This window comes from Pelecanus crispus, chromosome 11, assembly GCF_030463565.1.
Source record: "Pelecanus crispus isolate bPelCri1 chromosome 11, bPelCri1.pri, whole genome shotgun sequence".
NCBI lineage: Eukaryota > Metazoa > Chordata > Aves > Pelecaniformes > Pelecanidae > Pelecanus > Pelecanus crispus.
The window spans coordinates 5557750-5691601 of NC_134653.1; the positions used below are offsets into that span (position 1 = coordinate 5557750).

Genomic DNA, 133852 nt, shown 5'->3' on the forward strand with positions numbered 1-133852 from the left:
ATTTGTAGAGGAGGATTTTTCCATTTTCTTTGTTTATTATTGGTAATATATGTTCTACAACCAAATGTGATTGGATGCTGCATGTTTGAGGTAGCACAATCTGCCGTCGGTTTGCTATTGAGACAAAATTAGTCATTTCCTTCCTGTGTGATAAGGTGATAAGAGCTCTGAAATTCTAAAGCTGGCAGGCTTGAGGAAGATGTAGACTTCAGATATTCTCACCAGATTGAGGGCAAAATGGGAAAGCAGAGATCTCAGCCTTTTATGAAACAGAGGTCATTGCAGGATCCTAATAAGTATTAATGTACTGCTTAAGGTCTTCTGCAACAGTATTTCATTGGGCAAAACAACATTCTTCACATGTAAATAGTTTTTTCCTCCAGAAAGTGATAGGTATTTTATAGAATTTAATATGCAGTTTCAAAAGCAGACGAAAGCTAAGTGTAATAAGTATGGAATTCAATGCAAGGATTGTTCAGCACTTAAGCAATATTATCCTGCAGTACTGACAAACTTGTGTATCTTTTTTGCATACAGTGTTTTCTGGTTTAGGTGATCCTAAGCAAACCATTGGGTGTACTGAGTAACAATACTAATAATTGATCCGTGCTTTACATATGCATTACCCTTTCTTTTTTTCTGAGATAGAGTTTTATATGGATCTGTTCTTAGGAGACTAAATAAAGGTAAAGGAGAGATAATTAAAGACAGTTCCTTTGTATTCATTCTTCTGGCCCTCTTCTGTTAGGACAGGAATAGTGATTAGAGACAAATCTCTGATTTATTCTATTGCTTTCTTTGTTTTCATAGAGCAGAGATACTGCATAGGAGTAACATGATAGAATTCCTCATTTCTTTTTCTCTCACTTGGTTGTTGTTGAGCTAATTGTTATGAAAATGAGGGGAATTTTCTTTCCCTTTTCTGCTCGTAGAAGCAAGACGAATATGCTTCCAGAGCCCTTTGAACCAGTTAGGGAGTTTGTTTTGGTTATCTCTGTCTCTCTTCTGTTCAGAAAATGGGAGTAGTATTTAAGACTATGGCTATCATCTGGCTTCACTGAAGATCTAGCTTTACCTCACTGAAGCTTTACGAGTCTGCTAGAGTTTTGAGTTTTTTTGTAGGTTGTGTGTAACAGGAAGATTGACTCAATGGAATTGAACAGAATACACTTGTGCTAAAATAATCCTATTTTGTGTTTAAAGCTTTCTGCTCTTCTATTACTTTGGTATCTCCTACTTTTCTTTTATATTTTGTTGAAACTGTGGCAGTCAGTAAGCTGGTTGAATCTTTCATATAAAGAGGGGGTTGTGATATGTACAGAATGGTTCTTTCCATATACAGCCACTGTGACCTAAACCAGAAATACAGCCCAGTCCATGCAACTGAGCTGCTGGCTTCAGAAAGTATTCTAAGGCCTGCAAAATCTGAAGTAATAGAACTGCACTAATAATAAATGTTTTTCTAGGGCCTTCCCTAGAACCACCTCCTTGGTGGTTCCAAGTGCTTTGCAGTCACTAATTAACGAGTCCTACCTTGTCATAAAACTACTTCTTCCTAGCCTTGTCTTCAGGTGGGGACACTGAGGTAGAAAGAATGACTATAAAGTACAAATTCTTAAAGGCAGATGAAGACACTGTCTCCTCTCCTTTGGGAGTCCAGATTTAGGCACCTGTATGGAAAAAATTTGCAAGTATAGGTAAGCAATTTAGTCATCTTAATCAATGTTTAAGCCCTTTAAAAGGGATTTTCATTACCATAGAACATCCAGCAGGGCAGCCAACATAATTGGAAACTGCTGGTATTCAGCGTTTCAGAAAGCCAGGAGTGCAAATAGAGCTCTCCTGTCCTTAAGCAAAGGAATATAATTTCCTTATGACACTTTAACTGTGACTTTCCTCTAAAATTAAAAATAGCTCTAAATCCCTTTGTGGGTTTGTGGTTCTCTGATACTGCAAATCTGCACATATCCATACAAGCAGCTTTTGAGAAAATCCCCCTGTTGTTACGCTTTATCATCTGAGGTGCTATACAAACTTGAGGGAGAAAGCGTATTGCCCCATGAAATCTAGAGATATGCATAGAAAGAGGATGTAATACTATACCCTCAAAATGTTGAGGATAATTATATACACAGTTTTAAAGTGCTATTTTCATATTTATTTTTGCTTTAAAGTGTGATAATTTATATGCAATCCTTTCCTGGTTTATATACACATATTTAGTATTTAAGATAAACCGCTGTTCTTACTAACTTATAATTTGCACAAACATTTCATGCGTTGTGGTTTCTTTTTAAATACTGCCAGTCTGTGAACATCTGTGACAAATGCAGAAGTCCAAAACATTGAAATAGATCACCTCTTCCAGACTAAACTTCCTCCTGCTTCTCAGTATGAGGACAATGCCCTTTTTTCATATTTCACAAAGGAGATACCAAGAAATCGGAAAACCTAGCTGAAGCCCACATTTGCAGTCTGCTACATGGTGATTTCTCAGTATCGACAGGCTGATAAGAATTCAGAGCAAGGGGATGCAAATAATTAAATGGCTGAAGGGTTAATTTCTGCACCATCATGAAATGAATCACAAAAAATGAAGCTTTAGATGTGACCCGATGATGAGCACTTTATAGAACCCCTGGTTCTGAAGCCTGCAGGCTTTATTCCCTTGATCAGTGGCGAGTGTCACTGACATATGAAAGTGTGGAGTCTGAGTAAGAACAGAGAACAGCTTTAACTGCAAGGTGATTTGTTCAGTTGAAAAATATAACAAAAAATAGCAAACACATAGAAAGATTCATTTGTGTGTAACAGCCGAGAGAAGGATAGTCCCCGAGAGAGAAAAGGAGATGAGGGGAGTAGAGTATTTCTTTTCATGTAAAAAGGGATTCTCTCTTTTATTTGTCTGCACCTACAGAGATCTTTGAAATAGATGGGACTAGCTGAGATTATTACTGGATTAAGAGCTCCTGCAGTCAAAAGCTATGTTGTATACTAACTGCTGAAAGGAGCAGCAGGAGAGCAGTTTTAAAACTGCTGTGGCGATTCTTACTGCTTTTTGGTTAATGTCTGTTGAAGTCAGTCCAAATCTGTGACTTCACACCTGTGATTTATAATGGACACCATAGTATTTCTATGACATATCACAACTTCTGAATGTGTTAGGTTACAACTCAAGAGGTGTTGGAATCAGAAACTAGATAATAGTAATAAAGATCAGATTAAATAAGTGATTACATATTTGAAAACCTTTTAAAGCTGTCATTTTTAATTTTATAAGTGAAAACAACTTTTCTGCAATATCATCACAGGAAGGAAGGACAGAAACAGGGAATAAGGTCTTTTAAATGCCTAGAAAATGCATGTGCTGCTGAAAATCTTTTAAAATCAAAGCCACTAATACAATACCTTCATTGGTTTCCCACTGAGTTTCAGTTGTCGCATCTGTTTTTTGACCAGCACACCAAATTTTCAACCAATCACAAGCATGTTATTTCCTATTCAACATTCTACTAAATACTAAACCAGAAATATTTCCTCACTAAGAAGGGTGCTGTACTAATACCAGCTGCCCATTGCTATTGTCTCTGGAAGCTCCACAAGACAGTGGAGTTACTCACGGGTTATACTCTTAGACCAGTCTGGCCAAAGAAACACAACAGAGGCAACACCTCAAGCTCTAGGAAAGAGAGGAGTGCTGCCCGTTATGCAGCAGTAATCCCTGAGAAGTGATGAACAGCACAGTGGGTTAGGAGAGAGCTTAGCTGTGCTTCTGGTAGGGCGTTTCCAAGGTGGAAATCTGAAGAAGAAAGCAAAAGGAAGATTCTGAAATTCCTACAGGAATTCCTACAGGGACCACTGCACTAGATGTTGCTTCTAAGGGCTTGCTCCTGATAATAGACTGTGTTTAACAGGAGGTTGCTACCAGAAATCTGCTTTTAAAATTCTTAGCTGCTCATGCAATATACTTATTACTTTCCCATTAAACATTATGTCCCCAAAATAACAGTATGGATATATAAGGCCCATACACAAGGGACTATTTGATAAAGGTATTTTTAATGTCAGGTTAAAAAAATGTATTCATGTTGAGAATTACGCTGATGAGTGAACTCTTCTTTGAATCATTTAATGGAGAAATCCCTTACTAATGTCCTGAGGGAACTGCTGACGGTGTGTAATAATTTCTGGTTCAGTGCAGCAGATTACAAGATATCTTGCGTTTTATGAAATTCAGGCAAGTGCTTCTTTTGCACTCTGAGGACCATCTGTGAGCTTCCTGGTACGCTCCCCACAATTAAAGGGCCTGCAACACATCTTTTTTTAGATGCAATAGATAGCTGTGGCTGTAAGATGACTAAGGTACTGTGTGACCTTCTGCTTTACTACCTTCTGCTCTCAAAAGTTCAGCTTCTCCAATTATGTAGTGTTTGTTAAATTCACCTTTGAAGTGAAATACAGTTATTTCCAGAGTAAGTGGTGGAGGGTGAGGTTCATGAGAATGTATGTGTGCTTCAGATGAAGCTATTTCACCTTTAGCATTCCTCCCACTGCTACCTACATTGTATAGCTTTTTCTTTTGTTTTATCTTTATACTGTTCATTACTGCAGTGTCATCTTTACCGCACGCAAATACTGGCATTCAGTAAGAATTTCAACCAGCTTGTGAGGAGTTCATAAGACCAGAGAGATTTTCCCATAACTACAGCCATGCCCCCATGATTCTGGATCCCGTTGAGCAGACCTGGTCTTCCTTGCCCTCTGAGGACTGTTGTCTCTTCTGGCCCATTTAATAGCAGTCACTGGAGTAATGAAATCTACATGCAAGCAGCAGAGCAAATGCTAAATAAGTGGTTCCTAAGATGTGAAACTACAAAGAACAGAACTCTGGGAGAGCTACTGGAGTACAGGAGAAGAACAAAACCCCTGGCAATACTCCCCTAATCTGTGCAGAGTATGAGGAACCCATCCAAATTTTTCTCATAGAGATATTGAACCCCAGCCTAGGATTTTGGACAATTTGGGAAGGCCTTTGAAAGCATCAAGCAAAGAACATGCATTTTTGTAGGACTACTCTGTATTTCATTATGATAGAACACCGACAAACACATTATTTAGCAGATTAGCACTCTTGGGTTTAGTTTTCAAAATGAGGAGTTATTAGCCCCTGGCTGTTCAGTTTAATAGCTGGGTTTGCCTAGTGATGTTCAGTGTAACACAGGCTTTGCAGTTCCTGAAGTAGGAAGCTGAGGAAATTATAACACAATGGAGAGAACTCTTCTGGTCCAAGGGAAACAACATGTTGCTTTTGAGGTCTTTAGTTACTGATTACCAGCAAAGCCTCATAAAGCACAGCTCTCACCTCATATGACCTGAGAACTGCACATTCTTCTTATACCATCGTCTCTGATGGGGTAAAATAACTCTTGGAATAGAAGCTTATCTTTCTTGCGCCACCTGGATCACAAGATCTTGAGAAAGCTAGAATGCAAAAATAAGACTTGTTTCAAAGGTTAACATTTATTACAAAATTAAGAAGGAAAGATTTTTACAAAGTTTGTTTAGTCTTAACTTCAGTACAAGTTTTCTCACCCCATTGTTGCCTGCCTTGTAACCTTCTCTAATGAGGTGGTTACAAATTAGGAGTTGGCAGGAAATTGCTTTGCAAGCAGTCAGAAGTCACGTGATAATATTTGCATGAGTCCAGAACATTTTCAGACTTCAGTGATACAATGCTCATTCTTATCCACTCATGCAGAGAAAGGCAAGGTCTGAACTCACAGGTACTTGCATTCATGCCCACACATCAGTCCGTCTGTACACAGCTGCAGAAGGCAGACATACGTAACTGCTTGCTTAGGAGTTAACTATTCTTGTGGTGCAGTCATTTACATGTGTTGGCTCATCACATATATGCAGGAAAAAATGCAGGTTCAAATCAGTACAGCTGGGAGGAACAAAGGAGGTGAGAATGAAAGTCTTAGTTGCCTGCAGCAAGTATTTGCCTTTGCTCTGAGCTCTGCATGTTCATAGTCTTTCTTGCATTGCACCGTGTCCTTTACCATTGCTTCTGATATGAAGAGGGATCGTCTGACTTGTAGAGACCTTCATGGAGTTAGCTGAGCTACAGATTCATCACTAGAGAGCAATATGCAATAGTTCATAGACTCAAGATGGCACTTCTCTGAACTGTCACTTTCCAGATGAGCTGTGGACAGGCTACACTTCGGCTCAAACTGTTTCAATACAGAGCAAATTCAGCATTAGTCAGAAGTGATTCTAAGCTCCGTCCTATGTGACATGGAAGCACAAAAAAGTAACAGGATAGAAACTGTCCTGTTTGATGTTCATTTGCCAATTGTTTCTCTTGTTAAGGAGGAGAGCCAGAGATGGATGACTGCCTGGAGACACTGAAAGATGAGGAGGAAGCTTTGTGGGAGAATGTAGAATGCAACCGGCACATGCTGAGCCGGTACATCAATCCAGCCAAACTGACCCCATACCTACGGCAGTGCAAAGTAATCGATGAGCAAGATGAGGATGAGGTGCTTAACTCACTTATGCTGCCCTCCAAAATTAACCGAGCAGGTAATTATGTTGTGAATGGCTACATCTGTATTCCTATATGAACAGTATTATTTTGCTAAGTCTGGAGGGAACCTGTATCAAATTACAGATTATCAAATGGAAACCCTCTATCTCATTTACAGGAGATTTAATGTAAAGGGGGTATCTGCTGCTGCTATTTTGATAACAATGGTTCTTTCTGGTGCTGTGCAGACTGGAGCTCACGGGGTTCATATTCCCATCAAAGCCTTGGCAAATATTTCAGTTAACACAAGCAGCAGCCAATGCCATTCCAAGAGTAAGTTTTCAGCTGTCTTGCCGTGCTTCATGATTTGTCACTGAAGGGTCTGCCATCTTAGTGTTTCAGTGCTGCCTGGTAAAGGCTGCACTGAATAACATGTCTTTTGAAATTTCTGTTCCAGAGACCAATTTGCCTGCACTCCTTCGGAATAATGATCAGCACAAACATAAAGAATATGTGGCATTACTTTATGAGTTCAGCTGAACTCAATTAATCAGACAGATTTTCCACAACACGTTGCTGTGGCAGAGATGAACCTTAAGCAGATTTGACTTCAGGGAGACGGTACTTGCTTATGCCACGCATAGTGCTGATAGGTAACCTCTCTCCCTCTTCTCTGTACTTAGGCCGACTGCTGGACATTCTCCACACCAAGGGCCAAAGGGGCTATGTAGTTTTCTTAGAGAGCCTAGAGTTTTACTATCCTGAACTCTACAAACTGGTGACAGGGAAAGAACCTACACGGAGATTTTCCACTATTGTTGGTGAGTAGAATCAATCCCAAAGGAGCCTGTTGAAATAAGGACTATCTTGAAGACTGGGTTTGATTTTTCTGGCAAGAAGTGGAAATAAAAGCTAATCTTGTAGTAGCATTCTGCGGTTTTTCAGTCCTCTTCAATGCAAAATGAGCTAGCAACAGGTAAAGTATAAAGAAAAGGAACACCTCAGTTGTCTGAATGAAGCTGAAGAGCTTCAAATTGAATGATAGGCAGTACAAGAAATCTCAAGATAAGAAGCATTGGAGCAGTGGACTAAATTACACTGATGACCTACACGTGTGCAGCAGTTTTGAAGCATTCAGATTAATTGTACTTGTACAGATTCATTTTACAAAGTTTGTGCTATTTCCACAGGCCTGTATATTGTGATTCTGGTAATAGTGTGCTGTGTAATTTGTACTGTTGCCAGTTAGATACACAAATGTGTGTGTATTTGTGCATATTCTGCACCTCTGTACATATTCTGGGACATCTGTTTCTTACTCGGTTCTGCTGATTCTACTTAGTATAAAGTTACTTTATTAGAAGTTGATAAGCTGTTCAAATATTTTCAGTGGAGGAGGGACATGAAGGCCTTACCCATTTCCTAATGAATGAGATCATTAAGCTTCAGCAGCAAGTAAAGACGAAAGATGTGCAGCGCTGTGAACTCTTGGCTAAGTCTCGCCAGTTGGAGGATGAGAGAAAGCAGCTAAAACTGAACAAGATAGAGCTGCTGACCTTCCAGGAGAGATACAACAAGATGAAGGAGGAGAGGAACAACTACAACGATGAGCTGGTCAAGGTGAAAGATGAGAACTACAATCTGGCCATGAGATACGCCCAGCTGAGTGACGAGAAGAGCATGGCTGTGATAAGGAGCCGAGACCTCCAGTTAGAGGTGAGATAAATGCTCTGGCCTGCTTTAATCAGGAGCAGCAATGGAGCATCCCAGTGGCATCTGGCAAAATGAGACCTTCTCTGACAGTAGAAAGGTGTAGAACTCTCATTTGCTTTGCTCATCCAGATGATTAGAGGCATCGGTGTACAGAAATGCCAGCTTCAGTGATGTGTATTAATGGCAGATAATTCAGATACTTGTAATGGATTAACAGAACATAACATATTTTAAAAAAAATTAAAAACATAATTGTTTGCTAAAAACATAATTTTAGCTTTTCAGGCTCAATAATATCTTGGGGCAGTTATCCAGGTTTGCACTACAGCTGTTGGTGGTTTATTCAAAAAGTCTCACATAGAGCTTTGGAATAGCTTGAGGCCATTTAGGAAATATAGAGAAATGCTTCAAGTGCCAGAAAATTCATGCTTGTGTGTGTGCCACAGACGAGATGGAGTAAACAACTACCCATAGTGGATCAGGACACTGGGCTTTGTTTTCAAACCAATGAGATCAGACGTTTTACCCCACTTTGTTTTTTCACACAGTCGTTTGCTCAGTCCTGCACCTCGGCACTGCCTTCCCTTGGGTTCGACATCCCTTCCCTGCAGGGAGATGTCTGTGGTGTGGGATGGCTGGGCAGAAAATCGTGTCAGTTCATGCTGTGCAGCTGCTCACAGTCACCAGTTGCAGGCGTTACTGGCCAAGGTCCCTGGGCATCCCCATGCAACAATCTAATCTCGAGGCTATTCCCCCACTTTAAAATCTTTCCTCTAGCCAGGATCATCACCACCTTCTCCCCAGGCCCCCTTCTGTCTGAAACGACTTTTTCTTTTTGCAGACCTCTCTTTCCTATCCAGAACTCAAAGCCTCTAGTTTTCCCAATCCAAATAGTCTATGTGCCAAAGCACAATGAGTGGTCAGCCTCCTATGTGTTAGCTCTGTTTTGTATCTATTTATTGAAGGATTGAGGATGTGCCACTTTTTTTTAGTCCAGATGTTATCTAAATTTACAACCAGCCCATACCAGTTGTAGCCAGCAAATACTGGGCTTCTGCTTGAGAGTTCAACAGTTCAATTGTGGACATTCAGCACACATGCACATACACCCAATTATCTGCTGCTTGTTAGCATTCACAGTTTAAGATCTTTTTTCCACCTATGACAGTATGTTTTCACCTGCAAGCAAGAGGGTTTTCAGAGCAGTCAATATCAGAGCTAGGAATGATTTCTCTCCTTTCCTGTTTCTCCTTTGCACTGCTCTCTGGCCGCTCTAGATTGACCAGCTGAAGCATCGCTTGAACAAGGTGGAAGAGGAATGCAAGCTGGAGAGGAACCAGTCTTTGAAACTGAAAAATGATATTGAAAACCGACCCAAAAAGGAACAGGTTCTGGAGCTGGAGCGGGAAAATGAGATGATGAAGACTAAAATCCAGGAGTTACAGTCCATCATTCAGGTAAAAAAGTAGAGTACTACATTTAAAAATCCAGATGCTTCAGCTTACCCCTCCTGCTTACCCAGATGATGGATTCAGCAGTCTTAAAGCACTCCTTGCCTCCAGGCAGCCCCACGCTTTCCTCCCATAGTGTCTCACATACCCCATGTCTCCTCACGGCCTGCCTTGGTGGCTACCCTTCAGGATGTAAGTGTCTGGAGGAGGCTGTGAGAGTGGGACAGAGAGGCAGCAGGTGGTGACAGCTCCCATGTGTTTTCAGTAAGGGACAGGGAGTTGAGTACGTAGCAGGGAAACTGGTAACTCTGGAGAAGAGGAGGTGGCATCATCTCTGCTGCCACTCCTCGCCTCAAGTTCAACACATACTCCTGTTATAATGCTAGGAAGTGTTGGGTGAAAGCTCTGCCTGCAAAGCTACAATAAGCATAAGTGCAAAGTTTGGAAAAACGGAAGGTTGGTTATATAGCTTCCAGCTGTCTGTAGTACTCCTTGGACAAACACATGCATGAGGAGGAGTTCTACCAAAAAAAAGAATTGTCATCTAATAAATCAAGCTGTACATGAGAGATTGGCTCTTTCAAGGTGCAGAGTGCAGCTGTTTAATTGCTGAGCATTCAACTCCGTGTTTTAGCCCTGCTGTGGTTCTTTGTACCAGCCTGTCACTTCATAGCTGTGTTAAATAGCCAGCCCAGAAATTTCTGACAGTGGCTCTGTGTACCCTGTCCTAGGCTGTTGTCATATCTGTGCCAAAAAGGTCTTAATGAAGCAGAGGGTAATAAAGGTTTCTGTACTTGGGTGATCACTAGTTACCAGAATGCCCGTAGAACACTGCTGTAACTTGCACAGGGATCTTAACTAACCTTTCTTTGGGCAGATGGGAAAAAAGGATGATACGCAGCAAATTTAGCACTGTATTACTCTCTGAAGAGCTTAGCCAAATATTAGGGTATACGTGAGAGTGCTTAGCACTGTGCTGGAAAAGGCTTGTGGCATTTTAAAATGACACTTAAGAATTTATCAATAGAATGCATTTCAGAAGTGGCTGTAGCCTCTAGCAGTGCCTAATGGCTCTTAGCTCTAATACAAATCCAATTCAAAGGTTGAAAAAGGGGGTAGTATAGAAGGTTCTGGGAGTTCTGGTCCACGTATAGTCTCTTATATTAATTGAAATGGTCTTATAGCACCTAAAGAAACAGAAAAATAATCATGAAATAGCTAAAAATAGGATTGAAATGCTCCTAAGTGAAAGTATAAATAAACAAAAGGCAGTTTGTTTTAGAAATACTTAGGTATACTTAGAAATATTAGGTAACCAAAATGTCACTGAAATCTCCAACTTAGTCTAGGTATTTTAAAAATAAATATGCATATTACTTGCTTGCATTTTATGCCTTTTTCATCTTCCGTTTATAGTTAATTTTGGATGGCAATTTATTTGTTGGAACCTGCTCTGGTAATCTTGTTAATTTTAAATCTGAAAGAAAAAATATTGCTGGACACTACAGAAAATGAAGCAGTGGTACAAGCTACTCCAGGCATGTTTAATATTCTCTGAGCACATCCTTGCAAAGCCTATGCACACTTTAAAAATTCCCCTGAATGTTTTCTTAGGCCCTGCTCTTTGGCAAAGGGTGATTTTTGTGCTCAGTGAGAGCTGATTAATAGAGAAGAGTTTTGAATGCAGGGCTTGGAGTGAAGAATTGTCACTGCATCCAAAATGGTTCAAATTATAGCCAGTACAATAAAACAGTAAAACAGTTCCTTCATCAGACTATTCTGACAGCAAGACAGCTTTTATTCATCTTTTCTGACACTGTTTTAAAATATGAACAAATGTCCATCTCCTCTTCCACTTTCCCGTTGCATTACCATGTTCATTTTCTATTCCTCTTGTTTGTTACTGTCTTTGTTACTTTTCTCCCTGCAATACTATTTTCTCTTTCCCTGGGCTGTCTCTTAAAAACATCTTTCCTCAGGCTGACAAGAGGAGTTTGCCAGATTCGGACAAAGCCATTTTAGATATTCTGGAACATGACCGTAAAGAAGCACTAGAAGATCGTCATGAGTTGGTCAACAAGATCTTTAATCTCCAAGAGGAGATTCGTCATGTGGAGGACTTGAGAGACAAGGTGAGAAATGGAAGGATAGAAAGATGGAATATCTCAGGCTAGTGCCCAAAAGACCTCTGAGAGCAGTGGTGGTTAACAGTGTGTCATTTCCAGTACCTTGAAGAGAAGGAAGATTTGGAGTTAAAGTGTTCAACGCTAGGAAAAGACTGTGAGATGTACAAGCACCGTATGAACACTGTGATGATACAGCTAGAAGAGGTGGAAAAGGAGCGAGACCAGGTATCTACCAGTTCAAGTGGGTAAAATTAGTAGCAAAAGCCTGTATCTCATATGTGTCACTTTGGGGAATTGTGGGTAATTGGACCCAAAATACTATTAAAAAATAAACAGTTAGAAGAAATTGCTACTTGTTGGAATTTGTATTGCAGTAAATAAACATAGGATAATATTGGGTTGTTTCCACAGCGTAGCATCTGGCAGGCAGGACCAAGATCTTAACAACAGCTACTGCAGGCTTTCTGTTAGTGTCAAGTCATCTGGTTTGCACTCTGGAGCATTTTGCCACCAACCAAGAGGGAGCTGGAAATAAACCACCCTCATCATCATAATTTTTGATGGTACTACTGTGGCACATCCTGGTCCTAACTGCTGTGTTAATTGGTGAATGGTTACCAGTTCTGAAGTCCCCGTTCCAAACACCTTACAAACAAAACCAGCAGGAGAAGGTGTCTGGTGCCCAGGTGCAAAAGACGTTTCTTCTCTCCACTGCAGGCATTCCGCTCACGTGATGAGGCTCAGACACAGTATTCACATTGCCTGATTGAGAAAGATAAATACAGGAAGCAGATTCGAGAGCTGGAGGAGAGAAATGATGAACTCCGAATTGAGGTGGTTCGGAAAGAAGCTTGCATTGTTAACCTAGAGTGCAAACTCCGACGGCTCTCTAAGGACAATAACTTTCACGACCAGGTAGGGCTGAGGAAGACAGACATGAGTTCTTTTTTTAAGACTTGCTTTTAAAAACATTTTGGTGTGGAAGGGAGAGGGGATTCTTTTAATTCCCTCTGTGAATTAACTGGAAAAAATAACCTCCTCCTACTAAATGTCAGTGTTGTGAGTTCTTCACACAGTGAAGGTGGGGTTCAAGTTGTCTGTGTCATGTGCATAGCTTCTCAAAGGCTGGCATTCCGCAACTTGATTTTAAATGGAAGGGAAAGAAATGCAGAAAGACAATTCATTTCTACACTGGGGTAGAAACTACAAATGCTTTTGAGGAACATGCCCCACTGAACAGAAATCCCCACAAATGTCAATCTAAATTACTCTTTTGGGTCTGGAGCCACATTCTGCGTGAGCTTCTGAAGCACGGGAGTCACAGAAAGTTCAATTAGATTGCTCTAAAGGGGCGTCGTGAGGAGTTGTACCAAAGTGTTCTCAGAAGTAAAGTGTTTCCTTCTGACCTTTAGAGTTTGCCACGGAATCTACCCATTACCATTATCTCCCAGACCTTTGGCACTGCTAGCCCAAAAGCCAATGGTCAGGAAGCAGATGACTCCTCCACTTCTGAAGAGTCTCCAGAAGACAACAAATTCTTCTTGCCTGATCAAACTCGGCTCAAGAGAAGAGTGAATCTAAAGGGAATCCAGGTGTGTCTTAATGAGTCTGGAATGATATAGTGCAGGGACTGTTAAAACTAAGAGACATAATACGTGTTGCGGTCATGCCTGTGAAAGTGCTGTGCTCTAAGGGTAAGAATAGATTTGTATATGATAGTGAGCTGTCAGGTGTTGCCCTGTGGTGATTTGCATCTTGAGGAGCAGGTATAATCAGGCTTCATAGACCATTTTCTGCCCCTTCTCCCCATTTTGTGTATTCTCCTTGCTTCTGCTGTTCATTCACGTTCTGGAGAGTTGTCAATAAATTGATTCTTTGCCTCCTTAACAGTAGTGAAAAAAAATGACATAGTGCCCAAAGTCCAGCACACAAGTAACTGAAGGTGGAAAACGAAGCTTGGTGGAAAACCTCACATCAGCTGGAAGGAATAATAGAAAGAAATGGACACAATCTAGAGCAAAATTAACTACCTAATTTAGAACTAAATTATGGCAATTTCCTCTCACTTAAGAGTATGGGGTAGCATGAGTTAGGTCCATGATTTCCGCAACTAGCTGCATTCATACAGCTATTATCTGATGCTATATTCATGAATTGTAAAAAATATACAGTCTAACATTCTGGGTTTTGAGCTTCTCTTTCCTTTCATCTGCATTTGAATTCTCCCTGCCCTTCATAACCTTTCTGAGCTCTGACTGTCATTATTACTTATGGCAATAGAGCTGCATTTTTACATTGCACACTCCAAAAGGAAGCCTGTTGTATTAACAGCTGCCTGAAACCAGTCCCAAGGCACCCACTTCACCTTTTGTCTCTTTGTTCCCTCAGAAGAATCTGGAAATTGCAATGCGTTTGGGCCAGACTTTTGAAAGTAGTTAGGTAGCTAACTGTTGTTCATTGCAGTGGCATTTAGATACCTAAATATCTTCTAAATTTTGGGTCCTGTTGTTTAGGGGAGGGCAAACTTATTACAGCATGGCAGTGAAAAAAGGGGTGAAAATATTTGGTTTACAGTATGTGGCAAATATTCTGCATTTGTGCTGATTTTGTCCTCTTTCTTTTAGATAACTCCAAGAGCTAAATCCCCTGTCAGTATGAACAGAACATCAGAGTTTCAAGGTCAGAAGGAGCACCCATGTCCTTATTCCTTTTCTGTTGCTTTGTCTCATTCACTTAATCTCTTTAAGTTGTTTTAACAAATATGCCAACCAGGGAAATTCTTAACTAAGTCCAAGTCAGTAAATAGGCAGTTTCTCTCATAGTAAACAATGTCATAATTTAAAGTAGTCAAGTGTTCTACCTGAACGTCTTCTCCATCCAAAGATATCTCCACAGACACACAATTTTGCCTCTCATAGCTTAACTAAATTTTCTGTTTACTCTATTTTCCTTTTAGTTTACAAAAATTTTAAAGTCATCGGTGTAATACCTGTACTAAAAGTCATTATACTGGTCTCTTTTTGCTGTTGGAAAAAAACTGAAAAGACCCTAATCTAGTGATCATCTAATGAGTTCCTTTGTCCTTCAGCAAAAAAGAATTAATTTTAAATCTAAAGCATTGCAAAAGCTGGGGGGAGAGGGGTTGACCCACCCATCAGCCGGCTGCCAAGTTAGGAAATTAGTTGCTGATACTCATGTTTCAGCTACTCCTAATTCCTCTTATTTATGTAACACTTCTCGAACCAAACACCATCTTAGGCAGCACTTCCTTTATTTGTTATGTGTGGCAGCATGCTCACTGTTGTACAAAATATGATGGGAAACGTGGTTCCTGCTGCAAGATATTGCATGTTAAATGGTGTATTTGATATCAGGTAATGTGCAACATTAGTACAAATTAGAGGAGCTGAGGAAGGGAAGGAGTCCACAAAGACGTTCCTGCTGTGGTACCTTGGGCTGCTGAGGGAGCTCAAGCTTCTTGGTCCCTGTTGTAAATTTCTTGTAAAAAAAAGCGTAATTCAGTGAGCCAACCTTATTGCAGACTGCCAGATTCAGATGCTGAAGTTAAAATATAAACTCCTTTATGTTTAAGACAATCCTTCTTTAATTTGTCAAGTAGTGTTCATACATCTAATAAAAACATACAGGACAGACTTGAAAGAAAAAGTTGGCAAGAGGCTGTCCAGAGTGGCGTGCATTTCTGTACTTTGTCAGGAAGCTGATGGGGAAGAAAAGGGAGCCAGAGCTACAGGGCACAAAGCGATTCCTGGAGCCTCTGTCCAGTACAGGGTGGGGAAAACAAGATAAACTGAAGTGGAAGGATAATCCTAAGTGTTGTTGCAAATCTGTGAAAGACTCTGTATTGAAAGCAATCTGACATATTTTCCTCTGGTGTCTGTATTTTTCTCTGGTGTCTGTGAACGCAGCAGTCAGAGCACAGGATGAAGACGGGGCTGATGCCAGCAATGGCCGCACAGACACAAGTTCCTCTAATTCTGTTTCCATCAGTAACTCCATCAGCAGCTGTGAAGTCAGCAAAATTGTAAGGAGCCTTCAGATGCCCCTTGCCTGTCTCTCCTAATGAGGTTCAGAGCTTTCGCAACCCAGTATTAGCACTTTGCTAGCACCCCAGCTGTGAGCGCATTCAAGGCCCTTGTCAGAGGCTCCCTTAATCCTTTTACCAGCGTTTTGTTAGAACTGTGTTATTAGCCTTTTCCAAAATCACAGAATTGGTTTATGTTTATTTAAAGATATTTCAAAGGTATTTATGACCTCTTGCTGTCTCTTTATGCCACTTCACATTTACTGTTAGAAGGAAGAGATTTTCTGTCAAAGCTGCTTTGTAATTTATTTAAGAAAATTTTCAGGGGTTTTTTTTGAGTTCTCTAATGCTTTTCCTGTCTATAAGTAACACTGAGTGAGAAAAGGGGTGCAGATCACAGTTGGAAATTTCTGCATACCATAGCCAAACCATTTCTTCCCTGCTTGCTGTATCCCCATAATCTCCCAAGGTAGATATTCCATTATACATATGTGAGCACTGACACAGCAGGACAAGCAGACAGAGAGAGTGCTCTTGCAGAGTGTTAATAACAAAGAACAAAACATCTTTCTAGAACACTGTGAAAAATGCTGCCCCCAGGAAATGAAAATTATATCCAAGAATAGCCAGGAAAGAACTCCCTGCCACTTTAATAACCTCAGCTGGGTTAGGAATATTCTTGGAATATCTCTTGGATATTTAGATGACTTATACTGTCTTCCCTGTAGTACAATTTAGAGTTTAGTTTCCAGTGTACTAGACTAATAATTGAATGTATGGAGATCTGTATTTTTCTCCCTTATTCCTACTAGTTATATATGTAAGTATACATACATTCCACTTTTCATCCTCTTCCTCTTATATGTCAGCTAAAATTCTTTGGTAAATCAGCCGGTCTGTGGTCACAGAAAAAGGTCCTGTGCCAGCACACAAGCATATTGCTAAAATACTGGAATATATGAATACAAATGCTCTTGTATGTAACATTCCGCATGTATAGAATCGATTTTTCTTACTGTTGTGTGTGCTTCACAGTGCAGAGTACCACTGGCAAACTAGCAGGCTAATGCTTCTGTAAGTTAGAAATGATAGCACATTTAAGACAGATAACCTTTCTGTCGCTTTTTTTTGTAAAAGCAAACCCTGAGAAGTCGCAACGACAGTATCATGTCTACCACTCCTGAGCCTCCAGGAAATGATTCGATAGTCCGACGTTGCAAAGAGGATGCCCCTCATTGCAGGTAGGTAGCCACGCTGGTGAAATATGCCCCGAACCTGTTGTCACAAGGTGGAGCCAAAAAGGGCCTTGGATGTCCTTGTGTCTGTCTCTAGTTGGAGAGCTTCTATTAGGCAGCAGGACTGACTTTCTAAACTTCTCAGGGCTGCAGTCCCTCATCCCTAATTTTGTCCAAAACAGTCAGGAGTCTCTGATAGTTCAGCTGGGATGAATGACACAGTGACACCACTGCAGCATTGACTTTTTAATGTACATAATAAGAAACAGTACTGAAATGACGAGGCACCAATGCTATTGGACAATGTGCTCTACCGCTGTAGACTGATATGACTTCACTTTTTGCTTCTCAGCTGCATCCCGCCTGTGTCCGTGTCCCTTCTCTCAAAGCCCCTCCTTCTCCTCTGTAAACTGCCAAAATAGAGCAGAGACACTTGAATGTCTGTGAGGAAGGGAGGGGGAAGTGGAGGAGGGAGGTGGTTTTTGTCGGGCTCGGGGCTCTGTATCTCAGCATGGCGATGAGGGGAGATGCATTGCCCTCTGCTTCACCTTCTGCTGCAGCTTCCACTTCTGTCTGGTCATGGCCCTGCGGGCTTCCCCTGCGGGTGAAATTGGAGTGGCTGGGAAATGGGAAGTTAGTGGCAGGAAGGAGAGAGACCTTGCCAGCCTCACAGTGCCCTAAATGGCACTGACCCCTTTTCTAAAAGGTTTATTGCAATGCAGTGCTTGGATGTACTGTTTTGGTGTTGGTGTCAATAGCATCAGTGTTTGTATCAGAAATATCAGAAGATAGAAATACCTTCCCTAAAGGTCCCAAGTAGAAGGAGAAAAGAACAAAGCCCAAGCAAACTGATTTAGAAGAAAGCAATATATGTGGAGGGTTTAGATCTTTATTAGATCTACTTTTTAGATCTAATCTTTATTAGAACTGTATTTAGATTCTTAATGCTTTTCAAAACAAACTCATCTCTGGCAGACTGCCGCTTTTGTCTCTCTTTCTCTGTGTAAAGCTTTGCAAGCCAGCTTTCCATTGAGGGCATCCTCAGCTAGCTCTCCCACACAATTTTCTAGGTTGCTGAGGATTTAGGCAGAGTTTATTCTAGCCTTCCTTAGGTTCTCCTATATTGTCCTCCAAGCCCCTTCTTAAAGTGTGTTGCGTTAATTCAAGATGGAGAGAAAGGGTTGTTTTATTAATGATTTGAAAGTGTGTTGCATTAATTCAGGATGGAGAGAAAGGGTTGTTTTGTTAATGATCTGAATGTTTCATGTGCTTAACTTGAAAACCCTTTGGCATGCCTGAACGTTTAAATATTTGCAGTATATTATAGAATGCAGTAAAGATTACATGGATATTATTCATCTTGTGGACTTATTTCACTACAGCTCTGACTATGTCCTGTGCCATATGTTAAGGCATTGGAAGACAGCTGTGTTGAAATCTGCAAATTTGCCTCATAATAGATATTCCTTCCCACTGTCATGTGGAAGGAAAAGGTACCCTGGAGCAAGGTCTGAATGTGGCCTTACTTTTTTGAGCTAATAATCACTGAAGTAACTCAAGAGCATGCCCAAAAGTTCACTGTAGTTTATAACTTTATAATTAGCCTGCTAAGGTTTTTTAACTTGTTTGTGAACATAACCCAAAATAATTGCTATTTGCATGCCAAGTTGCAGGTTTCACAGTTTATCTGATCTTGATTTGTGTGGGGAAAAAAAAGTGAGATCATAACTTAATATGTAGGAAAAGGTGTATCATTTCCCTGCTTATTCATGGAATAAAAATAGCTGATTCTCTCCAGACTGGCTGCAAAAATTCACCCTTCACCTGAAGCCAAATATGAGGCATATCAGCTCTGCAGGAGACCTACAAATCATTCTGAATGGGAAAAACAACAAACTGTTATTTAAAGAGCTTTGCAACCAAAGGACGTGCTTTAATGAAGTCCTTCTAGGGAAGCAGACAGGTCACTCACTTGGCTGGACATCCCCAATATCTCTTTAAGAGCAAAATTTTGGTGAATTTTAACTGTTTGTGTTTAAGGCCAACCAGTCTAGCCACCCTTGACAGGAAAGGTTGTGTCAGTGAGAGCTGGACTGGGACCAGAGCTGTAGCATAAGAGTTCCTGTGCAAAAGCTTGGCACACCTGGCCATTCTGATACTGTAGGTATCTGAGTAACCATGTGAGGTACCATTAAGCTGTTATAAAATGCTTCAAGAACTTTAAATCAAGCAAGTAAATTACTCCTTTACTGCTGCACCTCAGTCACTTCCCTTGCATTCACTCTGTCCGTCAGTGAGCTGCTGACATTTTTGATCGATCATGGCAAAAACCCATGCTGCGGTATATATACGGCAGGTATTATGCAACCATTTATCTCAGTGCTGAAGCAGGTGTGGTGTAAGTCACACATATGACACCATCAGTCAGCAGCTTCCCTTTGTTTTCAGCAGTATCTTCATTCCCTCACTGCTGTTAGCAATTCTTCCTTCTGAATCTTCTTGCTGTTTCATATGCTTCCCATGTTGGCTGACACATACTGTTTTCCTGCCATATTTCTACTTCTTCCCTGGGCCCACAAGTATGTTACTTGCTTATTTTTTTGCAGCTGCACCAATGCCTGATGCAACACCTCCAACATCTTTCTTTTTTACAGAAGAAATTCCTGCTTCAGAACTTAATGAAATCTGCTGAAGGTTGGAAAGTGAACAGCTTTCTCTCTCCCTCTCTCTCTTCCATTATCTCATGCTTTGTTTTTAATTCCAGCCTGGTTGAAGAGGACAATGACAGTTTTGGATATGATGCTTTGGAGCTAGATGGTAAGCACAAGGATATCATGTATATAGTTCAACTACGAGATCTGTGTGATTAGCTCACCAGCTACAGATACTGTCAAATAATCAATTCCTGGTCTAAATAAGATGGGACACATAGTCTGAGAAAAAATCAAGTCTGTTCATCATAACAAGAAAGCAAAGGGGCAACTAAGGGTGAGAATAAGAAAGCTTTTAGTTATTCCTGAAAAACTAAGTGGGAGAAGGATTAGATGGAATGAATAGATGGAGGGTGCTTGGCTGAGGTTTGCAGGTTGATAAGAAGACCTCCAGCCTTAAAATGAGCATCAAATTGAGAGGGGAAAGAGTAAAGAAGACAGAGACAGACTCTTCTCAGTGCTACCCAATGAAAGGAGAAGAGGCAATGGGCATGAACTGAAGAACAAGCAATTACATTTAAACAAAAAAAAAAAGCTTTTTTACTGTGAGGGTGGTCAAACGCTGGAGCAGGGTTGTCCAGAGAGGTTGACTAGTCTCCATCCTTGGAGATATTTAAAACCAACTGGACAAGTCCTGAGCAATCTCCTGTAGCTGACCCTGCTTTGAGCAGGGGGTTGACTAGACAGTCTCCAGAGGTCCCTTCCGTCTTGCTGTTCTGTGACAGTGATCAGGTAGGTCCAGTAGGCACCACTGGCATTCCTTTCCATGGCCTGTGGACATGAATCATGCCTCTGCATCAGGAATTTTCTCATTCAGCTTTGGCTGAGATCAATCAAACATCCATTTTCCCCCTTTCCATCTTTGTCACTATCTAGGACTCATTTTCATTCTTGTTACTCTTTTCAGATGACAGTCATGACAGGCAGTCACATGGAGCTCCCTCGGTGCACTCTTCCTCTTCTTCTCATCAGTCGGAAGGCCTGGATGCCTATGAGCTTGAGCATGTCAACTCCATATTTAGAAAGTTCTCTCTGGAAAGGTATTTGAGATGCCAGTTTGCCTACCTTAGGCAGAGACTGAGGGGAAAGGCTACTATAGTAGAGATCCTCCATTTATCTATTAGTTGCTGAAGATATAATGGCAGGCATATGATGTTGCAAGTTGTTATTTGATACAAATATCTCATGAAACTGTGCTAAGTCTTTACTTCTTTATGTCAGCAGCAGTATAACATGTTATTTTGGAGCCCTTTCATATCCTGCAAACCAGTGAAGGTCATCCTAGAATTTCAAAAACTTCAAGGCAGACAAAATGTTCTAGAGGCTTAAATTTATCCTTGTCATCTTGTTATCTTGCTGCCACAGGCTGCTAGGTGAAGTACTGTTATACATCTGAGTTATTCAGTCATGTCAGAGCACTTGAAGCTGTCCAGATGCTCTTCTCCAGAACTTATGCAGCAATGAGAAGGGTTTCTTTTAGACTCCTTAGATTCTAGTGCTTGACAACACCAGAAGTTTATTTACATGTCTCTCATTTATCATGCATGCATTTAACTCTGGAGTGGTAGCTAAAAGCTGAGATAACTAACTGCTACTTCCTTTCATGAACACAGACCTTTTCGTCCTTCTGTCACATCTGTTGGTCGCATTAGAAACTCCTGCCATACTATCCAGCGCGTAACACTGAATGGAGACAGTCTCAATTCTGAAATCACTCTGGTCGGGGGTAATGATAAAGGGAGCTTTATTAGCGCTGTCAAGACAGGATCACTTGCAGAGAAAGCAGGCCTTCGGGAGGGACACCAAATCCTACTGGTGAGCATAAAATAATCAACAAATAGTATTGGATGTCTGTCCACCTATATGCATGCACACACAACATACACTTTCCTTTGTTTCTTCTTTCATCTTGTGCTAATGACAAAGCATATGACTTATGCAGAAGAAAATCTGCTATTGACTCTGAAAATATGAGAGAACAGTATTTATGGTCATCCAGCACACGCACGCACTTTTGCACTTTACCGTAGCTCTGTATGGAAGGGATTAGAGCAACTGATGCTTTCTTTAATGCCGTGTAGTATAGTACAGCCCCTGCAAAGAGACCAGAATGGGATTTGCTCTCAACTTCCCAGTGCTTTCCTGCCTGAAAGGAAGTTCATGCTACTTAGCTTAGCTTGATGACTACTAAACCATTCTTTAGAGTGGCCTGTCTTGGGACTGGACATGTTAGAAACAGAAACAGATACAGCTGCAATATGAATGGAAAGAAGGGCTGCACACCTGCATAGCTGTCCCCAGCATCACATAAGCAGGAGTTCAACGGTGCTTCTGCTAAGTTGCTCTTTGCTTAGTTTTCCCTCCGTTGCCAAAGTTCCCGAACCATTTTCCTATTAAAATGCCTCCAAAGGGAAAAAAACCCCACAACTGATATTCCTGCACTACTTACTACTGGGAAGCCTGGAACTGTCAAAGAGCTGCAGTTCTGTTGACTGCTAGCATTTATTTGAGAGAAAAGAAATGAAATAATTAGGACATAATCTGCATCCTGATAGCAAAGTATCTGCATTGTTTAATCAGAAAAAGATTATGCTGCTTAAAAAAATTGGTGTAATTGACTCAGAGATTGAACCTGCACTGGAGAGTAATATTTCTTCCATATCTAGTTGGAGGGCTGCATCAAAGGGGAAAATCAGAGTGTTCCCTTGGATACTTGCACAAAGGAAGAAGTTCACTGGACAATTCAGAGGTGCAGTGGTCCAGTAACACTCCAGTATAAATCAAATCACGAAGGTAAGACCAAAAGTATTTCTCATCTAAAATAGTCCCAGGTCTGTTACACTAACTAGTGTGGATGAGAATGACAGAATATCCTTTGTATTGGTAGAAATCTGAAGCATGTCCACTGGTGTTAATTATAGGTACTCTGTGTAACTGCTGCAGCTTTTAGCTTTGTGACTGAGAAAAAAAAAAAAAGCCCATATGCTTGTCACTACAGAACTCTGAAGAATTTACATGGTGGGCCAATAACGACATGACTTGCAAAACACATTCAAGCTTATTTTTATGTACAGTTTTCTGTAATACAGTGTGGTGAGCTGAATCATCTTTATCCAGCTGAAGTCGATTTAGTGTTTACCTGATGGAGTTGCTCTGTTTATTACCTTTGTGGCTTTATCTTAACAGCTGGAGTTCACGTGTGATGAACAGATTTTGATTTTAGTGTTCATGGCCTGTAATGATAATTGCAGGTTATGGATCAAAAATTACATTCCAAAATCCATTTTTTACTGGTATATATAAATTTGCGGGTTTTTTTTTTTTTAATGCCGGTTAGAGAATTTCAGCTGCATAGATCACACAGGAAGTGATGTCTTTGATTTTCTTTGATGTTTTCAAAGGTAGGAAAGACTATTGCAATTTTTTTTGAGTACCACTTAACTGCAGATAAAGCATGTTATAGATTGTGGGAGTGCCAATTAGAGCTAATAATAAAGGGAATAGCTTGTCATTAAAATTGGTGCAGAACTCAAGCTGTACTTACAGGATAGAGCTATAGCTCTGTCCGCATCTGTGCTGAGTTCTCTGTTTCACAGATCATGTGTGGAGTACTGAAAATGGAGTTACCTAAAAGTATCATTATAATGAGAATATTCTCACAGATTCTGATACCAGCTGCACAAGCTGTTTCTGAATCAGTGCCCATTAGTGTCTTTAAGGTGCAGGCCCATAACCTTGTTGTAACTAGTGTAACTAGCACTCTAGGAGTATAAACCCTCTTTCAGAAGAGCCTCAGAAGTTTGTGCTGTGTGCTTCTCCCAGAGGATGCCCAGGAATGGAGCAGTACTGAGGTTTGACCAGTAGCTGATCACGCTTCACCCCTTCCTTCATTGCTGCAGGTTACCGGAAACTGCTGTCAGAACTGGAAGAAGGGCTTATCGCATCAGGGGACTCATTTCATATCCGCTTGAATCTGAACATCTCCAGCCAGCTGGACTGCTGTTCCCTCTCAGTGAAATGTGATGAGATTGTTCATATTCTGGACACCATGTACCAGGGGAGGTGTGAGTGGCTGTGTGCCAGAGTTGATCCTTTCACGGACAGGGATCTGGAAATGGGGACCATTCCCAGCTACAGCAGGTGAGTGCAATGCTGAGTGACCACGGCTGAGAGCAGTGGTTCTGTACACAGGGAAATTAATGACCGCTGTAAGGAAAGAGGTATATGCCTTAATTTTTGAGATAAGGCCTGTTGATGTTAAACTGTAATATGAGCCGTAAAGCTTTAGAAAGGAGACTCCAGATGTTACCTGAAAGAATAATGTGGGTTTCTCAAAAAGTAGCATAGAAAAACATGCCATGGGGATTGTGTAATCCTTAACTGCACTGCAGTCCTGCTCATTATTTTGTTCCTCCGTTTACTGTGTGGTTCAGGCAGTCGTCACTGCTATTTCTATTTAATCTTTTCTGTAGGCACAGACCCATTGCAGTCCAGCCGCCTTCTGAGTGGTTTCAAAGATATCTTGATCTATGTGATTCCATCCTTTCTTTCAGAGCCCAGCAACTTCTTTTGGTGAAGCTGCAGCGGCTGATGCACAGAGGAAGCAAAGATGAGACGGAAAGCTCATATAATACCCTTCGGGCACTCCGGGTAAGTATCTACAAACAAGGTCTTTTTAACACCTGTTACTCCACTGCTACTTGTTGTTCATTATGTTAATTTTACAGAAAGTCCTGTTTACGCTCTATGTAGGTTTTGATTGTCCCAGGCAATGGGCACCTTATGTTTGCTTTAAATAATACTGTCCCTGGCAATGGACCTAGCACACTATTAACCCTTCCGGCTACGAGGGAGTACACTTTAAAAGTCTAGTATCTGTTCTGTGTCTTAGTTAACCCTCTTCATTCTTCTCTGCCCCTAAGCCTCTAATGCATCTTCATGTCCACATGAGGAAGAAGCCGTGTTCTTGGAGTTAATAATCAGAATTATTTCTCTCCTACTGTGAACAAGCATCTAATCCGCAGAGCTGTCATTGTCCCATATTAGAAAGATCTGTCTCTTCCAATCTACAAGCTATGGAGAGAAGTGGGATTATCAGGTCCTCACACACAACAGCCCTGCTGATTTCTTCTTTTCCCTCAGTGAAAGTAATTTGATTTTTCTTTCTTTAGACCCAAGAATTCCATCTTTACATAATTAAAAACTAACTTCCTGGTGTATTAGTGATCAGAAGTTATTTTTAGTGTTTGGGAGACATATGTGCTTCTAACATTCACAGAGATGCTGTAGCCACTGCTTGTGTTTGATTTCAATCAAGGTTAAGTGTCATGCATTCCTTCTGTACTCCAGTCCCTGCTGATCAAAGGGACAGAGATCACTGGCAGAGATGCTAGTGAAAGCAAAAGATTTGCATGCTATTTCTTGGTGCAGAAATTACCTCTTTCATAAGCTGTGGAGAGCAGTCTCCTGTGAAAAAAGGAATGTGGAAGAGCAGTGACAGAAGCGGTGTTTCTCAGCGTAGGCCACGCTGTGTCTACAGTTTGCTTAGAACATTGTATTTGGGATAGATACAAATCAATCACTACCCCTTTTATTGGAAATACAAAACATCTGCTTTTGCTTGTTCTGTTTCTTGAATGTTGTGATTTAAAATAAAAAAAAAAAAAAAAAGAGGGAAAGAAAAATTCCTGTGTTATTTTTTACTAGAATACATTGCAACCAGAGGAGCCTGCCCCACAGAATGACCCAAAAGCCAGCCCTCGCCTATCCAGAGCAAGCTTTCTTTTGGGCCAAATATTACAGGTAATAAAGTTCAAATCTTCAATGCAATGTCTGAAATAGTGGATCTGAACAGCAGATATTCTCAGGCTATCCTAATCTCCCCAGAAACCCCACCTCAGGTACAGAGGTTGTATTAGGAATTCTTCCTATCAAAAAGAGATTTAATATATGAAAAAGATGAATGGGCTGTGTTTTCTAACTGCTCTTGTGACATGGGGTGTTTCTTTTTAAGTGCATGCCTTCCATTACTAATGTAGCTTGAGGAATCAAACATGTCTGCCATCAGAGGCTGAAACGTGTTCTGCTTGAACCATAAGGACAAATCCATTGGGCTAAACCAAATCCCCAAGTCTCTGTGAGATGAGGTTCCATCAGAAAATAGTCCTTTAATTGTGGGTCAGTGACTCTGAGTGTGAAAGAGACTGTGTGTGAAGGTCAAATAAGTTTTGTGAAGGAAGATGGTTGTGAAGGTTAGCAAATATACAGGAGGAGGAATTAATATTTGCATAGAGGAATAGTTGGGTGGATGGGGAATGAAAGCATGAAGCCTGTTTCTTAGTGTAAAAATGTGCCTTTTGGGAAGTTTTAAGACTCTGGTACAGCAAAGAAGAGGCAGAGTTTTGGGTATAACCTGTGATACATTTGTACAAATACTCAGAGTGGGTATGTTACTCTGCTGTGGACACATCAGTGCTTGTACTGGTGATAGCAGGGAGCTCTGCAAAGAGAAAGAACATGCCGCTTAAGAGCAGAGAACAAAATAAAAAATCCCAAAGGGGATTAACAAAGGCTCTGAATCAGATCTATGATATTTAAAGAGCCTTAGAATTCAGTCAACAGATCCATGGAGTCTTGCCTTTGGTAGACACAGGTAATTCAGATCTCATAGATAACAAGTGTGGGCTGATGAATACATGGGAGAATAAAGAATGTAAGAAATGAGGGTCAAATCTCTTTGTTCACCTTTTCAGTTTGTCAGTAGGTCTGAAAACAAATATAAGCGTATGAATAGCAATGAGCGAGTCCGTATCGTCACTGGCTGGCCCTCTGATCTGGCACGGACCTCATCTGAAGCAAAGAAGCTGTTGCCTGATAAACTGGAAGGTATGGATATAAAATAGTAATAGCTTTTACACACATGGCACTGATAGAAAGGCTTCTACATAACAGCATGGCCGTGAAAAAATGTCATAGGTCTTTCCTCTTACTAGCATCTATGGTCCACTCTGTGCAAAAATTCGCCAGCATTTGTGACCAAAACACTGATTCTGCTAAAAATGCTTGGAGCGCTAAACCTTCATGAGCAAGTTTAGGACACTGAAACTTCCTGTTTGGTTGGCAGTTCTTCCTAGGTGCTTTCTTGCTCTTTGTCCAAAAACATTTATCTCAAAGTAAGTCAAGCTAATAAGCAGAAAGATTCTCCAAGCAAGCGTCCTGTTAAACTATGAAATAATCTCTTGAAAGCAACAGGCACTGAATTATTTAGTATTAGGCTGGACATCATACTACTGGATATATAGTAAAGACAACCCTGGCAAAAGAGAAAGGAGGACCAGTATGACTAACCATGTCATTTCTGGTTTATGTGGTTCTCCTTTTTCTCCAAATACTGATGGAGAGGAAACCAGAGGGATAAATGTCTTGTTCTTTACTCAGATTTGGATTCCTCAAGTGAAATCAATAAGAGGCTCAGTCTGATCCCTTATAGCTTGGTGAGACCAATCCACTGTGAGCGCAGGCGCCCAGTACTTTTCACCCCCACCATGCTTGCCAAGCCCTTGGTACAGAAGCTTCTCAACTCTGGAGGTGCCCTGGAATTCAACATATGCAAGCCAGGTAATGGGATAAAAGAAGACCATGACTGTTAACCCTCGGTGTTGGAAATACAAACATAAATATATATGCGCGCGCACGTAGGGGCATGCACATGTTGTAGTTGCTTGAGGTACCTCAAGTCACATCAGAGTGATGTGTAGCTATAAATCCTGCTTTTTGAGAATATCTGAGGTATTTGAATGTTTTTGAGACAGTCAGTGCACATGGTTATGAGATTCTGTGTCTATGAATATTATCCATGTGTATGCTGTGTGGTTGCTAGGATGCCCCTCAGAGACTGAAATGCTGTGAGTGCTCTTTCTGTTTGCATACTGTTTGCATACTGCATATCTAGGCAATGTGAAATTTTGATTAATTTGTTTCTAGTATTTGCTATTATGAGGAATATCTTCCCTAGAGCGACTTTAAGTTTCTATCTCGTCCAAGGCTGTGAAGATTGTGCATTTGATCTGCTCGAAAGACTGATTTTCTTCCATGCTAAGTATTTACTATTAAAGCAATATGCAGTACCATGATTGCTGTAGGGCAGGATTGTATACAACACAGCATTAAACACAGCTGACGTTTCATTTTTACACTAATATTGAATGCCCACCGCATAGTATGCAGTCTTACAGTTACCCAGACAGAGAAACTGAAAAGTTAACTATTATAATAAATATCCCCTGTCTTGCAACATAAAAAAGCTTTGATGTCGAGCTGCAATTCACAAGGGGGCCAGCACCACACATTGCAACCTAAGCCAAATTTTTTGGAACTTTAAAACACAAATGTTGGAACACTAAATCCTTGTTTTAGAGGCCTATACTGACGAGACCTTCTTTTTTTAGCACTTCTCAGCATCCTCCAGCCCTGAAATGCTACTATATAACATTAGGTGCTGGAATTGTATTTACTGTTTTAATTTAATGCTTTCATAGTGTTGTAGTAATTGCCTGAGGACTCATTGGTGCAGGATATAGCTGAGATGCTCAGCTGTGATCAGATTAAGATTTAATTGAATTCAATGGAAGAAATGAGGCAGCTGTTAAGACAATTCGTTGCTCGTCTTCTTTTCCTGAACCATCCTTACATCCTATGTTGAAGTACCATTGGATAGTTTTCTAGGTGTTCTGCTGTTGTAATCTTGATTTTGTCCTCATCCACATCTCTTTCCAGATATTGTAACAAAGGAAGAGTTCTTACGGAAGCAAAGAACGGAGACTATCATCTTCAGCAGAGAAAAAAATTTGAACACATATGAATGTATAGTACCTGCCAATATTGAGGCTGTCACTGCCAAGGTGCTTACAGTACTCTGTATCCCTTCGATAGGCTGTCTGTGAATCTGTCTGCAACGTATGTTTCTTCTTGAATAACAGACTGACCAATTTACAGTTGCATGTTCTCTTGCCTACCTTCAATCTCAGATTTATGTTTATTCTCCCAAATGGCTTTTATTTGTGCTCTTGCTTTTCCTTTTCTTTTTCTTCCTCAGCCACATCCTTTTATATTCTCGCTCATTCCCTGCGATGACCCACATTGATGCAGCAAAATACCCTCTCATTTTCTGTGCTCCATCCCTTATTCAGTTCCTTTTCATATCATAAGTATATATGAATGTGCAAGAGAGTAAGAGATACAAGGACCTAGACAAAAGAAAGGACAGCCTGAAACACAGACACAGGGGTGTACAGTACAAAGATAACAATGTCAAAGACAGAGATCTTATATCAAGTAGAGTAGATTTGATGCACAGCATGAAAAAAAGGAGAATTAAAGTGATGTTTTTTTCTCTTACAAGTAGTTGCAGTAGATGTTCTCTGTGAACAAAGAGCAAGTATCTGTGTTTGTGTATATATGTAAAAGTGGTATTTTATCGTACTCTTCATCTTTAGATCAACCCATTTCTGTTTTAAACTTTTTCAGAAAGCTGTTATGCTCAGCTGTTATTTGACTGACTAGTTGTAAACCAGTAGGAGGAGTTTGGTCTTTAAATGTATATTTGATGAAAAGGTTTTAAATCAGTACAATGGTAAATGGAGAGCTTTTCAGCTGACCCCATAAGGTATGGATACCTTTATCTCGAGATTCCACAGCAGTGCATGTTCCTTTGTGACACTGTTACGACTTTGTTTTTAGAACAAGCATTGTCTCCTGGAAGCTGGAATAAGCTGCACAAAGGATTTAATCAAAGCCAAGATATATCCTATTGTTCTCTTTATCAGAGTCTCAGAGAAAAACATCAAGAGGTTCAGGTAACATATCAAACCTTTTGCATATTTGATATTCCGTCTTATTCAGTGAATAATTCTCGAGTCCAATAACGTTCTCACGGAGAGAAATAAACAACCTCTTCTCTCTTCATCTGGTGCCTCGATGTGCACTGTTTCTTCCCATGACTCCTCCCTGAAATCTTACAACCGGCAAAAGTAGGAATTCCCCAAATCTAGCACTCTTTCACTGTCACTGATAGCAATGAGCATTGTGGGAGGCTGAGACTGAAGAATACGTGGTTTTCTCCATGCTCAGCACTCCCACAGCATTTTTTAAGGTAATGCTAGCTGGAAGAGGAAAGGTCGTAAACACTTGCACTCTCCCTGTATTCAATCCTCTTAAATTGCTTCCTCATTGCAAGTATTTTTCCTTGGGGGCAGCATGGAGGTGAGGGGAGGATAGACCTGGAGTAGCTGTATTCTCCACTGCTTTTATTGCTTGTATATAGTCAGTAGAAAATCAATTCATGATGGGGCAGCTGGGACTACAGGATTAACTTAAAATATTAGACATTTATTTTTGGTCTGCTCATTTGATACAGGAAACTCTTGCCAAAGCCGGAGACAGAAGATGAGTTTTTACGTATGTGCCGTCTGAAGGAGAAAGAACTGGAAGCACTGCCCTGTCTTTATGCCTCTGTAGAGGTAGATGCATGGAGCAGTATTGAAGATCTTATCCGAACATTAAAAGACAGGATTGGAGAAGAGCAGCGTAAAACCATCTGGATAGATGAAGACCAGCTATAAAAACCAATAAGTAAAATGGAGCTCTTTGGTGACAAAAGGACATCCCCAGGTGGAGCAGGAGCTCGCAGAATTCTCTGATTAGGTGCCCAGCGCTCACTCCTGTTTCACCCTTGCTGGCTGGGGATTTCCTGCTGGCAGAATGCACCTATGGAATGGAACTGGAGCTGTGTTGAATAGCCAATGTCTCAGATGCTGGGGATCTAGGATGTGGGTCAGACCACAGCCACCACCACAACTTCTGACCCACCGGCATCTCTTAAGGGACAGCAGCTGTTTAACACGTGAGAAGGACAAAGATCTTGAGAGGGAGCTTGCGGTAATTTATTGTGTTGAAAATATGGATCTCATTTGGCTCATTGAAAACTTCTGATGAGACCAGATAAGTGGAATCTAAGAGGAATAAAGCATGGGGATTGGGCTAAAGGAAATGGAATTGAGATGTGCCCCACACACCCCCTGAGGTGAGATTCTGAACATACGCAATTAAGGAAGCTGAAGGCTGGCTGGTAGCAACAGAAACACTACCTCTGATGGCCATAGCAGCTCTGTAGCCCTGTTTTTCCACAACCATTTTAATCAGAAGAGAAGAAAATAGCTAGTATTCCTGGCATTAATTAAAATGACAATTTTCCCTTCCTTTTTAAATCCCAATTTTATTTAACAGTTTTGCAGGTTTCCTTTGTAGTCCTGGCACTTACAGGAAAATAGACTCCCCTGTCCCAGTGGCACATCAGATCTTTCCAGATCTGCCAACGTTTGATTTAGTTCATCCCTGCCTCTGCATTGTATTCATTTGTACGTCTCTCAATTTTTAACATTTTTTACTTATGGAAAATACCATGGTGCCTTCTCCAGACAACAGCTTTCTCTGTTTCTCCACCAAAATCTGTATTTCTCTACAACATCACTGCCTGCCAACATGCCTGCTCTCAACAGGAGGGACTGTTCTGAGAAGAAGAAAAGGAGAATTTCATAAGCCAGTAATCGCTGCGAGCCACTCAGTCCTTGACCTCTCTGCCATGATTGACAGCAAGGAGACCAGCAAGCACCACACTGTGCTGTGGCCAAGTAGGATAATATTTTCAAAAGTGTGTACATGACTTAGAAGACCACATCCCGTTTTCAAAAGCACTTAACTCCTCAAAGAGTTTAAGTTCTGCTGATAATGAGTGGGACTTAGACTCCTAAATCTCTTCAGTCTTTTAAAATTTTTCCTCTATACATCAGACACTGTATTGAGACTGCCAAATTGATTCAATAAAACTGACCAGATAATAATGACTTGCACAACTGCTGATCTGAAATGCAATAAAAATTGACCTGCAGATGAAGAGTTGTACATCCCATTATCCTTAGATCCTTCATTCCTTGCCATATCCCTCCCTCTTAAGATGCATTTAATAACAAATTTACCTTTGCTTCTGTGTTCATCCCAAGTCCCCCATCTTGGTGCTTCAGGCTGGCGTGCAGCAGCTGGCAATAAAAAGACAAACAGAATCCAAGCCAAGCATCTGGCCTGGTTGCCCTCACTAGATTCACTGCTAGGTTGCCTTTGCAGTGAGCTTCTGACGTTGTGGGTGTCTCTCAGGTAGAGTGGGTCAGTTGGTGTTGGCTTGTGTGATTGTGCTTTTCTGCTCTTCTCTTTTATGCGCATCATTTTTTAACAAATGGTATCTTCTAGAAGTCATTTGTGTCACTTCACATCTAACTTTCTGCTGCTGTGTTTCTCAAATTATTAATGTTTGAAAGATACTTCATAGCTAGCGTTTCTCAGAGAATAGCTCTTTACCTGCCCCATGCCATCTGTTTGGGCTGTGCAAGCAGGGGGGTACTACTATTTTGCCATCTATTTATGAAGTACAGGCTCCATACACCATTTGCAACTCCCTCCAGGGCAAAGAGTAACAACCAGTTGGGGTATACATAGAACAAATTGGATATTTCTTCGGAGATCCTCTCTAGCTCAACCAGAAATAAGAAAGTATCAGCTGGAAAAGCTAAGCCTTTCAGGAGCATTCTGCATGCATTCCTAATGTCCTGATAATGCAACCTTGTGTAACAGCTGCCTGTGGTTTGTTACTGCCCCTCTTGTGACAGTTTTGAGTCCACAGCTGAGCAATGGGAGGGACTGTAAGAGCATTTCTCAGCTGCTTCCGCAAAAAGTTCAGCCAGGTCAGCATCAGATCCCTTCAGGAGCAACCAGCTGACTGCTGGACAGAACTCATAGGATGTCCATGTCCCACTGGCTGTGCCGCAGGGATCAGTAACATCCTGTGGAATGGCTAGAACAGACAGCTAGTGGGGTGGAGAGGATGAAGTATCTCAGACTGCCATGCTTGTTTCTGTGGTGATCTTCTCTCACCACAGCTTTATTTCTGAGCCCTCCTTACACAGACAACAGCTGTGGATGTGATTTATCTCACTTAACTTTAGACATAGGAAAGGTATATGCCAAAGTCTAAAGGAGGTTCCTTTTACAATGAATGGAGATACACCTCCGAAGAGCTATTTGTCTAACTTACTGTAGATGGCTATCTACGGATGAGATTAATTGCCCTCTGAGCTGTCTGGGGTTTTTTTCATGGACTATGGAAAGAAACTAGAGAATTAGCCTGGCTTTTAGCATTTAGCTTTTTGATCTGTAATTTAGGACAGCTAAACGACCTTATGGGAAAAGTGGAACAAGAAATTGAGGCAAAGAACAACAAGAGATCTAATTATTTCTGTGAAACGAGAGAGGAGTGAATACATGGAACAGACTTTTCTTCTTGGTATCTGAGTATATCTCCTGTAAATTCCCAGCTCTGCAGATACTGTAGGGCATTGTGGTTATCTACACATGTGATGCAAAGCAACCAGACTCTGTTAAGTGAAGTTCACCGAGAGAGCTGTTTGCTGTAGCCTGCATGACCCTCAGCTCTCTGACTCAGTGGAGAAGGACTGAAAACTGTATTCCCCTTTGACTTCTGGATGTGAACTCAAAGAGCAAATCCACAGCTGGAGCACGCTCCCAGAACTGCAACAGAGCAAAAGGGGCCATTATCACTAGCTGAGGAGGTGCTTCTGCTCTAGATCCAAATGCTGTCCATCTAAACTGGAAGAAATTAACCTCTGCATCTTTTGAAATATATTCAAATCTACCGGCTTGAAAAGAGGTCGTGAATTTCCCTAAATGTCAGAGGGTTGGAATCAGTGTGGGTTCCAAGTCCTGAACTGGCAGATTTGAAGTGCAAACTTGGAACTTGGGTTGTAGAATGTTGCAGTATTTTTCGTTCTGCTAAGTATCGCTTGTGAGGTATGGCTTTAAGCTACCAACCACTTCCCTCCTCACACATACATGTAATATATACAAACCTGGGCTCCTCATCACATATACAAATGCCTACCTAGGCATAGCCAGTTTCAGTGGTGATTGTATCGTTGAAAAACTGGAAGCAATGATTAAAAAACCAAAATGGAAATGGGAAATGTTGTAAAAGTTTGTTGTAAACAGTGTCACAACTGAATCCAGAGAAGACTCAGCCTGATCTCATCGAAGTGTAAAGATGTGACAAGTTTTATGCTGGAGTATTCTTTGTGTGTTTTCGTATTGTTAGACAGCACTTGGCGTAAGATTTGTGGTCAATAAGTGGGCTTGCAGGTACCACTGAAATTCAGATAAATTCTCTAACTCAGACTAATAAGGAGAAAAATTCAAGCTGCAGACCCGAGTTGGAACTGGGTGCCGTGCTTGGACGCCAGAGTTCAGACCAAGCTGTCTGACAAGAGACATGCCTGGGTACCAGCTGCATATGTCTATCTAAGGTAAGCAACATCAATCCATTTTAAAATCAAATTACTCAAGCTTTTTAACTGAAGTCTGGGAACATTTCTCAGCAATTTGTATTTTAAGTTAAAAAAGGAGTTAACAGAAAGTCCGGGCAATTGCCCTATATTTGGTATGCTACTTTTTCTGTAAGAAGGTGTAAAGCATAGAATAATAACCGCCTTTCAAAATCTATTATTGGAAAACTACTTCTTCTTTTCTTAAGAGCTCACAAGAGCTTGTTGAAAAATTTTCAGATGTAGATTGTTCTTTGGAAAATGTCATTGAAAAATTGGCCACTAGAAAATGCAATTGGCAAATTTTTCAATGGAATATTGTTCTGTTAGAAAATGTGTTTTCATCTGAATCAGTTGTCTATGGAAATGTTTCCATTCTAACATTTTATTTTTTTAAAATTTAAAGTATTTCAATGATACTGAAGCAGTCCTTTTCAATATTTCACATACTTTCAATCTTTTACCTAAAAACATTTTTTGGTTTTAATTTTTTTATTTTTATAGTTGAAATATTTTTAAAAGTCTACATTTAAACATTTGATTTGATTGAAACGCTTGTTGAAGAAAATTTTGTATTTGATATTTATGTACTACAAAATAATGGAAATAATGGCTTACAGCTATCAGATGTGGTATAATGCCTATGATCACGAGAAAAAGTCAAACTGAATCTGGCTTTGCATTTTGTTTAACTCTGCTGCTAAAATGATGTATTATACAAGTCAGTATCATGCAGTTCAGCACATTGGGGAATTGTTGCAGGTAAAAATTTCATGCAAACTTTATTACACAGAATTTGATATTCCTTTGAATCAGGATTCTGGCTGGAGGCTAAGCTGTCAATCGGTCTGTCTGCAGCACCGACAGCTCTGGCAGCACAATTTGCAAGGGAGTAAGAACACACACAAAGCAGACTTTTGCCTATGAACTTTTAAGTGGAGATAGTTGCCAAAGCTGGAAAAATGCCTGTAAACCTGTTAGAGGTTTCTGTATTCTTTTATGCCAAGCTATTTTCATGGCCTAGGGTTTGAAAACTCTGTAGCGAGGATGAAGTCAGAGAGACACTAGTCGGGTAGACTGACTTCAGCTCTGAGGGGTTCAGACTGTGTGAACCCTGGAGCTGTCACACGGGTTACAACACTGCCTGGGCACGTAAGGCTGAGAAGTTCGAGCAGCAGATACTATGCTGTCCCCTGGAGACTGGAAAAGCAAGACACAGTTAGGGGTTTGGGACTTCTGGGAGAGCAACATTCTAGGATTATGCAATTCTTTGAATTGAGTATGCCGAGTCATTCAACATTAATCAGCTTATACAGTGAAGCCTATCAAATGTGTTCCCCTTTGGTGCAGTTACTATCTCCCTTGCTCTCCTTTGGCTCTTGAGAACTGAAGAGTATAGCACTATTTTGTGCCATATACCATTAAAAGGTACACAAGTATTCAACCAAGAGATGTGATTCATTTCTTACAAGTTACTTCATTTTCCCCATTTCTCCTGCTTGCTCAGTTACCAGAGTTCTTGTTTGCTCTCCACTCCACGTAATGTGCAGGCTGATTCGGGGTTTGTAGCCCTGAGATCCTTCATCAGAGCACTACTCCATGCAGTGGTCTAGAGCACCAAATGATTAAGGAAAGTGTGTAAATTGAAACTGTAATTCCAGAAAAACCTTGTGCTTTACCAGATTTGTCTGCAGAAGAAAAAGGAGGCTCTCCCATGGATCAATGCAATGTGCCTTTTGACTTTGGAGACCAAATCCCAGTGTGATTTTTGGTTCAAGCACAGTGACTATGGTTCTTTTGCTCTGGCAGCTTGGAATGCAGTAGAGCCATTGGCTGGGACAGCCCTCCTGGCACAGCAGGAGTTAGACCAACACCATTGTGCGGGACTCCTGCCCACACAATGCCTGGAGGAACTGGGGTAACCATTCTGTCTGACACTTTCCCGAACAGAAAACCTAATTCAGCCAACGCAGTGCTGAAAGACTGACACGAAATTTCCTCCCGTATCTTTCAGGTGCTGCAGAATTCTGCCATGCTCCCAGAAATCACACTTGATATTTCTGCATAACTATCTCTAGCCCTCAGGGATGATCCTGGACCCAAACACTGAAGAATCTGTGCCATTCTCACAGACTTTCTCCTGACTCTTTCTAGTGTGAATTTTGGTCTCTGTCTCTGAGCCTGCAAAAGCAAACAGAAGGTCTCCCATCCCTGTCATTTTCATCTGTAGAACTAACGCTTTTTGATCAAAAAGGTGTTGTTAACATCTTTGTACAGATAGAGCAAGTGGACAGAGAGCTGATGTGCCTTGTCCACACAGGTCAGCGACACGGTCTGGCTCCGCAACCCCTGCGCAGCGCTGGCTCCCCTTGGTCTACGTTGCTCAAGACTCTGAACGAGAGTATAATGCAAGTCTGGCAGCTGTATCAAGGATTTGAGTGATGGCTGCCTTAAGCGGTGAGATTTCTAGTGTGATTTGAGAACCCTACCAGTAAGCCAAGTTAGAACAACAGGAAGCTCATCCACCCTCCCTCCCCCGCCTCCTTTTTTCTGTTCCTCTGCTGCAGAAACTTTCTGATGTTCAGATCAGAGGCTCTCTGGGGTTAAATGCACCATTAGTCACTGGAAAAAAGGAAAAAAAAGACCCTTTAAAAGCAGATGGTGGATGATAGAGAACCTGTTTGAGAGTAAATATCTACAACAGCATGTCTGTTTCATCAGATATTAGCATCAAAAGCTGTCTGACAATTTAGCAACAAACAGCAATATTGATTTTCTTCCAAGCTGCAGATGCAGAAAGACAAAGATGGAGAGATGGCTCTTTCATAGGATCCCCATCATGCCTGGGCAAATAACAAGACAGGACCGCCAGACAGTGAAGTACCTGCAACACCCAATGCCGTCAGTGTGGGAACAGCAGCCCGCAGGTTAGGGGGTATTAAAGCACACACGAGACAGTTCAGCTCCAGGCTCGTCAGGAGTGTGTGCAGAAAGGAGCGTTACCATCTCAGGGATGAAGAGCTGGGATTGGGGCCAGGACCAGGCTGTTCCCACCAGGGAAGATGGGAAGTAGTGCAAAGTAGCGGAGCTGGCATGGAGTATGGAAGAGCCCTGGGATGCAGTTTTCTTCCCTTGCTGTTTCCAGAAGATATGTGAATTAATTGCTACAAAGCAGTCTGAACAGCAATGGCTACCACTCCACCTGTCTCTCCCTCAGATACAGCAGCTATCCTGACTTTTCAGGGCACTGGCAATACAGCCATTTTGCCACCTTGGCAGTCTGGAAAAATTCTACCTGAGAACTAAGATGTGACTGTTTTCTCCTTTCTTCTCTCTCCCATTAACTTCTCTTTCACAAGTTGGTAGAAAAGCCTTCTTGTGGTCAGCAGTCAGATCTTGGAACCATTTCTTGATGACAAGTGTTGGGTATATCCAGTCCTTTGGAGAACAGCTTCCTTTTTCTGATTTAAATTCACTGCTACTAGTGGTCTCACATCAATTATGTACACTTCTTCTTGTCTCTCTGTCTGAAATGTCAGTGAATCTGATAATTTTTGCTCACAGAAGAAGTGGAGAACTCACAAGGATCTCTGGCACAGCCTGCAATGATTGCATCTACCAAGGCATTAGCAAAACAGCAAGGAAACAGAAACAGGCACTGAAACTTGCTGAAGGTTAATCCCCTGCTCACAAACTAGTATTTAGAGAGTAACTCCCAACGTAGTGCTTAAGAAGGCACCACAGCACATCAGGACAGTGCTCAGGAAGGGCTACACAAGGCAATCTCTAGCCGTGGTCATGGGGACATCCAGAATGTTCAGGAAAGAAATAAGCATGGTAAGAAATAAAGAATCACTCGTAATTAAACAGAGATTTATTCCTGGCATAAATGGACACAATTCCATTACCTTTCAGTTCTGTCTAAAGATGCACCAGAAGGACCTAAGCTGGATATCGACTCTGGCCTCATTGGAGTTCTTCACAGTAACATTACTGTATTGTTAAAATACTGGTTTAAGAGCCAATTTTTGGTCGTTGCCTTCATTTTTACACCCTAGAGAAAGCCAGTGGGGTAAACTTCTATTAAATGAATGTGAAAAATTGATGCCTGGTTCTGAGTGCACATTTATAAATATAACATCACATCCAGTGCCTTGCAACAGCTTCTGTCCCAAACAGCTCTGCGCTCCAAGCGCTGCCTACCCTGCTGTAGTAATGGTCTTTTTCTGACCAGCCTCCTGAAACAGGCAAGCAGTCTTCCAAAGACAACCTTATGCTGGTGAGATTTAGCTTTGTCATTGTAGCATGTCTGCAGCATTTACTTCTCCATATCCTGGTGCTGAGCTGATTTGCTCATTATCAGATTGCTGTTTATTAATCAAAGCAGTAACAATGGGACAGAGAAGCTGGAATACAGCACAGACAGTGCTTCATTTGTTCCAATTGATTTTCCTATCACATTTTATTACTACTATTTACTTTGTATGCCTCAGGAAGATTGAACAGCACTGTGTAGTAGGGGTACGTATTTGAATTTCTCTTCTTTTTAGCTCTTGCTATTTCTATTATGATAGTACAGTAGGTTCTTCCAGCAACTGAGCCATTACCTTCTCCGCTATAAAACAGCATATGGAGATTTTGTGATAATTAGACTCCACCAGTGTGTGAAGTCCTGCAGGTGGAGTCCTAGGGAAATCCATGAGAATCATGGATACTGAGCACATCTGAAAATTAGGTCTCCAAGACGACATCTTACAAATTCTCAGCACTGACAAGAACCATTGCCATAGCTAAAGCAGCTAAGAGGTGTAATGAAAGAGCATGCAGAACAGGCATACACATGTGCTTAGGCTAGGACGATCGGCGGTTTCAGGATGAGGGTTTGTCTTGCGTTAAAATTAATGGAGATGACGGTGATGATGATTTTTCCTGCTTCTTCCCAGCTCTTTTCTAATGTCTTAGATCACTGTTCACAAGCTCGATCTTGCAGACTTCAGCCAGCACATCTAATACATCAGGGAAGGCCAGATGATTACTGTCAGGTGGTATGTGCTGGTTTATGGAAGTCGGCGCATGGGTCAACAAAAAGACAAAGGATGGCGTGTGCTGTAAGATTGCATTAATCATCTTCTTTCCATAAACAAGGCTCATTGAGAACCAAGAGCAACTTAAAAACTGCCTGAAAGAAAACATCAAAATCTGTGGTGAAGCTCCTATTTTCAGCACAGCTAGGATTTCACTCTAGAGATTTATAAGCGTTTGAACTATATTTATTCTGAAATTACCCCATTCAGTGAGTACAACAGGAAACCAACATGGTTGACTGCAACTGTAGGTGTGAGATGCAGTTGCGTGGGGAGGTGATGAGAACATATTTTTAAAAAAAGCTGTTTTCTACATTAATTTTATAATTAGCCTAATTCAGGAGTGAGGAGGCAGCTAGCAGGTGCTAGCATGTGTCATTAATAAAGTTCAAAACAGAAACTACAAATAGTCAGCTGAGCTGAAAGTTTCCATGGCCTCTTCACTGTTACTGGAAATGTAAGAGTCCCTCACACAGGAATTTCTTTCTTATCACGTGATTTATCTTGCTGAAATGCTATTTTGTAACTTTAGCAGAATGTGTGAATGTTTGTGTGTGCATGGACAAAGACACATCTGTGTGCACATGTGCACCACACAACAGAATGAGTCTATGCAGACATGTGCAGCATTACCCTCTTTGGGAACATGCCGCATGACATCAGGTAGAATTTTTTTTTTTTTTTTAATAGCAGAACTGCTTCTTTTGTTCTACTGGCAGAAGCTTTTGGTTTTTAGAGCAGAAGATGCTGAGTTGGAGTGCCCTGGCCCCCTCTCTGAAGTACATCCATACACTTGTCCGTTGTCCAAAACTGTCTGAGTAGCATGACTTGGAGCTTGTCTGATGGTTCCCTATCCTCCTGCAGCTGATGACCTTCAGCTGCACCAAATAATTATTTTCTCACTGGGTTTTTTCAGCAGCAGTAGGGGTAATTGAATGATTGTAAAATAGGACACTAGGCCACCAGGGGTTAAGTGAAAACTAAAATAATGACATCTACAGGAACATTTTTTGGTCACACTTAAGGTCGCAGTCAGATAAAGGGTTAGGAAATATCAGCCTGAGATTTTGAGATCACAAATGGGTTTCTGCAAGCACAGCTTGTGAGTGATGGGAGGGGGTGAGGAAGAAAGGAGGAGAATATACAGATACTGGTGGTGGTTTTAACCTGGACTAAGTTCAGATGCCTCAGTAAGATTCACTTGAGCAGTATTGATCAGAGTGGAAACATTAAGTATCTTTGTTAATCTGGCACTGTTTCATTCATGCTGTGTTATTATTGTTATTAGAACCTGTGATTTACTGTGTCCAGCCTGGATCAAATTCAGCAGCTGTATTTCTCAAGATTATTTTTTCACCCTTTCTTACTGAAGTGCATTTATGGCAGCCGAGGTTTTACAGCTTTCTAAAAGAATGATGTCTCCCTCCAGTGGTGACGTGGGACAGCTTCGGTTTCCAAAATCAATTAGGCCATGTGGGTCTGAGTAAATGAGCGTGCATGACAATTCACTTTTATGTGAAACAGTTTTGTGACACATAGAAGAAGAGAATGACCCGTCATTATTAGCCACCTATTTTTATAACTTTTCTCCCAGTAGAACTACCCTGGCTCTTCAAAAATCCTCTCTTGTATAGCAAATCTCATTTTAATACTATTCGTTTTAACAAAATAGTTTAATATATGCAAATAGCACTGAATTCCCACTCAATTTGCCTGTTTTACTATTTGAATAGTAATAGTTTCTATCTGCTGATTCCCAAGTTGTACAATAACATACCAGGTTGGGTCCCATCACCCTGTGGCATGAGGTAATACAGTGCTTCAGACATTTTGTAGAAAAAAATCTCGTTGGATTAAGCTGTTTTCAGTTCAGAAGAGACATGTTCAAGCCCTGGTCACCTTGTAACAGAAAGCCATGTGATACAAGTGCACTGGGGTGAAGAGATATTGATTTACCTTCTGTGAAATAAATGTAAAGTCAAAAGCCTGAGCATTTTTCAGCACCTCTCCAGTACTCTGCCTGATTTGTGTGACCCTTGCTGCGAGCCCCAAGTCTCAGACCTTCCACTATACATCCCCCACCTCTCCAGTCATCCCTGAATTGCAGATTCATGGTATGAGTTGCAAAACTTGTGTGGCCTGCGTTGTGAGCCACAAGTACTCCCTTAGTCGTCCATTTTGTGTTCCTTACCCAAGTCCTCTATTTTTCCCCATCGCTCTCCTCACATTTCCATATCTGAGATGAACTTCATAAACCACTTTTCTTAACCTCCCTATGCCTTCCTATAGTCCCAGTAGAAACAGTGCAATACTGAAAAGGATACTAAAATAGCAGTGATACCTCAACACGGGAAACAGCAAGGAACATTATTCTTTTTAAACCAGTATTTAGTGTTAATTATGCTTTTTCTTCCAATAGTGAATAACCACTCAGTGCTGAAATTGGAAGACTTGCTCAGAAAGGGTTCCATGTGATTATTTGATTATAATATGTCAGTGGTGCTTGTAGTTACCATTCTGCTGATTTCATGCCAAAACAATGGGCTGTGATGGCTTGAGAATCAGCTAAACAGTTCCCCTTCTTCTGAGTATCATAAACGGATCGGAGAAAACATACTTGGGCATTTTCTTTCTGAGGTCTTTCATCATCAGAACTGTGATATAGAGTAGCTTTCTTCAGTGCTCACTGCATCACAACTGTTTGCTAAAATATGAATATATTTTTGAAGATAAAATGTTATCTTGTCTCTTCCAGGAGAATGCATTCTCCTTCCGTTTATTTTGGGTTTCTGGTTGTACTTTTGCCCTGTCACCCACAAATATTCATTGTATGTTTCTTCCTTCTTCTCTTCTAGCCAAGGTTATAAATTAAAATTCAATTTCATTAAAATTGTAAGTAATCATTCTCTGGCTCTCATTAGTAATGATTCGGTGCAGGGGGATCCCGGCTGCTCCCACAACTGTAATTCAATTGGACTCATCGGCTCTTGTTCACAAATCGCTTGAGCTGCACTTTCTTCACAAATTTATGGCATCAGCACTGTCCAGAGGTTGAATTACAGCTGCAGGTTTGATCAGGGACTGCATTATTCTGCATCTAATCCCTGCATTCTGACAGCAGCGGGGGGGAGCGCTGTTGTTTTACAGGAACTGTGCATTGTTCTTCTGCTTTATGTCAGGGGCTGAATTGCCTTTGGCATCGGGGAACTGTCAGCCCAAAGCTACAAGCAGACAACAAGCATAAAATGACATGGTGTATAAATACCAAACATGGAGACAGTCAAAAGCCAGCACTCTCCTAAATTAGTGGAATGGTGATTGACCACAGACTGTGCTCTTGCATCATTGGATGCCGTCTCAATACATTGATGCTCTCTGAATATATTGTTGAAAAGGGACTCCCAGCTTTTACCCAAAATGAGGAATGTTGATATTCACTGGTGGCAGAAAGTCACTTAAACACTGATTAAATATTTCAGCCAGAAGCCATATTCATGCATTCATTCACATACAAGTCTTTCCTCTCGAGCAGTGATCTGCAACCTATGGCATTTTTTGCGAACAGGGTACATCAGCAGATCTGGAATGGCACACAGCAGGACCTGTGCCATTTTCCACAGAGGTACCATGTCACCCATCAGCTGACAGCCAGGACTTTGCCTCCGGCAAGGCAATATGCCCCCAAACCCACCCGTGCCCACAGTTTAAACCCAGTGGAAACCAGAAGCCTTTACCCCTCCTAGAAACACAGTATTGTCATTCAGCTGACCAAAGCAGGGACTCGTGGCTCTTAGTTTGGAATTGATCTTCATTAGGACTAGAGAAGTACACTCCCCGGACACATTTAACCTCAGCTTGGAACTGGGTAAAAAAAAAAAAAATGGTCCATTGCCTTTGAAAGTTTCTCCTGCTCTAATGTGTTCCAATATGCATGTGCTCCGACAACACAAAGCAGACCCATAGCTGGCATGTATCAGTATCTACTACTCATTTAACTGGGCTTCACTGTTAAATCATTAATGGAAATTACTGAACATGGGGCAATAAGGTAGCTTCACCACCACTCTGCTTCTTGCGGCTTCTGCTAATTTTCTTGTGTAGTTTTGCTTGTTTTAATAGCAAAACCTGTCATATCCTAGTTTTGCAGAAATCCTGGGAGGCAAATTACCAGAGATGTGGAGCAATTCCTGTTGACTTTAATGAGGGTTGTGTTTTTTAAAAACTGCTTTGAGAGGAAATCTAAGATCCTTGTATTTATTTATGCAACCTTGCCTTTTTTATATGCTTTGTTGTTGGAAAGACTCTGACATGAGACAAGGTATGGGAAATGTCTGCTTTCACACGACAACTCAGAGCAACAGCATTTGGCTGCTGGATTGCAGCTTTTAGCTGAGCTGTCTGAATCACCTGTTGTGCGCAGTCCCTTGTGGCTGCAGGCTCCCCGTGCAGGATTCTCAGTCACTCTTTCCCAGGTGTGTTCCAACATGTTTTCAGTGTATTTTAGTTCCTTCATTTGCTCATTTTTTATTCCTTTGCAAACTGAAATATGTTTTTTCCATTCCTAATTAACTTCCTGCCACCCTGCTTGTGGTGAAACCTGATTTATTTCTCCTTCTCTGCACTGAGAGGACAGGATTCTTAATCTCCTCTGGGTGGACACCGAAACACCATCTGAATAAAATGCTGATCACTCATCTGGTTAGTTCCTGCCAGCTCTTCTCTGCGTTCCTGCTGCTTGGGTTTTGCATCATTTGCTGTCGTTTCTTTAAATGACAGAGTCCCTTCCTTCTCCATTTTGAGACTAATAATTCCTAAATTAGTTAGTAGTCACATTGAGGTGTGCATGTGAGTGTTTATCCTTTGTTATTACCTGTAAGACCATGAATATTTACAGGCTAAAAAAGATTGTTTGGATAAGTACTTTGAAAGGGTATTAAGCCAATGGCTACAATTTATTGCACTTGCTGTTCTTTTGCGGTACTTTTTTGTTGACAGGACCCACTTTTTGTATTAATGTCCACTTGGTAGCTTCAGAGGAATAAAGGCGGCTGGGGATCCCCCCATTCAGGGAACAATGAATAAACATGTTGTAGAAACAAACAAATACAGCAGCCCAGTGAATTAGCATTTTGAAAGCTTCTGTGTTTGATACCAATCTGCAAAGTAAAGAGTGAATATCAGATATATGTGGATGCATGCATACATGTTTGTGGTGGCAAGCTCTTTCAGATGGCAAACACTCACCGTAAGTGCCAATGTTTTTGCGCATCTTGAAAATATTTGTGTAAAAATGGAAAGAGGAAAGATTGCCCATCTGCAATCTGTAGTGGAAAATTATGTGGGTAGAATGCACAACATGTGCTAAGTGAAGGGAGCCGGGTGAAGGAGGTGAAGAATCAAGATTTTTCTTCTTCATGCTGAAGCCTTGAGAGACCCATTTCGTGACATCTCTAATAGCACCTTTTCAGATGCGCATCCATTCTGCCTCTCCTTTGAAACTAACCTGGGCTGAGAAACTTAACAATGAATTCAGCCAGAGGGCTTGGAAGCCTGGCCTGCCAGCCCATTAATGGTCTCAGGCAAATACTGCGGACTCTGCGCTATTTATTCATCCTGAAGTGTAGGTGTTAAAAAATATCAGGCTGGTAAGTGGGTGACAGGCATCTGCAAGCGTCACCTCAGCAGTTCAGGTTAGCAGAGAGCCTTGGAGTAGGATTGTAAAAATTGCATCATTTGTGACCTTTTCAGCACCAGCCTTTAAAAAAAAAAAAACAAAACTGTAACCAACAGCTTTTCTTTGGACATGAAGAGAATAACTAAAGAGAACATCTGTTTTCCCTTTAGATGTGGAGCTGCAATAGCAAGCCATGCATAAATTTTATTAAGGCTTGCTAATTTCCTGTGAGTATGGGGAGCTACATGTTACCCGTGGAGATATTTGGCTCTGCATCACCAGATGAAAAGTCATCTTAAAAACAATGCAGAAAAAATCGACATAGCTTGGCAGCAAGCATGTTAGGTGCTGTTCTCAGGGAGCTCCATTTTCTTTGGCTTTGTTTTTGCACATTATAGATTTGTACCTTTTTTCTCCCCTCTTAATGTCACTCATCTTGTTTTCCGATGACTTTTTATGACATAGACGACTAAATGAAATGCCCGCCTGAACTGACAAAACTACTTACTGCTTGAGTCTTTTGTACTCAAAATCAGAGGTCCAAACACTTTCAGGCCTTAGATCTGCTTTTAAGTTGTTTCTGAGCTGCCAGACTTTTTGTGTACGCCAAGGACACGTGCTCGAGCCAGCGTGTGCCTGTTCTGTCCCTTTGCGCGCTAGGAGTACATCCCCAGGTTTACAACGGGGAAGCAAGGGCTGTTGAGACATAGCCCTGCTCAGATCCCACAGGCCCAGTTTTGTGCCCTCTGAGGAAACATCTTGGAGCAGAACTTCACTTTCTGATCTTTCTATACTCCATCCCTGTGTGTAATCGCAGGAGCTTCACGCTGAGAACTTAGAGCCTGCAGGACACTTGGCAGGACATGCCTGGAATTACACAGATCATGCCTTGTTGCATGAAATAAGTAGAAAAGTCACAGGCTGGGTTAAAAATATGCTTGTCTTCTCTCAATAATTAATTGTTTAGGGATTAATATGAGGGTTTGTGTTTTGAAAGTAAACTAATCCACTCGGCTGGTGTGTAATGAAGGAGAACAGGCTACTGTCAAGCAGTCTGAAAATAGTGAAAATTAACTACGTGAAGTGTCACGACTCACATATTTTATGTATATGAGTAATGTATCCTCTGTGGGAGAGAAGATGAAAATATCACATGGAAAAGAAAAAATGGTGGCCACAAATTTAATAAAAGAAGTAGGCATACTTTGCTTCGGCATAATTTGGCATTTTTACTGCTTAGTGGCAGCTGGGCTGGGCCACTGCAAGAGAATCCACATCTGTGAACTCACAGACAGTGTGAACCAAACATTCTGCAGCCTCCGTACTCACAGAGCTAGCAAAGGGGAAAGAAAATAAATTAAAAATCAGAATACACTGAAATGAAACAATTATAATTTGAAAACACTGTTCGGTTATCCATTTCTTTTCCAGTCTTAGCATTACAAGGCTGCTCATGGTTCTCTAGTTCTTTGTCTGGACCTAGTTTTTAATGTCTTGATGTCAATAGTTAGAAGCTCAATGAGTTTAGGCAAACCTGGATCAAAAAAATGGATATGTATCCCGAACAACTGTATATTAAGCATTGTTAAAAGGGACAAGGCAAATACTGAGATACAAATTCACTCGTAAATGGATTTTTTTCTTGAGAGATGCCTAACTACTTCAGTTTTCTTTGGCTTCATGGGATTAAGACTGCAATCACTTCAAAGAACCGGGATCTCTGAGAAAGAGCATATTACACTAGGGATCATAAAGTCTTGCAGAAAACATCCAGCCAAGGTCTCAATACCTATAGCAAAAGAAAAAAAAAATATTAGTACTGGAAGTTTCCCATATACTTAATGATGTTACTAGAAAATAGTTGATCTGTTTGAACTATTCTTGTTTCTTTCCTCCACAGGAGAACATTATTCACTTTGTCTCGGTCTACTTTTTCATTCTGCTATGGGGAGTGTGCGAGAGAAGGCCATTGAAAAAGCCATATAAAACCTCTGAGAATGCAATAAGCAGAATATGGCACTTTTAACATGACAAAACTACCAGCTTAGGCAAGGGCTTGAAGTGCATATAAACTCCAGCACCTCCTCAGGCAAAGAGAGTCACAGTCTCCACAACGGAGAAGAAGCAAAAGGACTTTAGAGCATAAATCTTCTTTAGATCTACAAGCTTTGCTATCTGAATGCACAACGAGCAATTCAAGGGCCCCAACATCTTTAAGTAAGTCAGACTAAGCCAGGAGTGCTTCTGCCCTGTGGTAACAACAGTTCGATATTTTGACTCAGTTTGCTCATCTAACACAGTGGTCAGAAAGGACAAGGCGGATGATTTATCAACTCAGGTGATTCCACTAGTGCATACTTTTTCTTGCTGTTGTCTTAAGATTGCCAGGTTCTTGCCTAAACTCTGAAGTTTTAAATTACATTAGCGCTAGCTCCGATATTGCTGCAGGGTGCTGTACTGCAAGGCAGTAGGCGTATCCTCCTTGTTTATTTGCTTCCCAGTTTCACCGAGCAAAATATTCTTCCTGGCAGTGTCTGGTAGCGCTCAGGAAAACAACAGCCATGTCCCAGGTATGGGCAAACATTCAGTTTTGTCATACTTACAGGGTCCCTTAGCTGCATCCTCAGCTGAAGTAGTAGCACGTCCTTCACACTGTGCCTCCTCTGCTGATGCTGAAAATACACTTTCAGAGGAGAGAACAGAGTCTTTAAGCTCGGGGTCACAGTGGACTGGGTAAAGAATGGGCCAGCATCCAGGTGGGGACTTGACCCAGGTAGAACCAAGTGGGGCTTGAAACAGAAGGAACAAAAGTCAGGCACCTCAGCCCTCCTCATTTCACATGCTTTGTGCCAGCATTCATCAGCGAAGCCATGTCCTCTTCTGGCCTTTCTGTACGCAGAAAATGGGACTTACTGACCGGAGGTCACTATCGGTGCTTTTTGCATAACTTCTTCATTTACCGGAGCTGCCCAGATGTCACTCTCATCTACCATAAGGTCTTCATGTACAAGCAGTCCACTAGCTTCTCCAACTGCCATACAGCTTTTCAGCTTTCATCTTCTGCCGTATTTTTTCAGGGCCAGGGCCTCAGAAGTCCATGCTCCAACCTTCCGCCCAAGAGCTCCCCGTCTTTCTGCTCATAATTCAGTTGCTTTGTAGCCAACAAGGGAAACGGAAAGAATGTTGCCCTCATTGCCTCTTTCTTTCTATGCTCCAGTCCTCTATTTTCTTCCATCTTTCAGTCTCCTTCTCCTTCTCTCTAGATCTATGGGAGATGAAGGAAGGAGAAATAGAAGCAGCCGTACAAGTACTTCTTCATCTCAGCAGAAAGAGAGCGGGAGTTATAGGAAGAAACAGCCAATGGGAAAAGGAAAACAGAGTAGAAATAGAAAAAAGGTAAATCTGGAAAACTGAGAAAGTAAAAGAAGGAATAGAAAAATTAAGTCATTATTTTGTTTTATGTTGTATCAATATAAATTGTTTTAATTTAAGTCTAAGCCCAAAGAAGGGAGATGGACTGGAAACTGCGAAGCATAGAACTGGGCAGAAAGTAAGGAAAGCGAGAAAGGGAAGGCATTGAGACTGAGTACAAGCCTCTCGAAAAAAAAAGAAATAAAGAATAAGCTTTTACTGGGGTGCTTACGCTCATAACAAAACATCAGCAGCAACATCAATAGGGATCATGATGTGCGTTTGTGAGGTTCTGCCCAGCCCCTCAGCGGAGCAACAGAAGGCGTCCTGCTGCAGATCTGCAGTAGTAAACAAAATTCTATTTTGTCCTGATTTTAGAACAGCTTCTGAATGATTAGATGAGGAACAACAGTGCTGCGGGGGAGAGAGGTAGGGGTGCACCTCTTCCTTTTGACAATTAATGTGAGCTGTTGAAAGCTGCTTTCATGGATGAATGCATAGAGAACTAAGGACGCCTGGCAACTGATTTGTTTGATTAGTTTATTGTATACCATAATTTCACTCTCACTTACAGACGAAGCAGCCCTATCACAGGAGTTGGACTTCACAGTTGTTTGAATACCCTGCCAAAACCCCTTAGCACCTCCGAAGTCTGAAGAGGACCTCAAGTAGGGCACAGACAAAGCTAGTGAGGCAGGAGTAACTAAGCTAATCAGAAAACACCAATCTGGGCACTTCACAGTTACATAGGGTCTGATTTGCAGGCAGCTAAGCATCTCTGGATGCCGGCGGGAGTCCCGAGTGCTCAGCTGTTCCGAAAATCAGGCCTACAGGGTATGGAGGGTTCGGGGGTCGAGTTGTTGGTCTCCATCCTGCTGGTCTGGCTGGCTTCTTGTGGGGTAAGGATGACATCCAGTGGAGAGACTCGTGAATTGCAGCAGTATCTTCGTGGAAAGAGAGGCTGCCGAGTCTCAAACTACAATCGAAGAGTAAGGTCCTGGAAGAGAAAATAACTTTCTCAAGAAAGGTTCTGTGCTGTAGCGAATGGCTCATGACTAAGAGTCTTCTGCTGTGCTCCTCCTGACTTGTGCAACACCGAAAGGTGTTTCTAAGTGTCTCCTCTTGGTGAGGACAAAAAAAAAAGACTTGCTCCTTAGGGAAGTGTTGACAACAGCATCTCAGTGTGATTGTCACACGGGATTCTCACTTCCACAAAAGGTTTTAATTTTTTTTGCTTTGTTCTAAATCTGTGACTTCTTGGTCTTTTGGGCCATCTTAAGGTTTCTTAACAATCCTAACTTTATATGAAATCTGTCATTTTAGTAGTTACCCTCAGCTCTCTGTGTCACTTGCCCCAGTACACACCAGCCTAGGCTCGCCCCACTGTTTGGTACGGGCCTGGGACAGGATGTGGCATCTGAAGCTTAAGCTGGATTAGATGTTTATGGCATAAAGAATTGGAGGGACAGACAGAAAAAGCAGTACAGAAAGGACCACATAATCTCACAGAACTGAGGACACGTGTCTGTCTTTTATGATTTCATTTTGCAGCCAGGTCTGGGATCCCAGCCACTGCTAGGTAATCACATACCAGCTGCTTCCGAAAATGTGGTTTTTTTTTTTCCTTCAGTACCTAATCAGGAGACCAAGGGGATTTTCTTTCAGATGCGTACTTTGATACTTTAATCCCCGCCTCATCATCAGCCCAGCACTAGATTGCTTCAATATGCTTTACAAGGAATTACACCTGACGTCAATCAAGAAATTAAAATTTCATGCAGCAAACCACTGCGTGTTGCAGTGTGCTTTGGCAGCGGAGGCCCCTGGCCGCTCTCCTGGCAGGGGCTGGAGGTGGGCTGCAGGCTGGAGCCGCTCGGGAGCAACTCCCCGGGCCAGCTGAGCCTCAGGCTGCGGCCTGCAGAGACAGGTCTTTGTATGGTTTTAAAAACTGGCTTGATAAGACACTACGGATGCTGAAGTGCCCAGCCTGCACATACTCATCTGATGGTGTCAGCAATGACACATTTGTGTATGTCGCTGCGCGACTTCCACAACCTGATGGCTGAATCGCACTGGTGTGAAATAACCCCCGCTGTCTGGTTTTCCCCAGCGTGTTACCAACACCGTCATAGAATCACAGAATGCTTTGGGTTGGAAGGGACCTTTAGAGCTCATCCAGCCCAACCCCTGCAGTGAGCAGGGACAGCTTTAACCAGCCCAGGGTGCTCACAGCCCCGTCCAACCTGGCCTGGAATGTTTCTGGGGATGGGGCCTCCACTGCCGCTCTGGGCAACCTGTGCCAGCGCTTCACCACCCTCATTGTAAAATATTTCTTCCTTCTATCCAGTCTAAATCTAGTCTTCTTTAGTTTAAAACCTTTTCTCCTTGTCCTGTCACAACAGGCCTTGCTAAAAAGATTCTCCCCCTCTTTCCTACAGGCCCCCTTTAAGTACTGCAAGGCCGCACTAAGGTCTCCCCGCAGCCTTCTCTTCTGCAGGCTGAACAACCCCAACTCTCTCAGCCTGTCCAGGTAGGAGAGGTGCTCCAGCCCTCGGATCATTTTTGTGGCCTCCTCTGGGCCCGCTCCAGCAGGTCCCTGCCCCCCGCGCTGAGGGCCCCAGACCGGAGCTGCCGCCGGCCCCCCCGCCCCAGCACCCCTCGGCCCCGGCCCCGCCGCCTCAGCGCCCCCCTCAGGCCGACCGACCGGGACGCGGCATGACGTCACGCCCCGCGCGGCGGCCCCGCCTTCTCCCACAGCGAGGCCCGGGCACCGCCCCCTGCACCACCGCCCGGCTCGGGGGCCGCCCCTCTCGCCTCTGATTGGTGTTTTCCCCGCCTCCCACGGGGCGGCCCCGCCCCATGCCCCGCCCCCGCGCTGTCGCTCCCGGCGCTGCCCGCCCTGCCTTGCCTTGAGCCTCGTCGCCCGCTTGCCCCCGCCCCACACGTCGGCTTCTCCAATGGCAAGAGGGAGGCGTTGACCGGCACTCCCGCCACCCAATGAGGCGCAGCGTTAGCGGGGCGGGAGGGCCGAGCGGGCACCGCCCTCCGCAGGCGGCGGCGGCGCTCCCTGAGTGAGGGGGCCGGGGGCTCCGCGTCCCCCCCGCCCCGCCGCGCCTCAGCGGGACCGGAGGCGGCCGCTGGCCGAGCCCGGGCCGAGGGGCTCGGGGGCGTCTTCCCGCCGCTCCCCGACCCCTCGGCGCCCTCCCGCCGCTCGGAGAGGAGCGGGGCGGCGGTGCCCCCTCCCCGGGCAGGGCCTGCGGGCCGCGCCCCGCCGCCGCCGCCACCCCTCCCCCCGGCCGGCTGGCCTCCCCGGGCCGCACCCCGCCTTCCCTCCCTCCGCAGCGTCGCCCAGCCGGGCCGGGAGAAGGGGAATGGGCGGTCCCGGCCCTTAGCCCCCGGCTGCGGCTGCTGCTCCTCCTCCTCCCGGGTCCCAGCGTCTCCGTGGCCTCCGCCCGATGCTGGCGGAGCTGGCTGGGGTCTCCGCGGCGTTGTGAGCGCTCCTGCCGTCCCGCAGCCGCCATGTCCGGCGTGGTGCGCACCCTGAGCCGCTGCCTGCTGCCGGCCGAGGCCACGGGCCGCGCCGGGGAGCAGCCGCGGCGGGAGGGCAAGGAGCGGAGCCGCGATGCGGAGCGGGAGGCGCGGCGGCGGAGCCGGGAGATCGACGCGATGCTGGCCCGGGAGAGGCGGGCTGTGCGCCGCCTGGTCAAGATCCTGCTGCTGGGCGCCGGCGAGAGCGGCAAGTCCACCTTCCTCAAGCAGATGCGGATCATCCACGGCCGGGAGTTCGACCAGAAGGCGCTGCTGGAGTTCCGGGCCACCATCTACGAGAACATCCTCAAGGTGAGGGGCGGGCGGGGGGCCGGGGAGCGGCGGCTCCGGCCGCCTTCGCCCAGAGCAGCCGGGGCCGGAGGCCGGCGCCGACACATCCCGCAGTTTTGGGAGCGTGGGCCGTGCCCAGGATCGCTGTCGGAGAAGGGTGTGAGCGGGGCCCGGGCGGCGGCTGCGCCCCCGGCTTGCTCCGCCGCAGCCCTGGGCTGCGCCCTCCCTCCGGGGAGGGGGTCCTGCGGTGCAGGTGTTTCAGGGCGCCGAGCTGCGTGCGGCTGCCCGGCGGGCTGCGGGGGGCTCGGCTCCCTGCGTTTCCAGCGTTAGCCGTCGGAAGGCCTCGGTGAAAAAAGGCTGAAAGGAAAACTTCCCTGGGAAGGGGATTGAGAAAAGCTTTGTGGAAACGCAGACGAAAGAGGATATAGGTGTGGCCTGCGCTCTGGAAAAAACATCATGAGAGCATCCTCTAAGTCAGAATTAGAGAAACCTCAGAATTTGAAGAAATGAGGAGGAATTTCCGTGTCTCTGCTAAGCGCCCTGAGTTTATGTACTCGAGATGGGACAAGAAATGCGTCCCCGTATAGATAGATGTTGTGGCTGCGAGTGGTTGTTGCTTGGTACGTGTTTGGAAACGGGGGAGCGTAGGCCCTTAGAGTTGGGTTGTGTGTAATGTCATCAAGCGTAGCTCTGAAATGGAAGTAACTTTGTTCCGGTACCTTTGCAAAAAAGTTTTTGTTCAATGCGTGTGCAGGCTTTGCAGTGTCGGTAGTATATTTCTGTAGTGACCGGAGAATATAAAGGCTACTGATGGAGCTTACAGGTAGAGCCTTTGGTCTACAGACAGTTAAGGAAAATCAGCCTTGACAAATACTGTTTCTTTCTGGGAAAAAAGCTTTGATGCCCTGTGCAAGTAGGAGAATTGATTCTATTTCAGAAAATCCCTGAAGATGCATAAAAAGCTCACTTTAAGAATGTATCTCTCTTCATCCTTGTGATCTCTCTCTAAAAGAACTGCTACATTCCTGCCTGTGTTTTTCTGTAGGAATGTCTCTATTCTTATGTGGGCATGGATTTTTGAGGCTCTGTGAGATTTCACAGAAAATGAAAGGAAAGGGAACTGTGCAAGTTAAGGATAAGAGTTATTCTGAATTTTTGGATTTGTTTGGAATAGAAGCTTAACGTGCACTTATTAAGTGCACGCACACACAATGACTCTTGTTTTTAAGAATGCTGCTGTTCCATTAAGGGCTTTTGCTTCTGTTAGTGAACAGGAAAATTGTTGACAAATTTTCTTTTCCTTTTTTTGAGTCCATTTTCAGGAACACATATATGTATTGCAGGAGCCCATTAACTGCAGGAAAGCTGAAGCTCAGAAGCTTCTCTTTCATTGAAGTTATGTAAGCAAAGAGAGTGTTACGGGTTTTTATCTATACACCTGGAAATAAGGAGCCTTATTTTAGAGGTCTTAATGCTTATTTTGGTACTGCCAGTGATTTATTTGTTACTGTACTGATTTGAAGTAGTAGCAGCAGAGGCTTTTAAGGGAGCAATGTGTGAAAATGGAAAAAAATCTGAGATTCCTTCCTCTTTAAGTTCTCTAAGCAATAGTAGTTACGGTAACATATTGTGATATTGGATATATGCAGGAGATATAGAGCTTTCGGCAGTAGAATTTAGTGTGCCTTGGAAAGGAAAGGAGGTGTCTCTGTCGTGTAATAGGGGAAGCTAAGTTTTGCACTTGAAGCACTTGTCTGCTGGATGGCTTTGGGCAAATTTGCAGAACTTAAGAGTAGAATCCAGGTCCTCAAGGTTGCCGTCAGGTGTTCTGATTTCAAGACTGGTAGTTAACAGCACTTCTTTGACTGTTGTCAGCTGAACACCTTTTTAAACCTCCTAATCATCAAACTAAAATTTGGAAGTACTTTTCAAGTGAGTTAATGTAGTTCAACAGGTTGTCCTTTGGGCCTTCCAGATCGTGACTTGGGAGTGTTAGGTTACGCTGCCCTTCTAGGTACATGGACCGCATCTGTCTGACTCTTCCTTCTCTTATTTCTCCAGATGACAGAGATGGCTCTTGCATATAAGAATACAGTTTATTTTTCACCCACAGGTTTTGGGAAATATCTTGGGAGTGGTCACTACTGAAAGAGTAGGCAGAAGGAGGGAGAGCAAACAAAGGGAACTGAACGAGTTTTCTGGTGGGAAGGAGGTCTGAGACTGGAGTATGGGGAGAAGGCAGTAGATGTTCTGTTTGTGCTTTGCTCATCTGAAAGAAACCTGATAACACCTTGATATTCTGCCATAATCATCAGGAAGAAATCAAATACCGAGACAATTACAGGGCTTTCAAAACAGAGTGATGTTGTCAGTGCATTTATTTTAGGGTAATTGTGTAATACTTTCTTGTATTAAACTTTGTTCTGTGGAAAACCATAAAATGTTTCAAGTAAACTTATTTTGCTTCTTGGACAATGTAAATTGTCAAGTGAACCTGATAATGCCATTCTGAAATAAAGTGTTTAGACTACAGGTTCTTTTCACTTTTTCAGGTAGTTCAGGCTAGAAGGATCATCCATTAAGACTAAATGGAGCGGAGAACACCATGTATCTAACTTACAAGAAAGGATAAAAGATTAATTTTTATAATATGATACATGGACAATGTGAAATGAAAATTATCCTATCGAATAGCATATAAATCTGTTTGACGTCGTGAAGTACAGCTGCAGCAACCTTAGCCCCTTTTTCCACACGGTTCTCAGCATGGTCAAACAATGGTTCTGTTAAGCTTCTACAACACTGAGATCTGAGTTAGAAATGCAGTGTAAATCTCTGGGATTAAATGGTCAATTTTCATTTTCCAACCATGACTAAACTTCTCTCTGAAGAAGGAGGATTACTACCCTCTCAGTAGTGCTTGATATTTCTGAAGTGCTTATTGCAGTACTATTTAGGCAGTCTATACGGCTTGCAGAGAATGAAGGAACTGGATTCAGAGAACAGAGCCTGAAACCTCTTCAAAAATAACGGTGCTAAATATGAATTGACATTAGTGTCAGCTTCCACTTTATTTTGAGTTTTCAGCTTCGTGCTTTTCTGATATCTTCTTAATGCTGGGTTCTCTCCATTTCTCATCCCCCACTTTGGTAAACCCTAGTTAGAAACAAAATGCTGAAACGAAATAAATCCATGATACAGAATTTACTTTTCCATTTAGTACAGGTGATGGTTCAGGGCCTTGCTAGCTTTTTCTGGCATTTGTGGGACGATCTTCAAATACATTAGTTTTGCTTTGGTTGAAGGTAAATAGTCATCGGTTAACTAGGGTTTTGCTTGTTAATCGAGGCTAAGTTTCAAAGTAACTTTTTGGAACTTTTTGATGATTGAAGTGAAAAGCAGTAGTGTTAATGTTCTGGTATGAGTACACAGGCTTCATGACTTTAGCACACCCACCTGGAAAAGGAAAGTGGATAGGACAGGGCTAGCTGCTGCAGCATGGATTTTAAGGTGACTCTTGGATGTACAGAGGAACTTGGAAAAGTTTTGTGTACCTTAAGTTTCAGATCTAAGAAATGGCTGGTGATGTTACGTGAGCCTTTTGATGCCTTCCCGCTGTAGCTGAAGGAGTAATTTTTTGATACCTTCCAAAACAGATGAGTTGGCCTTGCTACTCTACTTGCTTCCCTTGATAACAGTTAATGAATCTGACGTTCCTTGTCTAATTTTTTTTTGGTGGGTTTTTTTGGTGTTTGTTTCAAGTATGAGAATATCGTGCTGCTTGAAAAAATCTGGTTTAGCTGCATAAGAAAATAATTAAAGTAATCTACAAGTACCAGAGTGATACTTGCACCAGCTTGTTTGGGAGATTTCAATCTGAAGAGAGGAAAAAAATTCAGCTTTTAAAAGCCTAAAGTATAATCTGTTGAGATTTTTGGTAATGTTAGTCTCGATATTGAAAATGTGAAGGCCAGCTCAAGGTTTCAGTACATCTGTGAGTGTTTTCTTGTTGTCTGTGGCCTGAATTGTGATGATTGACTAAGGGACTGAAAAGCCTGGAATTGCGGAGGAAAGGACTACTCAGGAAATGATGTGTAACTTCATTTGTGGGCTCTGGGTGGGGAAAAAAGAACCAAAGATTTTGAACATGAAAACTCCCTGAGGATATATCTTTGAGACTTTTGAGTGCAGTTGCAGTACACGTGGGCATACCCGAGAGCATTTCTTTCGACGGCTTGAACGTGAGTGACAGTAAAGCAGGCAAAATGAGTAGCCTGTACTGAAGTCCATTTTAAGAACAACTTTGGACTTCTGCAACCAATACTAATGGTTGCTGCTTCGTTGTTGCAGGTACGCTGTATACCTTGAATGGGCTTATGTTGTATTTACGGTCTCTGACTATAAGGTAGATGTACCTTGTGTCATTGAAAAACAAAACAAGAAAACTCACTTGCAGTCTGTGAGTTTCGGCTGAGTAGAGATACAGACTCTGAGAAGTGGGAAAAGAATACTCCTGAATTCATTTGGGAGCTACACTTCAAGTGACCAAATTATTTAGTCATTTATAATGCAAACATATTTCTTTTAATAGCCTACAAATGAAGGGGGAATACATCTTTCCATTATGTGAACTCTGGTTACTCTTTAAATAGACTAGTCAAGTCACCACATTTCCTTGGGTTTAGATGCAGAAGAATTTGGTAACCCATTAGGAGGTGATGATAGTGGCACACAATCTGTTACTTCAGAGTTGGGATCTAGCTGTACTTGAGTAGTTGGTTGCAGGACAGTGTTGATCTCATTCCTGCTGGGACAACTTTTGGAAGGGAATGACAAGGAGAATACTCAGTAGAACTGTGGCTAATAAGGAGTTTTTCCATTAAATTTAACATACAAGTGCTAAAGCTCCATGATAGAACTGGTATTTAAATCTGATTATCTTTGCTTTGTGTTTGTACTGTTTAGTGGTTATTTTGATATGAAAAATAATATTCACAAAATTATGTCAAAAAGAAAAAACTCTTATGAGTCTTTTTGATCTTTCTGTTCCAGGTTCATTTAATCAATGAAACTCTTAGTAACTTCCAGTTGATGTATTTTCTGTGTCTGAAATATAAATTCCGTCAGCTCTGGTGGTGTCTTTGCATTTGGGGTGTCTCTTGGTCGGGCTAGGAAAAAAAACAACCTGTCTTCATCATGATGGATAGTGGAAGAGGAGTAATGGTCGATAGTAAGTGATAAATATTCATTGTTGTTCCAAAATAGAGCTTACAGTGCTCTTGTGATGTAGTCATTAGTATTGCAGAACATGAGTTAGTCCCTGGAGACTGTAGACACATACTTTGATGTTTTCCAGACCAGTTTAGTCACTTGAGTGACTAAATTTGGGAGCTTACATTATATTCAGTTGGTTGAGTATGCATATATTTTTATAATTAACTTGGAAACAGTATCGGCAAAGAAATTTGCTAAATTGCGCTACTAAGAATGTTTACAAGAAGACTTTGGAGCAAAGGCAGCCTAGCACACATTGTTTGAAAAAGGAAGTCCAATACAAATGAGAACAAGAGAAAAAGCTAGAAGGAATCGGAGGCTGTAGAGTTTCCAAATGAGTTCCTTCACTTGTGTGGGGTTTTCTTCACCCTTGTGGGAGTGAGGAACTGGTCTTATCCTAGTGTTGAAGGCCCCTCCCTCTCTACCCTTCCCTTCTGTCTGAGCACATCTGCTGGGTACTGTGGCAGTATATTTATGAGGGTAGCGTGACAGGGTCTCGCAAAACCTGATGGGGATACTTCTGGAGCTGCAGATGCTGCTTCTGCTCCATTGAAAGCATGAACTTAATTATGAACTAGATACTAGTGTGATGGTTTCAGGAAAAGGAGAAACCTGGTAATGTAATTCTGAAAGCATTAACCTGGAACTTTTTTTAAGGTCCTGCACCAGTCGTCACCTCTGAGGTCGTCATCTCTCTACTTTGTGCCTAGTTGCAAGTTAAGCTTGCAGTGAGAGTATTTTTATTCTGCTGCATTTATCGTCATTTTGCTGGATTCAGTCAAAGACAAGGACTCTTTTCAGAGTTCCAGACAAGCAGACATCACTGCTGCTCCCAATTCAGAGACTCAGTGGCTAATCCAAATGTTTCTTAATGTTTGTGTTCCTGTGGACTAAGTAAATCACACTTCCCCTTTGTTCCCATTTTTTATTTGTATGTTGGGCTGGAGGGTAGGTCATCTTTACTGTTTACCCTGCTCTCACCTGGGTGCTACTGGAATATGTGAATGGTGAAAACACATGCATAACTGGTGAGCCTTTTCGTTGCCTAACTGGTGCTGCTCCTGCCCCTACCCTTGTGTCTGTCTCACCTTACAGCAAACTAATACAGGTGGTAGAAACCACTTCTTATATAAAATGACTAGGTTTTTGGTGATGTTTGCTCACTGGATTGGCTTGTGGGCTCAGACAAATGACAAACCTATCGAACAGGAGAGGGTGGAACTATACTACCAGGAAAGATGCCTCTTTTGATGGTTCCTAGTTGTTAGGCTGACTGCTCTGTAATATGAAACCCTCTCCTTAATGACATTGGGTTCTTGGCTGCTGCTTGGCTATCGTGTTCCAAGGACATAGATCAAATAAAAACACCGTCAATGCTTTCATGATAGCGTGCTGTAAAAATCTGATTGTCTTTGCCATTACTTTGTTAGTAGATCGCCTTCTTCCCAGTGTTCCGGATGGCAATTTAAAAAAGTGTATGCAGCTATATTTGCAAACACTGACAACTTTATTTTTTAAAATTGTATTTGAAGATGTCTTTTTTAGAAGGTTAAGAGATGTTTTCGAAAAATACGAGTAGGTTACATTTTATCATCTTTCTTTACTTGCCAGTAAGCATTGCTGCTGAAAAGTCCAGTCCCATCTATGGCTGTGTGATTCAGCTTTCTGTCTCTTGCATTGGCACCGGTGATCACGGAGCTGTTGCAGTTTTTTTGGTACAGTTAGACTTGCGGGTCCAGCTGGACTCGTGTTTGTGTAGCTGCATCGCTTTGTACTGTTCCACTGGCTCAAAGGGTGTATTAGAAATATCTCGCCATGGTGGGAGCACTCATTTTGGCATTAGCTCAGATTTATATTGGTCTCTGTGAATTGTGATCCCCAGACTTTGCCAGTTCCTTGTCAACAGCAATGAGGAAAAAGGCACAGTGGGAAACATGTTTCAATCTCCCTGTTGCCTGCAATGCTCGCATTGGTTTACGGCAGTGGGAGAACACAGCATTGCCTATTAGCTGTGACTTGGGAGTCCCCTGATCAAGTGTTCAGCAGTTATCAGCACTTCTCTCACAACAGCCGTTTCCGTAAGTGATAGAGATGCTGGAGATCTGGGGCTTTGGTATGAGGTTGAGCAGTGTGTTAATGGTAAAAGCTTAAAAAGTACCTGCTGCAGTATTTCACGTGTAATGGTTACTCTGTTGTCTGTGATCTCATAACCCGTAGTAGTTCCTTAAAATTATTTTGAGAAAATGGACTGTAGGAGACTTTTCTATTTGTATACAAACTCTAAGTAGTTTTGCAAGTTCTCTCTAGACACTTGACTAGAATAATCAGATCTTTTGATCACTTGACTGTTGGTTTGCGCATGGAAGAACCTTCCCTTGCTTATGAGCGAGTGCCCCCCCAAACCTATTGTTCCCTTTATGCGTTTGGTGCTTAACTGTGGTGTGTTCTCTCAGCCTCTGAGTCCGTCCATCTGGCGAAAGGCGTGGGATTTTTAGGGTAACGAATCCTTCAAGTACTGGAGTATGTGAATAACTTAAAATGTGAATGTTGTGTTTTATGGTAGTAGTGGTGTAACTACTGATGTAAAATTCTTAAATCAAGCTGCTCTTTAAATACTGCAACACTTCATGTATTGGCAAGCATCACTGGCTTCAAGTGACATTAGTTGGTGATAACCTTTCTAATAATTCCCACAAAATAATTAATTATTATTTAAAAATACAGGACAACCTGGATTTTTTCAAAGCTAGAACCCTTTCAAAAGTAAAGGAGGAAAAATATATTTGAGCCAGTCCTAGTAATGAGCACTTGTGCAAGTGCTCATAAAACCTCCATAGTACTGGTGAGTAGCAAACATTCTGCTTACTGCCTAACAGCTGTGCTCTGTCAGGCCGAGGATCTCGCGCTTTGTCTGTGACATGAAAAAAACAACCCAAAAACGGGTACAAGAGCAGAGCAATGTGATACTTTGGTATACTCTTCCAGTTATTGGCAGCCTTTGATTTCGGAAACTTCTTGAGCCAGGAGCTGCATCTGGAATGTAATCAAATAGTCCTTTTTGGACCTTTTTTCCATCAATTTGTCTTGACTGCTTTCTTTTTTTTTTTTTTTTTACACTTTTGGCCATCATCCTATGTATATGAGTTTGTATCACTGCTGGGTGTACAGGAAAAACCCTTCTTTTAGTTTAACCTTCTGTTTGATAACTGTGTTGCTGTACCACTTGTACTTGTGTAGGTAGCAAGGGGTGTGCGGAAAGAATAGTCTTTTTCTACTCCCTTTCTCCAAGAGGTTTGTAATTTCTGTAGACTTCTGATACATCATGCCTTAGTCATCTTTTTTGCAAGCTGTGGGTTTCTAGATCTTTTTAGTGTTTTCTTCCGAGTACGTTATAATGCTTCATGAGTTGGATCGCATGTCACACTCGCGTTACATGTTTCCTTGTTCTACCCTATTTCCATTTAGGTTTTGTGCTTGCCAAAGATTTATATAGTGACTTGAATACATTAAAAATTATTAGGAAAGTAACGGAATGGAGGACTTCCTATTTTTCCTCCCTAACTGGTGCTTCCAGTACATGGCTATTTTGCCATGCCTGATGCTATCCTTAGCTGTGAATTTTAATTCTTTCCACTTGTGCTTATTCTGTGTCCTGCTTTGTTTGTAGCACAAAAGCTATAGATCAGTTGAACTATTCAGAACTTTATTTTGTATCAAAAGTTGTTCCCACATTTTTTTTTTTCATATTCCAAATCTGAAAACAGAATGGTAATTGGCAATATTCAGTCTTCTGAATGAGAGAGTGAATTGACATTTTCTATAGTAGTAGAAAACCACAAAAACTGTCATAGCAGTGCTGGGAAGGTTTACTGTGAAATGAGCACTGCAGTGAAAATAGTCTGGTGTTACCTTTGTTAGAGCTCAGGAGGGACTACTGTATGTGCAATAAGACTTGTTTTGGGTTTGTTTTTTCTTATTTGTACCAATGGTGTCTGAATCCAAATTTGGTTTTAATAAATATACTTTATTGCTAAATATATTAAACTATTCTGTTTGTTCTATAATAAGTAAAAATTCTAGGAATTTTAACTAACTTTAATCTTCTAAATGAGATCTTTACCTCTGGGCATCAACAGCACATACAAATTTTTTAAGCAGTTTTACCTACAGATAAAAGTGGCTCTCTGGCTATCTCCCATGATGGTCTTTTTGGAGGAAAGAGGTATGGGAAGTATCTGGAATGTGTTTCCAGGAAGAGGGAACCTTTCCTACGGTAACTTGTACTGCAGATTAATGGGAAAAGGTTTATCAAATGCTCCTTGTGGCAGCAAAACATAGTGTTACCAGTAACTCTGAAATGCAAGAATAGCAATACATGGGATCTAAATTTGGCAATTTCTCTGTTTCTCCTCATCTTTCTGACATCTGCTTGTAGCATTTATAGAACTGTTTTGCAGAGATGGAGAAATGTTAAGTTTAGATTCACTTTAGTGGGCATCTTGCTGAGTCACAAATACTTTTAACTGCTAAGAGTCGGGGGAAGAAACATTGGCTATTTTGCTCTTACGTAAAGCTTTTACTCCTGATGCATTTTAGCTGTATATCTCAAAGCTGGTGTGTTCTACAAATTCTGGTTTTTTGAGAGGTGCTGTTCCTGTGGATATGCATAGGACAGCATTCCTGCTAACATGTTCCCCATTTTTTTTATGTTCTTCATTCAGCATTTAAAACTGACCTTCTATGTGTGTCTATATATGTCTCTGTTTTGTCAGTGCTAATACTGATGTATCTACATCCGAATCTGCCACTTTGTCCATGGGCTCTGTGTGTGATCTGGTGGTAACCATTTCTCTCTCTCAAACAGTCAGAGGAAGGTGCTGATGCTACATGCTCCACATGGGTAACTTCATGGTAGTTAATGCACTTGCACAGGGTCTGTGAGGTCTAAGTTTAGTTCCTTCTCTTGCCCCAGGAAGATTCAAACCTGCATTTCCAAGGAGCAGCAGCCAGCAGATAAGTGACTATTCTGGGACTGGAGCAGGCTCTACCCCCTTGATTGAAACTCTGTTCTGTGGTTTTCTCCAAACAAATGATGAAACTTTCCCTAACAACAGTCTCTCGAGATCCTCCTCATCTCCAGTGGAAGCAGGAAAAGGCAGAGTGACGGTGTGGGGAAATGTACCCAGACCGAGGTCCCACTGCCGCTTCATCCGAACAGGAATTGTGCGATCTTGCCGTCACTCCTTTGAGATGCTCTGAAGGGACTGCAGTAGCTGTGAGATGGGTAAGGGTTAAATCAGCCCGAAAGCTGTAGGATAGAAAAGCCGGAGCTGAGCGGCTGGGGGAGATGGTTGGAGAGCTGGAGCCGAAGCAGGTGAAAGGTCAGAGCTGGCCTGTGTGGGCTGGGAGATGGCACAGAGCGCCGATTAACTGTTTCTGCTCATAAACACTTCGTGCCGCTGAGCAGGAATAAATCTGGCATTAAATACCGAGAAATAGCAGTGTCCTACCAGTCTCCGTTACAACGCTTTGGAAAAAATTAATCTCGAAGTTCTTGACTGAGGGTGGAGAGGAGCTGACGCTGACTTTGAATTGCACCTGGATGGAGTTCTGTGCAAGCGAGGGGTTTGCAAAAGTGTCTGAGGTCATGATAATGTCGTGCAGGCATCTGCAATTCAGAGAGAGAACCTTATAAGTGTTTTTCTTCTTTCACGTTTACATTTGTTAACACCATTCAGATAAAGCAGATCTGAAGGCTTCTGTTAATAAAGGGATAAACTCTGTAACTAGGAATGAGAGTTGGCTTTTGGTCTGTATGACAGAGTTACTAAATAGTTATGTCTGGAATTTAAAGCAGCAGTTTGTAAATACATTCAATCTTAGTCTTTTCATGGTATTGTGGAGATATGTTCTCTACTTAATTTAAAAAAAAAGTAACAATCACTGGAGAATCATAAATATTTACTTTTTTGGGAAACTGCACTTCAGGAGCATTGTTGCATAGTGACAACTGTGATGTTTCACTTTGAGTTCCTATTCTGTGACACTCACACTAAGTTGCTTCTCACTTCCTTCTCCAATCTTAATTTCCATTGGGAAAATTACTGTTCTTGTTTTGTGGTGCTGTTAAAGGACTGGAGAGGTGGAAGGTTCAAGTGTTAAGAAAACATATGTGCAGTCTTGATAGCTTAAAGTATGCAAAAAAAAAAAAATCAGTCCAATAATGTGGAGATTCATGTGAATAGCTGTGGAAACAGAACTTCAATTTTGTTTTTTATTTTATTTATTTTCATAAACTGTAAAAGCAAAAGATGAACACAAAGAGAAAAGTAGTTTAACATAACAGATTTTACTTCTGAATTAGATGGTACTTGAGATGCTAAGCCACCATTAACTGATCTATCCATTATTAAAATGGTGCTTACTATTGAAAAATAACTGTTGGCCATCTGAAGCTATTTGGTATAGGTGTAGTTGGATTCAAGACTGAAGTTTCAAAGTTACTTAACCTCGTGTTTGGCTTGTTGCCATGAATATGAAATTAAGTTTCCATAAAAACTGTAAAATGTAAAATTAAGCAGTCTCAGTGATCCTGAGTTAAATTTGAGAACTAGATGACTTTCCAGATTTTTTCCCAGAATTAGAATACTAAAACCTACCTGTCATGACTTCTTGGCATGTAAAGTGGTAAATTCAAAAAGTAAGCTGGTGCTGATGGAAAACTGCACCTGCTTTTCTGAGCCTAGTAGCTTGAAATCTATGCAATGTCTTCAGTCCTTTTGCTGCTGGGCTTTCCTGTTGGAGGTAACCATTTGCATGAAAGTGTCTCAACAGAAGATGCTCATTTACAGCAAATTTGCAAGAAATCTGTAAGGTTGGGTAGCTGTGTTGTATAGTGTCCAAGTAGATGTGTCAAAATGGTGCTTTACAGCAACATGCTTTTTGGATCTTGCTAGTTTGGTATTGCTAGCTTTTTTACCTAAATGTTTTAACTAGTTGGTAGATGCATCCAGCACTTGAAGTTACTAAGTTTCCTCCATTTTGGATGCTCAATATACTTTGCTTCACCAGAATATACAGTATGTTCTTTCAACAATATTTTTGAATGCTCTTCCGATCTCCTAATGTTTGAGAAAGCTAGTATGTCCTTTTTAGTATCTAAAACCCAAAGGCAAAGAAAGAGATGGAAGAATAAGTTTTCAGGCATGGTATTATTTTTAAAATTACAGCTATGAGGATCATACATTAGTTCCCGGGCACTTTTCTTATGTGTTTGATGTTTACTTTTATTATCTGTTGGTAGTATTGCTGTTGCAACTAGCTGTTGCTGCTAGTATTTTTTTCCACCTGGAGAAATATATTGTGGCTAAGTTGTTTACACAAGCAAGCTCTTTTTACCTTATTTCTGTTGGAGATGTTGCAATAAACAGTGTTTATGATTCTCTCCCGAGTTCAGTCTTACCAGAATAGTGTCAAAAAAGAAAAAGCTTCAAGTACCTGTGAGTCCTTGTTCTTTTACACTTTAATCTTTTTATCACTGACTTTCTTATCTGAATCATTCTTTAGGGCTGCAGGGTTCTGGTTGATGCACGGGACAAACTGGGGATCCCTTGGCAGTACACCGAGAATGAGAAGCATGGAATGTTTTTGATGGCTTTTGAAAACAAAGCTGGAATGCCCATAGAGCCTGCCACCTTCCAGCTGTATGTACCCGCACTGGGCGCGCTGTGGAGGGATTCGGGAATCAAGGAAGCCTTCAGCCGTCGGAGCGAGTATCAGCTGGTGAGTACGTCCATCTTCATGGTGGGAGGAAAAAAGTTCCCTGCTGTTTAAATCTCTCTTTAGTTGAAAGATTGCTTGCTAGCTTGCTATGCGCAAGATTTAGCCATCGTATGAGCCGCTTGTAGTAATGCTGTAAACCTGAGCACTTCAGCAGCAGAAGCAAGTGGTAATTGGAGCCAAACTTGAAAAACTGCATGGCAGTAAGAGGGAGTGGAAAAGTGCATGACTGGATAAACTGGAAGAGCAAGAGGAACCAAAAAAGGCAGGAATTGGTTGAACTGAAAATATTTTAGCAGCTCAGGAGGTCTGTTCATAGTAGGTTACTGATGAAGGCACACTTAATTTGTAACTTTCCAGTCCTGCCAGCTTGCACTGTATTGATACTGGCAAACTGTTGCTGCATGCAAATCTTTTGAAGTGAATGCAACACCCATTCCGGCTGCTGCTATTTGACTGTTTCTTTTCATCCTGACGTCTGCAGGTGAAACTTGGATAAGGAACTGAAAGATGACAGTGAGCCTAAAAATGTGTATCTTCCTTGCTTTCTTGTTATTAGGTTTTCATGCTCTTGTGCCAAAATACTTGCACTTCTGGTATGGAATATGTTTCTGACAGCTGTTCATAATCCACTCCTCTTCTTCCTATGTACAAGATGGAGATGTTTTTTTCTCTTTCTTCTCTGTTCAGTGAAACAAGGTACTGATCCATGCACCTTAGTACCACTCTTACTAGTCTTGGAAGATGATATGGGATGGTATCCTAATTGTTCTAATAAATGTATCTTTATGATTTTGACATTAATTATGCTTTAATCTGCAGGTAGAATTCCTTGTTTCAGCTGCTCTGTCCCCAAACCTCATGCAGCTTTTCTTTAAAAAAAAAAGGGGGGGGGGGGGCACTTAAAGGTGAAATTCTTCATGCCTGGATATGCTATCAATGTTTAATTACAAGAGTTAGGTAGAGGATAGAAACATGGCTTTGTATAGTCTCCCTTAAACTCTTAGAAAGGAATTTGATATTGCTATAGAAAAACTAGGGAAATTCAGCAGTAAAATTCTTGTAGTTTGTTTCCTCATGCTGCTTGTCTGCATGGGTTCTCTAGTGTCTAACGCTGTAGTTAAACTCATGTTGCAGCCCTTAGGTACTCATCTGTCTCCACTAATAACATGCCTTTTTGAGTCTTGTTGTTGCATATTTTTGAAATCTGTCTCTGAAGTATCTTGAGAATGGTAAATGGCTAAAGAATAAATAAAATGACTAGGTAAAATTGTCACAGGATGATTGTATAAACCTCATGTCCTTAGGCTAAAAATGTAGCAATTTCCATGTTACAGCACTGGGGATGGGGGAAGGATGTGCAGGGGGGAGAAAAGATAGATTAGTTGTTCCATAATTCCTGGCATCTGTAGACACAGACTAAGACTTTGCTGTTCTAAGCACTGTTCAAACATGGAATAAAAAGATGGTTCATGCCACAGGGAACTTGAATTTAACATGAGACAACTACTAAGAGAATCCAGTATAATAAGCAATAATTGCATCAGCAGCCTGTTAAGATTTTTTTTTTTTCTGGGAAATGCTATGTTCAAGCATGGGTTTGTTTTTTAAGGGGAGATTGAGATTGGGATCATGTGGGAGGTTCATTCCTGTACTGGTTAGCAATAAAATTGCATCAAACTGGAAAAAAGAAGTCCAATTTGTTGAGTAAATAGCATTCCAAGACTAGTAGGCCTACCTCTGCATTCTCTGGCTTTGAGGATTAAACAGGAAATACCAAAAAATAAAAAAGCCCCACAAAAACCAAGCATACAGGCACGCAAGTGATAATTTAATATGCTGTCATCTTCAGCATCATGGTATATTTCTATCATGCATCTTTTTGGATGGCATTCATATAAACCATGTAATGTTACTGGGGCAGCTGGAGCTGCTGCAGGCACCAGAACTGTTAACTTGTCAACAGTGCAATGATATAGTGCACTGCAAAAATACTGTGTAACTCGGTCCCCCTGCATGTGTCTGTGACACTAACAACTTGGAAATCCTGGGTGCTGTTATTTTACTGTGCAGGCTGCATCACCAGGAGATTATAAAGTACCTCAATTGTAAATAAAATGCGCTTGCTGCATGGAAGTCTTTTAAATGTAATAGGTTGTTCTCAAGGGTACAAATGCTACTTCTTAATTGATCACTAAACCAATTATTAAGACCTTAACTTGAACAAGATTCCATGCCTCGGTACATGGGGATTAGCAGCAGTACAATTCCTTAAAAAAAAAAAAAAAAGTGTAAAACTGCATAAATTTTTAAAGAAAGCAGGTGGTTTAAGGAGATGCCTGATTTATAATTCATATAGTGTGTACAAACCCATACCTTCATTTAGTTTAAACCCTTGCTGGATATAGACTCATGTAAATAAATAGAAGCCAGATATAGCAGACTCTTGAGAAAATAAATCTTTTCTGAACTGATTTTAACTAAGGCTAAAGAAAACCTCTGCATCAGCACTCCTTTGCTTACTTAGTATAAGTGAGCTATTAAATGGAATATGCTTGGTTTGAACCGAATTCCTTATCTTTTATAATAGTTTTAAAATCATCACCAAAATTTTGAAGCTTTACTATGATCTTTCTGAATGCTTCTCAACAATGTTTGAAATAATAACCTTGCTCAGTACTTGCATTTTCTTCACCCTGGTTTTATGGTCAACGAAACACCAGCTCTTTTTTTTATTATTGTCATTATTTTGGCTTCTAAGCCATAGTGTTATATTGGTCTGCTTTTGAACTCTCTATATAATTTCCCCAGGAAGTTGTGTGGCTTCGTTTTACTCTTTATTTTCAAACATGTTGGTTGGTTAACTAGAGCTGAAAATTGCAGCGTACAGGTGTCTTCTATGGTCTGTAACGCTAAGCTTAATGACTGACTCGGCAGTAGCAAACTTGTGGAAAGAAAATGGCTCTGACCATAACCTCATACAGTCTGAAAGCTTCTTCTCTGGGACCACAGAAGCTGCCTCTGGGCTTTTGAGTGTTTTCTGCTTCCTATTCAGTGCCTAGAAGTGCTGGCTGTAAATCCCTGTCTGGGTCTTTGAGCCTTTCAGAAGTGAGTGGGTGGATTCCACAATAGCAGGGTCCTTTTTTGCTTTTTTCCCTTCACTGTCTTTCTTAAAGCAGACTAACCAATTTCACTTTCTTTTCACAAACATCAGCCTCTTGCTCTTCCCCCGCCTCAGCCTGTCCCCACCGACCCAAGTTCCTCTGTTCCTTGTATGCAAGCCAAGTAGTTTGGGGACAAAAGCTTCATTGTATGTTTGGTTACATTGTCATGTCTCTGTCCTCGTTTTTTAACTAGTAGAATAGGAATTCCTTTGTAATCAGTATGTGATTCTTCTCTCTTCTCCCTTGCACTCATTATCCTATCCCGTTTTCTGTCTGTGTGTTAGAAAGGAATACATTTATCATGTGTCTCAGTGTCCTGTAACACTTGTGCTTTTGAGGTTGCCAGTGGTAGTTTGGGCAACTGGGTGTTAATTCTTCGTTGCCAGCAGGTGGAGACAAATTCTATTTTGAATGGCTTGCTTGGAGCAAGGACCTTGGGACTTCGGTTGTGATTTAGCTGAAAGGGTGGAAGCTTCTTCAGTTTGAGCCTAGTAACAAATACTTGGGTATACTTGGGAGTTCAGGTGCATGTATAATAGAATCACAGAATGCTTTGGGTTGGAAGGGACCTTTAGAGCTCATCCAGCCCAACCCCCTGCAGTGAGCAGGGACAGCTTTAACCAGACCAGGGTGCTCACAGCCCCATCCAACCTGGCCTGGAATGTTTCTAGGGAAGGGAAGGGGCCTCCACTGCCTCTCTGGGCAACCCCTTCCAGTGCTTGACCACCCTCATTGTAAAAAATTTCTTTCTAATGTCTAGTCTAAATCTATTCTTCTTTAGTTTAAATCCACTACTCCTTGTCCTGTCACAACAGGCCTTGCTAAAAAGTTTGTCCCCATCTTTCCTACAGGCCCCCTTTAAGTACTGCAAGGCCGCACTAAGGTCTCCCTGCAGCCTTCACTTCTCCAGGCTGAACACCCCCAGCTCCCTCAGCCTGTCCCCTCGTAGGAGAGGGGCTCCAGCCCTCGGATCATTTTTGTGCCCTCCTCTGGACCCGCTCCAGCAGTTCCATGTCCTCCTTGTGCTGAAGGCCCCAGAGCTGGATGCAGGGCTCCAGGTGAGACCTCACCAGAGCAGAGTAGAGGGGCAGAATCCCCTCCCTCGACCTGCTGGCCACGCTGCTTTTGATCCAGCCCGGGATACGGTTGGCTTTCTGGGCTGCAAGCGCACATTGTTGGCTCATGTCCAGCTTTTCATCTACCAGTGCCCCCAAGTCCTTCTCTGCAGGGCTGCTCTCAATCTCTTCATCCCCCAGCCTGTACTCCCTCAACCTGCTGGCCACGCTTTTTTTGATGCAGCCCAAGATACCGTTGGCTTTCTGGGCTGAAAGCGCAAGGTTTTTTGCACCCATAAATGATGTTTTCTTTTATGTCATAAATCATGGAGACTAAGGCCAACAGGAATTGATTTGGTCAAGTGGCTGCTTTTTTCTTCTTCCCAGGTCTCTAGTGGGAGAATGTGAGAAGCCATTCACTTCTGTTTTAATGTGTCCAGAACAAACAAAATCTGAAGTGAGGTTAGCTACTTCTTTGACTTCTTGCAGTTTGGCATGCTTCATGTCATTGTGGGTAAAGATGGGGCAAATAGGGCTTGTCAGGCAAGAAAATTATACTTTTGTCATGGTCAGAACAGATATATTGGATGTTAGCACTGTTACAGGGCTTAAGCTAAGAATGAGCAGATCTGCAAAGGCCGTCATCTGGCTTCTTCAATTCTTAAAGCAAAATTGACATGGTTTTATCAGGTTTTTTTAAACATGCCCAATGGTTTTTTTGGTTTTGTTGCTTTTTTTTTTTTAAATCTCCATCCTAACTACTCTTAGTCAAAGCAGTATCTTTATTTGAATGATTCTTGCTGCTTCCCTTTGAAATACCAAGTCTTTCTAGCCTGTAACTGTGTATTTCAAGAGCTCTTTAACTTCTCCTGTAGTATAACTCATATTCTCATCTCTTCAGGATTGATGGGGCTATTTACTCTGAACTCCAAAGCCTATTTGCAGTTAAGGCAACTGTGCTGAGTTAGTCCCATGCAGACAGACTAGCTTCTGACTCTGTTTACAGATACCCACCCTTCTTGATACAGAGAAGAGCACAGCCGCCCAAGGAGGCTGCAAAAGGCATCTGTTTTAATGCAATTATTCTTAATATAGAGAATATATTAATGATCCATCACTAGAGTATCCATTTAAATTTGTCATTATTGATGTATTATTATTGATGTTCACTGCACTGTTGAAAGACTTTCTAATGTTTTAATAGCTCCTTTTTGGGAAAAAAAAAAAAAAAAAGTCAGCATTAATGAGAAGTAGTGGTTCCTGAGAGGGAAGTAAGGGGCTTGCAAATATAGACAAAAACTTACTACTGTGTCCATAGCTGTTTTTAGATCTCTGCACAGGGAATTGTATGGAACACTTCCAGTAATACTTCAAATACTAAGAGCCTCTGAAGCCTTGGATGTGGGAAGACTCTGGAAAATGTTTTAAAGACCGTTTCCTTCATATCGATTCACCATTCTCTGGGTGTTTTGAGGCGTGGGGGTTTTGGGGATATTTGTAATAGGACACGAGTCACTCCCTTATGAATTAACTATGTGGTTTTTTTTCCTCTGAGCAGACACTTGAAATAAATCAAAGTGGTTAAATTATGCCTGGCAGAAGAGATAGTGTGCTGGAAATGGTGCCTAGTGAACAGCCTGCTCCTTGCATTAGTATAGCTTTGTTGGTGCGTTCTCCTTATGCAAGGAGCTGATGGCTTCAAAGCCTTGTAGGCAGCCAGCTGTGTGTTTTGGGCAGTATGGAGGTGAGGCACTAGTTATTCCCACTAATTCTTGATACAGAGTGGATGAACTGTTGCTTAAATGGCTTTATATTGGTATAGAAATACTAGGTATGGCAGTAATGTCAGATGATCAGGAGTTAGGCTATATACCAGCTGCTGTAGCATATGGAGGTTATGTGGCAGCATTTGACTGCCTCTATAAGCCAAATGAATTGCGAGGTTGGACAGCGAAGAGAAGTACTGACTTGACATGAGGGGTAAGTGACTTTTGAAGTCGCATGTTAAATGAAATCTACAGGAGTGGGGCTCTCTTCTGTCAGAATTCTTCAGTGCACTTTAATAGAGATTTCTTGAATCCCTAAGTAAAAAGTTTTTAACTGATCATTTGTCTTTAAGATGCAAAGGCAGAGTAGAGTTAGCCTTAAAAACACGTTTCTAAGCATTTTACTCTTCTTTCATCATAATATGCCACAGCACTGAAATGCGGGAGTACTTGCGCTTGGTATCAACATAATGCACTTGCTAATGCACTTCCTCTTGAGGAAATACCGAGTGTCAAATCAACTCCAGCTTATACAATTGGCCATAACACAAAAATGAGCTCTTCTTTTTGCAAACTACTGTTTGAATATCAGCTGACATAAGAGGCTATGAATGTTGCTTATTCTGTAAGGATGATTTTTTTTTTCAGAGACATGAAACTCAGATATTTCATCAGTGAAATCCATTGGGGCTTGACCAGTGCTGGTGAGATGTACAAAGGAAATAGCCACACTGTTCGAAGTGCCAGCATGGGAAATCTTGTTACCATTTGATACATGTAATTGGGACTAGGCAGCAACTCTGCCAAATTTCTTATGAGCTTTGCTTGGGTATTTCTAGTTTGCAGAACTCCTGTGAAACTAAATTATTGCTGGGAAAGTTATGTGGATTTTTTTTCTTTTCTAGATCTGAATTTTTTTTAAAAAACATTGGGTTGACAGTAGTGCTACAAACCAGAAACTCATGTTTGCTGTTGCTGAGCATTTTGTATTTTGCAATTACACAGCGTTAGTGCTGAAAGTCAAGTACATCTGTATCTAATAATGTTGCGTGTTGGTTTTTTTTTAATTTTAAATCTAATTGTGAAGCTGTGGATGGTAAATAGGCTTGTTTGAATTTAGCTATTATACTTAAGGAATGATAGTGCTATATAACCTAAGCCTTCCCTTAAATTTGCCACTTGTTTGCTGTTAAAAAAATAACAGTAATAGTCCGCTCTAATCTGATTTTGTTACGTTGGAATTCTGAAACAGTGGCTTAATCTGACATAAGACGTCATATTAACTTAAAAGTTCCTTAACTTGCAGACTTTATCTACGCAGCTTGAATAATATCCTGCTCTGGACTCATATAGCAGGGTGAATTATGGACATGTTTCTCTTCAGCTAAATATCTAAGCAATTAAGTGCCAGAGGTCCAGACTTAAATTCTTAGTTCTAGTTCTGTCCTCTAATCCCAAGACCTCAAAAGTTTGTGGTCAAGTTATGGAGTTTGACTCATCTTTGTACAGCAAAAGAAGTTAATTGATTGTTTAAGTATAATACTGCAAAACATTGTAGCTGGTCTGTAGTAGGAAGGATTAGCAGTTGGAGTCCCTGGCTTCTAATCCTGTCTCTAAGAGCAAATAGGAAATTTTTTTTTCGGATCAAAGTCTCAAGTAAGAACTCTCAAACAAAAGTGGCATTTTGTTAAAGGAGGTGAGAGTTAGTGAGTTATAGTTTGGGTTTTATTAAAAATTGAGAGGTAACATAAAGCAAAACGCAGCTGGAAACCTTTGCACAAAATTCTGTGGATATTGGCTAATACTGTATAGTTTGTCAGTTTGCATCTACAGAAGCTAAATGCTCAGTCTCCTATTACATTTGCAGTATTCTAAAAATAAATGCTTAAATGAGATATGTTAATGGGCCTGCTGCCACCAGAAGAACTCCTTGAGCAGTGTGGTGTTTGGCAGTACCTGCACTAGTGTGTCTTGACAGTCACTGAGATTCAAGTTCAGGACTAAGCTGGAGCAGGAGGCAGAGTTGAGGATGCCTCCATAACACATTGTCTGTCGCCTACACCAGGAATGCTTCACTTGGTAATCTCAGTTTTGCTCTAAGTGCCACTGAGCAAGAGGTGAGAAGAACTTGCATTTGAAGTAGGCTGGATACAAAAAACCATTTAGATAATCTAAGGTCATAAATCACTTTAGACTGCAAATCATTTTGAATTCTAGCAAAATCCACTCGTGCAGTATCTTTTCTCAGTGAGAGAAGCCATTCTCTCAAGCAGAACCATCCACAGAAGGCTGTGTGATGGGTAGAACGGTTTTTAGCTGTTCTTAAATACTTTCTGCTATTGGAGAGAAATAATGAGAACCAGAAAGGTCATGAATTACGACCTTTTCAAAACAGTGCAAATGAAAAAGTGTTAGAGAATAGCAATCTGTTACAGTACCTACCTGAAGTCTCAACCAAGGATTAAAGCCCTCTGTACTAAATGCTCTGTGGAAAAATAAAAGGATTCCTGCCATGAATTGCTGCTGGCCTTAGGTTATGACAAAATGCCAACAGCTGGATGAAATGTAGCCTGTATGGAATTGGGAGGATAAGTTGGAAAGTAATGAGCAGATCATACATAATAAATAAGTGGATAACAAGAAATTGATATGCCTGCCATATGGAAGCTGAGATGGACGCTGAATAAAAAGAGCTGTGCTACTGGCTGTTCTAGTACTCTGTATAGTGAATTCCTGGCAGTCTACAATTATTCCTTTTTCTTTTTTTTTTTTTTTATTTAAAGATCAAATACTTAGGGCAAAATCACCTCTGAAGTCTGTAAAATGTACAGTGCATTAATGCACTTCATTAATGCCCTGCTGTCTATGGATACCAAAAGGTTGAAATTCAGACTTTGTGTGGTCCTACTTTTTAACTTTTAGGTTCTTGGAGGTAGATTAAAAAGCCTTGTATTTTTATGGTGCTGTGTAAGGCTGCCTGTAGGAGCTTTTGCTTTTGGCCCTTGGATGCCAATAAATCTTGACTGTATTTTGGTGTGGTTAAGGTGAATGAGAGAAACAACTTCATAGATACAGCTCCCATGTTGAAAATTCATTACGAGAATTTGCATCTTGCCTAATGATTACCTTTTTTCTAGTTAAAAGATTTCTTTTTACCCATGCATTTTATTAAGAACAAACTTTTTTGTCTTTACCTCTTAGTGCTTGAGCCCATTAGAGAACTGTCTGGGTGTCCCAAAAGATTTACAGAATAAATACTGTACTCATCCTTGCCTCTCACTGTATGCGTGTGGTAGCAGTTATAATTTGAAGTCTTACCTTCAGCAATAGCACTGAAACACAAAATTTAATGTTCTTAGACTGGAAAAGTCCTTTTGGCTCCCAGCTCCTAAGAATAAATGCCACCCTGCTTCTGGAAAGAAGCTTTAATTTTAGTATGCATAAAATAATTAGCAAAAAATACTCAGTATGTCTGTCTTTGCAGAATTGTTGTTCTAAGCCCTAATTAGTGCTACTCTAAATCTTGCAGGACTGTATTGAATATAAGGATTTGTTCAGAGCAAGTACAGCTGTAATTAATCTTTGCATTCCCATCAAGAAACTCTGGCACATGCTGTGAGAAACAAGGAGGGAAACTTTCAGTTCAAGCTGTCTGAGGCAGTACCCAACTGCAGCTAAAAACTACTGGAGTAATCTCTTTATCCCTTTCTAGTGTGCAGGAAAGTTCTGGGCAGGGACAAATCTAGCCCAGTGAGCAGCCTTTAGCTTTTGATTACGCTGTTTAATTTCCGTGTTCAGAAAGTTTCTAATGGATCTCAATAATTCAGGAGGCTTCAAAATTGGCAACTAGTATCTCAGTAGAGATTCCCAGTAATGAGAATGTGTTCCAGAAATCTGAGCAAGTTAAGTACATTTAAAGGTGCGCTCTTTGTATGACTAAGGGAGTCTAATACCGTTCCTACTGAAATTTGGTGGAAGCAGGAGAGAGCTCATATATTAAGTAATGAGCGTATGCACCGGTTAAAACTGTGGTAGCACAAGGACAACTTTTATTCTAGTCGCAACAAAATACCTGCATTATGCAGAGACATACATGTTAATATTTATCTGTTTACACTGAAGTCTAAAAACAATCAAAGAATATTGTTTCTGGTGGAAGGACTCCACTTGTCAGACTGGTTTCAAACCTTCAGTCTCAAAGATATAGGTGAAATGGAGACTGTTATATTTGTATTCCCATCATACAGGTTTTCAAAGTTTTTGGTGTATTAGATACATGCACTTCTTCAAGATCCAACGAGGGCTGGCGTAGCTGTGTAAAAGAAGAGAGGGCTCCTGCTGCTCCCTGGGCGCTATACTAGCAGTTTTCTGACCCTATGGCTGGTTTCAGGAAATTAGGTGGGGGGAAAAAAAAAAAAAGGCACTGCAAAAGAAGAGGTGAATGGTTTAGTTAAGCCCATCTCCCTGACACGGCTCACTCTGTGCTCAGAAGAGCAGTGCTGACAATGCACTTCAGAAAGTTCCAGTTTTACAAGTTGGCCTTTTGCACCTCATCTATATGTAATTCAGCTTTCTTTCATATTGGTACCAGACCTTGTGCTCTCCACCTAGAATCGGGACAGCGAGCAAGGGTGATCTCAGTGTCTTTTCAAATTCTCTAAAATGTTCCCTTGAGGAAAAAAAGTTAAGGTTAAGGCTTGGATTTTTCAAAGGGGTCATTGAATTTAATAGGATAATGGGTACTGAATGCTTTCAAGCTTTCCTGAATATCCTGGTTTATAGTAAGCTATGTAGGATCGCAAACAAGTAACAAGCACAGATGAACAAATAAGCAAAACATTAAAAACTAGGTATGTTTTTATTGAGGAAGTCTTACTGGCATATCTCCTGGATTTTTATACTGAAAAGAGAACAGATACTTGAAGGTGTTCTTAACTTGCCACACTGAGAGTGAGTTATGTTTAATGAGCCTATGTTCTTTAAAAGACAGGACCTGGCAGAAAGCTGGAAAGGCAAATGCAGGCCAGGATAGTTAGGTAGCGTAACTTGCTCAGTTGGCTATGTTGTATTCTTGCTAGCTATCCAAATCTTGATCCTTTTGCAGTGACTTCTTGAAAAGATTGTAATTTTCTTCCCCTGCTCCTGCTGTCTCTAACAAGCCTGCTCTACCTTAAAACATCGAGTGCTGTACTCAGTGTATCGTGCAAGGATAGAGCTTAACTTGGGCTGTAGTTCTGTGATAGAGTAATCACAGTGAGCAATAGGAAATGGTGGTTTGCGCTACGCTCTTGCTTATGTTGGCACAACGGGGTTTTGGAAGCTCTGCTGTAAATTGGGAAGCTTGTCTGAGGCAGAGTGCAACCCTGTGACTGATGGTAAGCGCAGCTGAGGTAGTGACGTGCTGTGGGGTTGGTGAAGGAACGAGCAGCTGGCGTCACAAGTGATCCTAAGTCACCTTATCCTGGTGCTTGCCAGGGAAAGATGGCGATGTCTTCATCTCGCTAATCCTTCATCCAAGCAGTGGTTCCTTTCCTCCATAAATCTTTTCCTGATGCTAAAATAAGATGCCTGTACCTCAACGATACTGTTTAGTTTTTTAAATGTTTTGTGTTCCAAGTTATCGGAGTATCTGAAGTGTTTACATACTGTTCAAAGCCAAGGCTCTGTTTCACAGGTACTGAGTGTAGAAGAGGTGGTGAGCAGAGGGAGGGAAGAAACAGACTGTGTGACTTTTGAGTTTATTTGAAATGACAGCTGTGCAACAGTGGAGGTTTTCATAGATTAGATGACTTAAGGTTGCATCTGAACATGATACTGTTCTAGAAAAATCTCTCGAGGTTCCATACTGCCACAAACTGACCAGCTGATAATTGAACACTAATGGCAGGAGCAGAGCTGTTAAGCTGTCTTCTCAGAGGAGAAGAGTGAGGTTAGCTCAATACTCTGCTCCTCCTTTTTCTGAGCCTGCAGTAGCTGGGAGGGCTTTCTATTGCAAAGGCGGAAGGCAGCGTGGTCTCCATGTTCTCATTAGTTTGCAGCTATACTTAAAGTGGCTCTGTGGAGCAAACCTATTTTGCTCTATTATTGACTTAGTATTTGGGGGAGGGGAGGAATACTTCTTGGAAACATCATGCAAGATTTTCTGTTTGAGAAAGTGGAAAACATGTTGCTCTGAGAAGTAATTTATTGACACCTTTCAAATGTCTCCTCTGTATACAACACAGATTCCTGCAGTTCAGACTGTGGCAGACTTGTGCTTCACTTGGCTTTACTCCTGAACAAACTGTTGGTGTTTGTCCTTAGAAGGTCTGCTCTCCACCCCGCCCCCAAAGCCTCTTAATTTGACTTGCTTTCCTTGATACTCACTTAATTCTACTCTGGAAAACTCAGTAAAATATCAGACTGAAGAAATAGTGATTTTATTGATAGAATTCTTTCCCATTTAATTCCATCTCTGAATTCTGTGTATTTCAGACTTTAAACCATCTAGTTTCAGTCTGGTCGGAGTACAGTACTGAATCAGTAATGATGTTAGATGTGGGCAGGAGGCAAAAGAACCACCTACTATATCCTCTTTCTGTCGTCTTTTGCCCCGTTCAGCGCATGCATTCTAGGTTGCAAGGAGGTCAGATGGCCATCCGCGTGGCTGGACTGTTTCCCCCTCTGTGGTTCAGTAGGACGTGACCGGGGCTTTAATTAGGATCTTTTTTTAATAGGCTAGCCTGCTCAACAGCTTGTAGAAGTTTGTTGTTAAATCTACTTCAGTTTCCACTGTGGCTTGATTAATTTACATGTGTAGATGAGGCCTTAAGGATGGAAGCAAGTCACTTATTTCAAATTGCTTATTTCATCTTTAGATTTGTTTTCAGATGCTTGTAGTGCTTCATTTGTATAAAGCAAATGCACATGAGGGTGAATAAAAATAAAGTTTTCCATTTGATACAACACTTCAACATTACTTGTGGGCTTTTTTCCTCCATGGTAAGTCACTTGTCATAAGCCTGAGCTTCAAGATGGTAGCTTTATCATGATTGAGGACTGCGTGAGAGGACTCAGCTGTAGATGCACATGAAAATAGGATGGAGTTGCACATTCATACAGCTGTTGTTCATGCAGTTACCAACCCCATCTCACCTTATGAGTCTTTGCTCAGGGATGTTTGATCCTTTAGTGAATTAGTACCCGAACAGCTTGAAGTTTCAGCTTGGGTAAATCCATTCCAGTTTTGGTTTCATAAGTGAAAGTAATGATGTGAGTTGTGTGGTAGGATGGATTGAAGTGAAAAATGCAGGAAAAGCAATCCTGAATGTTTTGAAAGAGAACAAATTCCAAAATTAAATAAAAAGATGTTTAACTTACTTGAAATCTTCATACTAAAGTATCAATAGTGCTAAGGTTTAAGTGCAGATTTGGAAGAACTTCCCTTTCTCTTCATGCCAAAACAACCTTCACTAGGGGAGAGAATATTTGGAATAATTGATATGTTGTGACTGGATGTGAATAAATGAAGTATTTTGAGGTAATGACTATAAATCAGATCACAGGGAAAACTTGACTTGATTGTGAATGGAAACTGAAGTTTTTTTTCAGATTACCAGAGGTTGTTTGAGGTTCACTATCACTCATCTGCTGGACTCAACATGCAGTGTTGTCACTGGCACTGGAGCAGGAGAGATGAGGTGATGGGGAGGGCAGTCACTTGGGTGGGAGGGCAGTCACTTGGGTGAAACCCTCTCTCACAGACCCAAAGTACAGCTGTGAACTAATGAAATAACTGTTCTTGGCATATGACATGAGACAACTTGATCACTAGCGATCTAGGGGATTTACAGGTGCATGTAAAGGTCAGACTTCATAGAAGGCAATACGAATGTCAGTATAAGTGGGTGAACATGAGATGTTGAGTAGCTTCTCAATGCTGAGAGCAAGCTAGTATGTGTCGTGGAATTCCACTGACTTGAGAATTCGCTGGGAAAGCAAGCATAGTAACAGCTGGCAGAAATGGTGCACTTCACAGTTCCAAGTTGGTCAGTCTCTTAGAATTAACAAATACCAAGCTATTATTGAAAAAGGAGAATGTTTTTTGTTTCTAGGGCAAATGATTTTTGAAAATCGGACATGGAAACTGGCTTGAGGAATCCCTCAGACTTGCAAGCCTCATGTTCTCTGTAGTTGTGCTTGCTGAGTGCTGAAGTAATGGGCACAGTGAAAAACTTCAAAGTAATGTAAGCAAGGTGGAATTTTTTTTTCCTGCACTCTGCTGCCTACATGCTTGGTTTTATAGGAATCAAACTGTTAAATAGCACACCTGAGTGCAGCTAAGACTTAACTTGCATTGTACCTCAGTCTGATTTCCACTTAAACCCTGGCTTTCAGATACTGAGCAGCTTTCTGAATCTTGCAAGACCACCATTCTAGTCTGCATTGCATCCAAAAACATCTTGGTTCTATACATACAGACAAAATGAGAAAATCTTTAAAAACAATTTTTTAAATAAGTGTGAGGGATAAATTACTCTTTCCAGTCCTTGTAGTCATCTTTTAACAACAGATGTAGACAAATTTCAGTAAAACATGTCTGAGCTGATGTTTCCACAGAAAGTGGAGCACTAGGGCACTCTGCAACAAATGCTTTGGTGTAGAAGTAGAGTAGGAAGCATCATTCTGCAAGATACTCAAGGTTCTGCCTGCTGTAAATGCATTCAAGTTGCTTAGCTTTCCAGCTGGCCACCTGCCATGGAAAAGTCCAAGCTCAACATTCTCTCATGGCTGGTGTTAGCTGTTTTTTCAGGCCACAAGATCCAAGATATTTATTTCCCATCCCTTGATCTGATAAGAATTGAAAGGGAAACTTGCTGGTAAACTTGTGATTTAGTCTTGATCAGATAGTCAGCACTGCTGACTAGATTAATTCGTAAGGTAATTTTTTTTTTTTGTCAATGTCTATTCTAGTTCTGCAGATATCTTTTGTAAACAAAGCAAGCTTCAGGTTTGCATACTGACCTGCTGAAAACAAAGCATGGGACTGGAGTCACATAATAATGTGATTGTGCATCATTCCTGGTGATTTGTAAAAACATCCAGTTGCTTCTAAATTCTGATGTGTTAGTTGGAAATGCCCATTTTTGCATGGCAGCTGCCCACTGAGAATAAATGGGATAATTTGCAAGTGATTGGCCAGGATCTTGGATCCATCCTTCCATTTACAGCTCAGGACTTTCTTTTAACTGTGGCGAGATTGCTTTTTTCAGTTGCCTTCTCTTGTGTGTTTTAGCCGACTGTGCTTGGAATGAGAAGTTGAGCTGGTGTGCATTAGTTCAACTTCACGGAGAACCTCCGGTGTCTGAGATGAAAGGGTTCTGGCAGCAATTTTAGACAATGTATTCGCTTAGACAGTTGGCAGGGAAACAGGAAGGAATCCTTTCATGGGATGCTTATGACTAGGTCTGTCGTCCACTGGTGCCAAAATGAGCGTGTGTGAGCCGGGCACGCTGCTGATGTTGGATACAGGAATCAAGGCTATTTTTTGTTGTTTAAGCATAACTGTGATTCTTCCACGTGACTTGGGTATATATCCCCTTGCATCATCTCCTTGAATCTTGCTAGCTGCTAGTCAGTGAAGGCTAGGAAATGCTAAATCACTGTAGCTAATGTGCAAGTCCGGTTAAGGATTTTTCTAGAATAAAAAAAAAGGCAATAATTTAACCCTTTTGTATTGTACTGTGCATCTTTGTTTTGTTTGTGGCCTGTAGTTTTCTGTGCTGTTTGCACCTGCTGTTCTTCCAGTCATTGCAAATCTGTGAAGCAGGAATAGCAGTGATGAAGAGACAGTACGTAGGAGTAAAATCAAAACAATAGGGATTTGTGTTAATGTTTCTTGAAGCTTATAGTGTAGGATGAGCCTGCCTTAGTCTATTTAACAGAAAATTCCTTTCCTCCTTGAGGCGATGTTGCTAGTGTGCATATTTAAGACAAATGGACGGAATTGTTAACATAGTATCAAGAGTAATTTATATCATCTACATCCTGTTGATGTAGAAACACCTTAGAATTTCAGGAAAAGATGTAACCTTTTTTTTTCCTTGCAGCACCTTTTCTGAAAGAGTTGCTGTATTTAATTGCTGGGAAAATCTAACACATGTAGGAGTTGTCCTTCACCACGAGAACTCTGCTCCTGTTAAAGAGTGTTTCTCAGCTGTAAGGCTAGAATTTCACTCGGTCACAGGGATCCACAAATCTTATCACTGATGTGGGAGCTCAGATTAGCCTAGACTTTTTGGGAAAAATTAATTAAATATTTGTCACCTTTTTTTAATCCATGTGCTGTGAAGCATACAGTTTGGCCAGTGTGTCATGCAGAATGAGTTTATGGAAAGCCATGCTGACTTGGACAAACATATTTTTGCACGGCTGGCTTGTACTGAGCTGACAAATAATGAATTTTTAAAATATTCTCAAACTTTAACATCTGATAATCATCCTGTACAACTAGGCAGTAGAAAGAAGAGGTAGTTTTTAGAAGAAGCTTGGAACCAAACGGTACTTTTTTGTAGTTGGTATGTTTGTAGGGTACAGATAGCAGCAACTTGGATAAGCACTGGAGTTGCTGGATGAGAGCCAGCAGCTCAGTCTGTTGTTAAGGAGGAAGTTAAATAACACTGGAGAGATTTGGTAGTTAGAATTCTGTATGGCTCAAATACAGAGAAGTGGTTAGTCTCTGCCTTGGAACTGGTGATTGAATGAAAAATTAATGTTTGTCTTGTGTCAATAAATTTCAGTTCCCAGACAGGATGTAGAATATCTGTTGAACAGAATTACGGCGTAGAATGGGCATCAGTATTTCAGGGCAATTTAGGTTAATTCAGTATCCTTCTGAGTTAATTCTTAACAAGCACAGACTTGCTTATCTCCTTGGAAAATAATACTTAATTCATCAGCTGTCACAGAGAAGGGAACACACTTTTGGCTGTTGTGAATCCATGCCCTGTTGCCAGTCAGGCTAAATAGAAGTGCAGATTTAGAAGTAATCTGTTGAAAGAGCCTGTAGGTTTGGGGAGGGGGAGTTTTTTGTTTATAGTTGCCCCTTATGAGAATTTTAACCCTGGGTCTTTGGGGTTTGTAAAGGACTACTACTTACTTCCCTTGGACAAAACCAGGGCGCGGAACCTGGAGCCGTGTCTGTGTGCTCACTTCCAAAGGATGTGTGTCGTACGGTGGCAGGATGTTAACCTGCTTGTTGTGTGCAGTAGGTCTAAGAAAAGTGTCTCCTGTGTTCCTCTTTGCCGGTGAGGTTTTGGGTTCTAATCTCAGTGCCTGAAGATCTAACGTCTCCAATGTACTCAAATGCTAGTCTCCTGGTTATTTTATCCTACTTCTGTGCTCGTAACCTTGCTCTTCCCGTGGGCCTCTGCTTTGGATATCTGGCTTTTCTAAAACATCTGAAACTGTAACATTGAAACTCCTTACAATCAACAGGTGATCCACATCCCAGGAAACCTGGCCAATATTTTGCTTGCAAGTTAGCACTGAAAGTCAGTGTTAGCATTGCATTCTCTCAGTATGTGTCTCTGGCAGTCCTAATGGAATAGTACCTTATATAAAGGCCAACTTTGGATGAAATGTTGTGTCAGTGCTGTAAGTCCATCCCATTCGTGTATCTGAGATCTCGGAGGTTAAATGCTGGGAGATTCCCAAACTTATTTCTGGGGTCTCGTGGATTTCCTCTGTGTTTCTCAGCCCTGCTGCTGCAGGTTTTACAACTTCTGAATGGAGGGCGAGATACAAATGCCGCTGTTGTTTCATTCGGGTCACTGTTGCTTTCACCTTGCAGATTCAGCTGCAGTTTGTGGTAGTTACTTCCAGCATCCGTTTCTCCATGTGTTTTGCTGTATTTGTGGGAATCTTGTTAGATCTGTATTATATGCTTTCTTGAAGTATAACGTTTCCTTCCTGTGTGGTTTAATTCATCATCTGAAACAAACTAAGACTGACAGGTCTACCTTAAATTGTGCACTCTAAATTTAGCAGCTAGAGACAGAAGGATCAGGAAGGGCTGAGTTAATATTATGTCAAAAAGGCCTTGGGACAAAGAAAGGAAAAAAGCCAATTTGGAACAGAGGGTCCCCTTCCAGGTCTCTTAGTTCGGAGCAGAACTTAGAGGCACTGCTTTTCAGAAGGAAAAGTTTGAAATGAGCCTGTATTTTAGGGGACTGGACAATAGCATGTTTCGCTAGCATTTATGATCTGACCAACTGTCACTTTGAATAACTGGCTGAGGGTTAAAGTGACAAGTTGATAAATTCTAGCCTTGCAGAACTTTTTTTATTACTGAGTTTCTATGGGTATTTTAAAGAAATCTACATAGGATCTGTTGTGCATTTATTTTCGTGAAATGAATACTGCTTGGGAACTCTGCCCAAGTATTTTCTGCTTGCTTTTTGCAATGAGGCTATCAATGGCAAAAGAAGTGATGCCAGATTAGTTATAATATTTCTTTAGGGAGGTTTCTTGTGTACTGTGAACCTCACCTGAAGGGACAGAGATGTTAAATTCAATTAGTTATTTTCATGGTAACTTATTTGATGCTAATGTTAAGATGACATTCATATAGGACAAAATATATAGAATAAAATGGAATAAATTTTTCTTCTTAATTTTATGTCTTTTGCCCCATGAGAATGCTGTATTCAAAATATAGGATATCCAAGAAGAGCTTTAGAGCACTATTTCAGAAAGCAGGAGTATATGTTTACATTTTACCTTTTCTCCCTTTCTCTGCCACCAGTCAGTTTTTAAGCAAATTGTACTCTTTTCTCTGACTTCACTAAACTTTATACTGCAGATAGGGCAGTTCAAAAAAAAATAATAATCATTAAACAAAAAAATCCAATAGCAATGCTGCATTGTGGAACTTGTGGGCTCATTTTAGGCCTTCTGTTTGTGTTTCTTGATTCCCTCAGTTCCCAGATGTGCAGTGACTCATCCCTACTGAACAATGGGAACAGCATCTCTTATTCCTTCACTTGGTCCCAGTTGGCAAAACTTACTCAGAGGATATGTATTGCAGAGGGAGAAGAGATTAGCAGTGAGAGAATGAATCATCCAAGCGTTTGTGGTAACTCTTGTGTGGTGAGCAAGACGTTAAGGAAGACTTATGGTCTATACTGTGCTCTTATGTACTAAAAAGGAGTATGTGAATTATGTAAAATTCATAACTCGGAGGTCATTCTCCCCATGCTGCCGCCCCCCTGCCGCCTGCACTGTCCTGGAAAACACAGGGCGTGGATGGGAGACAGCATTTTGACAGCTTGTTTTATTATCAAGGAGAGGGAGAAAAAAATAGCTAGCTGGTTTGTATCAACAGCAAAATAGATGATTGTTCTCTCAGACTTTCTTGATAGAACTTTCAAAATGTGAAATATACTAATAGACTATCTATTAAAAAAAAAAAAAGAAGTGTCAGTACAGCCATGCTTCACTGGCACATTCTGCTGTGACTGTCACAGAGTGGTGCTTCGTATCCAAGTACCGTGCCAGTTGAAATGAAATAACGTCTTTCAGATTATAAGAATATTTATAAATATTGTTGGAATTTTTTTTAAGGAAACTGTGTACTAACAGGGAAATACAAGAAAATTTGAGTTTTTTTAAATGAGAAAAGACACAAGCTCAACAATCTTCTATGAATGTAGTTGATCTGAGGAAGTTTCTTGAGCTGCCACAGTTTTTCTTGACACACTAGCCTGTAAAAGATTGACACATCTGACCTGGACTTTTTTTGTCTGTGTCTTAAGTGAACACACCATGATGTGATTATCTTTAGGTATTTAAATATAGTATAATTAGTATAAATAGCTTTGATGGCTTCCATTTCTGTTTTGCTGCTTGCAAGCATAGTTCAAAATGGATTGCAGTGTTCAAAAGACCGCTTAATTTTTTCACTAGAACCATTAAAATATTAAGATTGAAGTTGTCAGTCTGCATAAAGATATTTTTAGTATCCGATGAATCAGTTGCAAATTAGCTGCCACTTCTGTAGGATGTCATGCTACTGAACCAGAAATAACTGGCTATGATCTGGAAAAGGAGAGCATTTGAAGTGCTAAGCCAGCTTTTGAATGTAGTTGAATGGCTAGCTGACTTTGGAGAAACCCAAGAATTGGCACTGAAAAAGGCAAAATGGCTTGTTTATGGCCAGTGTCTTCAAGAGAAAAAAATAGTTCAACATGAGGGGTAGCTGATATTTTCTGATTTTGGTACTCATTTGCCTTGAATGGACAACTTGATGAACAACTCAAACTCTTTGTGTGTGTGTTTTTTTATATACATACATATATACACACACAAGTAGATTTGTATGTGTGTATAATACCCAAAGCATGAGATAGCTTTGCATACTTATTGATGGAATTCAAAATTGCATTCAAGTGCAGCTTGATTAGAAAGCCAAATAAACTTAACTTCTAGATCTAATTAATATTGCTACCTATTTCCCCTGGATGACAAGGAAAAAATTAAAAGCTAAATGAACATTCAGTTAAAACAATTGTTCTGATTAAAAATACTAATGGAAAACAGTCCTAACACCTGGAGTTTCCATATTTTCCTCATTTAAATAAATTACAAGTTATTCATCAAGTTGGTTGGTGCTGTCTGCAGTTGTTCTGTGCTGCCTGCTCAATGTACTGAAATACCTCACATGCTTCCCAGAAGCAACCAACTTTTCTATGAATCAGACTAAGATGTAGAGCAAGGTTACTCAAGGAGTCTTTGGAACAGGAATTGAATCCACACTTTCATAGGCCATAACACAGTACTTAATCAGGGAATCAGCTTCAAAGTGTAGGGGGTTTTGAGTGTGTCGTGGGTTTGAGGTGGATTTTTTTTTTCCTCCCTTCAGGTTCGTGTGCTTCAAAGTTTTGAGCTTTTCTTAACTTCAAACCCTCTGGAGCTTGTTGGGGATTTGTTGTTTTGACTGGAAACGGGTATTTTGACTTAAGTACTGGATGCCTTTGAATTCTGTTCTAGGGGAGAATAGTCAGACATCTTCAGATCTCTCAGAGCATGCATATGGTGTTCACACCTGTTCCAGCAACCTAACTTGGTTACTCAGCTACCCAAGTGTTCTGCAACTACTGCTTAAAATTTCGCAGAATGAATTATTTGGCTTAATTGCAATGTTACAAAGAGCTGTATTAAGAAACTAGAGGAGTCTAGTTTCCCTAAATCACTGCAGAAATGAACATGTCTTTTTTTCATTAATCTGATTATTTTCTTACCTTCTTATAAATGTGCAAAATGTTAAACCGATTGATGTGTGGGGCAGGAAATAGGGGAGTCACAAGCTGTGAATCAGGTAAACTTGCTTGTGTGTCCCAGCAGTTTATGTGCGTACAGCTGTTTCCTGCTCTCAAGTGTGGGAGGGTGTAGGGACAAGGCGAGGACTCTTACAGCAGCTGGGTAGAAAATAGGAAGAAGTTGTATCAGAGATGGCCCATTTGCATTCTTGCTGCACATCTAAAGGTATTGTGTAGGACAAAGCACAATAGATAGAGAAGGGGTTTGGGTTTCTTTATAGCTTCAGTGACCTTTTCTTTTTGGGCTCTCCCATCTCCTAAATATGACTAATGCTGTACAGGAAGACCTTTTCTCTTATTCATGCGGTCTGTGATAGCTTTTCTGATCCAACAGAGTGCCAAGAACTACAGGAAATTACTTTCACCTTATGAAAATTCATGATTGTAAGGAAGCTCTTAGAACAATTGTTCTTTGGAAACTTCCCTCCCCAAAAGTCATCTTTTCTGCTAGTGATCCCCTGTAGATCTTGTGATACATGGTAGCTTTCTGCAAATATGCATGTTCTCTCTCCTTTATGAAAAGACACTTCCAGTCCTAAATGTTAGGAAATACTAAGTTACAGCTCCTTTTTGTATATGCCTTATGCTAAAAGTATGTACTTGTGCAGTACACTGAACCCTCTGGTCTCCAGCCTGATTCTTGAAAATGAACTGTTGTGGCATCTGTTTACAGTTGTACTGGAGGGGAGTAATTTTATTCTGCTGTCTCAAGCCTATGGTGTAGAGGAGAATGTATGGTTTAAGAATTTATATTGCTGTTGGAATCGGAGAATATTTTGAGAATGTTCTCATTCTGAATTACTGACTTGGTGAGGGCACCTACTATCAATTTGGTCATTACTGACACAGCCCTGATCTGTGATATATATAATGTGTTTAGCTGCCTAAAATTATTAAGAGGCAGCAGGATTTTCTATTTTATCGTTCTTATGACATGGCTACAACTGCAAGACACATGTCCTAAACAATGAAGAATGCTTTCTTACTGAACAGATCATCTTCGTCTGAAGAAATGAAAGGGAAGTGTTTGAAGGAGAATGGGCTTCTGCCAAAGATAGTTTCACTCCAGAAGTAAAGTCTGCATCTGTATGGAAACAATTTTATTATTTCTAAAAAGTAGGTGTAGGGCTTCTTGTATCCACTAATACGAAGTGGCACTTGATTTGAGTGTGATACATGAGCAAGCTTGTTTAAAAAAATAAAAAAACACAAAACACAAAACCTCTTACGCATTTTCACACAAGAATAAAATTCCTTTGTAAACATCGCCTATATTTTTCTCAATATAACTGCTAAAAGATTTTGTACAAGATCAGCAAATCCATTATTAAAACCCTTGAGCCTAAAAGGGAAACTATCTGTAGAAGAGAAAGTCCTTCAGCATGTTTTGGTTTGTTTTTTTTCTTTTTTGACAAGCAAGTCTAGCTTAAATTATCACAAATTGTGGGTGACTTAAATCTTTCACTTTTCTAAAGATATGCCAGCCAGTCTAGATATGTTCTTGTTCGCTGTTAGGAATTATAAACAAAATACATTGGCTTCTAATAAATGCGTTTCACTTTTACTCCCACCCAGTGTCAATTAACTGCATTCATCATACAAGGGGAAAAAAACCTAATTCTTCAAGCCAAAGCAAAGGACTGACTTTAATAACACTTCCTTTTCATTGTAAAGAATTACTAGATAGCTTTGGGCATTTATTCAGATCTCTACTCAACTTTGATTTTTCTAGAACTAAAAGAGAATTGCTTTTGAAGAAATACTACCTTACCTATGTGTTGGTGGTGTATTATGGCAGCTCCACCTCATTACCAGCAGTTTATGCGAATTAAGCTATGCAGTACTTCTATTGTTCCAGCTCCTGAAGCATATCGGGATGTTGTCCAAGCTTCCACATGTGATATTGCTATGTTAGACCTCAGCACGTGTTGGAAAGTGAAAAGACAGTTGGATTTGCTATCCTAGAAACAAGCTTAGTTCCCATCTCTTTCATTTTCCACAGGGTGAATCGGTGAAATACTTCCTGGATAACCTGGATCGGATCGGTCAGCTGGTAAGACATACCTTCTTTTTCTGAACCAAAAGAGCTCACAGAGTTAATGGAAGCCTGGGTGTGCTAAGATTAATGCTTTTGGGGTTTTTTTTGTTGTTTTGGTTTGTGGGGTTTTTTAATGATAATGTATTAAATAACTTTAAATTTCTTTATTCTAGAAATAGTAAACTCCAGCCTTATGAAACTGAAGCTTAGTATTTGCTTAATCTTTTTTTGGCAGAAAACAAGTATTGTTTATGGAAGTTTTATCAGTCCTTCCATGCAGTCTCTGAATCTCATTCACTTTTTGCGATAATCTGATGGCTGGTGCTACTTAAGGTAGCGGAAAGAAAAATTACCAAAGAAGAAAAATTGCTAGCACTTGTAGGATTCAAAATCAGTAATGAAAACATCTGTCAGGAGACTTGGAGGAGAAAGGAAGGAGTTGATTTTCCTAAATAGTAACAGTGATAAGTTTCTGAAGAACAGATCTCTCTACAGTGCTGGGCTGGGCCACAACCTGTGGTAGAACATGTTGCTGTACTCGCTGGTTGTGGACTGTGAACCTGGAAGAAGTATTTCCACTAAAGCTTGCAAGATGTCCTTTGTAAGAGTAATGAACTGGGGAAAAACTAGATTTAAAAAAAAAAAAAAAATCCTTTCAGTGATGATTTGGAGATCTGCTTTACTGAACACTACCTAAATGGCAGTAGCACTGTGGCTAAGAATTTAATAATGATAAAATAGACTTCAGCCTGAAAATGGGAGGCTTGAAGGATAAAAATGGGAAGTGGTCCTATGTTTTTATTCTGATATGTCTCAGGATCTTCTGTAGCTGTTTACCAATATGTTGAGATAAATGGTCAACAGCCCATTATTTAAAGTTGAGTATTCATTCTTCACTTGATAACTAAAAAAACAAAGCTCTTGTTGATCCCCTGCCCCCGCTATTGCTTCAATATTCTGGCATTAGCCAGCATTTTTGAAGGACTTTTTTGACACTTTTCTCCTTTCTTTTACAGAATTATTTCCCCAGCAAACAAGATATTTTGTTGGCTAGAAAAGCCACCAAGGGGATAGTAGAGCATGATTTCATCATTAAAAAAATACCTTTCAAGATGGTGGATGTAGGTGGACAGAGATCTCAGCGTCAAAAGTGGTTCCAGTGCTTTGATGGAATAACTTCAATTTTGTTTATGGTCTCCTCCAGTGAATACGATCAGGTTCTCATGGAAGACAGGCGCACAAATAGACTTGTGGAGTCCATGAATATCTTTGAGACAATAGTCAATAACAAGCTTTTCTTTAATGTTTCTATTATCCTATTCCTCAACAAGATGGATCTTCTTGTAGAGAAGGTAAAGACTGTCAGCATTAAGAAGTATTTCTCGGACTTCAAAGGCGACCCTCACAGGCTAGAAGATGTTCAACGTTATCTGGTGCAGTGCTTTGACAGAAAGAGGAGAAACCGTAGTAAGCCGCTCTTCCATCACTTCACCACTGCCATAGACACTGAAAACATCCGCTTTGTGTTTCATGCTGTGAAGGACACGATCCTTCAAGAGAATCTGAAGGATATTATGTTGCAGTGAAGGAGAGCAGCCCATGTTCTGTTAAAGTTTGCCAGAGGGTTAGATCAAAGTTTCTATCTTTTCTTTATGGCCCTTGCATGTGGTGTAGGACCCATGCTAATTACTTGGCTCAGGAATGCTGTAAACTAGCCAGTCCAAACAGAGGAGCTATAGGCCGAAGGAGTCAAATGTTGATGTTAGCTACTGAATCATTTGGACTAGAAACACTACTGAAACATGGCCATTGTAGGTTCTGTACCTAGTTTGGAATGCCGAATAACACAACCACCTTCTGCCTTCTTAGAAAAAAGAAATCTCTGACAAACCATGTATGGAAGACATGTTTTAAATGAATATGCTCATTTTTCAGAGACGCTAGTTTTACAAACTGCCTTTTTTTTGTAGTTTGGAGGTGCTGAATTGATCAAACTAATCTAAACGTAATGAGGTTGGCAGCTGTATTGGAGAATGTTAACAGAAGTTCTTAACCCTTAGGAATATAACCAGATTGTGTGTGCATGTTCAGCTTTGCCAAGGGTCTGGAATCCGCTTATCAAGGTGGATGCACAGCTCTTGTCTGAATGTTTTGCATGAGTCTCCTGAGGCAAAAGTCTAAAACTGTATAAGGAAACCCGTGTTGGAGTAAACTGGATGGGAAGTTAAGGCCTCGCTGATACAATGAAGGGTTTATTTTGCACTACGTGTGAAGGGTATTACATCATGGGAAAACTGATTTCCTTGGTGAAGCAGCCGGGGCTAGAGCACCTGACCACGTATCTGCACAGTAGGTGCTCAACTGAGATGTGCTTCTTGGAAATTCAGCACTGTTCTCACACCCGCAGTTGGCAGTATTTGTGAAGGTTCAGTATCTCGCGTGACAGGGCTTTATCTATATTCAAAAGTTTGAAAGCTGATTAAACTCTTAAGCAAAGGTTTTGGTAGTAGAGCAGCTGCTTGATTATTTCCCAACAGCTGGCCTTATAGGAAGACTGAACACCCTAGAGATCCCAGTTTTACAGCTGCACTGATGTATTTGGACAGCAAGACCTTGCTGGAAAATTAGCCTTTAATCTGTGTCTTAATGGGATCTTTAGCCTATAGTAATGCACATGTAATTCTGAGTACAGTGAAGTTTGGAGTTGCCCATTTTGGGCAATGGTTTCTGTGTAAAATTGCAAGAGGCTATGAATAATGTTGATACGAAGTGTTAATTTCCTAGCTCTCAATCTGTATAACTAACTGTCAGGTGCCTTTTTTGTGTACAGACGTATCGGATCTTTTCTACTACAGCGAGGTACATGGACAAACTGAAAATCTGCCTTTTATATCAACATTGTAGTGCTATCCTTTAGGTAATTTTCAAACATAGTTTACTGTGCAATTTTTTGTCATAGTTTTTATCCAAGAATAAAACCTGAAGGGCTGTTTGTACCCATAAAAAGTCAGCAGACTCCCTGGCGTTCTTATCCCCTTTGAGCCTGTAATGGCATCTCAAAACAAGCAACATTTTACTTCAGCTGGTAATCCCATGGGAAATGTGGTCAAAACAAAGTCCAGTTCCGTTGTCCTTTCATGTTACTTTGGATAAAATCTGGAATCTTTCTTCCCCTCTGAAGCTTGCAGATGTTCGTACCAGTATTTTTGTGTAGTTTCCTAATGTAGCAGTCTTTTGGCTTTCTTTGTGCAGGCTTCAGAGTGGAAAAGATGTGGCTGTTTGTGCTACGTAACACGCACAGTATCGAGGTAAGAAGCAAGTGAAATGTTGCAGATGGGAAAATCTAACTTAAATTTGAGCAAACTTAAACAGGAATTAGCCTCCTTGTAACAAGTCTTATTTTTGCCAGGACCAACTGTGTCTTTTAAATATTTATTCATTTTTAGCTTTGAAGGGGAAAGATGTTATGTGATTCTAATATTCAGATGGGGGGGAAACTCTTAAGATTATTACATCTGAAAAGGTAAATGTTTCAACAGAGAGTGATGCAAACAAGTTTACTCATCATATAAGGTTCATTTCTCTAAGCTAACCCATTTGTTTGGCTGAAGACTAAGACTGTTTTCAAAGTTTTTAAAAATTCTTGGGGTTCTTGGTAGTGGTTTCCACTTCACACAAGACACTGGGAAGAGGAGGTAGTTATGGGCTGACCAGAATTCTAAGTTGACTTGACTTTATTTCCTAGTTTGCTGTGAGCTTTGTTCTTTCACTAAATTTTCTAGGTGGGTTAATATTAATGCTTGTTTTCTCAAATGAGTTAAACATTCCCTTTCAACTGTATTTTTTTCTCAAAAATTACCTCAGGTTTATGTCTGAATCTACTGTAGTTTTACCTGGGAGGTATAGCATGGAATTTCCTGTTCTGTTTTTCCTCTTCATGCTCATCCATTATTTTGTATCCTTAGTCACCTTATGGATTTAAAACTCTGAACAGAGCTAATAATGCAACTTGTATTTTAAGTAACTTAACTGCACCTGGAAAAGAAACAGCATGAGATATCTCGTATTGAGCTCTCAAGCGTTTTTGTGTGATACGGCAGCTTTGCACAGTAAATCAGAGTTTTAGGGAACCAGTTTGATCACCTGGGGCCCACTATCACATTTCTTCTTTTTATTGATAAAATGAGTCTAAGCATGATGCTGTAGGCTGTGGATGAAAATCAGTAGTTTGGCTCTGTAGTCTCTGTTCTGTCAAACTCTGATAGTGATGGTTCACACCAGGAACCCAAGATCTGGAAACTCTTCTTGCAAAAGTCAAGCATTTCTCAAGTTTGCAAAGGATCTGGCCCATGAGTAAAAGGACTTTTTTTAAGTGGTAGCTTTCTCTGCAAAATACACTCCACTTCTTGCCACAACTGAGGGGTTTTGTGTTTGTTTTTTTTCCAAGGTAAGTTGTAGTATAAGAAAGCCAGAAAATCATGTCATCATAAATCAGTTAATGACTAAAGCAGAACTTAGGTTAGGCCATACAAACATCTCAGGACAGGCTTGGTTGGTTGCTTAGTCCTTTCACAAGAAACAAATAGAAAACTTATATTTTAAGTGACATCCTGGAGAACTTTGCAGGTAAACACAGCCGGAGGGAACATCTTTTTTTGTTAACTTTATAGGCTTATTGTTCATTTGGCTAGTCAGGAAATGGGTCACAGGCAGGATGATAATCATCAGATGAAGACCTTGAACAACAACTTCTTTTGAAAAAAAAAAAAAAAAAAGCAGCCTTTTGCTGTCCCTCCTCTGACACCCGCAGGTCAATGACCAGCGATGGGGTCTTGCAAACGGGTTGTCTCTCTCAAGGACAAAGAGAGGAAGTGGTTGCAGCATGTGCTTGCAGGAGAGACTTACGTAATCTTGCAGTTTAAGTAGAAAAACTACATGGAAGTCATTTATCAAGCACTACGTTGTTGTCCTTAAAACAGGCTTTAAACTAATATAGCGTGTCAGTACCGTCCCTTCAGATTGCAATGCTGTCATTCTCTGAACGATTCTTAGATGGCTTTATAAGGTGACATGGTGAATTGGAATTAAAAAGGAAGAACAGTTTTCTGTAAGTGACGTACTTAATAGGCAGTTGTCACTTTGAGGGAATTAAAGAGTTCTTAATGTTGAAAATGAGTTAATATCAATTATGGAATGGAAATTACTGGCCACTCAACTTTACACTCAAAGATGCTTCCAGTTTGATACGAAGAATTAATCTTATTTTACTTAATATGGCAGCATAGATTATTTGACTTATTAACTTGATAATATATTTAGTTTTTAAAATACTGCTGTGTAAAACCTAGAACTAGGCATGTTACAAGTATGAAGAAGCTCGTGAAGGTGACCATTTACAGGCTTTCTGAGCCAACTAAAGCCTGAGCCTCAGCCAAACAGAGAGAGTGGAGAAACTAAAGTAAAAAAAACTAGTGAAATGGAGTAGGAAGAGCTCATCTGTATATGGCACTGCAGACAAAAATGTAATTCCACTAGGATGGCTAAAGTAGTTTTGGTATGAAAAACAGTGCCTTTGAAAAGCGTGTCCCATCCTGCCCATGTGTCATCCCGCCATCCCCCCCAGGTATTCACCAGTCCTGGTTACTGTAATCTGCAAAGAATTGTAGAGTTAAAGAAATTAAAAGAATAGACATGGAACCACTGAAGAAACTAGCAGCTTTCTTTAATGACCGACAACTGCCTTCCACAGTATATCATTTTTGAAAACAAGCCCTTTGCTGCCTTTAGATGGCTGTCTTTGTGGAGATTCATGTTTTGGAGTCTTTTCTATGTACGTACCTCTTCGGTTCTCCTGGGGGAAAAAAAAAAAAAAAACCAAACCAAAAAAAACAAACCAAAAAAAAAAATTCTGCTGCATGGAACTGTAGGATTTGTGTAAAAGGCCCCTCTGATTTTCAAGTAGTGAGTTTTGACACCTGACTTAGCTTTGCTTGTGTCATCAAATTTTCAGGAGTATTTCTGGAGTTGATAGACAATTTGATGCATGCCAGCTTGAGACACAAATACGATATGCATTAACACCTCCCTACACCGCAGCTTGTCATGTAAGCCAAACACTGATCTCTCATGATGAGAGCTGTATAGATTCCTGTAAATTTAGTAGTAGCCTCTTTTCTATATCATTTTTCTAGTATAAAATAACATGGTGTAGTCAGGGGGTTTCAATATAGCACTGCCAACTCTTTACCTCAGTACACTCTTTATTAATTCTGTAACACAGGAAGTGGTGGGTAGGGTGTTTCAGTAGCAACCATAAAACATCTGTGCCTATTTTTGTAAATGGGTTTTTAACAGACTTCTAGGGAGCATCCATTATGGGACAGGAAGACTGGCATGGCCTGGGCCAGACTGGGCTGAGCTGATACTGACTCCACACACTTCTAGAGGAGGACTGCCTAGTCTAGTGAGGAAGTAATTGGCAAGACAATACAAGACCTAGCGCTTTTTAATATTACCTGTTTTGTGATTAGCTGGGGTGATCTCTGCTTTGTGCTGTGAAGTGGGCACTTCTTTGTTTTAACACTGATGTTTTTTTACATAGATGGAAATGAGTAAAGCCAGGCTGTTTGGAGCTGAAACTGCTGCTCTGCTAACCAGGTGATGCTATCTCTTTGCTCATCTTGGTGGTCGGACAGTTTAGCTTGATTCTTGACGTTTTTATCTTTCTAATGGCATTTGGAAAGCGGTGTTGAAGTTTGTCTATGTGTCGATATGCTTGTTTTCTTATTGGATGGGGAGCATGGAGGTACTAGATTGTCAGTGCTAGTGGTTCTGTGCCTGGCTTGATGAACTGTATCACAACCTAGCTCTTGGTGTATGTCCGAAGGTCGTATCTTCTGTCCGATGTGAAAATATTCACAGTCGGAGAGAAAAAAAAAGAGCAGCACTGACTTCCAAGGTGGGCATTCTGGTAAAAAAGCCAAAGTATGTTGGAAGGGAGCAAGAGAGGGGAGCTATTTTCTAAACAGATCCCAAAAGCTGATGGTGCTTGAAGGCTGACTGTATTGAAGTGAAATGCCATCTGCATTGACCCCGAAAGCTTTGAGTGACTCCAGAGAGCTAGTGGCTGTGAATTAACAGCAGCAGGCTGGCAAGGCTGGCCTGGCTGCAGCTGCACACCTTTCCATTGTAAACCTCTCTTCATCTGTTCGTGACCGAGTGCTAAAACTCAATTCCTACTAGAACACAGTATGCGGATCTCTGGCCAGACAGTGCATCTTACTCCTTTCTAGCAGCTACTCAAACTTTCTTCAAGCTGTGACAGTGTGAGTATTTCAGGGGAATGGCTAGATAACAGACTGTTTCCATTATTTGAATAAAAACTAATACTGATGGAGAGCAAAACTTTTGGATAAGTAGACCCGAGAAAGAGCATCTTATGAGGGGAGTATCAGATTTGGAATAGCACTGCTTCTCTGCTGATACTTCCCGTCAATCTAAAGCGTGATTGAGGTTGTGCGCGGGTGGTTGGGCACAAAAGCTGAGAGAAGATAGCAGGGAGAAGGGGGATGTGGGAGAGGAATGATCTTTGGGTAGTTCACAAGACTTGGAAAGCGTGCTTGGGGGGCTTAGGTTTGAAAGCATGTGTTCAGACTCCCGTTCGCATGGAAGCCATTAACTGTCTTTAGGATAATGAGTGTTTTTCCAGTGAACGCGTTTCGTTATCTGGCATGTGTAACGAGCTTGAATTGATGATACATGTTAAACTATTTCTGGAGACTCCACTTAACAAAATGGCTAGTATTTATTGCTCTTGTGATGAGTTGTCTTGTTTATGGAATCAATATGTACGAAAGCAAACTGACAAAACACAAAGTTATCTTGACACAATCATGTAGCTAGGAAGCCAATTAATGTTATCTTTTATTCTGCAATTTACTTGCTCTCTGGTGCCTATGCATTGTAACACACATACTATGCAATATCATTCTTTTTTTTAAACCAGTTCACTGCATTGGGCAAGAAAGGCCCGAGTTTAGCCTTAATTTTCTAACAATCCACGGGAAAGTACTTTAAAAACAGTGACAAACTTAAAGAAGGTGAAAAATGCATAAAGTAAAAGCACAGTTCCAGACTGCTCACATAAGTGTCTTTCTAGCACCAAAACAGCATCCACGATAGAAGCAGCTACTTGCTGTAATAGTTTCAATTTATGAAAACTGTGTACTAGATAAAATTATATTGTGATGTGTAAAAAGTGTATTTTATAGCTTTGGTGACTTAGTTTCCTGTTTTGTATATATGAATTTTATAAATCTATTAAAACTTGACTTGTTATACTGTTCTTTATGGGTTTTATCTTTCAACAAAGTCTAGAGTGACTTTTTTGCCTTATTCAAAAATTTTCTGCAAGAGAGCTGCTTTTTGAATAAATTACAGCATGAACTGCATGGAAGTACAGCTGTCATGCAATGAAATCTTGTTCTGTAATCTTTACGTATCTCCCACCTCTCCAGTTCTGGACTGAATCATTCTTCCTGAGCATGTCCAGGAATTGAAGGCTGGTGAAACATTAGCCTGTGTAAAACTTGTAACTCATTCGTCTGTAGCATTTCAGTACATTTAGTTCAGCATTTTAGTTGTCTGCTCTGTTCAGTAGCTGACTAAGGCATTAGAACTCCTGGGAAACGGAAGGGGAGACACAGCCAGAGTTTGTGCTTATGTATTTTAAGCTCAGCAAGAGAACATAATTAAGCCTGTTGAGTTGGCAACACCTGTCAGAGATTCCTCTTCTGCTGTGTAGCATCTGATAATAGCCACGGGAACTACACTGGCTGCTTCTCCCGGGCCAGTCTCCTCTGTTGGACTCGCTTGTGTGCCGTGGTATCTTGTATGGCAGCGCAGAACCATTGACCTTTGGAGAGTCATCCGTGTCCCTGTCTTACAGGGTTGCCATCCAGGCATCAATTCTGCCAGAACTTGAGCTCCAGTCCTTAGGAATGTCGCTAACCTTTCCTCACTTGTACTTTGAAAGGTCACATCTGGCAGATTTTTGTGGTGAGTCTTAATTGTTTCTTGTGTGAACTGTTAATGCCTAATCGATTACACTGGCAGGTACACAATTTGAAACACTCCACGGAGTGTTGTTTGTGGCTTCTGCTAATCATTGGAAATGTTAGGTCCTCAGCTACATCAAGCTGTTGGGAATGGTTGACTTTTGTTCCCTGGAGGTGCTCAGCACTTTGAGGTAGCAATGTGTATTGTCAGTGTTCAGCATCTCTGAAGATGAGGGCAGATGAATGGCAAATTCAGTGTGCGCTAGTAGGAGGTTTCCAGGTGTGATCACACACTTTCTCATCTGAAAAGCCCTCAGCAACAGCAGCAGCTCCCAAGCGATCTCTTTGGTCAGCTCCGTGAAAGTAAATTACCCCTTTTCTGGGCCAAAATATTGCTGTGAACTACAGCCCTACGAGATAGGCTATAGAACAAGTTGAACAGGTTTCCCACTGGAGCAAGAAAGGGCTCTTTCTGGCAGTATCTGCGGAACACATGGGTGGTGTAGCGGGGGCCGTGCCAGGCTTTTGAGACGCTTGACCAGCAGACAGGGAAGGGGTTTGTTTTAAGTTGTCATTTTTGTCTGCTCTCAAGCTGGTTGGGGTTTGGTTGGTTTGTTTTGATGGAGTTTCTCTGTCTGATCCGCTGAATTGCCAAAGCTTTGATAAAATAAGAACTGCATTCACTGGAATGCCTGCCCAAGCCCAGTCCTTCCCATGGCAGCGGTTGTGAGCAGGTGCTTAAACTGCACCAATTCCAATGGGATTTAAATCTTTATTTGGAACACATGGTAGGAGCCTTGAATCAGGGTATCTTAGTGACGCCATTAATATTTCTGCATCTCCGTCTATCCCACTTCATATGGCAAGGATGTCCCTTTCGTAATTCAGCCGCACGGGTGTTGCCCCATAAGAACAGAGGCTGAAGCAGATGGTTCTGCAGGTAAGTTTGTTCAGTGCCGATGAATGCTGGCACCCTTCACAGAGAGCTGAAACACAAGATGTTAACTCTGAATTCTCTTCCCTGGATCAGCATGGCTACCTGTTACTAGAGTCTCTCTCCTGCAATTTCAATAATCCAACACTCCAGAGATAAAAGGGAAAGCATGGCTATTTCCCCAGGTGGAGAATTCTCTAAAATACAAAGTAGGCAGAGCTATATAGCTTTGTATTTTTTGCTAAAGCATACAAGGCGTAAAGTTTGGGGTGGTTATAGTAATATTTAAGTGCTCATTAGGAGAAATTAAATCCCTGTGGTTTCCAGCTCCAGTCTGCTGTATCATTATCCTGTTACAGACCTGGGAGGGAATTTACTCAGTTACTAACAAAACCAGCAAATTTCTTGCTGCTCTCCCCAAGACTGACCAGCATCTTGAGAAGCTGTGTGGTGTTAAGGAAGGAACAGTTATTAGGAAGGGTGTTCAGGGATTTTTACAAAATGTAACTTTCCTTTAAAGCCTCGATTTTGCACAGCAGAAATGGACTTAGGTTAAAAGTACCATTTTTAGGGGAGGGAGGTGGTCATATCCCCTATTAAATCAGAAAGTGCTGGATACTGCTAATGCCTATGGAGGCCACTGGTTTCTTGTCTCCCACCTTCGCAAGCTGTTGCAGGCAATTTCACCCCTAACTAGCAAAGAGTCTAGGGGTTTGTTGTTGTTTTTCCTGGACAGTTGCATGGTACCCCCCACTCCCTGCAATTACAGCAACTTCTTGTTTTAAGAGTAGGAGTGGAATGTTCTGCCTGTTTATTTTTGGGAGAAGATATTTGTCTTTATGAGCTCGTAAAGCTATTAAAAGACTGTTTTCTGCTCAGTTCAGGCTGATAGACTTTAGAAGTTGCTTCAAAACAAGTATCTTCCAGCTTGGGACAGAAAGGGTATGGCTGGAGTTCTGTTGATCACGGAGGATGCTCTAGGTAGCCGCAGGACAGCGTGGTTTGGGAGATGTTCTGAGCTAGATGAGTCTGACGTGAATCCACGTTGTAGCATTGCCTTTAGGGATCGTTGCATGAAGGGTAACGGCGATTTCAGGAAGGAATTACCTGGTTCTGCTGGGGGATCTCCTGAAGGCAGCAGCCAGGTCATGTGCAGAGTTCATTTCTAGATCATCTGCCTGTCACAACAAGCCACCCGCAGGTCACGAGGCAGAGAAATGCCAGCGCTGCCTTCCCGGGGCTGCGGAGGGAGGCTGCCAGCCGGAGCCCCGGAGCTGTCCCCAGGGAGCTGTGGCAGGCTGCTGCCGCTGCTGCCCTTTGGGACTTGGCTTCTTTCCCGCCTGGGTGCCCGGCTGCTTTCGCTGCCTGCCTTCCTGCAGCAGGCTCACCAAACGGGTGAAGTGCTGCACAGGTTGCACCTGGGCTCTCCTGCCCACTGCCTGCTACACAGTGAAACTGTTCCTGGACCATTTGTAACCAACTCCGATCTTGGCTGCTGAGTTGCAAGTACCTTCTGGGTGTGCATTTATATATAGACTACCCTACTACTTCTTGCTGACGGTTTATCTGCAGCTTGACCTTCTAAAATGACTCTTAAACAAGTATCTCATCTGTATTTCTGTTCCACAGCTTACTCAGCAGGTTATTAGCTGCAAGTTACGCTGCTGTTCCCACACGCTTCCAAGTAGAAGCATCTCCCTGGAAACCTGCTGCTTAAAATGCAGGAAACCTTATTTAGGGGCTCACCTTCGATTTGTTTTATTTCTAATTCCTCTGTCAGTTGTTTTCTGCCCCTCTATAACTCTGGTACACAGAGAGAAGAGTAGGAATTGCATGTTTGTGGGTTAGTCCTGGTTATAATCTTGATTGTGTAACCTTGGCCAGCCTTTTTACCCCCTGTGCCTCCAGTCCTTCCCCACGCTGGTGTAGGCTGTGCAGTGTTAAGTACAAAGCACTACTTACAGACCATGGGAACAAAATGTTTTGCTGTGCGTGTGCAGCAGCAGCACTGGAAACCTTTGGTGATGTGAAGAGTAGCCACCTCCACGGGAACGTCTCTGCACGAACAAAAACCCGCAGTGTAACATTGCGTGGATTTTCTCTCCTCCAGCTGCCTAAGGACTCGAGTGCATTTAACAGCCACTTCCTGCCCGTCACCACAAAGTTGCATCTTGTCTGCAGACCCTGCTCAGCTGCCCACGCAAGCAGGGGAAGCTCTGAGTTGCTGTACTCATTTATGTCGTACCTGGAGCATTTCTGGATAAGCTGAGCTGGTAAGTGGTGGTTCTGTCAGTGTTGGTGTCAAAAATATCTGTTATTGGTAAGCAACAACCCTTCAGCAGAAATTCATGCTTTCACAACAGAGCTAACATGAGTCTATAAGCCAAGTGTCACATAGGGAGTTTCCCATCTGTGACTTCTGCCAGCAGTTCGATATTTTTTTTTATGTGCCACCCCTTTTCTCTGTCATCTTTGGACTTTGTTATGATAGAAAACTGCCTCTTTCCCTTAGGCAATATTGTCATCCTGAGTTATTGGTCTCTTTCTGGAAAGTTTCTGAAGTTCAGCCTCATGATTCAGTACAGAATCGAGTAAGAGCAAACAAGGCTGAACAAAAAGTAATCTCTTGCTTAAAATAGTAAATCTGTTAAGGCAACAACTGAGCAAGTATGGGGCAGTATGTGGATTTGTAATTCAAGCAGGATTTGTTTGGAAGATTGCTGCTGCTGGGAAGAATGTCTTGGATGAGAACCCCATCGCCTTGGAGGCTGCCAGGAGAGGGCGGCAGCAGCGGCTCTGCTGCACCGCCCCTGCCCCGAGTCCAGGAGCGCAGCCTGGAACAAAAATGTTTCCAGGAATTGCCGTCATCAGTCCCAAAGCCAGAACTCCCTTTTTCTCCCTGTATGAATCATGCGGGTGTGAAGTTGCTTGTGTTTCCGGAATCCAGCTGCATTTATAATAAGATCATCTTTCCTACTCACCTGTGCGAGTAAATCTGTCTTTTCTCAAATGTCTTCAAGTGATTCTCTCCCTTCCCGCTCCAAAAACGCATTGCAGGGTTACTGCACGGTTTGAGGCCCTTAAATTGCACCGGGCAAGCGCTCAGGAGAGCCAAAGCTGTTAGCTCCTCTGTGAGAAACATCCTCTCTCTCCTCCCAGCTGAACTGGACCCAGTCCTACCTGCTGATATTTTTAGATGGGAGAAATCTGAAGTGTGGCCGTGTAGCCGTGAGCTGTAGGGAGCGTTATCAGTGCCGAGGTCTGAGTGAACTGGGGATGGAGAGGGTCAGCCTTCCCCGGCGTGCTGCTGCTACAGAGCTCGAGAACCCGCCGGCCTCTTGAGCTCCATCTATAAATAGCCGGAGAGGAACGGCATGCCCCAGCAGTGGGAAGGCAGGCTCTGCTGCTCCTGGTGCCAGCACAGCACCCGTTCCTGTTCAGTGGGTGACTTACGGAGCGGAGAAAGAGGGAAGGGGCCAGGGTGCTAACTTCTCAAGGCAGAGAGAGAGGAATGCATGTGTAGTTCCCCCTTTTAAGTTAATAATCAACGAGTGCGTGAATGTTTTCAAAGGTTTTCTCTCCTGTGCCAATCTACAGAGGATGTGAATAGTTACAGCTCACGGCTCCAAGCCTGGCTTTGTTTGAGCTGAAGCAGCTCTGGAGATCCCCTTCAGTGTCCGCCAAAAGACAGTCGTCACACTGACACTGTTCTTTATGGCAGACGAGCTGCCAGGGATCTTTGTGCTTTACTCACTGACTCTCTGCCCGTCCTCCTCCACCTCTTCCCCCCTACTCATAGCGTGACTCCGTCAGCCTCAGCGGTGGTCCTGCGCTCAGCAAACCTCCAGCTGATGGGGCAGCGACTAGAACAGAGATGAACAGTTGGTCTGGGGGGAAATGGAGAGGGAGAAATAATACCTGTGCCCTGGTTTAACTTGCATCTGTTTGTTCAGATGGACCAAGCTTCTGTGTGAACATGTTTAGTGTTTAGCATAGCCTTCTTCCTGGCTGACTTCAGACCAAATGAAGTATGGCAAGAAAGCACAAGCACCTACATAGGACCTGATGTGGGTTTGGAGTCCTGCTGTCGCTTAGCCCAGCACAGGAAAAACCCTTAGAGAAGAACTGATCACATACAAAATGTTAGCTATCTCAGAAAAAGAAACACCTTTTATTCCTGTGGAGAGTTGCTGTTTCTCTCTGACAGCAACAGCTTGTGGCGAGAAAGGTCAGAACAGGGCAGTAGCGTGAGCAAAGCGGGCCCAACCCACGGCAGACCCAGCCTAGTTTTCCTCCCACCGCCAACGATGAGGGGACGATTCCCCTTTGGACAGTTTTCTGGAACTCAGTTTCCTCCGCAAGGAGGAAAATTTGTCTCCGAGAACTTTCCGTAGCCCAGTGTTGTCCCTAGCAAAGGGCAGGTCCTTCTTCATAGCGGGCAGTTGTCCTGTAAACATTTCCCACTTCGCCAGGGCATCCACGGTCTTGTCTACTTGAGCCAGTTCCTCCTCGGAGACGTTCCTCTCCAGGGCAGCGATGCACATCTCCAGCCACAGTTCATAATCTTTAATGGTATCTGCAGACTTGGTGGGCCCGGCGAGCTGGGGCTGGCTGTGCGCTTCCGCCAGCGAACATGAGCGCTCGTCCTGTTCCAGCTCCTGGCCGATGGAGAGGGCCTGGCTGCAAGCGTCCGGTGTCAGCGGCTCGGACCAGGAGGTCACAGCCTCCGAGTCGTTCTCGCAGCACATCCCAGAGTCCGTGCTGAACGGAAGGATGTCCTCCGAGGCGGACAGGTCTGCTGACTCTTGCCTTGGCCATGTAGACAACACAGTCTGTGTCCAAGCGTAGAGTTTCTGTGGTGAGAGGGGGAAGAAGGTTTGATTTTTAGAGAATGAGAGAAAACAGGTACACCCTTCCCAGTGCTTGTCAGGTAAACCTGGTCATCTTGGGTGGCTCAGCCTCAGATGCCATGGTGCTCTCTGCCAGGAGAGGGCTTCAGACAGCTCATGGTTACCCTACAAAGCAGGGGCTTTCTCTTGCCTCATTTCTTTACGGAAAGGGTGGTCAAGCATTGGAACAGGCTGCCCAGAGAGGTGGTGGAGTCACCATCCCTGGAAGTCTTCAAAAAACGGGTAGATGTGGCACTTCGGGACATGGTTTAGTCTAGTCTACCCTTGATTGGCTTAGAGTAGACTTGGTAGTGTAGGTTAATGGTTGGTTAATGGTTGGACTGGATGATCTTAAAGGTCTTTTCCAACCTAAACGATTCTATGATTTTCTCGGAGTGGGCACCTGTGGCAGTTCTGCCCCCGGTCAGCTGTGGACTGTTATCTGCCTTATTGAAGATAGTAGGAGGGAAATGGCACAAATTCACTCCTCGCTGTGCGGATATCATCTTTTTGAGAGCCAAACCAGTGCCTCTCTACAGGAAGCTGTGTGATTATAAAAGCTCCTGAGAATAGCGGTGAAGAATCTTGTTTCATCGTGTTGTTAACTCCTGCGGCAGCGTGCGTTTTATTCCTAAGAATAGCTCTTCCCCTCTCGAGCTGAAATGCACAAGTGGGAAGGCCGGGCTCCAGGAAAGAATTAATGAAAGGAAAATGTCTGAGACAATTTCCTTTTTAAATATTAAATGCTACAATGGGGCATATAACAGGTTGCTTCTGGCACATTTATCGCAGTACTCCAGTCATCGCTGGATAAAAGGTGATCTCCTTGTCTGCCTTGTTGGCACATGTTGGGGGGGGGGTTTGTGTGTTTTTTCAGCTTTTTCACACCCTTGTGGCCTCTTTCCTCATCTTTACTTTCTGCGGCTCCCAGCTGATACCTTTGCAAAGCCCTGCGATCGCTTTGGGAAACACGAGGGTGACAGAGTATTAACCTGAGATGCTGCTCCCGGTGCTGGGTCTGTGTGTCCTCAGCTCAGGGTGAGCTGTGGTGTTTGAGAAGTGGGCAGGAGATTTCCAGCCCTACAGAGCTCGCTCCCTTCTCCCCCAGCGCCCCGCTGCTCCCTCCCCCTTCCCTCCTCTATTGCTCTCTCTTCAGGCAAGTGACAGAAAGGATAAAGAGCTCAAATTGAGTGGGTGGGAGAAATCGGCCCTGTTTCTCATTTCAGTCTGTGCATGAAGCCTCAGGGAAGAATTTCATACAAGAATAAAATGGACTCTTTCAGCTAAGTTAATCCACCCTGCCCCCTCCCTCTGGGGCAAGAAAAAATGTAAAGGGACAACTTTGCTCCTGCCTCATCCCACCTCCAATAGCCCTTCCCTCCCTCTGGGTTTCAAACACAAAGAAGGCACCAGAAGCTGCAATAGGAGCCAGACTAGGGAAGGGGACAGCAACACTATTTGAAAGCTGCAGCCAGCTCGTGATTTTATAAAGTCTCTTAAAATTCGCAAGAGTAGTGAATCTGGGAAAAATCACAACTGCTACTTAGCCCAGTTCCCAAGAAGAGAAAAAGCTCTGGAGATGAGGATGTTCAAACAGTACATTTTGATTATTTAAGGCAAAAGGAGGGGATGATTGACTCAAGACCACTACCAAACCCCCAAAGTCTTTTCTGTCTCTCGTCCTTTGGGTGGTTTATTGATTCAAGCTTGGGAAGGGTTTGTAGGGCTGCAGCCTCTTTTTATGTTCTCCTATTTAACCGGAAAGGGACAACCTCTTCATGCATTTAGCTTACCTGCAGGCAAGAGCATTTGAAGTGGATGCCCACCCCAAATCAGTCGCTAAGAATGAAACCTGTTGTCTGGCCCCTCGAGGGGCTCCAGGTTTGGCACTGGAAGCTTTTCAAACCCCTCTGCCATGGCAGCGCTGTTGTCCCCAGCAGCACTGCAGCCCCACTGCACCTGAGAGCAGATACTGCGATAAACATTTAGATTGGATATTAGGAAAAATTTCTTCACAGAAGGGGTAGTCAATCATTGGAACAGGCTGCCCAGAGAGGTGGTGGAGTCCCCATCCCTGGAGGGGTTCAAAAAATGGGCAGACGTGGCACTTTGGGACATGGTTTAGTGGGCATGGGGGTGTTGGGTTGATGGTTGGACTGATGACCTTAGAGATCCTTTCCAATCTTAATGATTCCTAGTTTTTACTTTCATTAAAAAATAATCCAGCCACCAAGCCAGGAAACACGAAATTACTACTCTACCCTTAATTGGTTTAGTGATGGACTTGGTAGTGTTAGGTTAATGGTTGGACTGGATTATTTTAAGGGTCTTTTCCAACCTAAACGATTCTATGATTCTATACACCGCGGTGAGGATGTAGCTAACCCAGCCTCTGAGAGCGGCTCGAGCACTGTTTTCTTCTGCAGTGTGGCCGCTGCAAACTAACCGAGGCGCTACGTGCAGAACAGCCTGGGATGCTGCAGAAGCAGCAGGTGGAAGTGCTGGTTGTGGTGGGGAAACCCCATAAGAATTGATTTGCTTTCAGTTTTCAAGATGGCTTGCGCTGGAATAAGCAGCTGTGATGGAAAAATGGAGAACGTTTCTGAGCGCAACTCAGATAAATAAATTGAGCGGCTCTTCCCCCTGCGTAAGGGCTGGTTTCCTGTCCCACGTGCTCTTCTGTCTGTAAGTGTGTCTCAGGCACAGACTTCAGCAGCATTACCTGCTCCTGGCAAGGAACGAGAGCTTTGTGTCTGGCATTTCCTGTATTCATTATGAGCGTCTGGGGCTGTTATGCCGCAGGTGGGGATCCGTGCTAGTTTTCCAAAGGGAACTGTGACTTCAGACTTGCACTTGGCCAGCCACAACCTCTCAAAACATGCTTAGCAAGTAACTTCGCTGTCTGATACTGTCTCCAAATGCTTTGTGCTCTCTTCTGTCAGGTTCCTTAACTATTTAATTCATCTCTGGCATTTATATTTCCTCTCAATGCTATAGCAAAGCCTCTTACAGAGATTATCACAACTCTCTTACACCAGCTTGTACTATATCTAGCTGAGCTTTTTCTTGTCAAAGGAAGCAGATGTGACATTTGGCAAGTGTATCCTCTCTTCACGTTGGTGTTCACCGTCGCCAGGGGATGCTGAGCCAATTACAGTATTTACTGCAGGTGTAAAGGCGAAAATGTTTCAAAAAAAGCTTAATGCAGATGGCAGTTCTCTTCTAGAAAGCCATAGCTGGATGCTGACAGGCTGGGTGTTTAAATAAACCAGAATTTATTCCTCTGGTAGTCTGGGCAATTTAGGCACCTCTCGGACAGAAGCAGGGACCAAACAGCCACAGAGTCAGAGGCAGCTCTAACACCACTGCAGACACACAGACAAGCAGAAAAAACACAAACGTGGGGGTTTCCCCCCCACACACATCCTTTGCCGTGCTTCTGTGCGTCTGGTTCCAAGCTGAATGAAACTAGAGGCATCCCCGTTCTCATTCTGCATGTATCTTGTTACAAATATAACCCACGGACTTTAAAATAGGCAGCCGTGAAAATCCTGTCTGTGAACATGATGTGTATCAGACAGGAATTATAACGAGGGAGAAGATGGGGTACTGAGTGAGAATGATGACATTATTTCTATTCCACCAGCCATTTAGCTACTGAATTCAGCTTTTTAGACAACAGAGGTAGAAAACCCTTTCTAGAGCTAAGGGCATCTTAGCACTATTCCTGATGTTATCTAAATGTGATGTTAGCAGTTCTGTGGGTGGGAGAGAAGAGGCAAAAGCTGTGTCTGCGACCCTCCACTTACTAGGGAGTAATAATTTGGGATCCTTTCTTATATCTTTAAACTGAGGAACTGCAGCAAAGTACGCACTTAATATTTTCTCCCTGTTACCAGCAGCCCCAGAGAGGCAGAAAACCCATGGTGGCACACAGGAAAGGGCATAGCTGTTGGAATCGCTGCGCTCTCACTGCCACGCTGGCTTGAAATCTGCCTGCCCTCCCCATGTCATTTTTGGAAGTAGCCAAACGTGGTCGGACTGTTGCACTGTCCCTTGTTGTGGACAGCCAAAAGCCCTAGAGACTGCGTAAGGTGCTACGTTAGTCACAGACCACGTGTACAACACCCCCTTATTTAGGTGTAAGCTTTCTCTCTTAGCACCTTGCACTGATTGCAGCGTCTGTGTTTAACACGCTGCTACAGCCCATTTAGCGCTGTGGTTTGGGGTGAGCAGTTCTGCTCCCTCTTATGTCCCTTTTGCTCCAGGAAGGGCTGGTGGGTCTGTGTCTCACCCTGTAACGCTCAACAAGTTTGAAGCCCACGACGTGCTGCAGCTTCCGAAGGCAGATGGGACACGGCTCCAGGGGCCGCAGCAGGGCTTCGTCCAGGCTCAGCGCGCCCTGCATGATGCACTGCAGCCAGCGGCAGGTCCCCAGCCCCATCAGGTGGCAGATCTCATGACAGGTCACCTTTCAGGAAAGCAAAAATCACAGGAACACATGGTCAACTCCTGCTTCCACTGCCCCCTCCTCTTCCTCCTCTGCTCTTCCAATTTCCCTGCTCCTCGACAGTCTAATTGACTCATTGCTCAGCCCTGGTGGTCCTTCAGCCTCAGCTTTTCCAAGGTGAAAGGGGAACATGGCTCCCTTCTTCCCAGGTACCCCAACATCCATGTTTGTGTGGTGGAGGAGGAAGGGTGGGTGTGTTTTTTAGAAGCAGCTGCAGGAAGATGCTGTAGATAGCATGTTCAGAGCTCTAGGGCAGTGCTGCTGTCCCTCTCTTCTCCAAGGACAGTGCTGCTGTTTTTTAAGGGGAAAACCAGTCCCACAGGGGTCTGAAAAGTGCAGCACGGTCCGTGTGAGATGTCTGTAAGAAGCTATTGGCAATAACAGATCTGGGTCCTTCCAAAGCAGACACTCTAAACGTTGTGCCAAAGCAAAAAGTAAGCTGGAGTCAGCCTGCCAAGCATGACTGTCTTGGGAACTGGCAACTGTGGAAAGGCTGAGGATGGAGGATTCCCCTCCTTTCCCACTGCCACCTCACATCATTTGAAATTACTATAGGAAGAGACTCAAACTAGAAAATCCTGAGCAAATACCAGGGGAGGCAGACAGAAATGGCTCTGCGTGGGCCGGCTTTGGGAGAAATGCTAGAAGTAGAGCTGGCAAGAGGGCAGAGGAGAGATGCTGAGATGAGGGAGGACAGCACTCATGAATCGGTTGTGTTGGGGATGGATGGGGTTTAAGGACATCTGCGTATATGTGCAAAGTTGCCTAAGGTATTTTTCTCATCCATCCATGTAAGCAGGTGTGGCAAGCAGTCCTCCCCCCTTATGGAGACCAATGTCTGAGGAAGACACAGTCACTCCTTCCCAGCTATCCATTAGCTAACACACAACTCCAGTAGATATTCTGATTAATCTCTGAATACTTCATCAGCTGACAGATTGTACTGCCCATGCATTGCCTGACAAGCAAAATATTGAGATGTCCCAAGCATGAACCTGGGAGCTGGGCAGGGTTTTTGTCTCAGTGTTGCTGCATGACGTGAGGCAAATCCTGTAGCCTCTCTATCCAGCTGATACTATAGTTTGCCCGGGGCAAGGGGAGTAAGAGATGTCTACGTGGTGCGCTAAAATACAAGCTCTTTAGAACTGTGTAAGTGCGTGGACTTAGCTGTGATTGCCTGTGTCTTCTGGGAGCAGAGTCTCACACCTGCTTCACTGGGCTGAGAGATGGATTATGCCCAGCCCTGAAATATGTAACCCTGCATGGGAAGAAATATGGGGTGCGGGACATTGCTGGTCCTACCTTACAGCACTGGACCATCTCTTGGGCACTGAACGGCAATGTCCGGTCTCTGGTTTCTTTGCTGATTTCGCATAACCGTTCCTTCTGTGTGAGCAGATTCAAGCTGCTACAGCCAGCCTGGGGGAAATCCCCAGAAAATCTGGCAAAGCTGCAGACTCCCACTTCTGTAAAGAGAAGCGCATACAAGTTAGGCATCAGCTCTCTTAGGACTGTCTCTCAGCTTAGGCAGCATGAAAAGAAAGCTGTTGCAGCACAGTCCAGGTTGAGCACAGAGGATGTGATAAGAGACGCTTCCCGAAAGGTTTGTAGCACCTCAGTTACCTTTTTCTGGATCAGGAGCCCTGACTCCTCTAGTATTATATATTTGGTAAAACCTAGTTCATCTTATCAGGGAGTGAATAAAATGTTTAAGGGTAAGATTTGGCTATTCCAGTCTCCCAGGGAAGACTTTTTGCTACAGTGCTGCCTTATTTGCACACTGTGCTAGAAGATCGTGGGACACTAATCCCACCTTGTCCTGGCAGGAATTTGCTGAATGTGAAGCTCCAGGTCTCACATGGGTAAAGGTCCAGCAGAGTGAGTCCGAGGACACACAGAGCATCCATGGGCTTGTTGTTCTTCAGGAAATTCAGGATCCCATCTGGACAAATACAAGAGAGATGTCATTAAAATGAAGCATCCCTGGAAGGCATGCAAGAGCCAGAATTTCTGCTGCTCACGGGGAGGAGGGTGTAATCCAAGCCACAGACAGGCAGAGCTGCTGGATTCAGCATCGCGGATGTAGAACCATAGCTGTGTAGCCCATCCCCTCAAATCAGAATAAGAGACAACCCAACTTTTGAAGCGGTGCTGAGCACAGAGTTAAAACAAAGCAGAGCTAAGGGCAGAGATGTAGGTGAATTCAGTACCAACCCATGGAAATAAGCACCTGGAAGTAGAAGAATTTCCCTACAGGCGTTTCAGACCTGAGCTGGAGCAGCAGCATCGCTGCAGCGCTGGGTCTGTGCTGAGCACGTGCTGCCTGTGGTACCTGCAAGCAGCTCGTTCCAGATGGATGTTTGTGCAGCGCGAGTTTGGCAGCTGACAAACCCGCTTCCCTAGGGAGCTGTGTGACACTTGAACCCAAATTTCCTAACATGAAAGGCCAGTGAGTTCCCCACCTGCGGCATCCAGGCCACTAATTTACTTTGGCTCTGGACAAGAGATAGGAGAGCTCAGGCTACACCAAATCTACAGTGCCTTCCCGCAGAGCTGATCCGATCACTTTGCAGAGCTGGACCTAAACATAACAGCATTGAAAAATACAGACAGCAGAGGAAAACATGTTGAAAGTCGCTTTGTTTTTTATTCCTGTTTCCAGCCTCAAAGTTCTGGGTTTTCCATGGGAACAGGATTTCTCCCTTTTCACTCCCTTCCTCATCCCTCCCCGCTCAGGCGATGAAGAGCTATTTCAGGCATTTCCTAAGGGAGCGCTCGTGCCCGCGTGCCAAGCCGATGTCTCTACGGGCTCCCCGCTCCCAGGTCCTTACCTGCGTGAAGCTGCACCCTGTCCGTGTCCCGGCTGTGGCGGTAGCAGCAGTGAATGGAAGAGATGGGGATGGAGGGAAGGCACTTCACACGGAGACCCAGGAAGAAAGACTCAACGCAGCTCTGGAGGGAATCCAGCAGCGAGAGGCCGGCAGGCCCTTCGATTAAGTCTAAGAAGACAAGCTCTATTATCAGTTCCTTAAAGCCGGGGTGAACCATAAGGTCCAAAGGGGTTTGGCCACAGCAACTGAGGAAGAGGAAGGCTGGTTCATTCTGACGTTAATTGCTTACTCTGGGATGTGGCAGACATCTCTAGATGGTTATACAGATATGGAGGAGAAGAGGGGGCTCTTTCTGAGAGGTGGCTCGAGGCATTAGTACACTCATTAGCAGAGCAGATGTGCTAGGAAAGTTGTCTCCTATTTAAGTTGTGCAGAAAGATTAATGTGGGAACGGGTGGCTGTTTTTAATGAACCATCAGGGATGGCGCTCCAGAAATGCTGTTTTATCCAGCATTGGTTTACATATAGATATATATGTGTGTATGCATACATATATTCATAGCAAGTCTTGCCCAGGGGCATGCTTGCCATTTACAGGGCAGAGCTACTGATGGTTGTCATCATGGCTTGTGACTCTGGACTGGGTGCGTGTCAGAGCCTTTGGTATTACACTTACCTTTGCTATGGCAATTGCATTTTGCAGGTTAGTCCTTAGAAGAGGATGTTAGTAGCGTTCAGCACCACCCACCTCCCTCCCGTATCTTTCCAGGTGGCTCAGCGAAGATGCGCGCATTACCTATAGGTTGCAGGTAAATGTGCTTTCGACAGAAGTTCTGCTTCCTCCTCAGCATGGCGTGATAGAACATCTCAAAGTCCTCGGGGGCATCGGGGTGGCTGAGGAGCCAGTCGAAGGCTGTCCGGATGAGCAGCGTGCAGAAGAGCGTTCTTTGCGGGTTGTAGGCTTCGGAGAGGAACAGCCTCTCTGCCCTGGAGAAAGCTTTGGCATAGAGCTCCTGCAGAGCTGGGTTGGTGGAGATCAGCGCGTCCTTCAGGGCCCGGGGCCCGAAGCTGAATTCCTGAGCGTGTTTGCACTGCAGCATCGCGGAGAGACCCACCGGCCGTGGCACTGCCTGCAGGAGGGGATACAACCATCAGCACACGGCCTCGCGAGGGACCTGGAAACCTTCTCACGCTTTGCTCTCAGAGCGTTTTGCCCCAAGATGCCAGCTGTTAGGTTTGACTGGGAGCTTATAAATGCTGTACTTAGTGCTGGCCAGGAGCCCTATGCATTTACCTGAGAGTAGCTGTTACAGGGTGCTCTACATCTGCGTGTATGTCACTGGTTTATGGACAATGTACCAGTAGATGGTGCTTAGGAATGCATAGCCCATTATTGTTACCAGCTGTCTGAATTAAATTGGATAGGTTGGTTTTTTTTTTTGGTGCTCTATCCTGAAGTCCCAGTAACGTGGGAAATACCTCTGTGTGTTGTGCAGCTGGCTGCACTGGCCCTCATATGACATTGAAAGGTGCTGTTCCTTTTTGCTTGGGCTAAAACACGCTCCTTGGAGCTCCCACAGGCATAGCCCCATGGCAGGAAAGAAGAGCTAGATCGTAGTCTTTATTTATCTATCAGAAGCCTAAACTTTTGACTTACCTGACACCAATGAAAGCAGCTGTTCACTGTTGATTATTTCCTCTAACAGCTTTTAATCCTCACTCTTAGGTATTGACCTGGAGTATCTGCCGGCTCACAGCTGTTTGTCAGGCTGCAAGACACGGGAAGGTTTGCCCTTGGGGTGCAAGACTTGTGTTTGCTGGTGCTGCCTTTCTAGCAAGATATGTACGGGCCCATTGCCATTGTGTCACTTCATGAATAACTTCTTGTCACACCGTGTTAGCATCAAGAATGCTGGTGGTGGTGCAAAGTGGTAAAGAGCAAATGAAAGTTTGCAGCAGAAAGAAATTAATTCAGCGTATCACGGAAATATCCTCTCCAGGGTCCTTTCTAAGGCCAGTGTTTTCCACAGCTGCAGAAGTCAAGCACCCATTTCCCATTGCTCTTTACGTACTTATGGAGATTCCAGTAGACATCTTGGGGAAAGGGAAGAAAGAGGAAACAAAGTACAACCCGTATGGCTAACCTACATCTGGATTTTTCCAAAGACATTTGTTTTTTGTAAGGAAATCATGCTAAGTAGAACTAGAGTATTTTGGAGAGGTACTTGGGGCAAAGCTGCCTACCACAGGTTAAGTGCTCCACCTGTGTACAGCAGAATGAAAATACACGTGTATGTACACACAAAAGCACAGAGTTTCTAGGAAGTATTATCTGCTATTAGGCAAGCTAATACTATTCTAAAAAAAAAAACAGACAAGCTTTCTGGCTGGATAAGCAAATGTATCAGCTGCTGACCATCAGCATTATAACAGCATCATTCAATCACAGAAAAAAAAGAGGTGAAATATTTTTAGGAGGAGCAGGTTAAGTCTATAATTTAAGTAGGTCTGCAGCCTGGCTCTGTCAGGTAAGTGACATTCAGTGGCCCTTGAGGACAGCAATGTAACAAGAAAACTCATTATTTAAAAAATAGTACCAACATGAGCCAAAGTCTTTGCTCAGTTACGCAGAGAAGGCTCTGGTAGTTGCACTGTAAGGAAAGGTGGCAGCCCATTAAAATTAGCATTGAATTTCTTTACATCTAACCCTTGGGAAGATACGTGTATGTATAAGCAGTCCTTAAAAAAGACTTGTTTTGTATGATCTTTTTTGGTGCTAAGGGTATATAGCGTAGGAGAGGGAGCGCGTAAGCAGTTTTCTTTTATTTTTGCAAGCTTTGTATTTCGCTAGCATTAAAGGCTGACAGCAGATGGCACGGTGGGATCTGAAGTGGTACAAGGGCCCTAATCCAATGGAAGTTTAGAAAGAAAATCTGTGATGCTTTCTCAGCCACCTCTTCGTATTGCCCAAAAACTGTCCAGAGTGCTTCTGCTGATTTTCACAGGTAGCAACAGGAGTTTGTGTGGGGTTGTTCTGCACTTTGTCACCCAAATCTCTGCACTTCTGACCCGCTTTCAGATTTGGGAGGATGAAGTGAGAGCCTGACCCCACCAGGTCATCAGGAGTTTTGCCTTGGGCTAGGGTGAAGATTTGCCTTTTCCTAAGGCCAAGATTTCACTTGTTCTGCACAAACTTTAAATACAAGCATCGTTTTTTTCCAGTCATACGCAGAACTTGCACTCGGAAACTATTAGCAATGTTAAAATGACTGAGGATGTGATCCTGTGAGCTACTGACTGCCTGTTGCTCCCAGGGAAATCAAGGAGAGACTTTGTACTTGGCCCAGGTTGAGACGATCTTGTCAAAGAAGGTTTCTGAGAAGCACGAGCCGCTTTCATCAGCGCTTCCTGGCAATAAATGGAGTGTGGGTCTGGGGGAGGAGGAGCTGGTTAGGAAATGAATGGATTTTTCTTTTCGAAATGGGAAGCAGCAAAGAGTGGATGCATGCAACAGCAGATACAATGAGCGCACAGTCTTTTAGCATGTGTTCCCCCGGGCTCTCTCATGGAATATAGTGTGTACCCAAAGCTATGGGGTATACAGTGTTTCCCAAGGCTTCCTAAAAGGGGACATTCACCCAGTTCCAGATGTTCCCAGCTATGAGCATGGGTGTTTTGCTCAAGGATGTCCATGATTACGCTTTAGTGGTTTGAAAGCTCAAGCACAGGAATTCACTTGCAACACACAGTCTGGAACGACGCATGCCTCCTTCTCCTGGAGACTCAGGTTTTGCTTCCGACAGAATAGCAGCAACCCATTACATTCTCCAAATCCAACACAATTACTTATCTTTAACGAGCTTTTCTAAAATACTTCACCAGAGAAAATTAATGCTTCAGAAAATTTTTATGGGCAACTTTAGCAGCTTAAAAAAGAAACCGTTTTACAACATTAACTATTGTAGATGTTATTTGTGTGCTTGATCTAATATATGGATATAGAGTTTCATTAACTGAAGTAGTGCAAAAGGGCTTTGTAATTTTTAGCTCTTGTGTCGAGGGTGCCTTGTATAACTGCCTGATGCAGTGCTTCAGGAGACGACGGCCCTTTAGCTTGGATTTTTTTTTCCCCCTCAGTTTTTAAGATGCCAAGGTAGTGATGAAGAAGTGCAAGCACCGATGTATCCTTCTGCCCTTCAGGTACATAGGAAGGAGACATCATCTCTTCAAAGAAAAAAAGCAGCTAATTTGGCCCCCGTTTAATGACAAGCTGCAGGACTTGACTAGCAGGTCCTGAGGAGGAGAAAGAAACTCTTTTTATTTAGAAGGCCAGTAAATTGTAGTTGCACTAGAAGAAATGCTTTAGGCAAAATAATAATTTAAAGATCTGCTGCAAGTGGAGACACTCAGAATGTCCACTGATGTGCCATGTTCTACTTTTACCATTAGAAAAAAGCATCCTATTCCCAATCTGCATTTTGTCATTCCATCTTGCAGCCATTTGCTAATGTAATTTTTCCAAAACAAGGAGCACCTGTATTGGATCGCACAAACGAGCGATGCCCGTCTGTGCAGTGCGAAACATGAGCTTGTACCCTCCTGGCACCTGCGGGGTCCCTAAGAGGGCAGGGAAGGAGCCAGCCTGTGCTGGGAATCCTAATCCAGGTTATGGACACCTCTCTCTCTTTTACATTATTCAGATCTTTCATGTTATTCATCATCACATCCACGCAGTGCAGTGGGGACGCACAGAACCCAAAGGTTTTGGCGCCTGGCTCCTTGTCCGCTGCTGGGGCCAGCCTTTTCCAATGATTATGTTGGAGGAACCCAGCTGTGGCCTTTCTGCTTGCGGTACATGCTGAGGCAGGAGCTCCGAGGACAACGCGGGCCGTACCTCTGGCTTTTGGTAACATATGGGGGTTTCAGATCAGACTGGGCATATTACACAATTCTTTTTACTATGGAATTTGTCAGATTTTTTTTTCACGGTGGGTGTTTTCACAAAAAATGCCCACAAAATCCAGTCTCAGCACGTGACAGCTGAGAAGTCAGTATAATCCCTTTCTCACAGTAACCTGTAATGCGCTTTAGATGCAATTCAGGTTACTCATAAATTATTCTCTTTGCAAATCAGGCACCTATAAATTATTCTCTGTAATTGAAAATTACCTATGAATTATTCTTTTTGTAATTCACAGTTATGTCATTTATTCTCTATTATATTGACTTTGCTTTCTTGGATAGGTATGCCTGGGGCTGACAGTAACAGCGTAATTCTCAAAAGCCAAAGCAATATCATACACTGCGAGTTCATTCAGGATATTCTGACAAGACAGAAGTGGTCTTGCGTGCAGAAAATCTGTTGTACAGGTCCAGAGAAGGGCACTCAGTAGCTAATGGATTTGTTTGGTATTTTATGGAATTGGATCCTACCATTGTACAGATTGTACTTTTATATACTTTTAAAAAAACTTTTGTTTAAAGCTGGTCATTCTAAAGTTGTTTATTTTATAAGACAACTTTCTAACTCTTACTCTCTTATATGCACTGCAGGCTGCAGACGTACAGAAGGAGGTTCTTCCGTTTCCCTCCCCTCCCAGCTCTCGTGAAGTATTTAGAGGCAGACTCACTTCACTGGGCTCTTCGGATGTCAGAGGGACATTAGCAGAGTCTTTTAAAACTGATTAATTGCTGAAGTTAGGCGCTGTACTGTAAACAAGCAGCAATAGTGCAGAAAATTCATAGCAAGTCAACAGAAATTAAAAGCCCAGAGCAAACATAACAAGCAGTAACTAATTATCAACACATGCCCTAGTTGCTTAGTGGCTCTTTTCCTGAGATTTGCAGTTGCTGTCTGCTACTGCTACGCTAGGATCGGTGCTCCTTCCCAGCATCACGCAGATGGCAGCCTGAAAGCAATGTTCTCAATTTATTTGTTGACATGTATAGAAAGAGATTTTTTCTTGAGTGAGAAGCTGAACTCTCAATGGTTAAGAAAGTCCAGTGCAATGGGACGGAGACAGGACACCGGGGTCTGAGAGCATTTAACCCCGGGCCAAATAAAACTCTCACTAGTCCAGCTCCTTCCTCGAGGACCTAAAGACAGCGCCTTGCGCGGAGCCAGGCTTTGCCCGCTGAATATGCCCAGCGACCGGGGTCAGACCCAATCTGTTTGGCCAGGTTCAGGCCTGAAATGGGGCAACTCCCGAGGGCTGCGGGGGAATGTCAAGATGCTTGGCACTTCTCAGAATCGATCTCCTCCGCTCATGGATAGAATACACTCTGGACCTGATCATCCCCGTACGTGTACCCACAAGGAACTGTAGCATCTTCCGTTCACTTTGCACGAGATGGCCACAAAACACTGAGTCTGATCTGCCTGTGTTCCAGACCATCGAGTTAGATAAAAACCTTCTGGCCTCACGTACTGCCAGACCCCAACAATATTTATGTGTAACGTCTCTAGAATATGTTTGTGACTCGGAAACAGATGCTTTGTGTGGTCTCTCTCAAAAATGAGTCATTCCTGGAGCTGTGGAAGCCATCAGGGATTCACACGTGCATTTACTGGGAAGAGAATCTACCTGTCATATCGGAACTGTGATTGACATGTTATTGCCACAAGGCTCAGTCCCGGAAGTTTGTCCTCACATGAGTCTTCCTCATTAACTTACTTGGACTGTTGGGCAAGTCAGATGGACAACCATATGCAGAAAGGTTTGCAGGATTAAAGACTTGATTTATAAAGGTCATTAAATACCTAAGATGGAGACAGATGCTTCCATCTGTCCTTATTTGAGTGTTCTTAAGTATTTAAGAACACCTACACATCCACTTTCCCCTTGATTTTGTTTTACATTAAAGCGTGCTCTCTTCAATACACTTTTCTTCATTTGAATATGTATTAAGGACATACATTATCCCTAGTTTCAGTCTTCTGTCCTAAGGATTTTACTTATTCTATGCTCATACATAATGCTACCTTTTTTTTAGTGCCTTCTCTTTTAGACTCTAAGCGCCATACAAACATTCATCAACTTCTCCATGCTACCCTCCCGAAAGTAAGCTGACGATATATGCCTTTCCCCCTCCTTCCCCTCATCACCCATTTATTCATCATTTTCAGTGCTTTCTCTGTTCATTTTAGTCTGGTTAAACTCTCCGTGATGCTTCTCCCATGCACACGTGTGACGAAGGGCTGGCTGCCGCCTTCTTCCCTCGCTCTTACATGAAACAAACCTCTACAGTCTACTGGCTGGTTGCTGCGCATCTGCTGAGCAAAGACCCAAATGCACCGAGCAACACCTATCAGCGCTGTACAACAAACCTAACGCTGCAGAGATACCCGAGCTCTAATCATTCACAGCTCCAGGCACTTTGCTCTTCATCATACTTGTCTAGACAGACTAAATGGTTTCTGCAAGACAACCCCAGTGTTAGCCAGGAAAGAGGCTGCATTTTCCATACCGCTGAATGCCCAAACAACTATGGCTATGGTTAGCTATTCCCACGAGTGCAGGCATTATAAAAGTGGTTCATCATGCCGTATAAATGCACTGTAATGCTGTGCCTCCTCCCAAGAAATCAAGTGCTTTATAAGTGGGGTGGCCAGGTAGGGGATGTTTACATGCATTATACAGCCAAGGAGAAGGAGGGGGCTCCAAGGTACTACTGCGGCCGAGGGGCCACAAAGCCAGCATGGCTTGTGGGGGCACAAAGACAGACCCCAAACCCAAGATTTCGTAGTGGTCAGCTGTGCCCTAAACCACCAGACAGCTCTGCCAGCCCGGAGGTTTGCTGGGTAAGAGGCATGTTCTGGAAACGCTGCGGAAGCAGGTCCTGCTCCTGGGACACCTGAGCCCCCCGACCCTGAGCCCCCCGACCCTGCCGATTTGGAAATGGGGCAGTTGATGCTGACCCCCCGGGCGGGGTTCGCACGGGTGGGTGTGTGGGGAGGGACCGAGTCCCCCAGCACCCTGGGACGATGCACCAAGCACGGCCCCCGGCACCGCTGGGCAGGACGCACCGAGCTCAGCCCCCGGCACCCCAAGCCCCCGGTACCCCAAGCCCCCGGGAAGGTGCACCGAGGCCGGCCCCGGCACTCCGGGAGGGTGCCCCGGGTGGGACCCCCAGCCCCCGGCGGGGAGTGGGGGATGCCCCGGGCGCGGCTCCCCGCTCCCCGGCGGCGGGGATGCCCGAAGCAGGACCCGCCATCACCGCGGGAGGATGCCCCGAGCACGGCCACCAGCACCCGGGGAGCGATGCCCAGCACCCGGGGGGGAGCTCCCACCGCACCCGGGGAGCGATGCCCAGCACCCGGGGGGGAGCTCCCACCGCACCCGGGACCGGCCGGACCCCCTTCCCCGCCGCGCCCCCCCCATGAGGGTGACCCCGCGGCCCCCCCCGTGCCCACCCCGAGCTGCCCGGGCCGGGGGACCGGACTCACCGCCCGCCGGGCCGGGGCTGCGGAGGCCGGGGAGGTGCGGCAGGGCCGAGGCACCCGGCTCGGGGCTGGCGAGGCGGAGCGGAGCCCGGCAGCAGCGGCGGCAGGAGGAGCGGGAGGAGCAGGAGGAGGAGGAGGAGGAAGAAAAAGGGGGAGCAAAGGGGGGGGCTCGGCCCCTCCGCCGGGCGCCCGCGGGATTCGCGGAGCCGCCGCCGAGAGCCGCCTCCCGCCGATGCGCGGGGCAACCGCGGGGGGGCGCCCTCGGGGCGGGGCTGCCGGGGCGGGGGGGGGGCAGCGGCGGGGGCAGCGCGGGGGGGGGGGGGGTTGGGGAGCGGCACCCCGCTTGGCCTGCCCGCCCCCGCGAGCCCCGGAGCGGGTTTGGGGAGCGGCACCCCGCTTGGCCTGCCCGCCCCCGCGAGCCCCGGAGCGGGGAGAGGGCCCGGGGGGCGCGGGGGGAGGCCGGGCTGTGGCCGGTGCCCCAGCAGGTGCCCCCCGGCTCGCTGGGGCCTGGGAGAGAGGAGCGAGAGCGAAGTCAGACCTCAATTTGGGAAGCGCATTCCCGAAAGAGCCTGAGGCTGAGCAACATGGGAGCGCTGGGAGGGCTGGGAGCCCTTTAATCTCCGCTCTTGCTGGGAACCGGGCGAAGCAGTGGGTGTCTGCAGGCCAGAGCCCTGCTTGTGTGGTTACGCCGGCAACTGATGCCATCTCCTCCATGGGAGCGGCGTTTGCATTTGCCTTGATGCGTCCTTCGGTGCGTCTCTCCCACATGACCTGGATGCATTTCTGCGTCCCGCAGTGTCCTTTAATTTGGGACTATTATCTGCTCTTGGAAAGGTTAATTACCTTAGAGGAGTGCGTCTCCATTCCCCTTTCTTCATGGCTTCATTTATTCTGGCTTTCATGTTTTGATCCCTTCAGTGCTTTGATCCCTCATTTCTGCCATCCCCAGATGGAAGGAAAAAAGGAATACCCTGGCTGGGACCCAAGCGGGTCCCTAAGTGACATAAGCTGAAATTAGGAAAAAAAAAAAAATGTTTTACAGCCTCAGGAGGCGTAGCGGTCCGGGCAACCCAAATGCCCTCTGCATGCCCAGCACAACCAAGGGCCTTGCACGGGCCAGCAGGAATGTCCTGCCGGAGCCGAGGCGGGCAAATGACCATATGCCGTGCTGCGGGTTAGCAAGCACCAGAATGAAACCATCACTGTGTGCTGCAGCCTGCCGTCCCCGGGACCCGCATCGCTCTTAAGGCATCGACAGCATCACTGGTGAAAAATTGCCCTAATTTTCTGCTATCATAATCAGGCCGAGAGGCGAAGCGGCAGCTTCTCCTGGCAGCGGCGGCTGCTCGCGAAGCCTCTGTGGGAAACCTTCCTGAGATTCAGCATGTGGGGAGGGCGGGAGGGAGTCCTAACGCCTTGCAATAGCATCATCTTCCACTTCGGCTGCTACCCCAAGCATAGGAGATGCCCTCTGTGCTGTTTTAATTGGTTGCAGCTTGTAATTAGAGTTTATTTGTATTAATTAACTTAAATTATCTATTTACAAGTTGCTCATAGTACACCATCAACATGTTCAGAACAATACAAGCCTCAAAGAGTCGGCTCCTGCCCCGAGGAATCCGTGAGCTAAAACCAGACAAAAATACTGCCCTGATACAGCATGCTCCAAAAATGCTTTTTTTTTTTTTTTTTTTTTGCTAAGAAACCTATTGCATTTAAACTTAATAATCAATACTTGGCTTAGCTGCCAGACCACTGACTGACCAGCACAGGTAAACAGGACTGGTGGTGGTATTAAATGTTCTCCTAATGATGCATTTATCCTGGGCAGAGATGGGAGGAGGTGGGTAGTCCTCACCCAGGAGAGCTTACAGTGAGGGAGATGGAGAGCAGGGGCAGAGCGAGCGATGAGGAAACAGCCACACATTCCCTCTCTGACTTTCTAGGAGGCGAGTGGTCTTATTAAGAGAAGATCAGTACCACAGGAAGGGGCAAAGGGAGGAGGAGGTGGTGAAAAATCGGATGAGAAGGCAGCCAGGAGTTCTAGAGAGGGCAAATGTGCAGTGCCTCGGAGGGACGGAGATGTAAGGCCAGGGAGAGAGTGGGAGAGCGCCGGGACGGCTGCGCTCAGCATTAGCTCAGCTGTGATTAAAGCTGGTCGCAGCGGAGACGTGATGCTCACTACAAGTGGCCTTTATCTGCAGTGAGCAGCAGCAATCATTATTCTGCTTCTAAACTCAATTGTTTATGCCGAGTTGCATTTCCTAGAGAGGCCGCGATCCATTGCCTCCGCGTAGAAGGATGTAAAATAGAGAGGCACGTGCCTTGGGTACACGAGAGCAGGAAACTTCATGGAGCAGCATGTCCTCAGGGGGACGCCGATTGAAAAAAATCCCCAAACTGATGCCTAAGACAGCAACTTAAGCAACTGTAGTTGTTTAGCTGAAGAAAATTGTATAGCGATACATAAATAGCTCCACAAGGAGAAAAGGCAGGTACCCAAGAGCTGTTTAAGCCAGAGAGAAGAGACATGGCCCAAACCCACAGCTGCAGGCTGAAGCCAGACAAATTGAAATGAGAAAATAGGCGTTAATTTTTTAAGAATGAAGTTGATTAGCTGCTGGAACAAATTACTGGGGAAAGTGAAAGTCTTTCCATATGGTAGTGTTTTCCAATCAAGATAAGATGCCTTTCTGCAGGAGGGGCTTCAGCCAAGCACGTGTTCCTGGGTTCAGCAGAGCAAGGATGGGGTGAAATGTAGAGGTCTCTGCCCTATGTGATAGAGGTGACCTTGTGGTCCCAACCAGCCTTTAGGAAATGAATGGAAGGCTGTGCCCTTGGTGTGTATCTCCAAATCCCTCCTGGATAGCTGCGATGGTGCTGCACTGGGTTGTCCCCTCCTGAAAAGCAGCTGGGCAAGGGTGGCCAGAGGATGGCTTAGAGCCAGCCTGTCTGACGGGGCTTTGTGCCCTGCCCTGCCAGCCCAGCCGGGCTGTTGGTGTGAATGGGGGGATGGTGCAAACCTCTGCCGGGTCTCTCCGCGTTTATCACCCCAGGCTGACGCAGGGCTGCTGGACGCCCGGCTGGAGGCAGGTGACCCCCAGGCAGCGTCAGTCGGCTGCCCCGAGCTGATGAAGAACAAGCTCTGCGCTGGCTGTCGGTATCTTTTTGGTTCTGCTGCTGACCTGCAGTGTGACTGGGGCAAATCATTTCCTTTCTGACACCCGGTTTCTTTTTCAGCCTTGCTTGCCCTTTCAGTTTGACCCAGGGCTTCTGCAGGGGCTTTCACCCTGTAAGATTACGCTCTGAATATCTGTGCAGTTATTTTTCAGAAAGGAAATTCCTCCCTGCAGGTGTGGAGTATTCTCCTGTTATGGGAGTTCTGGCTATTCGAAAGTCAGAGTGTTATTTCGGCATTCTTGTAATCCTGAGGCAGTTTCGAAGGGGCCAGGATGCCTCTTAATTTCAGTCTGTGCTGCCATCATAAAGCGTAAATGCACACCAGCAAACTTTCTTAAAGTTTGGATAGTAGTATCAGTCTAGAGAAAGCAATGTGGGTTCAGGTCTTGTTCTCTCTCCGGTGTCAACCATAACTCGCTGACCTGCATTTGGGTGGCACGGCAGAACTGCTAGCAGGTACTTTGCTGTCGGTCCTAATGCAATTGCAGCCACAGCTGGGCAAGGAGCTGTCTCGCCTTCGGACTGTGCTGTGCACAAGGAGGAGAATTAGGGAACGCACAAAAATATAAGAGTCTAGTCTCATGTTGCTGTTTCTAGAAAAATGAGATGGCTGCAAAATTTGCTAGTAGGGAGAGACACAAAAGCCAAAGGGTGAGATCTGCTACATATTAATGGTGATGGAAAGGAAGAGGAGAAACAGGGCTGACTGGTTTGCGGTGGAGACTGAGAGTTACCATCCTGCGAGTTCCTGGGAGGATGTGGCACGGACTGCCCTTCTGGGGACAGGTTTGCTTCCTTCGCAAGCTGAAGATCTGGTGGTCTGATGGTAGACAGAGGGCCTGAAGCAGGAGGTGAGGAATTATTAAAGCCGGCGTTTGCCTTGAACAAGAAATCTGAGGGACCACATCTGACAAGGCCACAGGAGCTTTGTGCTTCCTCACTGAAATCAGTTGGTTTGGCTCTGTGCGTAAATTGGAGGGCATGAAAGGGAGAGGAAATGTTCCTTGCCTCTCCCATTCACTCACAATATCCTTAAATGTAGTGTATTGTGCTGGTGCCGTGGAAGGGCCCCTCCTTTGCCCAGCTGCCGCCCTGGGCGCTACCCAAGCCATCCCCATCTGCGTGCCAGGACGTGCCCCGGGATACTGCCTTGTGCCCTGTCCATTCCCCTTCCCCAAGGAGCCCTGTGGATGAACCTCATGGAGGCATGGGTGGATAGCGATGTGAGCGTGGTACTCGGGCTTTCCTGTGATTCCCTTGAGAAATCCAAGTGAAGCAGCTCGGATCGGCAGCAGTGAAGGACAGGTTCCTTCCCTTGGTAGGAGGTGGTAGAAGAGAGCAGCAGGCACCTTCTGGTAGGTGATGAAGTGGAGGCATTAGTGTCCCTAAGGCAATGCTCATGCTCAGTCTGGAAACGCATCAGAGCAGCAAAATTGTCCCTCTCTGCTGTGTCCTGGCACGGTCCAGGCTCTATTGGCAAGCCTGGGGAGGAACATTTATGAAAACAAGTGTTTGGCTGGTGTTACTGTAGTGCCACAGACTTTAAGAAACAAACAAAAAGAGCCCAGCCCTTCTTTGATTAGTGAGTGCAATCTGCTGTCGCAAGCTGATGCTGGAGGACAAGATAAGAGAGAAAAAGAGAGCAGCTATGGAGTGAAGGTGAAAACACTAGGCAGAAGATCTGCAGGGGAAGGAAGGGGAGCCATTTATTTGCAAGTAAGTTGCTAGATCATGCTTCCAGGTGTATCCTGGGCAGCGTCAAATACTATGGGTTTATTCAGATTTAAGACATTTTACTGGTGTTAGAGACCTTTGAGAAGGGGCTGTCGACCCGTGGATCTAGGCAATAGCTGGTTCAAATCTGTCTTTGTGCCAGTCCAAGGAACATTTATTTTATCCCAAGCTGTGCCCATATGCAGGATCTTCTTCCCCTTTTACCACTGATTTCCTGTTTTGAGTCTCTCTCTGTGGGTAGTCAGTGTGGATGTTCCATGATTCATTCCCATGAGGAAGCGTGATTTCAGGTCCCCATATGGTCGCAGAGGCAGAGGAGGGGGCAGATATATATTTTTACAGCAAGGCAAATGCAACTTCAGTGTACAAATTTGGCCTGGCGCAGAAGATCTGGGGATTGTACAGAGTGATTCTCAGTTGTTTTGTTGTTGTTGGGTTTTTTTTTAAATTTTCATGATTCCTTCCTCTTAGCTCCAGATTAGGATTTAGGAACAATGAGGAAGGAGGCTGCTGTCTGAGCAAACCATTCCAGGCTTTAAACTCAGCCTGATACCTGCTTTATGTGTTCCCTGGGGTTCAGCAGAGTCCACTTACTGAGCCCAGCAGAAAAAGCATCTCGCTTTCTGGTTTCAGAGGAGGTATGAGGTAGGACGTAGTTAAATTTGGGATTATTAGTAAGAGAAGGGTAGCTATTTCTCTTGAAATGCTTTGGTTTGATAACTGATCTTTGGACAGAGAACTGCAAAGAGCTGCCCTTTGTAAAGGGCTAGAGGATGAGGCGTTTGCAATAAGGAAACTGTCTCTGATGCAATAATTTATTGGCAGAAGTGGATGTTTGGGAGTATTTCAAGTTTCTATACGTGCAGCCCTGACTGGCCCTTAGTCCTGCAGCGTTTCAGCCCAAGAAATATCTTGCTGATGTCAGCAACTGGTAAAGGGCTGGGACATGTCCTGCATTGGCATCTTGTCTAGAGGAATTTGGGGATCACTGTGTGACAGCACAGGTGGAGCGGTTCTTCTTGGTGGCATCACCATTTTAAGGTTTATCAGAGTTTTCCCTAAGCCGAAGACATATAGACATCAAGTTTCACAAGGGCAATAACCTAACTGGAGACAGTACCCTCTATAGAAACATGTACTCCATATAGAAGAATGGAAGTCTGTGAGCGAGAGGCAAAGCCCCGCAACGAGCTGTCTGCATAATTAAAAAGCTGCAGTGAGATGAAATATGAGATGGAGAGGAGAGATAGTTGGAGGCACTGAGAAACGGAAGTGCTTTCAAGTATTTTACTGCAGAGATGATTGGAGAATTTGCCAGGGGCCTGATTTTCTCCTTGGGCTCTCCTTCGCTGGGTGACTTGCGCTGTGCATGCTGGTGGACGTGGTCGCTGACCCAGAAACCTCCGAATGCTGATACAGGTGTGAGCGCTAAACCGAGCTCAGGCATAAGGCACTGGGGAGTCACAGGGCTGCAGAGCTTTAAGCCAGAACTAATGTCTGTGTCTTATTGGACTGATGCATAGCTGTGATTTTTCTTTTTTTTTTAATTTTTTTTTTTTTCCTGCTCATGGGTAGACTACAGCCCACTTCGCTCTGGGCTAGGTGACAATCCGCTTGCACCCAGTGATGCTACGAAGGTGGCTAAAGACCAAGTGCTGTCATTGGAAACCAGCTGCGAATTAATACATGGTGTGTGATTAATGTGCTTTTAAAATGCGTTCATGTCCTGCCACACTGGCTGTGGCTCTTGTGTCACATTCGGTGTTCTCAGAACTTTTATTAGCCTTACAGATCCCTTGATTATTGCTTTCTCTTTTATAATTAAGCCATGAAACTCAGCATGGTGCAGCTTATGTGGTATTAATTCATGCCTGGCATATTCTGCCTGTGCCCTAGGCTAAGGCTAAATGCTGGCAGCTGGATTGCTCTGTGCACAGTTGCTATTCTGAAACTTTTTAATATGATTATAAAAATCACATTCAGCGTGCATATGGGCAACTTGGGGCTCCACCACTGCCGCAAGCAGTAGCGAGATGTCTTCTGACTTCCTTGGAAGCACGATCTGCCCCTGGCAGTGCTGCGAGATGGGGCTTCCTTGGGCCCCGGGCGCTGGCTGGTGCTCTCCAGGTCATAGAATCATAGAATCGTTTAGGTTGGAAAAGACCTTTAAGATCATCCAGTCCAACCATTAAGCTAACATTACCAGGTCAGTGCTGTTAGCTCTGCTTCCATGCTAACGCAGCCCCGGGTGCTCTTTGCTCCCCACTCGCCCTTCCCAGGACATGCCTGTGAAAACACGAGTCTCGCAAGTGAGTTCTGTTTCACTCCTTTTTGTCCTGACTCTTCTTCACACGAGGTTTAAGCTGAATCCAGGATTTCCTGCGAGGCAGCAGCTCCACGTCCGCTTTCTGTCGGCAGCAGCTGTGATGGCTGAATAGTTTTCCTCCCGGCTGGTCGCTCCTGTCCCCAGTACGACAGTTTAACAGTTTGTGTGGCCGTGTGGTGAGCTGAACAGGGAACAAAAATACCACAAACCGTGCCTGTTTTATGGTTTTTTAATTTACTTTCCCTCTCCTGGGAATCAATTGTAGGAGTGACTGTGCTGAAGGAACTGGAGCTCAGCACTATCAGGGAGGGGAGCCACTGGAATGACCCAGCACCAGTGCCCCAGCCACTGCTGGTCCAGAGGTAAGAGTTTGAATGCAGGATTCATGAAGTCTTTGCTGGGCTGGGTGTTGTGCCACTTGCCATCTCTGTTTGGGTAAGTCCAAGCAGTTCCGCAGCTGCCTCCTCCGAGGCTTGAGATGCAGCACGGAGCGGGCAGTAATGGGCTCCAGCAGCTCAGCCCCCATGGCTCTGGTCTCTAGATCTGCTGAAAGTCCTACCGAACTTCAGATGTGGGCACAAAGTGCTGGGGTGACAGCTATCAAAGAGCACACGTGACAGTGTCCCTCATCTCCTCTGGACATGAGGGACACAGCTTGGAAGCCGTAGGAGCCAGGGCATGGGATCGCTCCGTGTACAGCTGAATGGCCGCGCTCTTCATGGACCGCAGATGCCGAAATGCAGCGGCAGCTCTGCTCTGCGGTGTGCATGTTATTTACACGCATGCTGCTCAGGTTATCAATTATTACTGATCAAACCATTTCTGAAGAGACCTGAATGCTGATCATCTCAAAGCTTCTGTTTCAAAAACCAGTGCCAAAACCTCTGTGCAGGATGTAAAGCCATAGTGCAGAAACGCTTTGAGCTCAGACGTTTCCATGGAGATAGATCTTTGATCTCGTTGTGATAAATAAAGGGTGGAGAAGATGCTCCCAAACTAGGGAGAAGGGCAAGGCTGATCCCTACGGGGCAGAAGTTCTCAACAGGAATTAGGGAGACAGGAGGTCTCTTTTTTTTTTTTTTTTTTTTTTTCTTTCCCCTCCATGATGCCATGTCTGTAGTAACGGCAAGGTTGAGCTGTCTGCCCGCCAGCGCTGCGCCATGGCGTACGCGGAGGACGTGCCTTTCATCCAGCCAGCCAGACGGCGCGCTACACCTTTGAGCTGCCTAATTTAATGCTGCTGAAAAGTCAGACCTTTGTCTGCACAGCAATATTCACCCTGTGCTGTGTGATTTAGAGTGCAGAGACACGGGGTTTTAATACTAGTATGAGGCACGCTTGTTTTCTTGGCAATTTCTGAGGAATAAAGAGAACAGCTAGGAAAAGTGCTGCATTTATGGATAAAATATAGATGAAAAAAATCACGTTTTACTCTGGCACAACGTGCAAAACAGACGTGTTTAATATGCTGACGTGGAGCTAGTGACCAAAGGCAACAGTCAAGTTGGTTTTATCCACATGGATGAGCTTTGACTGCACTGGCGACTCGTGTGGTGTTAGAGCTGTCGGCAGGATCAGGGCTGTTACTTCTGGCACTGGAAATCGAGGCTTCTGTGGATGGAGTCGGGAGAGAATTCATTAGGAAAGGGCATAATTAGCTTCGGTAGTCGCTGAGAACCTCTGCTTGGAGTAAGCGCGGTCACACGCACTCTGGTGGGATGCTTCACGCCAAGATGCGCTGCATCGGCAGCTGCAAATGATCCCTCGCGTTTGGGTGCCTGGATGTGCCCGTACAGCTCTCACGAGTGCGTTGCGGCTGGCGTGCGTGCGTGCCAAGCTGTGCACGCCTGTTTGTGCTTTTCTCGCTCCGTTTGGCAGCCGGGTGGTGGCTTTTCCTGGTCACTTCCGATCTGCTCACAGGACGCTGACAGATCCGTCCCTTTGTCTCCACTACCAGCGTGGCCTCAAACAGGTTTTTCTGCAACGTGTAAGAGTACATAGGGCGAGCAAGATACTGTATACAGCCTGTCGCAATACTTCCCCCCCCCCCCCCCCCCCCTTTTTGAACAAATATATCTTCCTTGGATGCATTGAGCTGCCAGTTTTGGTAATTAGGGTGTGTCTACTTTAGGGGTTTGCAGTGCTCCACCCAGGCAAAATGGTGCTTAAGTACCTATTAAGGCTTCCTCCCACCACTGCTTTCACTGGAGCAAGTGAACTTTGTGCCCTGCGGGATCCCAGGCTCCTTAACAACTCAGCCATCACTTTATGTAAGTTTAAAGGTCTAGCTTAAATACCTTATTTAGAAGGATATATGTAGTTTGCAGCTCTGAAAAAGTTACCATCTTTTCCAAATATTGCAGAAACCTTCAGTGTTGAACATAGCCCACAGGTTCACTTTGGAAGCCGACAGGTGTATTTTTTATTAGTTTTGTTGTTGTTTTTTCAAATGACCCTCATGGAAAATACTGTTGCGTAGCTCTTGTTTTTCTGAAATGGACCATTTAGCCGAGAAAGCCGTGTTGTTGTCTTGTGCACTGGTTCACTGGAAAGAAAATACGTCGAAAGAGCATGCAATATTAAAAGTATGTTGAATTGAACTCGCTTCCCCTGGTTTCAGTGGAGGCTTTAGCCTTGTTTTCATGGGGCTCTTCGTCAAAACCTAAAGCATAAAATATTCTGACAGGTCAAAACTAAGGTTACTACATGGTAATGAAAACAGCATTTTTATCCTCAATTACATGGACAAGATGGGATTGCTGTGCAGCCACAGCTGTTGGTCTCACGGTTGTGACAAGCCCGTACGGAAGCTGTCACTTAGCAACCATTGCCATTTGCGTTTTAACTGCAGCTTTTTGTTGTTGGCATGTAATAAGAGTTGTAATCATGAGATCAGACCCATCAAGGATGGCTGTTTTTGAGAGCGACGAGCTCCAGGGCTCACCTGTGCCCCTGCCCAGCCTATATAAGGGTTAAATCAGAAGAATTGCATGTGTGATGGCTAACACAGCCTAATAAGGATTTATTTTGGAGCTGGCTTAGCTGGGCCAAGTCATGGTAAAAGATGTACAGCCTGGATTCACCATCTGCCAGACAGGGCTGTGCAGCTCCTTCTGGCTGGTTACAGCCCAGCCCAGAAGCTGGTTTGAGGCCAAAGCTCTGAGCGTGGCTGAAACATCACCTCCTTGAGCAGGGCGGTGGTGGTGAGGGACCAGCCGCGCGGGGGCAAGCCTTGATGCCCCTATGCACAGCAGCACAAGCTCCTTGCTGCTTTCCACAGGCCCAGCCTGAAAGCTCAGGGAATGTGGGGCAGTAGAGACTGGAAGTATGAGGACCAAGAGATAATGAAATGGGAGAACAGAAGATCTGAAAGTGTATCTATGTCTTAGGGTAATTCCCACCTATTTTGCACTGAAAAGGAGTGAAAAGAGGCAGTCCTACCACGGTTCAAGCCCTAACGCTCTACAGGAGCTGTTCAAGGTCGTGGTTTTACTTTACACCTGGTCTGGTCTAACTGGGCAATGTCCCCCAAAGGAGTGGGTGCAGCCTCTGTCCCAGACAGCGTGTTCCTGCCCTTGCATGGAGTTTAACAACTGAGCGACTGCGGAACGAGCTGGGGCGTAACTTGGTTTGGATGGGTTTGTTTTGGAGGCAGCCACATGAAAGGCATCTCTACAGCCCTGTTCTATGTTTATGGTAAATACGGTCCTTTAAGCTGCTGTGCTCTAAGCAGAGACTTGGTATTGATATTACAGATAGAAATACTGTTTTCTTTAGTTTCATTTTTCTTTAACTGAAACAGTTGTGTAATTGCACTTGTAATATTGCAGGGACTCTTGATGCAGACTGCTCATTTCCCCTTCCACCTGGGGATAAGTTACAAGTGTATCCATGATGTGCGTTTGCAGAGCCCCGAATGCTTTCATTACAGCTGTACATCGCCAGCTTTATTCCACCTTGTTCGGACAGACATACCGCTGCTTTGAAAGAAAGCCCTTCTATTTCTGCGTGCTGGCTAGCAGGGTTATAGGCAAGGTCTGTCCTGTCTGTGGAGGAGCGCATCTGACGCAGGCTGAGGTCTGGCGTGTTAAGCGGTGCTTTATTTCTCGGCAGAGGACAAAAGCCGCTGCTCTAAAGGGAAATGACACAGTCTACAGAGGTGTTGGTACTGATGCATTTTTCCATTGTAAACTGCTGAGAACTGCAGTGAAGCTGCTTAATGAGTTTCCTCTAACGTGGTGGTTTTTAGAAGCCTTGATGAATAGGTATTGAAAGGTAGAGCAAATTTTATTAGTGATGGACAAAAGAGATTGCAAAGATATGCATGAGTTGATCTGTAATCGCAGATGTTGTGGCTTAACCCGGGCAGGCAGCTAAACACCACACAGCTGTTCGCTCACACACACCCCCCCTCAGTGGGATGGGGGAGAGAATTGGGGGTTGGAAAGAAGGGGGGGAAAAAAAAAAGTTAAATTTGTGCATTGAGATAAAGACAGTTTTAATAGGATGGAAAAGGAAGGGAAAATAATAATAATAAAATAATATATATAATGTGATGTACAGTGCAATTGCTCACCACCTGCTGACTGATGCCCAGCCAGTTCCCGAGCAGCAGTACCCCCCGCTGCCCCCGGCCAGCTTTCCCCCAGTTCTATACTGTGCATGACGTCATATGGTATGGAATAGCCCTCTGGCCAGTTCGGGTCAGCTGGCCTGGCTGTGTCCCCTCCCAGCTTCTCGCTGGCAGGGCCTGAGAAGCTGAAAAGTCCTTGACTGGTGTAAGCAGTACTTAGCAACAACTGAACATCAGCGTGTTATCAACATTATTCTCACACTAAATCCAAAACACAGCACTATGCCAGCTACTAGAAGGGGAAAAAAAATTAACTCTATCCTAGCCAAAACCAGGACAGCAGATCACATATATCTAAGCTAAAGCAACAGCTTAGACATTTATGGCCCATTTTTGAAATAAGTTGTGCAATTAGTACAATTAGGCAAAGAATATTCTTTGAATTTTAAAAGTCCAGTGTATTAAACCAGAAAATTAACAGCTGTTGTTTTGGCAGCTTTTATAAAGCTGTTACCAGTGTAGGGCTGAGTCAAAGATGCTTATTCTCCACTGCCTCTGTTTGAGTCTGAGCAGTTAAAGGATAAATCCTTTCTTCAGAGCTTTGTCGAAATGTGTTGAAAGCAACTCTAGGAATGTCATACCTATGTACAGATCAGGCAACAGAACTTACATTGGCCTTGTGCAGACAAAGAGCTGAAATGAGCTTTGTAATCTTCTTTCACAGTACCAGCCATCAGAGACACAATTTTTTTCTAAGCTGTGATGTTCTCCATTGATACCACTGGTATTGCTGCCGCCTGCTATCCACAGCCCACATTAAAGCAAATGACAGTCCTGAGCCGCGGTGCTTCTGGCATTAAATGAAGCCCATGTCTGGCCACAGCCTTTGCTGAAATCAGCTGTAGAGTGTGTGTGTATTGGAAAAACTCTCTCGGTGGTGCCTGCCTCCTGCAGGAACCGTGCACAGCTACAGCGCTGACCACGTGAAAGCAGCAGTTTCCACAGAACTCCATCCCCAAAAGGCAGGTTTGAACTTTCCCCTGTGTCTGTAACGGAAGGCCAGGCAGCCCACCTCCTTCTCTACATTGTTGGAGTCCTCAGCGTGTGACGGGAGCGAGCTGGCTGTGTAGTTTCTGCAGGGACCACTGTTGTCACGGTGTGACGTGGTTAAGTAGCGATAGCTCTTGTGGAAGTGACTGCTCGGTATGCAGGTGGGGGTAACAAGTCCGCTTCTCGGGACTGTCTCCTTGAGAGTTAAACCCTCCCCCTGGGTGCGCCACGACCACAGCTCCTTGGCAAGACATACCACACGGTGTAAGTTCTTCACCCAGCAGAAAGCTGTGTGGCTGGGATAAGGATCTTGTGGAGGTGCAAAAAAAAGCTTTTTTTTTTTTTGTAGGTAAGGTAGGTAAGAAGTGGGTTGAAAATGAGTTAGCAGTGTAAGTAAGTGGGGTAGGGCTTGCATGTGAGTTCTCAAAAGTGTGGTATAAGTAAGTGGGGTAGGGCTTGCATGTGAGTTCTCAAAAGCGTGCAGAGATGGGCATCCTATAGAAGGTATGGCTTCCCAGCCTGATGGATGATTCACATCAGTAGTTGTTGGTGTGTATTTACTAATTCAGTAGCTAAATTTTCATCTCGCAAGACCTGCTGCCACCATTTTCTATGGAAAGAAAATTGAGATTTTTTTTTTTGCTTTTGCTTTCATCTCCCATAACTGCTCTATTCCCTGGCATTTGTTCCTTGTGCTGCTGAGATGTTCCTGACTCTTCCTGTTTCTCCTAATTACCAGGTGCAGGATGTCAGCCCAAGAATCTTAGTGTTAGTAAGACTTTCTACTGTAACTAGAGCAGCAAAGAAAGTAAGGCAACGTAGTGAGCTCAGAAGAGAGAGAAGTACAAAACCAGCACCGAGTCACCTAATCGCTGGAGGTGGAGACCCGTTCTTAATGAAAGATGAAAGGAGTCCTTCATTCCCCTTCTAAAGATAAGGAGCTCTCCCAGTTTGTTGTACATTAGATTTTTAGTGTACCAGCATCCTGTGTATAAACAAGACTTTGGACCGCAATTAGGGAAGCGGTATAAACTTAACAATGTCACCATCACCCCAGCCGATATAAAAATAAAAGAAAGTTCCATTAAAAATTAATAGGTCTGGGAGTCAAGAGACCTCGGTAATAAGCAGTGGAGTTTCCCTTCTGTAACAAGTCACTTTTTCAATTTGCTGATATTTTAATAACTCCTTGGAGTCTCCTAAACTGCACAACGCTGAAGTCACAAGAATTCGAGTGCTGAATGGAAGACATTTACCCAACAACCTGCTGTCTCCTTTCCCAGAGCACACCTGACCTATTGCCAACACATAATGCTAGTTTTGGAACTATAATCCCTTCACCAGACAGTATTGCTAGAACTCCACAAACAATCCATGCTTCTTTAAAAGCACATCCCTCTCTCTCGTTAACCTGTTCAATTTCTGAGAAAAACGTGTTGGCAGGAAAAGGCCTGATTTTAATATCTATCTTCTGTCTTTTGCCAGGTGTAGACCCTGCTCAGGTAGAATTGTGTATCAGAAGCAGAGCTGCTTTCTCCTAATAACAGCTGCTGGTACAACACCCAGGGGCTCTGTCATGCATAAAGCTGTGCACAGAGCAATAGGTAAGTGCGCTGACTTCATTAAAAGGCATAGAGTAAATCTTCAACCTCAGC

The 133852-nt window shown here is 43.2% G+C and overlaps 3 protein-coding genes across 5 annotated transcripts; 2 read left to right on the forward strand and 1 right to left on the reverse strand.

Annotated features, from left to right (window-relative positions):
- The first annotated feature begins 5925 nt into the window (after positions 1-5925).
- On the forward strand, positions 5926-30444 carry CARD11 (caspase recruitment domain family member 11). The gene is made up of 24 exons (XM_075718896.1): positions 5926-5965; positions 6376-6588; positions 7216-7353; positions 7923-8248; positions 9523-9702; positions 11676-11828; positions 11922-12047; positions 12540-12737; positions 13235-13414; positions 14447-14501; positions 15749-15864; positions 17002-17105; positions 19864-19916; positions 20718-20850; positions 21424-21625; positions 22477-22603; positions 23710-23950; positions 24364-24460; positions 25517-25612; positions 26563-26695; positions 27248-27427; positions 28586-28710; positions 29549-29664; positions 30225-30444. Exons 1-24 carry the CDS (start codon positions 5926-5928, stop codon positions 30427-30429), a joined length of 3537 nt encoding a protein of 1178 aa, XP_075575011.1. The 3' UTR covers positions 30430-30444.
- A 21495-nt stretch (positions 30445-51939) lies between these two features.
- GNA12 (G protein subunit alpha 12) lies at positions 51940-90761 on the forward strand. 2 transcript variants are annotated; one of them, XM_075718126.1, is made up of 4 exons: positions 51940-52260; positions 65080-65295; positions 88636-88686; positions 89688-90761. In XM_075718126.1, exons 1-4 carry the CDS (start codon positions 51940-51942, stop codon positions 90255-90257), a joined length of 1158 nt encoding a protein of 385 aa, XP_075574241.1. In that variant the 3' UTR covers positions 90258-90761. The 2 variants fall into 2 exon arrangements, with proteins under 2 accessions (XP_075574241.1, XP_075574242.1); XM_075718127.1 differs by lacking the exon at positions 88636-88686.
- Positions 90762-102944: 12183 nt separating this feature from the next.
- On the reverse strand, positions 102945-111991 carry AMZ1 (archaelysin family metallopeptidase 1). Of its 2 annotated transcripts, none has more exons than XM_075719026.1 (6): positions 111688-111991; positions 110892-111059; positions 109874-110002; positions 109363-109526; positions 107845-107952; positions 102945-103514 (listed from the first exon to the last, which is right to left on the reverse strand). In XM_075719026.1, the coding sequence occupies exons 1-6, from the start codon at positions 111989-111991 to the stop codon at positions 102945-102947; spliced, it is 1443 nt and encodes a 480-aa protein (XP_075575141.1). The 2 variants fall into 2 exon arrangements, with proteins under 2 accessions (XP_075575141.1, XP_009489938.1); XM_009491663.2 differs by having other exon boundaries at positions 107845-108021.
- Positions 111992-133852: the final 21861 nt, after the last annotated feature.

Bases quoted from the DNA above. Each gene is read 5' to 3' on its own strand.
- CARD11 (XM_075718896.1), top strand. From the start codon at position 5,926: ATGCAGGTTCAAATCAGTACAGCTGGGAGGAACAAAGGAG. The intron at 22,604-23,709 runs GTAAGACCAAAA...TCATTGCTGCAG, and splicing joins GTATAAATCAAATCACGAAG to GTTACCGGAAACTGCTGTCA. The intron at 29,665-30,224 runs GTAACATATCAA...CATTTGATACAG, and splicing joins AAAAACATCAAGAGGTTCAG to GAAACTCTTGCCAAAGCCGG.
- GNA12 (XM_075718126.1), top strand. From the start codon at position 51,940: ATGTCCGGCGTGGTGCGCACCCTGAGCCGCTGCCTGCTGCCGGCCGAG. The intron at 65,296-88,635 runs GTGAGTACGTCC...CATTTTCCACAG, and splicing joins GTCGGAGCGAGTATCAGCTG to GGTGAATCGGTGAAATACTT. The intron at 88,687-89,687 runs GTAAGACATACC...TTTCTTTTACAG, and splicing joins TGGATCGGATCGGTCAGCTG to AATTATTTCCCCAGCAAACA.
- AMZ1 (XM_009491663.2), bottom strand. From the start codon at position 111,991: ATGCTGCAGTGCAAACACGCTCAGGAATTCAGCTTCGGGCCCCGGGCC. The intron at 109,527-109,873 runs GTGGGATTAGTG...TTCTCTTTACAG, and splicing joins CAAATTCCTGCCAGGACAAG to AAGTGGGAGTCTGCAGCTTT. The intron at 108,022-109,362 runs GTAGGACCAGCA...CTTTCCTGAAAG, and splicing joins AGATGGTCCAGTGCTGTAAG to GTGACCTGTCATGAGATCTG.